Source organism: Camarhynchus parvulus, chromosome 22 (genome assembly GCF_901933205.1).
Source record: "Camarhynchus parvulus chromosome 22, STF_HiC, whole genome shotgun sequence".
NCBI classification, from domain to species: Eukaryota; Metazoa; Chordata; class Aves; order Passeriformes; family Thraupidae; genus Camarhynchus; species Camarhynchus parvulus.
This window is the reverse complement of record NC_044592.1, coordinates 2,895,409-3,036,975: the sequence shown is the minus strand read 5'-3', so window position 1 is coordinate 3,036,975 and position 141,567 is coordinate 2,895,409. Positions and strand designations below refer to the sequence as shown.

General features: G+C 43.1%; 6 protein-coding genes across 8 annotated transcripts; 4 read left to right on the top strand and 2 right to left on the bottom strand.

Annotated features, from left to right (window-relative positions):
- The first annotated feature begins 53,104 nt into the window (after positions 1-53,104).
- POLB (DNA polymerase beta) lies at positions 53,105-62,945 on the top strand. The gene is made up of 14 exons (XM_030964320.1): positions 53,105-53,244; positions 53,322-53,379; positions 53,459-53,525; positions 54,628-54,702; positions 55,159-55,217; positions 55,900-55,949; positions 56,394-56,445; positions 57,449-57,503; positions 57,594-57,666; positions 58,157-58,227; positions 58,925-59,011; positions 59,895-59,959; positions 60,477-60,616; positions 61,630-62,945. Exons 1-14 carry the CDS (start codon positions 53,184-53,186, stop codon positions 61,722-61,724), a joined length of 1,008 nt encoding a protein of 335 aa, XP_030820180.1. The 5' UTR covers positions 53,105-53,183; the 3' UTR covers positions 61,725-62,945.
- Positions 62,946-64,058: 1,113 nt separating this feature from the next.
- VDAC3 (voltage dependent anion channel 3) lies at positions 64,059-76,633 on the top strand. Of its 2 annotated transcripts, XM_030964204.1 has the most exons (10): positions 64,064-64,116; positions 66,019-66,090; positions 67,160-67,209; positions 68,282-68,284; positions 71,105-71,257; positions 72,333-72,385; positions 73,673-73,900; positions 74,758-74,908; positions 75,771-75,828; positions 76,001-76,633. In XM_030964204.1, the coding sequence occupies exons 2-10, from the start codon at positions 66,024-66,026 to the stop codon at positions 76,090-76,092; spliced, it is 855 nt and encodes a 284-aa protein (XP_030820064.1). In that variant the 5' UTR covers positions 64,064-64,116; positions 66,019-66,023; the 3' UTR covers positions 76,093-76,633. The 2 variants fall into 2 exon arrangements, with proteins under 2 accessions (XP_030820063.1, XP_030820064.1); XM_030964203.1 differs by lacking the exon at positions 68,282-68,284 and having other exon boundaries at positions 64,059-64,116.
- IKBKB (inhibitor of nuclear factor kappa B kinase subunit beta) lies at positions 76,482-86,949 on the bottom strand. 2 transcript variants are annotated; one of them, XM_030964201.1, is made up of 21 exons: positions 86,845-86,949; positions 86,678-86,772; positions 85,910-86,027; positions 85,075-85,144; positions 84,584-84,672; positions 84,055-84,144; positions 83,595-83,719; positions 83,172-83,279; positions 82,759-82,888; positions 82,107-82,301; positions 81,768-81,882; positions 81,319-81,442; positions 80,894-81,045; positions 80,719-80,780; positions 80,150-80,259; positions 79,857-79,906; positions 79,286-79,385; positions 78,962-79,109; positions 78,638-78,765; positions 77,831-77,921; positions 76,482-77,299 (listed from the first exon to the last, which is right to left on the bottom strand). In XM_030964201.1, the coding sequence occupies exons 1-21, from the start codon at positions 86,947-86,949 to the stop codon at positions 77,231-77,233; spliced, it is 2,274 nt and encodes a 757-aa protein (XP_030820061.1). In that variant the 3' UTR covers positions 76,482-77,230. The 2 variants fall into 2 exon arrangements, with proteins under 2 accessions (XP_030820061.1, XP_030820062.1); XM_030964202.1 differs by lacking the exon at positions 77,831-77,921 and having other exon boundaries at positions 77,164-77,299.
- Positions 86,950-87,052: 103 nt separating this feature from the next.
- Positions 87,053-100,646, top strand: PLAT (plasminogen activator, tissue type). The gene is made up of 14 exons (XM_030964230.1): positions 87,053-87,294; positions 92,787-92,888; positions 93,262-93,301; positions 93,709-93,840; positions 94,129-94,242; positions 94,607-94,781; positions 95,334-95,425; positions 95,681-95,855; positions 96,198-96,283; positions 96,719-96,914; positions 97,411-97,547; positions 97,636-97,776; positions 98,158-98,306; positions 99,516-100,646. Exons 2-14 carry the CDS (start codon positions 92,808-92,810, stop codon positions 99,672-99,674), a joined length of 1,677 nt encoding a protein of 558 aa, XP_030820090.1. The 5' UTR covers positions 87,053-87,294; positions 92,787-92,807; the 3' UTR covers positions 99,675-100,646.
- A 1,009-nt stretch (positions 100,647-101,655) lies between these two features.
- Positions 101,656-109,232, bottom strand: AP3M2 (adaptor related protein complex 3 subunit mu 2). The gene is made up of 8 exons (XM_030964322.1): positions 108,871-109,232; positions 107,521-107,692; positions 106,872-107,009; positions 106,255-106,340; positions 105,580-105,713; positions 104,569-104,776; positions 103,720-103,864; positions 101,656-103,282 (listed from the first exon to the last, which is right to left on the bottom strand). The coding sequence occupies exons 1-8, from the start codon at positions 109,141-109,143 to the stop codon at positions 103,182-103,184; spliced, it is 1,257 nt and encodes a 418-aa protein (XP_030820182.1). The 5' UTR covers positions 109,144-109,232; the 3' UTR covers positions 101,656-103,181.
- A 1,787-nt stretch (positions 109,233-111,019) lies between these two features.
- Positions 111,020-139,864, top strand: KAT6A (lysine acetyltransferase 6A). The gene is made up of 18 exons (XM_030964175.1): positions 111,020-111,120; positions 112,934-112,976; positions 113,091-113,861; positions 121,388-121,496; positions 122,019-122,134; positions 122,385-122,466; positions 123,221-123,356; positions 124,063-124,376; positions 125,544-125,662; positions 126,559-126,674; positions 127,455-127,596; positions 128,042-128,203; positions 129,014-129,107; positions 130,334-130,565; positions 131,614-131,824; positions 132,472-133,164; positions 133,859-134,177; positions 134,814-139,864. The coding sequence occupies exons 3-18, from the start codon at positions 113,259-113,261 to the stop codon at positions 137,393-137,395; spliced, it is 6,030 nt and encodes a 2,009-aa protein (XP_030820035.1). The 5' UTR covers positions 111,020-111,120; positions 112,934-112,976; positions 113,091-113,258; the 3' UTR covers positions 137,396-139,864.
- The last annotated feature ends 1,703 nt before the right edge of the window (positions 139,865-141,567 follow it).

Below are 141,567 nucleotides of genomic sequence, written 5' to 3'. Positions count from 1 at the left end.
CTCTATGCCCTGCTTTTCCTGCTGGAGCCTCCCGTGCATCCCTGGGCTCCAGGAGCTGATTGCAGACTTTCAGGGAGGAAGCAGCTGATTTATCACAGCCAGTTCTTTGTCTCCTCCTCTAAACAACCACAGGAGCTGCATCCACCAGGGCTGAAGAGCCTTTTGTCCAGGCAGGTCATCACCAGATCAATTGCTGCTTTCTTTGATCACCAATCACCCTCAGATTGCACAAATCACTGGTTTCACCCAACTTTCATCTGCTGCAGCGCAACAAAACACCTCCCTCTCTTTGGGGTTTTATCTCTATTTCTAATTTTTTTTCTATTTCTATTTTTTTCTATTTCTATTTTTTTTTATTTCTATTATTTTTCCATTTCTATTTTGTTTCTCTATTTCTGTTTTATTTCTCTATTTCTGTTTTATTTCTCTATTTCTGTTTTATCTCTCGGTGCCCTGTTTTGTTTCTCACCCTTTCACACAGCTCGGTATTTCACGGAAGGCTCAAACCAAGCCATGGATTTTACAACTTTTCCTTCTCTCCCAGGGGACACTTATTCATTGGAAAGCTTTCAGCACCAGTTGCAGTTGTGCCAAAAAAAAAGGGAAAATTATAAATACAGGGAGATTAAATCTACCTTTCACATCTGAGGGAGTCACTCTTTTGATACTTCCCGAAGCCCTGTGCTTTAAATTGTTAATTTAGAGCTCAAAAACCCCCTTGCTGCAATATCCCTCTAATAAAACATCCTGGAGCAAATGGGTGGAATTGAAATGGTGCCGTTAAATTTTATCATGCCCCAGGTGCTTTGTGACTCAGTGTCACCAATTTACAGGACGTGTCACACATTTATTCTCCTTTGTCACTCAGCTCCTGCCAGGTGCCACTTAGGCCCTCCCGGTGTCACAATTTTATTGCCACTTGTTTGGCTCGGTTTAATAAACCACTCAGGGCCGTGATCTACTGCACATGGCAGAGCAACACAAAAACAAATTATAAAGGGTTTTTTTTTCCCCTCCCTACCTGACAAATATTTGAGCTCCAGAAACCTCTCCACGCTTTAAACCGCTCCATCTTAAAAATGTGTTATTGAGGGTAACAACAGGTGACTTCGACCCCGTAAGCAACAAGCCCGTGGCTCTTGCAGGGGAGTAGAAAAGGAAAGCTGGAAAAAGTGCAGCAGTAATTTAATATATCAAATATTTATATATATATATATATATATATATATATATATATATATATATTTATTTATTTATTTATTTATTTATTTATTTTTATATTTTTATATATATTTATATATTTACATATTTATTTTTATATATTATATATTATATATATTATATATATTATATATATTATATAATATTATATTATATATATAATATATTTATATATATAATATATTATATATATTATATAAAATATATAATGTATAATATATAATATATATAATGTATATAATACATATTATATATAATATATATATAATATACATATTATATATATAGTAATATAATATATGAAATAGGCACAATTTTTCTATTTCTGTTCTAAAATGCAAGCTCCCATATTTGATGAAATAATGTCTATTAAGATTAAAAAACCTAATAAAAACCTACAGAAGCTAAATGGAACAATATGTGATAAAAAGACCTGCAAAACCCCCTAATTGGTACAAGGCATAATTGAATTAATAACAAATCAATCACTTTCTTCATCAAGTGGTTGGCTCTGGAAAGGCAGTGACAGAATCCAGGCTGCAAATCAGTTCCATTGCTAATCCCTGACAAGTTTCACCTGCATGAGATGGTTCAATACATTTTTATTTATTTATTAAGCGCTTACACCTTTCCTGATTTCAAAATCAATTCTTCGTTATTTCCCTGCCCGGGCAATACAAATGAAGAAATGTGTGGCTGGTGAATAGTTCCCAAGATTAAAGAGGTGGAATGAAGACCCTGATTAGCAGCCTTAACGAAGCTTTGGGCTCTGGAAATATATTTATATTTATATTTATATCCATATTTATATTTATACCTATATCTATATTTCTATCTCCATATATTTATATTTATATTTATATTTATATTTATATTTATATTTATATTTATATTTATATTTATATTTATGTTTATATTTATGTTTATATTTATATTTATATTTATATGGTTATATTTATATTTATATTGTTTATATAGTTATTGTTATATCTACAGTAATATATATTTATATTTGTATTTATAGTTATATACAATATAGGTATAAATATATAATATATATTTATAGTTATATTTTGGCTATAGTTATATACAAATATATAGTTATTTATACCTATATCTATATTTCTAAATATATCTATATTTAAATTTATATGGTTATATTTATATTATATAATATGATATTTTTAAATATTTGCTGTGTACAACGCCCTCCAGGTTTGATGTGCATGGGAGTGCCCTGAGCATTGTGCAAATAAACATAAACATAAATATATAAAAATAATATCAATAGAAACACTATAAATACTATAAATCCCAAGATTTCTAGGATCCACCGCCCCTGGCAGATCCTTTTTGGACAGAAGTGCAGCAGCCAAAGTGTCGTCACCCTTTGTTTCCATATCCCAGTGCCACAGCTCAAATTCTCCTGAGCTTCAAACAACCTGTGCTGGGCAGAAATCAATTAAAAAATTAATTTTAAAAAATCAGTTAAAAATCAATAAAAAATAAATAAAAATAAATAAATAAATCAATAAAAATCAATAAAAATCAATTAAAAATCAATAAAAAATCCAACCTGAGCAGGCAGCAGGGCTGAGGAGCACCTGTGGTTCTGCTGTTCCCTGCCGGATTGAGCATTCCCCAGGAAATCCGAAGTCAGGGATTCCCCGGGGAAGGAGGTTCTGTTTGTTCTCCTCTCTGTGTGATGCTGAGCATACGCCCGCATTACACACACAGGCATTTGTCAGCGTTGCTTTTATTGACACCAATTAGGCCTTTATTACATTTTCTGAGATTCATTAGGTGCAGTAATTAATATACCAGGCTACCGTTCGCATCCAGCGTCTGTTTAACATTTGGGGAGGGAGTGGATTAAAAATACAAAGGGAAAGCACCAAACAAAAAGCAAATCCCACACCTAGGGGAAAAAATAACCACACAAAGCAGACACTGAGGTACCTCCAAGACAAATGAGGACACTTGGCGCAAAGAAAAGCCATTTTAAAATATTCTATCACTCATTTTGGCTCCCGTAAATAAGCGCAGAGTTTCTGCACTTTATGCAGTTACTGAGCCCCAAATTAGCTAATGGCAGGTAATTATCTGAACTCCTATTAACATCTGCATATTTTGCTGCTTTTGAGGTGACTCTTGAGAAATGGTTCCGTTTTTTCTTCTGGCTCCTATGACTGCAGCTCCACATCTTCCCTTTTGATTCTGGCCCTCTATCCCATGCATACATCTCCAGGGATGATGAAGTGCCTTTTAATATTCCCCATGAATCCAGCATGAAAAGCTTGCTGAAATTAAGACTATTCAAGAAAGCACTGACACTTTAATTGTGAGCAGATCTTTAAAGGTGCTTAATTACCATCAGAAACTTGCACAAAACCAGAACCACTTGTCCTGTGCCTTCAAAAGAGTTCATTATCCTCAAGTTCTCTCCAGAAGTCAAACACAGACGTTAAAGAACCCCAATGTTTTCTTGATGGCAGAAGAAATTATTATGCAACAGTTTGTTTGCCTTTTTTTTTTCCCTTTGAATCTTAAGGCTTTGACTATCTTCTCTCACTGAGATTAAAATTCACATTTCACTGAAACATCCTGCCCAGGTTCAATGCAAAATTGGGCTGATTTTTTAGGAGCTGGCTCAGATTTCCCTCATCCCGACAGATACGGATACACTCATTTTATCTCCTCAGCACTGAGCATGGAGGGATCAGCCCAGGGAAAACTGACTGCTCCTTTTTTAAATTTTTTAATTTATTTATTTATTTATTTTATTTATTTATTTATTTATTTAATTTATTTATTTATTTATTTTATTTATTTATTTATTGCTATTATTAACACAGATTTATTGCCATTTTTGTTATAGAGCCACGTTCACCAAGCAATGGCCGGAATGCAGTGGTTTAATCGTATTTATGCAAAACTTGCATTTCCACACATTTCTCTGTAACTCACTTGAGTATTTTTTTCTAATTTTTTGTTATTATTGTGTTATTATTTTTTTAAATACAGCTGTAAACATAGAGGGTTTGAGATTAGAACAGTTGTGAAAGGATGTGCTGGTGCTTCACAATACCAAAAATGAGACACATTTGACCCATCTATTCCCCCTAAACTTACAGAACTTAAACTTCATGACAGTTTGAGTAGAATGATAGTGAATTTATCACGGGGTGAAAAATAGATTTTTTGGGGTTTTTAGAATGGGGGTTCAGGGGGCAAGATGGAGGGATCTGGGCGTGCCCAGCCTTTCTCCTTCTTCTTCTTCTTGGCCTCCACCTTCTGCTGGGATGGTGGCACTTTTGGGTTGGTTTAGAGGTGACAGGTGACAGGTATTGGGAAGGAATTGTAAACATTGTACACGTATTTACGTGTAATTTTATTTAAATTTTATGTAATTGAACTGTTCGGCTGTTTAACACCTGGGGCGGTGTTACCTTTTTAGTATAAAAAGATATATAAAAATATTTTTTAAAAATAAAATAAATAAAATAAATAAATAAATAAATACATGCTACCCAAACATGGATCAATCTTAAATACAAGCTGCATAAAGAGAAGGCAAACTACAAGATGATTGGATTTAATTAAGATTCCAGGCATAGTCCCACACTTATTTTTATTCATGCTGAAGACCTTCCCCTGCTGCCAGGATTTCCAGGGCTGCACGTTCTGTTCAAGGCAAAACCCAATTTTTGTATGCAGACTGCTGCCAAGGAAGGGGGAGAATATTTGTTAATCAAATGCAATCACCACTATCAGAGTAATTCGAAAACCTGGGGGAAATACAAGATACTTAAACTGGATTTGCAGCTTATCCACTCTGGAAAAATAAAATCAACTTAGTTTTGGAGCAAGGGATGAGATGAAAGAAATGGGTTTTCCAAGCTCATACAGTGATTCTGTCACAGACAAATAAAATTGAACTCAAAACTTCCTTGCAGAGCCACCTCTTCTGCCTGGTTCAGGGTGCTCTTCCGAATTTCCGCTCATTTTTGACAAGTGCGTTTTACTCAAAAGTTTATTGAAGTTTTACTCAAAACTTTATTGAAGTTCAATAAAGTTTTACTCAAAACTTTATTGAACTCAAAACTTCCTTGCAGAGCCACCTCTTCTGCCTGGTTCAGAGCGCTCTTCCCAATTTCTGCTCATTTTTGACAAGTCAGTTTTACTCAAAACTTCATTGAAGTTTTACTCAAAACTTTATTGAACTCAAAACTTCCTTGCAGAGCCACCTCTTCTGCCTGGCTCAGGGCCCTCTTCCCAATTTCTGCTCGTTTTTGACAGGTCAGTTTTACTCCCAATTCCCACCGGAACAGGTTTTCATCATTCCCTGGAGGGATTAATCCGTTTGGAGCAGCAGGCAAGGAGTGATTGCAGAGGAAGGGAAATCCATACTATTGAAAGGCAATTAGGAGCGCAATTAGAGCCACAACTGCCTGCAGAGAGGGGGTCTGTGGCCCTTTTTAATGCCATGGAAAGCAAGATCAGAGCATTCCAAATTCTTCAAAGCAGCTGCTTGTCCCAAACCTTCCCTCTACCCTCGGAGGGGACTCGAGGTGCAATTTTTACCAAAAAATACTTTACAAATACAAATACAAATATTTTACAAATACATTACAAAGTACCTTAGCAGGATTTTTTAAAAATATTTCTCCTTTGTAGCTCACTCTAGTGAGAACAGGATGGCTGAAGTTGGAGCAGGGAGAAAGCAGAGAATGGACAAAGCTGGAGCTAAATTACACTGACCAACGGGACGGCCTGAGAAAGGAGGAGTTGGTCCTTGGAAAAAGACAGGATTGGTAGAAAGGAATGTGATCCAAGCCTTTATTGCCTTTGGACGTGGGGATTTACCAAGAGCAGGCAGCAATTTCTGCTCCAAGTGGTTTTTTAGGTACCAAACCCCGCCACAGCTTTTGACAAAATACTTTTTTTTAAATTTAGAGATTAATTTTCATTTGCAGGGTCAATATTAAAACCAGCTTTTAGGTCTCCCTTGAAGCTCTGAGATGCAGAGGGCTTACAAAGCCTGAATTGTGTAAATTTTAGTGCAGGGTTGTGTCGTGCTGTGGAAATGCGGCAAATTCCATTCAAAATAGTTTTTCCTGTCATTTCTAATGCAGAGGTCCACATCTGTGTTTTCCACAGCCAGAGAGGCTCTAGCCCAGCTCCTCAATAAGCTGAGCTGCTTCCCTGCAGGGATTTATTCCTTCCCCTCAGAAAGATGCTTTTCGGTTTCAAACAAAAGCGGGTTTGTCAACTGGATGGATTTGATGGTTCGATAAATGTGTTTTATCAGCGTAACGGATTGGGGCGTTTGCATTTTTGTCACCGCCACCTCAGTCTGTCCTGCCCATAGAACACATTCCATCAATGCTTTGGGCCACCACGCTCACAGTGTGTGTTTTGTCAACAGCTCAAATCCATCCTGTCAACAAAATCCATTCAGAGGGAAGGGAACTCAATCCCTCCTGTCAACATCAAGGCACATGACCGTGGTTTTCAGCAATAAATGCAAACAAATTCCTGGCTGACCATCCCAAGCCATCAGTTCTGGGGAAGAGGTGTCTGGGTGCTCCAAACGTGTTTGAAAATCTATCCACCAAAGCAGAAGAGGAGGCAGCAGCCAGGTATCCTGAAAAAGGGAACTTAGGACCAGGCGAGGTTCTTTTCTTGAGTGTTCACATGATTAAATGTGGCCATGGTATTTTCTGAAAAATCCCTTTGCCAGGATTTTTCTCCTGAGAAGCTGAGAGGCCTCAGAGGAAAAGAAAAACAATAATTATCTGCTGCTGTGGAATGCAACAGGTGCATCTTTGATTGGTCTCATGAGGTTGTTTCTAATTAATGGCCAATCACAGCCCAGCTGGCTCGGACTCTCTGAGAGCCACAAGATTTTATCGTTCCGTTCTTCTTCTATTGCTTGCAAGATTTCTGATGAAATCCTTTCTTCTATTCTTTTAGTATAGTTTTAATATAATATATATATCATAAAATAATAAATCAGCCTTCTGAAATCCTTTCTTCTTTTCTTTTAGTGTAGTTTTAATATAATATATATTCATAAAATAATAAATCAGCCTTCTGAAATCCTTTCTTCTTTTCTTTTAGTATAGTTTTAATATAATACATATCATAAAATAATAAATCAGCCTTCTGAAACATGGAGTCAGATCCTCGTCTCTTCCCTCATCCTGGGACCCCTGTGAACACCACCACAATTAAACTCACAACAATCCCAAACACCCAGAAGTCTCAGCTCCCCGTGAAGTCAATGGGAAAGTTTGAACTGAAATTGTTCAGGGCTGAGCTGAGTGGGCCCAATTTCCCTTTCAGCCTAATGTGACTCCATTAAAGTGAGATGGGAAATTCCCTGGTGGATGAGGAGCTTTCTGATCCTGAAGGCTGCCTGCCCTCAGGCAGCATTTTGTTGGCTGAGGAGCATTGTCAGAAGGTGATAAAATAAGGGATGGCATCATCTTGTCTTGCACTGGAGCCTTCCTGGTCCAGAGAGCAAAGATCCCCATTTCCAGCAGATAGAAATTGCTTAAAGCACTAAATATTTCAAAGCGGGCTTGTGCAGGTAGAGGCATCATCTTTTCCCTGAATTCTCTGGGGAAGGAGCCACCTCTCACCCGAGCTATTATCTGAGCTTCATGAAAGGATGAAGTGAAGGGGGAAAAAGCAGGAATGTGCCTGTAATATTTTAAATATTCTTTTCTTCTTCCAGCAAAGTGCATTACAGGCCCGAAGCAGAGTCACAGAGCAGCAGTGAAATGGCAAAGCCACCTCACCTCCTCTCCTTCCTCAGCTTCAACTCAGCAAGCACCTGTAAATTCCACGCAGAGGATTTCAGATACGATCTTCTGCTGCCTCTAGAAGCTGAGGAGGAAACAATTTGCTTGGGGGGGGAAAAAAAGCAAACTCTGGCTCTGAAGCCAGCACAGGAAATGGGAGAAACTGAAGAACGATTGATCCTCTCATCACATGGAGCTGCCATAAGGAGCTGTCAGGATTTTTATATAACTTTCCTTGAAAAGCTTGTATTTAAATGAGCAAGAAGGCAAAAGAGGAGAGAACAGAAGGCAAATTCCCTTCATTTTAAAGAAGGGGCCACAGCTGAGATCCTCATCTAACCCTGATCTCTTCCTCTTACCCCCCTTATTCTCCTGTCCCAGCCTTTTTTAGCTAGGGAGACACAGCTGCTGGGATGCTTCATAGTGGGCAGAATAAATAAAAAAAACTTTTAAAAAACCCTTTCTTGTCACAGCAATATTTTTAATCTTCATCAGTAATCTTATTATTCCATTTATCAGCCAAACCAGATCCTGAACTGCCACCGGATAAAGCAGAATTTCAGCCTTCCCTGATGCTCCCAAACTAGAGATTTCCTTCACTTTTTAAAAGGACTGGTCACTGCCTGACAGTGAGCGCTCATTGGAAGGTAATTTAATCAACAGTCAGGTCTCCAGCAGCCTCTATAGCAAGTTTTAGTTGGCATTTAATAGAAATGCAAAGCAGAAATAGCTTTAACGCCAGTTGGTATTTTAAACCACATAATAAATTCACTGCTACTCTGTTCCATATCAATTAATAGCATTAAACTTCTTTAATGTATTAACAAAGATGTCTTTCAGATATTAAAATTCACTTCAATTAAAATAGCAATGAGGCTTTAAGCATCCAGTATTTTAAAATTCACCTGATCTTTTCAGTCATTTCAAAGGGGCCTTTAACTAACACATAACTGCCTCATAAAATTTAAATTGGAGGTGAAATTAAGCCAGGCACTTAACAAATATTGCTGCAGCATGTTTGACTCCAGGTGAGCACAGAACACAACAGGCAGAACCAGCAGCGGCCCCAGCCCAGCTGAATTAACCCAAGAGCCACTTCAGGAGCTCGATTGTTTTTTGACATGAGCTGCGCTTGAAGCAGCTCCCTGCGCAAATGGAAATGGAGACAGCCACTCAATATTTAACCTCAGGAGTGGCCCTGCTCAGCTGTGTGCTCACCCAGCGCTTGCTGGGATTTTAAGAGGCAGGAAAAGCAAGAGGAGCGCAGAGCCCTCTCTTAAGAGGCACTTGTTGACCTGTGAATAGTAAAGTAAAGAAAGGCAATGTCCCAGATTGCAAGGCAAGATGTATTTGTTTTATTTGCCATCTGTATGGCAGCTGTCTTTTGTCAAGTGGGCAGTTTTCCTTATCTCTTCCACACCCACTCCTCCCTCTGGGGAGACCCCTGCTGATAACAGCTATTGAATGTCACTGCATGGCTGATAAGAACTACAGCATCCCATTGGTGAGCCCAGAGGGAGGAGCCAAGCATTTCTACCCGGATATAATCTGGAGATTCTGGAACACCAGCCAAGCATTCCTGCCTGGATATAATCTGGAGATTCTGGAACGCCAGCCAAGCATTCCTACCCGGATATAATCTGGAGATCCTGGAACACCAGCCAAGCATTCCTGCCTGGATATAATCTGGAGATTCTGGAACGCCAGCCAAGCATTCCTACCCGGATATAATCTGGAGATCCTGGAACACCAGCCAAGCATTCCTGCCTGGATAGAATCTGGAGATTCTGGAACACCAGCCAAGCATTCCTGCCTGGATATAATCTGGGGATTCTGGAACACCAGCCCAGCATTCCTGCCTGGATATAATCTGGAGATTCTGGAACACCAGCACGGCTTCTCCACTGGATTTCCCAGAGGAGCAGCAGCTGCCTCTGCCCCTGGATCTCCAGAGGACGACTCCACCCTTCTCCAGCATCCCTGCTCCAGCAGAACCACCCCTGACACTGCAGGAGGGCTGAGCCACAATTCCAATGGCGCTGCTGCCAGCACCCTGACCCACAGGGTGTCAGGTTGTGTTCTGACTCTGCCAGTGCTGGTTTAGTTACGGCATTGTTTATTTTATCATTTTATTTTCTTCCCTATTAAAGAACTGCTATTCCTGCTCCCATAATTTTTGCCTGAGAGCCCCTTAATTTAAAATTTATAGCAATTCAGAGAAGGGGGAGGGTTTACATTCTCCATTTCAGGGGAGGCTCCTGCCTTCCTTAGCAGGCACCTGGCTTTCCAAACCAAGACAGGCAAGAATAATGAGCCAGGCTTATCCTGCCTGGAGCTTCCAGCACTGAACTACCCTGAGCTGATCCTGGCCCACTCAGAGTTGCTGTTTTTTCCCTCTGACTTTCACACTCTTGTCTATTTGATTACTTCAGTCTATTTGACTAAGACCAAACCAAAATGTTTACAGAGGCGCCAGCAGTTCTTCTGCTCCGAGAGCTTCACTTTCATCACATCAAAGGAGATACGTTTATCACAGACTTTTTTGCCTTTTCTATACGGGATTCTTCACACAAGGATTCCACGCACCTGAGGCGCATGCAGAAAAGCTTCCTGTGCTCCAGGATTAAGGATTTTGCTGGCAAATTCAATACCATTTTCACTTCCCTGACTTGTTAGTGAGGATCCCAAACCCAACCTCCCCATCAATCTCAGCTGTGATGCTCCTGCCCGCACCTTTGCTGCAGGAGCTGCTGATGCCCAGAAATATCTGCCAGTGTTGAGAGAAGGTTTCAGCCTCTCTGCCGCCAACATCACACTGCTCAGTGGTGCTGTAATGCAGAAAATCAGAGGAAAGGCTGATTAGAATAAATGATAAGCAGCTAGAACTTCCTTCCCCTCCTTTTGTTACGGCATCCTGAAGCCTTGCTGTGCCTCTGAGCTGCAGAGCCACCACCTCCTGGCTTCCCCAAAGCAGAAAACCAGAGCCACACAGCAGCCCTTGTATAAAACCAGTGGGGATTAAGTGATTTCATGGGGTCACTCTGTCAAATTGGCCTCTGCAGCTGTTCCTAATGCTGTATCTTGCTGCGCCTGCACTCACACCCATAGCTAAAAGCCCACTGAATTCCTCTCTAGCCTCTGCTTTATGTTGAATTCAAAGGCTGAGGAGGATAAATCCCAAAATCTGCGATGATTCACTGTGCTTGTGAACACTAACGCTTTACTTCACCTCACTGCCCCCAGGTGGGCTCCATTGCTGGGAATTCCATCCCAAGAATTCCCAGGACCTCACAGGAAGAATTCCTCCCCAATATCCCATCCAACCCTGTCCTCTGGCAGTGTGAAGCCATTCCCCTGTCACTCCATGCCCTTGTAAATACAGATTCTCATGGGATTTATGGGATCCAGGGATGTTCTGAACCTGGTGTTTGTCCCTTTGCCGCAGCCCTCGTCCCTTACCTGCCCCCTTTGGCTGATCCCAGCAGATTTCCCAGGAAATTTGGCAAGAACAGCCAGAATGGAACAAAATCCCTGCCTGCAGAGCGTGGCAGCTGGAGGGAGGCATAAAAACACGTGTACACATTTGCACTGAGATTTCTATGCACAAATGCTCGTTCCGAGTTAATTAAAAATAACAGAGAAAAATAGTTAGGAGACCTTGCCCTGGGATGTGGGAGCCATTCAGAGCTGACAGCTGATTTGCTCTTCCTCCAAATGAAGTGATTGTGCAATTCATTGAAGAAAGTTTCCATAGTTCGGCAGAGATGGTGCCACACTCAACTTCCACTCATTCCCAGGGATTTATGCTTTTCATGCTAGAGGGGAAAGGGGAAATTCATGGACAGCAGTTCATCTCCAGGACTCCAGGAGTCACACAATGCAGTTGTTTCCTTATGCATTCTGTTGTCCAGAATAGTTAAGAAATGCAGGACGAGCCTGGAGCCCTACCACCATATTTTTGCAGGGTCATAAGTGGCATTTGTTACACTAAACAGTTCCAAGGCATGGGGAAGGGTCAATGCCTTAGCAGACAAATTATTCGCAGACCTTCACAGATTTATTTAAACATTTAACATGAATCTAACATTTACCTTGATCTAAATAGATCACAATAAGCGAGTGAACACCGTGATATTATTACTTGAATGTTTTTCATTTCCTTTCACCTTTAAATTCTTTTCTGTGCTCTATCTACCAGCAGCAATTTTAATAATTTTTAGTTGAAGCCCTCTAGATTTCCTCTAGAGCATTCCTGTGCAGCTCCCAGCTCCCGTTGCACCCCATATATCAACCCACTCTTTCAACCCCTGCACTTCCAAACATTTAAAACACCTTAATGGCTTTTCTCACTGAACCATAAAAATTATTTATAAATTCATTTTAAGACATTCATACAACAAGAAACTCATAACACGTCATGAAGTACAAATTATGTTTACTGGAGTATAAAAAATTCTTCGGGTCTATGTATATATAATGAAGGAAAGAGCCAACTGCTTCTCCAAGTGGACTTCTACTATAAGAAATCACCAAATGCAAGGTGAGAGGATAATGAATTATTTGCTCCAAAGTACTTTTTAAAATAAACACCTCAACAGGCAAAAGCAGTCCCTTCCAAGCCTTAATTTAAGCACATTTGGTGCAATTTCAAGGAGTAATCTCACTATTTTTTCCAGGATTTTTCACAACAAAGCAGCGGCAGCATCTCCTTCCCTCCAAGCAGGGGCTGTTAATCTGAGTTATTTCTGCAGCTCAGCAAGGGAAATCACCCCCAGAGTTCAGTGACACTTCGGGGGAAATATTATTCATCAAAATTCATACATTATTTGGGCTCCAGGAGGAGAAAAAGACTGATGGAAATATGAAGAGAGGAGGCCACTTTGGAATCTTTCAGCCACTGGAGATGTAACCACACTTCGTGCATCGAACTCAAGATGTGAAACTAAAAAGGTGATTAAATATATCTAAGAATTAAAAGTAAAGACAAACTTTGAAACAGCCTGCAGTTCTGATCTGAAAACCCTGCGCCACACTTGCCCTGCAGGATAATATGAAGATGGACTAAAAATGAAACTGCAAGTCAAAGAAGGTTTTTCTTCAGTTCTCTCTGGTTCCAGCCACTCCTAAAGCCCAGGCTGCCCTTCTCAGGAGTGTGCCTCATCCCAGATGCTCAGACTCTCTCACGAAATTCCAGTTCTTAGCTAAAAAACGCTTGGCTGTGCTTTCATGCCCACTTGGTCACCCTCAGGGCATCACCTCAGCCCGTGTGGTCACTTCCCATGTCGCTGCGTAGGACACAGTGCCCTGCACCACACATTTTCCTTCCTTCCAGCGCGCACAGAGTGAGAGCTCATCATTATCCCCGTTAAAGCAGGACTGCTCGGAGAGAGGGACCTGTGTTTCGAGCAGTGATGGACTGGGGTTCCCCTCTCTGTGGCAAATAGGTCGTAACATCTCTTTTCTACTTTATATCAAGGTATTTCAAAGCAAAGCTTAATCTGCCAGGCACATAATGTAGATTTTTAATAAGATCCTTTGTGCGAGGAAAAGGCCATAAAGCAGCTGCCTCAGGATTCAGATGGAAATGCTGATGATCTAAATCATCCAAGCCTGGTACATAAACGAAAAGCAACAACCGGAGTGGGGACTGATCCCAGGAGAACTCGCTGATGACTCACTGTGGAAGATGAAAAGCTGTCTATATAAACAAATTGTTTATGGTCTGTTAAACAAAAGTAAAACCAGCGGAGTGCAGCAGATGCAATTCCTGCTGAGGATTCAGTCTTAGCAGAGTGCATGGCTCTGACCCTGCAGACTTCTCCATGAGAACCAGAACTGCAACGAGAAGGGACTGCAGAATTTGCCATCTGGGCCGTGTCCTTATCTGATTCAAGGAGTCAGAGGCTGACAAACGCTTTGTGCTGCCATTTCAGTGAACATGGCCCTGCCACAGCCAGAGGCCAGAGCAGGGTCTGCAAGAGCAGCGCTCGATTTGGGACTTGGGATCATCCAGGCAGACCTCCAGCAGCTCCGTCCTGCTGGGCTCAGCCTTGGCAGGTGTTGAACAGCTCCATCCTTTTGCTTTCAAACTTGGTAGACCTTGTACAGCCCCATCATTTTGGGTTCCAACCTTAAACATCTCCATCCTTTTGGTTTCGAGCCCGATAGAGCTTGAACAGCTCCATCCTTTTGGTTTCAAACTTGATAGACCCTGAACAGCTCCATCCTTTTGCTTTCAATCTTGGTAGACCCTGAACAGCTCCATCCTTGTGGTTTCAAACTTGGTAGACCTTGAACAGCCCCATCATTTTGGTTTCAAACTTGGTAGACCTTGAACAGCCCCATCATTTTGGTTTCAAACTTGGTAGACCCTGAACAGCTCCATCCTTTTGGTTTCAAGCTCGATAGATCCTGAACAGCTCCATCATTTTGGTTTCAAACCTGGTAGACCTTGAACAGCCCCATCATTTTGGGCTCCAACCTTGAGCAGCTCCATCTTTTGGTTCCAGCCTCCCCTCAGGGGAAGGCTTGGTGGATATTGGAGCAGCATCACAAGGGATCACAAAGAAAAGGGGGAATTTAGGCTGCAGAAGTAACTTAAAATCACTCATCCCTGCCAGCTCCACCCCACACACACCACCTGTATTCCCAGGGAAGGACATGGGACACGTGCAGGTTGGATCAAAGGAACACAGGTTTGGGATGGTGTCACAGCAGCGGCTGCATTTAAGCACTACCAGAGATCATTCTGCTCTTTTCAATCAGCCCTGCCTAATTTCCACCAGGCTGTTTGGAGTTTATTTTCAGACATCATTGCCTCCAACCTTGGATTTCCCTGTTAATCCAAGGAGCCGGCGCTGCCGAGGCTGGAGCGGCAGCTGTGCCACGCTGAGTGGAGGCAGTCAAACATCTGCTCCTGGAGAGCTCATCTGGCCAGATGGGAGTCCGGGGGATTCTGATAACAATCCCTGATGTGCCTCCACGCTAACCTGGCTGCTGCTTCTGGCAGCTTTTACGCCCCCGACCACGGCTGCACTTGGGCTTTAAAATTAACGAACCTTTGGCACTTTTTGTTTACAGGTTGGTGTTAATGGTTAGACACCAAGAAAGGATAAATACCCTGCCTGGTGCAGCTTTAGGGAAGGAATGTGTATAAATTCACAGGAAAAAATAGATTTTAAGTCCGTTCAAAGATACAGCTGAAGTTTACAATTTGTAACCACCCCACGAGTACTAATTAAACTGAGCTCTGCAGATTTGCACCACAAGAAATATCAGTTCTCCTAAGTGGAGAGGCTAAAGGAGGAGTTTAGTCCTGTGGTACAGATGAATAATGTAATGGTTGGCTCTCACAATTAAGAGATAGATGTTATGTGGATGTTAAGGTGTGTGGTGATTTTATTGTATTATGTCCTCCCACGGTGCTTTTTCCCCTCTCCCTTGTGGGGTGGTCAGGGCATTTGGAGAGGGCTGGCTTACTACCAAGAGGTAACAACACCTGACCTCCAATCAAGATGTAAAAAAAATAATCTCCACCAATGGATGGCAGAGAAGGAGCTGACTGACAAAACTTTGGGCATAAAAGGCAGAACATCCATTTTATAGATGAGCACAATGCAGATATTCACAGACACTCCCAGCGCTGTGATTTTTCCTTATTCAGTCCTTTGTTGTATCTTTGATGAAGTTTAATAAACCTTTTAATGTTATGAGAGTCGTTTCTCACAGCCTGGAAAATATTCAAACAAAAATCCAATCGAGTGTGAAAATGAAGATGTTGGAAATAAAAACACGTGGCTGATGTTGAGTAGTGAATAATAAATAATAAAATAGAAATAATAAAAAATAAATAATAAAATGGTAAATCAAAAATAATAAAACCAGGCACTGTTTGAAGGTCTGGCCTCACAGGGAGAAATTTGCTTAACCCAGTTAATTGTCTTCAGAAAAAAATGGCAAAGATTATGGAATCTGTAGCATTTTCATGCTTGTTTGGGACACACACACACATCAAACTTCTTGTTGTCCTAATCATCTTATTTGTCCTAATTACTTCTGAAGGGGATAACATTTATCTCATTAATAAATTTATGCCAACAGCAGATAGGGAAGACACTCTGACAAACCAGCTCTTCATAATTCTCAAATGCATCTTTAAGAGTATTGTGTGAACATCCATATCTCCAGAAGGCAAAAGAAACTCATAATCACAGGGCAAATCTAATCCTAATAAGCAGGAAATCGTGGGAGCTTCCCACATCTGTTTTCCTCTGATTAGATTAGCAGCGGTGTCATATCTGCTGTCATGCTGCTGTACACTGACCTTCAGCAACTTAGCAGAGCTGTTATTTCTGGTTTCAAACGCCAAGAAAAGCTTTTTGAAAGCCGCCTTTCTTGGTGAGCATCAATATGTTATGTAAGGATGGAAGCGACAGAATTGTGTGACCGGGGATTTGGGGGACCCAGCTGCCAATACCTCCTGGGCTGTTGGTTTGCCCAGTGCCGTTGGAGAGGTGGCACTGTCACCCTCCAATCCACTGTCACTTTTGGAAATCTATAAATGTCGGAGTCAGGAAATGAACTTCCCTTCTTCTTACCTTGGAGTTCCAGCGTTTGTTTGATTTCATGTCCTATTTATGCCTTTGCTGGAGCTCCGAGAGGAGCTCTGGATCACAGAATAAGGCCCTGCAGTGAAATACCTGCAAACAGCAAAATATTTGCTGCAATCAGACAGGAGCTCTGAGGCACAGATGGGCTTCCCCCCTTTGGGATCCTCTCCAGGAGCTTCCCCTGAAGCTGTGGCTCACCCCAGAGGAATGGGGCTCTGCTCAGTGCCACATCCCTCATCCCAGCATCTGGGAGCTCTGATCTCCCGTCTCCTGAGACTCCCACATTGCACGGCTTAGAAGGGAAATTCATCACAACCAGCAAATTGCCTTCATTCTCAGCAGCCTCAACAAAGGGAGCAGAGTTGGCAGAGCAGGGCACAGGCAGGGAAAAGCCACTTCAGACTCTCATTTCCAGGCAAAACTCCTTTTCCAATAAACTCCTTTTAATTCACCCTGCAACACAAGAGGTGCAGGAGGAGCCTGCTCCACTTGTTTTTACAAGTGGCTTTTGAACAGGAGTCTTTGACACAGTTTTAAAACTCATCAATCCTCTCTCTGTTTATCTGTGCTGATAAGCATTATGTTGTGCTTCAGAAATATCTATTTCTGCACTTGGGTTATTTTATTTCCCTATTGTTAGAATGAAAGATTGGCTAAACAATTTCAGTAGTGCCTGTCAAGCACTTCCTTTCTTCTGCAAATCCTCAAGCTCTGATTCTCATCATTAAGTCACTGACAATATAAAGACAGACTTCTTCAAATAATCCATCATCAACAAAGATAAATGCACAGAAATTATACAGAAATTGGCCTGAAGCATCATTGCAGTATAAATAGAATTTTCTGAAGAGTAAATACATCCCTATTCAGTACCCAGCGCTCAACGCAGACAATAATCACCTGCATTTTAAAAGCCCTCTTGTACCAAATGCTGTGCAAGGATTTAAAAGGTTTTCAGACTTGGAAGACCATGTGAAAAACCTCTCCATTCCATGATGGCAGATTGAGCCATCAGCTCCACCAGACAGCAGGAACAATCCAGTTACCAAGCACTCCTCCCCACGAAAATGCAGATCCAGCTGGAGGTCACCTAACCCTGTCTGTCTGCTGCTGGATGCTCAAAGAGAAATGTAATCAAGGGCAAGTGTGCAGTGATCTGTCACCAGCCTCCAAACAGCCAGAGGGCTGCGTTTTGTCAGAGCTGAAAATGGCAAGAGGAACACTGGAGTATGTCCTCCAGGAAATCCCTTAACCTTGTCTGGAATTAATCTGTATCTTAAATTGCTGCAGCGTCAACTGCAAAGGCCCCACTGTTTAATCTCTGGTTTTCTCAGACATTATTTCCATTTTATTTTGAAGCCCATTTCTGATTCCTGAAGTGGTGTGAAAAAGAGCATCCCATGGTAGTCATTCCCTGTCGCAGACATCTTTTCATGAAAAATCCTTTCCTTAGGATTTTTCCTCCTGAGAAGTTGAGAGGCCTCAGGAACAAAAAACCATAAACAATGGTTATCTGCTGCTGTGGAATGCAACGGGTGGATCTGTGATTGGTCTCATGTGGTTGTTTCTAATTAATGGCCAATCACAGCCCAGCTGGCTCGGACAGAGAGTCGGAGCCACAAACCTTTGTAATCATTCTTTGCTATTCTGTTCTTAGCCAGCCTTCTGGTGAAATCCTTTCTTCTATTCTTTTAGTATAGTTTTAATGTAATATATATAATAAAATAATAAATCAAGCCTTCTGAAACATGGAGTCAGATCTCCGTCTCTTCCCTCATCCTGAGACCCCTGTGAACACCATCACAATTCCCTTGTTGTCTTCTCCTTTTCCATCTTGATTTTAATTTCTGTCATTTAATCTAAACTGAAAGCTGTGCCTCCAGCCACCCTCTTACCCTTCTTTCCTGCTTTTCTGGGATCAGGAATACCAAGCAGAGCATGGCATGAGTGGTTGGACCACAATCCAAGAACCCATTTTTACACTTCCCCAGGCATGGGACACAGAGTTTGGATTTATCCAAGCCACATCCTGGTCTAAACCTTGGAAGTCAACTGGGAGATTGCAATTTCTGCAATTAACCAAGTGTAAAAAGATCAACAACAGTTTATCCAGCTTTTGTACTCCTATAGGGGAATTTTCTCCTGCACCTTCTCCACTCTTTCCTCAGTCTGGAGTGGAGCTTGGATGCCACAGAGCTGCCAGGATATTATAATCAGAAAAAAAAGTCAGGAATAGAAGCACAGTGTTAGACAGATGGCTTAGGCCCTTCCTTCATTTGCTTTTCAAATTAACTAAATGCGTCCAAATGAGACACTTGATAACTGAATACCAGCTCTCCCTTTCCCGTGCAGTCCCAGCTCTGGAAGAACCTGGGATTTCGCCTTCCCACGGATGAATGTGAGCCACAAACACTCAGTTTATGTTTAGGTAAAGGATGCCTCTGAACCTGACTTCATGGGGCCACATTTTATGGGACCTCGAGGCTTTTGAAAGCGTTTCCATGCAATAAATGCCTCTTCTTTGGAATTGTGTCTGAAATCACAGCAGGCAGATGATGCCAGGGGGGTGTGTGTTCCACACGGGCAGCCAGCTTTTCAAACAGCACAGGTAGCCCTTGGAAAGTGCAGTTAATCACACCTGGGGAGAGGATTGAGGTGTTAAAGAGAGCATCTGAGGAGCTGGGGAGCCAAGTGTAATGTGGTGGCACATCAGGGTGACATAAACAGCTGTGACAGAACTAAAAATACAGCACAGACCCCGTGAGCGTCAGAGCTGATCTTCCCTTCGCCTCCAAACAACTCCCAAGGTAAGAAAACAACACACCAAGGCAGCAACATGAAAGGGGAAAACCATCCTCTCTCATTTGCTGGGGTCACTCAGGCTGTTTGTGGAACGTTTCCTTGTTGGGAAGGATGAAAGGTTGACAAGAAAGTCTCACAGATCTGTGTGCTTAGCAGAAAGATTTTTGATTGTAGAGTCTGATGAAGGAATAGAGATGGAAGCAAGTTTTGATATAGAAGAAAAGAATTGCTGAGCCAGTCTCACTGGATAACCAAGGAGGCAAAGGGTGTGTTAGTTAGAAGGGGTTTTTATGGCTTAGAGCAAATGATAAACCCACCCCAAACAAGAAGATGTTTTTACCAAGCGGAAAGATGGCACAGGCAAACAAGGCAGCAAATGTGGCAAGTAGAAAAAAAGTCTCAGAATTTTCCACTGCAAGAAAACTGAAAAACAACTTCTAGCTTAAACTGTAATGTGCTGACTTTTAGTGATTGGAGAACAGTAACATGAATATGGTAATTACAGCAGTTATGATAGGCTATAGATAATAGTTAAGGTATAGATTGGTTCTGCTGTATGGAGATGCTCAGCAAAGAAAAGTAAATAATGCCTTGTAACCAAAAGAAAAGTAAATAATGCATTGTAACCAAAAGAAAAGTATAGAATGCATTGTAACCAAAACCAAAGGGTCTCCAGGCCTGCCTGCAGCTGGAGCTGAGAGCTGTGGGCACAGCTCTGTCACCCTGAACTGCTGTAACCTCTTGGATGGAATAAACTGCATTTTGTATACAATGAACTGCATTTTGGATATAATAAACGGCATTTTGGATACAATAAACTGCATTTTGGAGAGCTGCCTGGAGTCCTGCATCCCTCATTTCGGCTCTTACATTTCCTCTGTCCTTTCCCTGAATATGTGCTCAGAGCAAAATTCTTGGAGCGCTCAGTGCTTGGTGAACAAAGAGCCCCAGCCCAGCAGTCAGGGCTGCAGACATTTGGCACAGGGCAGGGACATCACCACAGAGTGTTAAACGCATTATTCAGCACACTGCAACATGTTAAAGTGACAATTTATACTGCATTTACCTTCCTGTCAGCAAAGGTATCAGAACAGAACGGGGTGTGCTGGAGGAACAGAAATGAGGCACTGGAAGAGAGATCCAAGCAGAGGAAACACTTTACCCAACTCAGATGCCTTGATCCCAAAGGGGAATTTAAAGCACTGCTCGGAGCCAGAACATTTTAGCGAGCAAACCCTTTGTGTTCAGTATGCAGACATTGTTTCCAACAAAAAAAAAAATTTGCAATCACATTTCTTAAATCCCCAGGGCTTCCTATAGAAGTGGGTTCCCAAATTATATCATCTACCACTTGCCTTGTATTCTTAATGATCCAGAGAACCCGAGGGGATTGTCTGCATTTAAGTCTGCTCAGATACAAGCGCAAAAGATCCTGAGTTCCTTTTGCTGTGAACGCAGATGAATAAACTGAGCAAAAATAAACCTGGGATATCTGCCCAGCTTTGCCTGTAGGCTGGAAGAGACCAGGTCCATCTCCCCCCACATCAACCACTCCTTTTGGGAATTGAGGATGATGCTGACAAACCAACACAGAACTCTTTGAAATGAGTGAAAAAAACACAAAATGAGGAATGAGTGGAATTCCCAGAGGAGCTGTGTCTGCCCTGTTCCCTGGAAGGATCCAAGGCCAGGCTGGATGGGATTTGGAGCACCCTGGGACAGTGTGAGGTGTCCCTGCCCATGGCACGGGGTGGCACTGGGTGCTCTTTAAGTTCCCTTCCAACCCAAACCATTCTGGGATGTTCTCCTAGAGCTGGCACCACTCTCAAAGCGCTGTAATTAAGCACAAGACCTTTTAATTTCACCGTTGGGAAAAAAAAAATCTCTCAGCCACCAGCAAGGAAAATGTTATGAAAAACTTCTTTAAGCTTCCAGGGCTGAGTTGATAAATGAGAAATTTCAGTTTCTTGATTCAGGCTCAGGTAACTCAACCTGAACTCTTTAAGTTCCCTTCCAACCCAAACCATTCTGGGATGTTCTCCTAGAGCTGGCACCACTCTCAAAGCGCTGTAATTAAGCACAAGACCTTTTAATTTCACCGTTGGAAAAAAAATTCTCTCAGCCACCAGCAAGGAAAATGCTATGAAAATCTTCTTTAGGCTTCCAGGGCTGAGTTGATAAACGAGAAATTTCAGTTGCTTGATTCAGGCTCAGGAGCACAGAGGGGATGAGGATGTTGAGAGCTCAGGTAACTCAACCTGAACTCAACCCAGGCCAGAAACAGAAGCACAGGGCTCCTGTTTTGTGTAAGTCACTCACTACCATGGATGTTGCACAGCATTAAAAGTGTGTTGGGTGTTCATATGCAATAAAAAAATTAATTTACCATTCACCAAGCTTCTCATTTAGCGAAATCAGCTGTTTCAGCTCCATTATCTGCATGTTTCTAAGGCATTTATTCCATATATTATCAAAGCCAGCTCGAACCAAGGTTTATTTTGTATTATTGGCTTCGTTTGATTTGTGTGAGAGAAACCCACAGTGTGACAATGACACTGCCACGTCGCCATCTCCAGGTAAGACAAAGAACTGAACAAATCCCTCTCTCAGAAGTGCATAATCACAGATGGATCTTGTTAGAATAGGAATTTAAAAATACCCGTTCTTTTGGAATACTCTCAGACATCTTGTAGAGTCTGAAAAGGATTTTCTGACCCTCTCTTAGACCCAAGTGCCCAAGTGTGACGGTGTTCGCAGGGATCCGAGGATGAGGGAAGAGACGAGGACCCGACTCCATGTTCCAGAAGGCTTGATTTATTATTTTATGATATATATTATATTAAACTAAACTAAAAGAATAGCAGAAAGGATTTCATCAGAAGGCTAGCTAAGAATAGAAAAAGAAAGAATGATAACAAAGGTTTGTGGCTCTGACTCTCTGTCCGAGCCAGCTGGGCTGTGATTGGCCATTAATTAGAAACAACCACACGAGACCAATCACAGATGCACCTGTTGCATTCCACAGCAGCAGATAACCATTGTTTACATTTTGTTCCTGAGGCCTCTCAGCTTCTCAGGAGGAAAAATCCTAAGGAAAGGATTTTTCAGAAAATCTCATGGCTACACCCAAGTTTACAGGCTCTTCGGACAAAGTTTAGAGTGCACAAAAATCTTCAAAACGATCTCAGCAAACATTTTGTTCTCAGGCCTTTCAGGAGTTTGGAGGTGACTGGACACAGTCAGATTTTAGATTTTAGGGGCTGAGAGGGGGAGAGACTTGGGGCTGGCTGTGGTTTTTAACGAGGAATAGAGTCTGATGGGTTATTGTTAGCTCAATTATCTTCCTGACTAAGATAAGGCAGCCAGGTTCACAAAGAGAGGCCAAAATTCTCCATTGTTATTCTGCTGTAGCTCAGAAAAGGAACAGAATCAGCAACCCTGATTTTCCAGGAATGGCAGAGACTGTGGATCCACAGAGGGAGAAGGGAGAAGTGTCTCCAAATGATCATGCAAATTTCTTCAGTGGCCTTGGGGCAAGGAGAGACATGACATTAAGGTCATTTTGTAAGACCTTGAATATTTTTAATTCAAAATATGTATCACATTTTAATCAAACCAGCTCTGTGCTATTTCTATCCAAGTAATTTGCATTCTGGCTCTGTCATGGGGGCAGTTATGAGTCAGCTAAGCTCTCTAATATAATAACTATCTGAAAATTGTCTTGCATTAGTCACATTAATTATGCTGAACCAAACACTGAAGACAGCAAAATGTTTTTTTCCATTGCAATATTTTTTTGCCTTGTAGAGATTTTAGGAATCTATTGGAGCAAGATTCATTCTCAAAATTAAACCTCCAAACAAAAAGGATGTCAAGCATGCCTGTGCCTTGGCAAACAACAGGAGCTCTGTCCCTGATTTTTGTTACCTTGCTATCTACAGAGAATGGATTTTGTTTCTCCATAAACAGGCAAAATAAAAATAAAAGCCAGTGCCCCGAGTGAGCAGCACACTCATCATTTATGGATGCTTGAATCATTCAAAGAAAGCATCTGTTAAGAGAGCTGGTAATTTTCCCGGCTTGTCTCAGCTCCAGCCAGCCTAGTATTTTGATTTTTTATGTAAAATGTTAAAAAGCAACTTGCTTTCTCCTGAGTACTCTTGTTAAAGATGCCATTTCAGGCTGTAGCACCAATACAGTACCAATTGCTCTCTGTGCCTCTGCAATTCAAATAAACACAAACCTGGCACGAGGCAAGATTAGGGCACCTGCACCAATAACGATTTTAATGGGAAACTCTGTCTGAAAAAGATACCTGCGACAGAATTACTGCTCATTTGGGTTTGGAAAGGACCCAAAAGATCTTTTCACAAACCCTGCCATGGGTAGGGTCAATTTCCAGTACCCCAGGGTGCTCAAACCCCATCCAAACGGGCCAAAAGCGAACCCGAAATTTTCTAAAATATTACAAACCACCCCAGTATAGTCTGTGTTACAAACATCACCTCATGAACCTAACCCTAACATAAACCCTAACCATGACCCTAATCTTAACCCTAACCCTAAACCTAACCCTAACCCTAACCCTAACATTAACCCTAACCCTAACCCTAACCCTAACCCTAACCTTAACCCTAACCCTAACCCTAACCCTAACCCTAACCCTAACCCTAACCCTAACCTTAACCCTAACCCTAACCTTAACCCTAACCCTAACCCTAACCATAACCAAAGGAGACCATATAAGAAATAGAAGAGATTTGTGGTTTAGACCTTGACTAAAAGGTCCTTTTAAACACCTTCCCAAGGCTTTCTCCAAGGAAAAAAAACAGTTTTTTCTTGGATAAAAAACCAGCTCGGACTATGAACTTCTCTGAATCGAGTTTTATTGAATGCCTGTTATTCTCATTTTGCAGAACAGACTCCACCAGGCTTGGGGGATTGATATCAATTCCAAGCGCAGCAACACCTGGATTTGTTTTATTACCCGCAGTTTGCATCTCTTAAAAAGAACAAAGTTGGCACGTAAGGGTGAATACACCTGATTAAACTCACACAAGCACAGAGACACCACTGCCTGCCACCCGTTGGTTTTATCCCCACAATGTGACACCCATCTTTGAACACTCAGCCTTGCTGGTGTTTTTCATTAATCCCTGCAATTTCCTGGCCAGGCATCATCAGAAGGAGCCCCAAATATTCATCTGAATTGTGTTTGGTAGAAAAACACTAATATTTGCTGGGAAAGCTTCAGAGGAAGAGCTGATCTCCGTGATGAGCACCCCACCTGCCATTAAGTGGTTTGCCAGTGCTTTTACTCTTTCCTTACTCTGCACCTTGACCTTAGCTGAAGAACAACATTAATTTGTGCCCACATACCTGGGCCACATGTACACAGCCTTCCCCAGCCCCAATATGAGCCTAATTAGCCCTCACAAAAATACACCAATTAACCAGGTCGACTGTAGTTGTAGTAATTCCTCTTAAGGACTTAAATAACCTTTTTACCAGCTAAATAAAAAAGGTCAGTCGGTGCTAATTAAATATAAGGCTGCTTTGCAAAGCGAAGGGAGGAGATGAAGGAAGCCCATTAATGAGCTAACAAAATCAAAATTAATGGGTTTAACACCAGTTAATTTGCAGTGAGCATGTCAGGAACACACAGCAAGTGGCACGGGGTGGAGTTTACCATGCTGGGGTCACTTGGACCCAAGGGGGGTGGAAATTGGGGGATATAACAAGGAAAAACAGTCCCACATGTAACTCTGAGTGGGGGATTCTGAGGACAAAAGAGCATTTGTTGTTGCTGGGTCACCTCTCACCTCCAGTTTTTTATTTCACAGCACCATCCACAGCTTCTGCTGGGTTTCCAGCTCTGGTGGCAGACTCCATCCAGAAAGGAACCTCTGGAATTCCTGAGACACCAGAACAATGCCAGGAGGAGGAGGATAATGACCGTGCCTTACAGCAGGAGTTCACTGAAGCTCCTGATGGCCCTTCAGGCAGGTGCTTGGTTTTCTCTGGCAGTGTGGCGGTGTATCACGTTGGGGTCACCATCTGTGATGGCGTTCGCAGGGGTTTTCGACTGAGGGAAGAGATGAGAATGTTGACTCCATATTTCAGAAGGCTTGATTTATTATTTTATGATATATATTACATTAAAACTATACTAAAAGAATAGAAGAAAGGGTTTCATCAGAAGGCTAGCTAAGAACAGAATAGAATCAGAAAGAATGATAACAAAGATTTGTGTCTCGGCTCTCTGTCCGAGCCAGCTGGGCTGTGATTGGCCATTAATTATAAACATCCAAGATGGGCCAATCACAGATGCACCTGTTGCATTCCACAGCAGCAGATAATCAATGTTTACATTTTGTTCCTGAGGCCTCTCAGCTCCTCAGGAGGAAAAATTCCTAAGGAAAGGATTTTCCCTAAAAAGATGTCTGCGACAAGCAGAATAAACTCAGCCTTGACAGTGTCTGATTCATGTGAGCTGGTACAGAGGGTAAAAGAGAGTTCAGAGCTCTCTGCCAACGAAAAGCTCTAGTTACAAAAATGGATTTCCCTTTCCCTTCCCTGATGGGGAAGCAGCACAGAGCTCCCAGCCAAATCCCAAGCTCGCAGGTGTTCAAAGCCAATTTTGATTCTTCTTTATTTTTAGAGCTCACACAGCTACAAACTATTAAAGACCTCATTAAGATCCTCCAAAAATTATGTTTTAAGTGGTAAACTGGGGTTGAACTTGAGCCAGGGAGAATTGTAAGGAATTTAATTCAAATTACACTTTATGCTTTCTCCATGCCATGAACTCCCACCTATAAATGGGCTGATTTTGGGACCCAGCTTGCCCAGGTGTCTCTGCATCACTGCTCCTTGGCCAGTGCTCAGATACTCACATCAACCCTCGTGCTGTGAACTATTTATTTAGGCCATAAACTCCAAGACAAAAGCCATCCCGCATTTTACAATCACTCGTCCAGCCATGCCCAGATGTGGCCAACACGTGGTTCCTACCAGAGTAAAATTGTTTAATAGTAGGAAACAAATTTTACATTTTGCCCTGGGTGTCTCATCACAGCCAACTTCTCAGCACAGCTGCAAGGCAAAGTTTGCTTCCCCTTCCGAGCAAACAGAAAATGTTTGGTTTTCGTTTTGGGCTGGAACCATTTATCAATTTTTGGGATAAATTTTTGATCACTGCTGACAGCAGCGACTCTGAGCTCAAATTCTGCACTGCACTGCTGGCTTTGTTAAGTCACAGAATCACAGAACCATGGAATTGTTTGGGTTGGAAGGACCTTAAATCCCATCCAGTGCCACCTCCTGCCATGGGCAGGGACAGCTCCCACCGTCCCAGGTTGCTCCATGCCCTGTCCAACCTTGGACACTTCCAGGGATGGCACAGCCACAAATTCTCTGTAACATCACTTCCCTGTGCCTTTGCTTGGGTGAAAATAAAAAATTTAGACAAGGTTGTTGTTTCTAAGTCATTGCAATTTGGAAAGCCCAGCAGCACTTTGGGAAAGGGAGCTCTGGCAGGAGACAAAGATGAGATGTGACAATTTTTGCAGAGCCATTCATGGCAAGCCACGCTCCACAACTCAAACCCCTCAGCTCCTGACATTGCTGGTGATTTTAATTGCCTTTTGTCCTTCTCAGGTGAATGGTAGAAAGGACAGGTGGGGTATTAGATTTTAAGCCTCTGGAATTTTAGTCCAACACATGTAAAACAAATGTAAAATCCTCCCTGTGTCCTTTGCAGTGGCTTCATCAAGGTAGAGCCAAGAGGAAAACTTGGAATGGGACAGTTCTGTCCAAACCCCACAGAAATTATATCACAGCTGGGTCTGTTGTTCTTCCCAAAACTCAGCCACCGTCACTGATGTAAAACAGCCAAATAAACCGCTCTGAAAAATTTACTTGGGGAGCTCAACACACAAATCAAAAATGCCACAGCATGGAGAGGACACGGGAAAGGATAAATCAGTGATTATTGCTGTGGGAGAACAAAGGGAAGCAGGGGCTTGGAGATGGAAGGAAGGCACAAACTGCATTAGGAACCTTATTAAGGCATTAAGGACAATGTGGAACAGCATTAAATCAACATCACTGCCACAGTCAGATGGCGACAGGTCCTGGCCTTTGAGCCCTGGAAAATCTCTTTTGGCCAAGGAGAAAAGTGATGTTTGCCTCACCCAAACTCCACAGAGAAAAGGAAAGAGCCTTTTCCCTGGAGGCTCTTCTCACAGCAACTCCAGTTCACTCCTTTCCTGACACTGATAATTGATGTATTTTAAATAACAACAAGAACCACTGAACTTTACTGAAAGTGGGGCAGTTTGAAGCCCTCCTGACCTGCTCTAGGAGAGGGTTGTGTCAACTTTCAAATATCAGGCTTGGTTTCCTTTCCATTTGAAATCCAGACATTACCTTTGCATTTATATCTCTCCATAACTCCTATGTGTAAAAGCCAAACAGCACTCAGCACTGAAGATTTCTCCGTCCACTCAGACCTTGGATGGCTGTTAGCAGAATAATTTCCACAGTATTTTTATGTGTAAAAGAAGGCCATGTTCATCTATTTAATAACTAGAGCAGAAAGCACTTGCATTTCCCAGCAAAACTAATAAAACAAGTCCAGCCTCTGATGCTGAGCCAAGCGGTCCAAACATTGTTTTAAAAGAACACCCCCATCCCTTGGGCTGTGCTAGAACCCAGAATTTGACAAATATTAGGGTTTTTTAAAGACAAATTTAAGATAATTTTAAAAGAAAATTTTTAAATTTCTTTCTTAACTTTTTTAATTTCTCTTTTTTTTTAAAGAGACGTTGAAAAAGCGGCACACACTTAGTCTGTGTGTTGGCCCAGTTGAGACACAATTCCAGCTGTGGATATGCAAATGCCATGCTGAGAGATGCTTTCTGTGCTCTGGAAAACCCAGTGGGACACCTGCCCAGCGGGTCACCACAGCCCTGCCATGAACCCCTCATCCTCTTGATGTTTATTATTAAAAGCCGCGGCAACAACTCAATTTCTTTTCCCCTGTTCTCTCCTCCACACATGCTGAGAACTTCTCCAAAGTTACTCATGCAATATATTTGTGGAGGTTAATCCAGGACAAAAATCCCAGGAAGCAAATAGCACAGAAACGACCAATGTATTCTCTTTTTTATTGTTTCTGACAATCAGTAGTAAAACGTGTTGCTGCTACCAAGGGAGCCAGTTGTAGCATTACTCATTTCACATTAGGGCCCAGAAGAATAAATCTTTCCAGAGCTCTTGCTGGCATTAGGCTAAAACATAAGTCTAGGTTTGTAAAGGAAATGTGTTAAACAGATGAGACAGCAGTGGAATACAGATTTAAGGGAGAGGGGAAGTCATTGCAGATTCCTTCTCTATTAAAGAACAAACTTAAGGCAATGACATGGAAATAGCTGAGCTGCAAATAATTCATCAGTTAATATAGAGATGGACAATTCTAAAACAGAAATAATCCACTGTGTTCTAGCCACACTGGAGGTTTCTGTAGGAACAGGTAGAACCTGTAAGAGTGACCACACAGTTGGGTGGAAACTGCTCAAATTGAGTTTCTCACAGAAAAGTAGAGCTCACACTGCAAATGAGAGAATTTTTCTCTATCAATCATAAAACCAATGTAAAATCAGGATGTTTGTCCTCCTGGACAGGGCAGAGGAGCTGATAGTGAAGGAACAGAGAGAAAATGAAGGGAAATACCTTGAGGTTCATGTGAACAGGTTTAGTGCAGCTTCTGAGCCAGGGAAAAAATAATTGATGAGAGAATGGGCCACAAATGTCTTTTTTTTGCTGAATTCATAGGTCCATCCACATTTAGCTGTGGGAAGTAACTGCAGAGGGGAAGGTTTCCATCCATGTTCTTCTAAAGGCCCCCTGGATGCACAGTGATGGGAAAGTCTCCTCTACCAAGGCACATGCAGCAAATAAGGAGCAGTGAAACAATCTGCAGATCACACAGACATTCTAATCTGTGCTTTTGTGTGTGACAACATCCTTTAGGCCTGTCAGGTAAGGCTGCCCACTGCTGAAAATCGATCTGCAAACGTTCAGCGCATCAAATTAATTGTTCTTTTCAAGGCCTTTATCCAATCTGTTTAATATTTTATTATTTTCTGCTGTTAGGAGAGACAGCATTATCTGCAGAGGAAGATCTGGCTCCACTTGGGTGGCTGCCCAGAGAGCCCTTCCCAAAGCCAAGTGAGCAGATGGAAAGCAGTGGCTGGGGCAGAGGTCTGGGGAGCTCAGGACCAACAAACCAACCACAAAGAGAAGCTTAGACAGCAAGAGCATCTGATTTTCAAAGGTGTGTGAAGAAGGCCACCCCTGATGTGGCCACAAAGCTGCTCTAAGAATTGACATAAATCATCAGCTGGGGATCCATACAAACTTCTTCATCCATTTACCAGCCCACAGCACCCAGGGGCAGCTCTGCTCTGCTGGGAACATTTGAGGACAAGGCGACACCTCAGGTGCTGGGGGGATGCACCAGCTGGGATGTTCAGGCAGCTCCCACCACCCCTGTGAGCGCCCAGTTGTCACTGTCATATTTTCTGGAAAAATCCTCTTTGCCCAGGATTTCTTCTCCTGGGAAGCCGAGAAGCCTCAGGGAAAAAGGAAAACAATATTATCTTATTTGCTTCTCCTGTGTTTTGCTGCTTTGGAATGTGGTTGGACATTGTTTATCCAACATGGGAATTGTGTTTACTTAAAGACCAATCACCATCCAGCTGTGTCAGGGCTCTGGAAGGAGTCGTGAGTTTTTCATCATTGTCTTTTAGCCTTCTGTCTGTATCCTCTCTCTATTCTTTAATATAGTTTAGTACAGCATAATTAATATAATATAATATAATATAATATAATATAATATAATATAATATAATATAATATAATATAATATAATATAATATAATATAATATAATATAATATAATATAATATAATATAATACAATATAATATAATGTAATGTAATGTAATATAATATGACATAATGTAATATGATATAATATAATATATGCAATATGTAATATGATATAATATGATCTAATGTAATATCATAATAAATCAGCCTTCTAAGAACACGGAGCCAGACTCTCATTTCCTCCTCCATCTGGGGAACCCCAAAAATACCACACCCAGTCCTCATTCCCAGAGTGATACCAGGAGCTCAGCATTCAGCCCAGAGCCCCAAAGGAGAAATGCTTTTCACGTGGGCTCTGAAATCCTTACACCCTCCTCAGGAAAGGCAAAGCTTGGTTAAAGCAGTTGGTGTCAGTGGGGGTGAGAAAGCCGCTGTCGCTGCCACCACCTGCTCCTGCAGGTCTGGGTGGTGGTGGATCCCAAATATCTCAAGGCCTTTAATGTGATTTTTGGCAAATCTCACCGTCTTGTCCATCAGCTGTGTCACACAGGTAATGCTGAGCTCACCTCTGTGCCGTGCAGAAAGGCACAGCACTTCCCCTGAGAGTATTTTTAAAAACACAAACCTTCTTCAGCAATGAATTAAATTTCAGGTCTCATTCAATCTGGAGGAAATTGTCCATACAACAGAATTTTAGGCTTTATACCTGAGCAGGAGGTTATATTCATCAGCTGCTCCAACAGTTGCTTTCACCAGCTGCATTCTCTTTATGTTACTCTCTTTCATGGAAGAGCTGAATTTTAAATTTCACAATATTTGAGCCTGTATTATAAAAGCCAACACAGGTACATTAATACAGAAAGGAGAAATGTTCTATTGAATTTGATTAAAATTACATGATTTGAATAGGGGACACCTTGAATATGCTGGAGAAGGTAGGCAAACAAAAAAAGACTAATAAAACCTAAACACGACCACTTAAGTGTTCCACAAAAAATAAAGACTGCTCAAGAGGGAAATTATAAGCCCAAGCATTACAGTGTTAGCAGAAACAACCACATTTCATTCAAAACTTAGTTTATTTCCAGCTACTGAACTGTGTCATGTGTAATTACCAGGCGGGGATTCAAATAAATTCAAATATTTGCTTCATCTAATGCTACAGAACATTAATGTGGCCCAACACACAAAAAACGATGTCTTTGGGAGAAAAGGGATCAGGAGTCCGCTGCTACAGCTTTATTCCAAACAACAGCGGGGTTTTGCCATAATTCTGCATGGATGGCAGCTCCTGAAGGAGATTTCCATGGAGCAGCCACTCCACCTGCGCCCAGAAGGGCAGGGCTGAAGTGCTGAAGGCATCAGGGCTGTAAATAAAAATCAGTTTTTATTTGTCGTGCTCAGAATAATCATTTGCAGCCTACTGGAAGGTTTTACTCACGCCAAAATAGTTGGAGGGGGTTTAATTCGTCGTTTAAGCAAAGCTTTAAGATCATTCATTTTAATTTAAATTCTTATAAAAATGGTTAACACTGGCAGAACTGAAGCTGAGCTCTCCCAAGCTGTACCCTGGAGCTCACACAAGGTTTTACCTAAAACCTGTTAATGGACAACAGTGAGAACAAACTAAGCCCTTCCACGGCTTTTTCCAGGGGTTTTTCAGGGCTTTTACAGAGGTTTTTCCAGGGCCTTTTCCAGGTTTTTTTCCTCTGTTTTTCCAGGGGTTTTCCCAGAGGTTTTTCCACAATTCTTCCAGAGGTTTTCCAAGATTTTTCTAGAGTATTTTTCCGGGATTTTCCTCAGGGATTTTCCTAGAGGTTTTTCCAGGATTTTTCCAGAGGTTTTCCAGGATTTTTCCAGAGTTATTTTTCTGGGGTTTATTGGGTTTTTTCCAGGTGTTTTCCCAGGGTTTTTCCAGGAATTTTCCTGCGTTTTTCAGAGGGTTTTTCCAGGGGTTTTCCAGGGTTTTTTCAGGGTTTTTTCCAGGTGAAGAAGGAGTCACTGATGCGACTCTAAATACAGAGCCACATTTCCAAAATCCCTCATTAAATACATTTAAATAAATACTACCTCTGCACCACGGTGATATCGGCATTTACACCTCGACTGCTTTTTTAATCAAGCCCTCTTCCAAGCCTTGACACAACAGATTACCCTTTGATAAGGCAAATTAGGGTCTGCACAGACTTCAGAAGCATTCCAGTAAATGGCTGGGCTTGCTTTTTGAGGCACACTTGTAAATTGGTGCCTTTTACAATGGATACAGCCACGCAGCTGGAGGACTCAGAAATATTCTCCTTAATAGCACAGCAGCATTTCTTTGAACCTGCTTGGTTATGGGTATTTGTGCCTTTGGCTCACCAACTGTGGCTCCCTCACAGTCTTTTAACACAAATTTCTGCTCTGGATGAAGAGGGCACAGCTGTGGCTGCAGCCTCAACCTGCCAGGAGCTTGTTTTGCCTTCGACTTGATTTATTTGTGATGGAAGGCAGCGCCCTCCTGTTTGTGACAGACACCTGTGTGCAGCGCGGCCCAGCTCCCCGAGCTCCAGCAGACCTTGGGAACAGCTTTTGCTGAGGATTCAGAGAGCTGCTGTGCCCTCTGCTCCGCCTTGTGAGAGGAAGTGTTGTGTGCAGCATCACCCAAATCACTGATGGGGAGCCAGCCATCCCCTGGCTTTTATCTGCATTAAAATATCCACAATTTAAGTGTCTCTACAAAGCTTTACAATAAGGAGAATAAACATTGTGCAGGTGCTCTCTCTCAAGCCAGCTGATAGAATTGCCAGGGATAAAAGAATTAATGCACAACCACGTCTGACAAAGAGATGGGAAGGAAAAAAAACAGACCCTCTCCTTGCTCAAACACCCAGGTTGAGCCAGCTGAAGGCATCAGATTTTTTCTCCTGAGCTCAGAGGGTTTCTACCAAGTCCCTGGGCAAGATAAAAATCAAGATATTAACATTAATGTTCATTAAAATTAATTAAGATCAAGCTGAATGAGGCTTCAAACCATCCCCATGCCCTGATCAATGCACACACCACCACCCCAGTAAGGCACCCACTTAAAGCCCCCTGAAGACACCAGATTTTTCCTCCTGAACTTTCTCCCAGGTATCTGGAAAAGGTGAAAATCAATCCATTAGCAGCTGGACAAGGTATTAAACCATCCCCATGCCCTCCTAACCACACACACGCCCCTACCCCAGCAGGGCAGCTGATCCAGCCAGGCTGGATTTGATGGAGAGGGATAAAAACCAGCTCCAGGTTTTGATGGATGTGCCCAAGATGTAAAAGCCTTGGGACAGGCAGATCTTTATCTGTGCAGTGCCACAAGAGCTGGTGGAGCATTTCCAGCCTCCTGATAGATTCTCAAAACAGGCAGAGCTTAGCAGAGGTTTCTTCCTTAACTTGGTCTGCTAAGAATTACTAAAATTTAATGAAGCCAGTGATGTGCCGGAGCAGACAGTTCAATGTATTCAGAGTTCAGCTCTCTGCAGCCCTTGGACCAGCCTTGTCCATGAGAACATGGCAAACACAGAGCAGGCTGAGGGCAGCAAGTTCCTGCTGTGCTTTCCCAATTCACCTTGGTGAAAAAAAAAAAAATCCCTGAATACATCCCCAGCCTTGACAAGATGTGATAAATGTTAATGGAAGGAGCTGTGCTTCCCACAATGGTTTCATTATTAGCATCAAACAATGCATTAACATTTGTTTTATTAATGGAAAAATATAGTTTAATAGCCTAATCCATTGCTAGCAGTGCAAGGGCAGAGCTTAATCGAAATTGTGTTCTTTGGGGTTTTTTTTTAACCTGCAGAGCAGGCCATGCAATGCTTGGGCTGAACAATTGTATCTGTAATCGCCAAAATTTACTGTATCCCCTTCATTACTTGTTTCCTCTCCAAAGCAATTTCCCTGCAATGTTTAATTAAGCAGTCCATTACAGATTCATCAACTTTACAGCAGAAACAAGTATCTGTGGAGAAAACTCTCTATTGTGAGCAAGAATATTTCTTACTGCTTACAACCTAAATAATGGAAGGTGTTCTTTGGGTTAGTTACCCAGCAAGGCTTAGATTTCAAGACTCGTTTCTTTTAGGAAGTCTCTGTCTTTTAAAACTGGCCTTGCATTAAAGATGCACAAATAGATGTACCCTGCTTTGACAGCCACACTTCCATCTGCTCCCATACCCACAACAGGAACTGACAGTGGGAATAAACAATCCTGATGATATCCAGGTGGCTGGACCCGTAAATTATCAAGAAATTTTTGGGGTTTCTTTTTGTTTTCAGAGGAAAAGCAGCCAGGGGGGTTGGAAATACGTGGTCTTGAGGATCCCTCTCAACCCAAACCATTCCATGACTATATTCTCATGAAAATATTCTCATTTATTTCTCATTTATTGGAAGTCCTTCTCTAGCAGTATTTAGTTCCCTCTTTGCCCCAGAATTTTGTCACCTTGGGCAATTCACCTCACCTCTGAGTCCAGAGTTTAATTTTAAAACAAGCAAACAAAAAAATCACACATTTAGGAGAAATGTTCAAATATAAGAATCCCTTAATAGGGGGTTATCAAAGGACACACTGAAAATACTTCATTCAATCACTCTTGGATTAAGGGTGATGCTGGCAGAGTCAATCAACTGATGGCATTTCAATCCCACCACAGAGTTTGACTTCAGCCGTGAAATGCTTTATAAGGCTTAGGAAAAAAAAGAGAAATAAGTTAATAGGGACTGCTAGGCTATTTTCAACTCTCCAGACTCCATTTCCAAGCTGATGTCGCTCCCCACATCATCTCCTGACATCCCGTGGGCTCATGCAGTGACTTGACAGGAGAGAACTGAAGGACAAAGGCAAATTTCACACCTAAAAAATACAGAAAATTTATTCTTACACATTTTTTTTCCACATCAATGCCTCAAGACCAAGCAAGCCTCTGTACAGCAATATCCAGGTGAAGGATTGCAAAGTCTCATCCTTTGCTTGTTCAAATTATAACTTTCCACCTACGCCAAAGGCCCCGGCTGAAAATTCCCTTTAGATCAGTGATAATACCCTGCCTTTCAAACATGACTTTTTCCCAGTGCAAGGAAATCAACTAGAGCTGTCTCTTGGCACAAAAACCCATAAAGCTCTCATAGTCATAAGTTCATTGCTTGAACTGAGCTGCCTCCCATCTGCTTTCCCCAGAAACTGGGAAAAACCCAAGGAATACATCAAATGAGATTGCAATTTGGCTTCACTTCTGTGCCTCATTCTAGAGCTCTGCCCAGAACAACTTCTCTGAAATGCATTTGGGTTTCAACATCCTCCTCCTCGGGAGTCAGTTTTATTCATGGGAAAGCTGTCTGAACATGGGGCTCAATGACGTGTCTCAACCACATCCAGATCTGCAATTAAAACTTGCATGGGTGACATCAGAGCTTCTGCTGCTCTCTTTAATGTGTGGTTCCTTCCTGTCGGTGTGACATTCCAACAGCAGTTCCTTTCCTTCCCGACCCTCCTGTCTGAAAGCAATTTTGAAATCACCCAATTGGTGATTAACAACCTTCCTCGGCGCTGGGCACACCAAGAAGTGAAATGATTGTCACAGACATTTCTTTTATGAAAAACCCTTTTTCAGGATTTTTCCTGCTGAAGCTGAGAGTTTCAGCAACAAGACATAAACAATAGATTATCTGCTGCTGTGGAATGCAACAAGTCTGTCTGGATTGGCCCAACTTGCATGTTTATAATTAATGGCTGATCCAGAACTGAGATCTCTCAGACACAGTCCGAGAGAGCGGGTTTGTTATCATTCTTTACTTTTCTTAGCTTAGCTTAGCAGCTTCTGGAAACTCTCCTTTCTTTTTCTTTTTAGTATAGTATAGCATATGTATATATCATAAAATAATAAATCAAGCCTTCTGTAATGGAGTCAAAGACCTCGTCTCTTCCTTCATTCCAAAAACCCTTGTGACCACCGTCACAAAATGATTGTGATTCTGGTGATCGCCAGGATGTTGCTGGTGCTGGAAATCTGTCAGGTGTGTTTGACACAGCCTGAGGAGATTTTTTGGTCTTAGTGCTTCACTCGCAGGGGAGCGGAGTTTAGGATTCCATAAGGTCGCCAGATTTTGCAGTTACATCCTGAGTTTCCTCTTCTTTTTTTTTTTGCTGGATGCAAAAACTCTCCTTGCTACCCATTTGTAAAGGTTCCAAGCCCTTGAAATCAGCAAATAAAAGGATGAATCCTGGAATTACAGAGTGGTTTGGGTGGGAAGGGACCTTAAAGCCCATCCAGCCCCACTCCCTGCCATGGGCAGCGTGACAGATGAGTAACGTGCTGGCTGACTCTCACAATTAAAAGGCAAATATTATGGATATGTTAAGAGGAATTTTATAGATTTATAGTTATGTTTTACCCCCCCCCTTGCATTGTTATCAGGGGGTGGCCTGGGTTTGGGACATTTGGGCGGGTTGGCTCATTAACACGGCAAGATTTAATGAAGTGACCTGCAAGGTTTAATGAAGGTTTAAACTCCAATCAAGGTTTAATGAAGTGACCTCCACCACTGGACAGCAAAGAAGGAGTCCATGGACAGAACTTTGGCGGGGATTAAAGGGTTAAAAGGCAAAACCTCCATTGTGTGGAGGAGCACATGGTGGGAAAATAATCCTCTGCTCCCAGCTCCGTAATATTTTCTCTATTCAGTCTTCTGTTGTATTTTTTTGATCAGGTTTTAACAAACCTTTTAAATTGTTGAAAGTGAGGATCATTTCTCGCCTGCTGCTCCAACCCGGCCTTGGACACTTCCAGGGATGGAGCAGCCACAGCTTCTCTGGGATGGTGAGACCAGAGCTCTTTGCACAGGCACAACCCACACGAGCACCTCCATGCCGCTTGTACTCAAGATGGAAAAGGGAGAAAGGCAAATACACATGGCAAAAATGGATCCGTTGAAGTCCAGAACATCCAAGATGGAGCTGGCTTAACTCCATCCCGAGGGAAATTAAAATTGTGCACTAAAAACTTCTTGCTCAAGGAGTGAGTCCTTCCTTGCTGTCCATGGTTATTTCCCATGCCCCAGAGCTCTGTCTTTTCTCTCAGAGCTTGTTCCAACATCCCAAATGATCCTTATGGGTCTCTTCCAGCTCAGGATATTTCATTCTTCCATGATGAGACTGCAGGTTTAAAAAAGGACTCTGGATTTCTTCGGCGCTTCCCTTCCAAAATGCCCATCCCCTCACCCCTGTGCTATTCCTTGGCACTGAAAAATAAAAGTATTTGTGCAATAAAACACTGAACAACAAATAGGAACCCCCACTGCGAGAAGATTGTAAGGAAGGATGGAAGCAGAGCAGATAATCTGTACCCAGGTACATTAGGCATTTAATTTAAATTGTTTGGGTTTGTTTTCTCATGTTTACGTCCTCAAGCAATTTAAGATTGGCCCAGGTCTGACAGAAGGGAAGTATTGTTTATGTCATACAAATCACTAAACCATAAGCAATTTCATTAAATGTTTCTGCACTCGCGAGGCAAATGAGAAAACAGCTGGTTATTGAGTTTTGCTGAAATCTTGGTTTGAACACACACAAATACTCAGGTTAATAGGGGCAAAATGTGGTGCAACAGCAGATCTTTGCCGTGGGATTGATAAGGATAGCTTACAGTAGGATTGATAACAATAGTTTGCAATAGGATTGATAAGTACAATTTGCAATAGGATGGATAAGGAGAGTTAAAATTCTTAACTGCGACAGCCCAGGGATATTGTGCTTGAAAATGAAGTGTTATTTCCCTGTTTTACCTGATTACCAACAGGTTTTTAGCTGGATGGGACAGGAGGGGAAATTCCAGTGGGTAACAATCTAAACAGGATGTTTCTTGTGTACTTTGACAGCAGAAATGATAAATAAAAAGTCACCTAATAAACCACTCGATCCAGTCATGCAAAAATGAGCTCATAAACACAAAAATTGTGGTTTTCCCCTGCAGTGGTGTCCCTTGGGATTATTCCTGGATGCTGCAGGTTGAAAGCTGAGGAGCTGCTGGTTTTTGGAAAGCCCTTTACACCATGCAGGGAAAGATTTGTCTGAAACCAGGATCCGCCTGCTGAGGGCTGCTGTCCAAAGTGTCCCGCTCATGGTTTACCCCACAGCATCTCCCTGGCCCCTCACAAGTGCTGACAACCCAACACCTCTGTGACCATGTTCACAGGGGTTCTTGGGTGAGGGAGGAGATGAGGATCTGACTCCATGTTTCAGAAGGCTTGATTTATTATTTTATGATATATATTACATTAAAACTATACTAAAAGAATAGAAGAAAGGATTTCATCAGAAGGCTAGCTAAGAATAGAAAAAGAAAGAATGATAACAAAGGTTTGTGATTGGCCATTAATTAGAAACAACCACATGAGACCAATCACAGATCCACCTGTTGCATTCCACAGCAGCAGATAATCAATGTTTACATTTTGTTCCTGAGGCCTCTCAGCTTCTCAGGAGGAAAAATCCTAAGGAAAGGATTTTCCATAAAAGATGTCTGTGACACACCTGCAGAGTCGTGGTCACAAAGCTGAGCTGGTGAAGGGGCTCCAACAGCATTCCTTGCCCCCACTGCCTTTTCCCTCCTCATCTCCTGGGGATTTTCACATCCTGTGGTTTTTTTCCCTTCTTCTTCTTCTTCTCAGTCCTTTAGCTCCATCTAGTGCTAAAGCCAAATAAAAATCTTTGTTCTTTAAATAAACTGAAGAAAAAGCCTTTTCCCCATCCCTGGAAGAGTCCAAGGCCAGGTTGGGCATGGAGCAGCCTGGGACAGTGGGAATTGTCCCTGCCCATGGCAGGGGTGGCACTGGATGGGCTTTAAGGTCCCTTCCAACCCAAACCATTCCATGACCCCATGTGATGTCAGGTAAGCAATGCAGGAGCTTTGCACTACAGCAAATTTTTAAAGCATTGAGCAGTTTTGTGGGTTCTCACCAACATTTAATAAGTGCATTTGTATATTCTCCTTTCTGGCACATTGCCTTCTTAAATATGTGGCCATATCCCATATTCTAACTGAGTTTAAAATGTGTTCTACCATTCTAACCCTTGACAGAAATGCCGTCCCTAAAAACCAGCCTGATCTGCATTTTTCCATTAAACGGCTGAAAATTGTGAGTTTGGAGTGCCTCCTTTTGCTCTGGGGACAGGTGAAGTCCCGGGTAACCCGTGCAGAGCTTCCTAGAGCAGAGAGCTTTGGGTGGGCTGGGATGGGTCACTGTCCAAGGCACCTGCAGGACACGTGGAGCTGCCCTGGAGACAGCGGAATGTTGGTGGCAGAAGCCTCCCATGAGGTCACACAGCCCTGTGAGGGTTGGTGCAGCCCCCTGAGGGGTCACACAGCCAGGCTGCGCTGAGCAGGGCAGGCAGGTGAGGCTTCAGCAGCACCTGCAGCCCCAGCATGATGTGCAGACGATGGTCCGTGGCCGGCATCGCGCTGCTGGCTCTGCAGAGAGCCCTGGCAGTGCTGGTGTCCCTGGTGATCCTGGTATCCCTGATAGCCCTGCTGGCCCCCAGGGCCCAGCTCCCCTCTGGTGAGTCAGGAGCAGCTGGAGAAGGTAGGTGGGCAGGGAGGGGCAGTGATCCCACAGATCCCTTCTGCGGTGGTGGTCACAGGGGTGCCAGGACCAGGGAAAGGATGAGAATCTTGACTCCATGTTTCAGAAGGCTGATTGATTATTTTATTATATATATTATATTAAAACTATACTAAAAGAATAGAGAAATTATTTCATCAGAAGGCTGATTTAATTATTTTATTATATATACTATATTAAAAGAAAATGCTATATTAAAACTATACTAAAAGAATGGAAGAAAGGATTTCATCAGAAGGCTTGAAAGGAATAGAAAGGAATGATAATAAAATCTTGTGACTGACAAGAGAGTCCAAGCCAGCTGGACTGTGATTGGCCATTAATTAAAAACAACCACATGAGACCAATCAAAGATGCACCTGTTGCATTCCACAGCAGCAGATAATTATTGTTTTTCTTTTCCTCTGAGGCTTCTCAGCTTCTCAGGAGCAAAGATCCTTGCAAAAGGATTCTTCATAAAATATGTCCGTGACACCCTTCAAGGAGCATTTAGGTTTCAATATCCTGTTGATAGGAAATAAAATACTTTTGTTGGCTGATGCTCAGCTGTGCAGCAGAGCAGGAGGCAATGGACCCAGAACACAGAGCCATGCAGGGCATTCCCTCCCAGATTCCAAGGCTCTGATCTGCTTCCAACAGGATTGCTGGGGTTGGGTTCAGCTCCTGACAGCTCCTGCACAGTTTGTTTTGGATCATCTGGGGTCAGACTCCTGCATGGTGCTCCAGAGGGGAAGGGACAATCAGCTCCACAGGGCCATTCCATGTTCCAATCACAGTTCCTGCCATGGAAAGTTCATGGAAATATTTCATTTGAGCTTCTCTGTCCTGTTCACAGCCGTGGCTGCAGGCAATGGAGATCCAGGTGCTGGATCTGACTCTCCCGGACCCTACCTGACTGTGGATTTGTTTTGGGAGCTGCCAGCTCAAAGCCTAAATGTGAGCGAGGCATCTCCTGCAGGTATGAGACTCCAGCCTTGCCTGGATGTGCTGGCTCATTCCATGGTCCCCTCCCTGTGCTGCTGGTCAGTCTGGACAGGGAATGTCCACAGAGTGTGACAGAAGCTCCTCGTGGGGGTCTGGTGTCCCTGGACCAAGCACCATGAGGGTCACTGGTCAGGTCTCCCAGAGCAAATACCCACTGCAGCAAAGCAGGTAATTTGGGAAGGAGCCTTCTGTGGTTTGCATTCCCAGCACATGAATTTGGGCATCTCATTTGAGAGAGTTAGGGTAGTCCTTACGTGGCATTTTCACTATAAATAAACTTTATGTAAATCCCAACTGCACAGCCAGGGATTTCCATGGTGGGAATTTTTTCATTCTTTCCATCAAGGTCTGAAGAACGAAACTGGATTGGGAAACATTTCCTGGCCGTTAATGGAACAGCCTGAATTCATGACTTTACTGAAGGAAACACTTCCAGGTACAAGTGACTCCTAACCACAGGAGCTGGGGGGGCTTCCAGATTCCCATGAGGAAGGGTGACTTGAAATCAAATTGCACATTTTCTCTCTAAAGTGCTGGTGCCCGAGCCTGTGGACAAGGAGGCACCACAGGAAGGTCATGAGGCAGTGCCTGATGGGGAAAACAGCGAGGCCTTTGAGCCAACAGGTGAGTCAGGGGATCCCTGGTGTGTCCAGGGTGTTCCTTGGCCACCCCTCAGGGTGGAGGTTGTGGCCATTCCTGTGCCAGGTGTGACCGTGCTCACAGGGGTCTGAGGATGAGGGAAGAGACGAGGATCTGACTCCATGTTTCAGAAGGCTTGATTTATTATTTTATTATATACATTACAGTAAAACTATACTAAAAGAATAGAAGAAAAGGTTTCACCAGAAGGCTAGCTAAGAACAGAGAGGCAAAAAAGAATGATAACAAAGGTTTGCGGCTCGGGCTCTGTGTCCCAGCCAGCTGGACTGTGATTGGCCATTAATTAGAAACAACCACATGAGACCAATCACAGATGCACCTGTTGCATTCCACAGCAGCAGATAACCATTGTTTACATTTTGTTCCTGAGGCCTCTCAGCTTCTCAGGAGGAAAAATCATAAGGAAAGGATTTTCCATAAAAAGTTGTCTGCGACAGGAACACACCCTCACACCCTCTGTGAGACACCCACCACCCCTCACACCCCATTCCTGGGCATTTCAGAGATTTGGGAATATCCCCCAGGTGTGGACAAGAGGTTCAGCAGTGCTGAGGACACCAAGACAGACCCAAACACGGCGGAGGGCACGGCAAACACAGGCACAGCGGATGCCAAACTCACCTGGAGTGTCTTTGTGAGAGCCTTCCTTGTGGCTGTGGTCTGCAGCCTCATTGCTCTGCTGCTGCTCAAGGTGGCCCCTGCATGGGCAAAGGACATAAAAGAGTGAGTGACTTGTGGGGTGTGGGAGGGCTGGACCTGCCATGAGGCGTTTCCAGGGTTGTCCAATTTTGGTTCAGGGTAGCTGAACCTGCCATGAGGCATTTCCAGAAATGGAGCTCTGCGTGACCGTGTTCACAGGGGTTCTTGTATGAGGGAAGAGACGGGAATGTTGACTCCGTGTTCCAGAAGGCTTGATTTATTACTTTATTATATATATTACATTAAAACTATACTAAAAGAATTGAAGAAAAGGATTTCATCAGAAGGCTGGCTAAGAATAGAAAAAGAAAGAACGATAACAAAGGTTTGTGGCTCGGACAGCTAGCCCGAGCCAGCTGGGCTGTGATTGGCCATTAATTAGAAACAACCACATGAGACCAATCACAGATCCACCTGTTGCATTCCACAGCAGCAGATAACCATTGGTTACATTTTGTACCTGAGGCCTCTCGGCTTCTCAGGAGGGAAAATCCTAAGGAAAGGATTTTCCATAAAAGATGTCTGCGATGGCTCTGGATGCCCAGGTGGTCACTGGCCAAACTCAGCAGAGATCTGTGCTGGGAGCTGGTGCCCCAAGCTCTGTGCAGAGCTCCAGGGGATGTCCAGCACATCCCCAGTCACAGCTTCAGCAGCTTCCTCCTCTCTCCACAGGCGCCTCACAGCTTTGAGAGCCAGCTCTGAGCTCCTGGACAGTGAGACCAGAGACAAGAAATTTATGGTAGAAGTCTAAATAAAGATAAGCAGGACAATGGTCTGTGTGAAAGTTTTGGATTGAAAGGAATTCCTGCTGTCTCCAACCGCAGCGCTGCTTCCCAAATCAACGCACGCATGCGCAGTTCTATCCCCGCGGCCACCCCGCACTGCTTTCGCCGCAGCTTTGGCACGGCCGCCCGGTTCCGAGCCGCTGCGTGCCGCTGTCCCGGCACAGCCGGGCTCCCTGTGCCCTGCCACGGCACAGCCGGGCTCCCTGTGCCCTGCCACGGCACTTCTGCCGCCACCGGGGCCATACACGGCAGCAGAGCAGGCAAATACGGCAGCAGAGCAGGCGAACACTGCAGCGCCTTGCACGTATCCTTCTGCGTGTCTCCCTCTGCCGGACCTCTCTCGTCGCATCACCGAGAGATCCCTCCGCAGCGCGTAACCCTGCACAAGCGGCACCCGATATCCCTCCGCGGTTCCGCCTTCCGCTCTCCTAGCACCGAGTGGGACTACTTTGTGTCACGGTCCGCACACAAAGCGTGCGCCGAGGAGGGGGAGGCTGGAATATGACAGCTGCTTTAATAAATACAGGACAGACAGAGAATTGTTTCGCCCCTGCAAATGCCAGCCCTTTGACACAAAAGGATTTCGAAAAACAGCTGTTGCCGAATAGCTCCAGGGTCCCCCCAGTGTTTGGGACAGATTTCTCGACCCAAAATGAGACACTAAACCCTGAAAATTCGCCAGCAGTGATCCAGCATGCATCTGCTGAGCAGCACACAGCTCTGAATGTGGGGACACTGCACAAGAAGCAGAATGCCTTGTTCTGGGAAAAATCCCTTTTTCTGATGTTTTCTCTGCCCATTGATGTGAAAAGGATGCTCAGCAGCAGTTTTCTCCTGCACAACACCAGTGTGTGTAATGTTGGATTCCAGGGTCAGTTATACACGCTAAAGAAGATTCCAAACTATACTCAGGCTCTTTCTCAAGAGGGAGAACCTTAAAAAACCCCTCTGGTCACTCAGTACCCCAGGAGCACACTCTGCAGGCATTCAGACAGCAACCTGGAAAAGGAGTCCCTCAGCCCTGGAGATGGGTGACCCTGTGGTGGCACCTCGGCCATGGCATCCACCAGAACTGGATTACCGAGAGGGCCCCCCGGGCCCTGTGGTGGCACCTTGGCCAGGCACAACAGATTGAACCCCCGCCTAGAGAAGATTCCCAAATGCAGCTCTGTCCCGACCGCTTTGCCACCCCGGTCGCCACCCCATCCTGCTCCTCCTCCCAGGCTTTTGAAAAGGGCCCCTGGGGAATACGTGCTGCCCCCACTAAATTGAACATGAGACCCCAAATTATGAGAGGTGGTATTCACAGATATTACCTCTACATGAAAAAACGCTCCCCTCTACCCATTCCCCTTTAAGGGATGAGGGTGATGTACACGAACCTTTGAAATCCTACATTATGAGGAATGAGAATCCAAAGCAGCCCCTACCCTGGAGATGGATGACCCCGTGGCGGCACCTCGGCCATGGCATCCACCAGAACTGAGGAACCTTTGATGATCCTTTCACTAACTCTGTGTTCCTAAGAGGAATGAGAATGTTCCCAGAATGGCAGCTCCTGTTCCAGTCCCTGCTTTGCCACCCCAGGTGCTGCTCGCCCCCATCCCTGCTCACTCCTCCCAGGGCCAGGGTCCCCTGGCCACCATTTCTCTCTTCTTCAGCACGGGCAGCTGTGAGGCGGTGGGGAGCGCGGCGGGCAGCAGGCGGGAGGACTCAAACCTGTAGCCTGCCAAAATGCTCAGCTGAGGCTCTTTGAGCACTGTCCAGAAGATCTCGGGCCTGGCTCTCAGGCCCTGTGCGGCCTCAGCCCCCGGCTGCTGCAGGATGAACACCTTGGAGTCCTGAGGCTTCCTGGCGCGGGCACTCCATGGCAGCGATGTGCTCCCCACAGGGACTTTCCTTTCCCCTCCTCTTCCAGGAAGAAGTTTCTTTTCTCTCCCAAGGAGATATTTCAGTTCTTCTCTTTTGAGACGAAACTTCTTTTCTTCTTCTCTTCCAAGAGGAACTTTTTTTTCTCCTTTTCTTCTGGGAGAAACTTTATTTTCTTCTCTTCTGGGACGAACTTTCTTTTCTCCTTCACTTTCAAGAGCATCTTTTGCTTCTTTTTTTCGTCCAACTTTCTTTTCTCCTTGTCTTCTGAGAGAACCTATTTTTTTTCCTTCTCTTCTGAGAGAACCCCTTCTTTCTTCTTGTCTTCTAAAAGAATCTACACTTTCTCCGTCGCTAAAAGAATCGCTTCTTTCTCCTTCACTTCCGAGAGAATCCCTTCTGTCTTCTTGTCTTCTAAAAGAATCTATTCTTTCTCCTTCTCCAGAAGAATCCCTTCTTTCTCCTACTCTTTCGAGCGAAGCCTTTTCTCCTTCTCTCCCAAGAGATTCCCTTCTCTCTCCCTCTTTTCCAAGCTGAACTTTCTTTTCTCCGTCTCTCCTGGGACGAGTTTTCTTTTCTCCTCCTCTCCCAAGAGATTCCATTCTTTCCCCTTCTTTTCCAACCTGAACTTCCTTTTCCCCATCTCTCCTGGGACGAGTTTTCTTTTCTCCTCCTCTCCCAAGAGAGTCCCTTCTCTCTCCTTCTTTCCCGAGTTGAACTTCCTTTTCTCCCTCTCTCCCAAGGGAATCTTTTCTTTCTCCTCTTCCTCCTCTGCCCCTCTGAGTTCCTTCTGCCTCTCTGCTGCTCTGCATCAACGCTTGGCCCTTGGGCACAGCCTTGCCCTTGGCTGGCTCAGCCACAGGCTGCTTTCTTCCAGCAGCAGCCCCTGGGATCACTGGCAGCTTCCTGGAAGACACAGGGACAGGGGTGTGGGGCCACATTCTGCCCACAGAGCTACGTGCCACAAAATCAGAGGGAATCCACAAAATCAGAGGGTTTTGGGAAAGCTGCAAAAGGCCCCAGAGACAGCAGAACTGTGATTAGAGCTAAGCAGTAGCCATGAGATTGGTCAGCAGAAAAATTATGTAAAATGTAGAAAAGCAAGAACAAATAGAACAATGGTCTGTGTATTAACACTTCTCTAGAAGAACTCCCTAAGCTACAGAACAGTTTATCTAGCGAGATATTAGGAAGTTTGAAGCTTAATAATGGAGCTCTGTGCGTTGTGTTTTAAGGCTCACAAGCAGGTGTTGTATTTGAAATAAGCAAGCATTGTTTAACCAAAGGTCCCTGTGCTTATAGTGGTTGGATAGAACTACTGTCAATGTGCTTTTGCTTTGTGTGATTGGTCAAAAAACTTATAAAGTGAGTTGTAACATTGAGTTCTTGGTCTGCTGGCTGGGATGTGAGCTGGTGGCATCTTCCCATTGTCATAACCATGGAATGAGGCTGATGCTGGAAAATAAAACAGCTCAAGGCACATTCCCAGCAGCCCCATCCCGTTCATGGTCTGTAAATAGCCCCTGGCCAGAGATGGCTGGTGGCTGTGCCCAGCTCAGGAGAGGAAGCCCCTGAGCTGGGAGCCTTGGCTGACCCTTGTCTGTCCCCGTGCATGGCTCCAGCTGTCATGGGGGACTCTTCTGGAGGGGCGGAGAGGAGCCAGCCCTGTGACATGGGGGGCTCCCAGAGCCCCAGTCTGTCCGGTAGGACGTGCTGGGGGACGAGCTCTGGCTGGATGAGGAAAGGGCCCCGTGTCCTGAGCCAAGGGCTGTACCTGATCTCCATCGCCTCCTCATCCCAGGGCTGCTCTCCTGCCTTGGCAGCGGAACTCTGCTGGGCAGGCACGGGCAGGCCAGGAGCTCTCCCTGCAATCACGAAGGACAGAGCTTGTCAGGACAGCACAGCTGTGATGCTGCTGGCCACAAGTGACAGATGGGGATGCTCAGGCCTGTTCCTAACACATCCAAGAGGGAATTCCCACTCCTCTCCTACCACTGTCTCCAGAGGCCTGGCACCCTCCCATCCATAGCGCCAGGTTTGGGACAGAGTCCCTTCTGAATGCAGAGGTAATTTGGGGGATCAAGTATGGGCCCCACCCTCCAGCTGAACCAGGGATGAGCATCTTGGGCACCTTCCAGCCCAGGGCTCAGCTCTTGTGGAGCCAGTCTTAGGAGAAAAGGCCATGAAGAGCTGGCACCAAGGTTTGGCACCATCAGATCCTTGTGACAATCGTGGCTGGGGATTCTCCCATCGGATCAGAGCCGCCAGTTTCCTGTGCTATGGAAACCAGCAGGGAGCTGCTTTACCTTCCACGCCTCGTCTTATGGGTGGCAAACCTATTTTGTTCCTCTTGTCCTCTCCAGGAACCAATCCAAAGTCCTTGAGATGATCCCTGGGCAGTGATGTGGATGGAAATGTCTGTTCAAAGCTGGAGACAGAGAGACAACACAATCCTGTGACAGTGCTCACAGGGGTTCTTGGATGAGGGAAGAGACGAGGATCTGACTCCATGTTTCAGAAGGCTTGATTTATTATTTTATTAGTTATATATATAAAAATATATATTATATATTATATATTATATATTATATATTATATATTATATATTATATATTATATATTATATATTATATATTATATATTTTATATTTTATATATTATATATATTTGTATATTTATATATTTATAATATTTACATATTATTAGCTTAGCTAGCCTTCTGAGATGAAACCTTTTCTTCTATTCTTTTAGTGTAGTTTTAATGTAATACATATCTTAAAATAATAAATCAAGCCTTCTGAAACACGGAGTCAGATCTACGTCTCTTCCCTCATCCTCAGACCCCTGTGAGCACGGTCACAGGCAGGCACAAATGAGAGTCAGTGCTCTGCAGGGCTGTTGTGGTCATGAGGAGAAACTGCCCCCAGATCTCTCCAGAGGCCAAAGCTGCCAGGGTGTTTGACTCACTTGGGAAAGATGAGGACACGGCCGGTGAAGCTCAGGGAAGCAACGGGCACCTCCCGGGGAACCACCATGCCCAGCTGCTGGAGAGCCTGCAGCACAGAAACGTCAAAGGTGCCAGCATGTGGGAATCCACAGAATCAGAGGGTTTTGGGAAAGCTGCAAAAGGCAGGCCTCAGAGACAGCAGAACTGTGATTGGAGCTAAGCAGCAGCCATGAGTTAGGTCAGCAGAAAAATTATTTAAACTGTAGAAAAGCAAGGACAAATAGAACAATGGTCTGTGTATTAATGCTTGTCTAGAATAACTCACTAAGCTACAGAAAAGTTTATCTAGCAAGATATTAGGAAGTTTGAAGCTTAATAATGGAGCTCTGTGCATTGTGTTTGAAGGCTCACAAGCAGGTGTTGTATTTGAAATAAGCAAGCATTGTTTAACCAAAGGTCCCTGTGCTTATAGTGGTTGGATGGAACTACTGTCAATGTGCTTTTGCTTTGTGTGATTGGTCAAAAAACTTATAAAGTGAGTTGTAACATTGAGTTCTTGGTCTGCTGGCTGGGATGTGAGCTGGTGGCATCTTCTCATTGTCATAATCATGTAATGAGACCGATGCTGGAAAATAAAACAGCTCGGGGCGCTTTCAGCAGCAGCCGCATCCCGTTCGTGTCTGTAGATAGCCCCCCTTGCCGGCGTCACCAGCACACCCTCAGTGTGGCCAAGGCACTCAGGAGAGCAGCAGTTCAGGGCAGGTAGAGCAGGTGGAATCCAGATCCTGGTGTCCATACACCACCAGTGCTGGGGAGCTGCTCTGGCTCTGCCCAAGCAGGGGGGAAACAAAAGGCTCACCTTGAGCGTAGCCCTGTCCTGCATCCTCTCCCCATTCACTTTCTCCAGCAAGTCCGGGTAGAACCTCATCAGCACCACGCTGCCTTCAATGAGGAGCACACCCACATCCCTCAGGACCAAGGCCACGCTCACGCCCTTCTCCAGGCAGTGGTACAGCAGGGACATGGTGCCAAGGACGCAGCACTCCACCTCTCTCCGGGACACGGAGGCCTCTGTGGCCACCTTGGCATATTTCAGAGGCTGCAGCTGCTTACCCCCTGCAAAACCCCAGACATGTGAAGGTGCCAGGAGGAACTTCCCCAGGGCTTGGCCAAAGGCGTTTCCCAGGAGATGCTTTTGGAAATGTGGTGTGATCTCCTACTCCACCCTGGGCTTGCAGGGTTAAATGCTCTGTCTTACCAGCCCGGTCATCCTTATTTTCCAGGTTTTGGCCTCCTCCGAGATTCCTGGCCAGGTGGAACACTGGCCTCTGCAGGATCACAGTCTTGCTCCCCACCACGGTCTCTGTGTGGACCACATCAAAGGAGCCAAGGGTGGGAATTCGGATCCCCTGGAGCAGAAGGGAAAGGCCCAAAGGGTGAGAATTGGACAGAGGGAAGAGCTGAGGCTGATTCCATCAAGGGATGGTGTCTTTGACTGAACTCTGCCAACTCCCACTGTTCAGAGGTCAGGACAGTGGGGAGAACCCTGGGGAGGAGATGCTGGGGCCTCTTTTTTCCCTTCTCCCACCAAAAAAATCCCTGCTGGAGTCAGACGGAGGCAGCTTGAGGACAGCCCTGGTCTCCAGTGACAATGCCACCTCCCAGAGGTGGCACAAGCTCCATTTGTCCCTCAGTAGGGGATTTTGGGGTTTCCTGCATTCTGAGGGGGGCAGGAGGAATGCAGGCCATGATGCATGAGGAGGGCCATGGGAACTCCTCACTGCTCTTCTGGGTGGGCAAAGGAGGATGTTGGTGTTGTCCCCAGGGTGTTGTTCCACCTTGTGCAGCAGCAGCTGCTGTCGGATGTTGCTGGCCACTGCGTCCCAGACAGCCCTTCGCTCTGGAAAACAAGGAAATAGCAGATGTTGGAGCGACGGGGGCTGCACGGTCGGGACGGACGGAGACAAGAGATCTCTGCAGCCAGGTCATGGAATTTGGGGTTTATTGCAAAGGGCCTGGGTGCAGGGCCCTGCTGGGAGCTGCCAGGCACAGCTCAGAGCAGGCTGAGAGAAGAGAGGGGGAGAGAGGATGAGAGGGGTAGAGAGGAAAAGGGGTAAGAGAGCAAGGTTCCCATTCCAATACCATAAATCTTCTTCTGTGTTGAATATTCTCATTCTCACTAACCAATCTAGTACAAGATACAAATCCTACAGCATTTCCATACAGCCTATAAGAATCATTACATTACCATCCTGTGTTACATTTTAAACCCTAAAAACTCCTCTTTGGGCCCCTTTCTGCCAAGCTGTAGGGTCTGCTCTGACCCTTGGAGCTGTCTGCAAGCAGAGGGTGTTGTTCCATCAAAAGGGGATCACCTTCAGCCAGCCACACCATTGTTTTCCAGCTGTTCAGTAACTGAGGGATCTCAAAGCTTGCTTTCATTTCAATCTCGCTTATAGTTCCTATATTCTCAAAATCTTTTGCCAGGCAATCATATTTATAAGGCTTTCCCGTTTCATCTGTCCCAGCAGCCAGGTTACGCTGTGTTTCTGCTGGCTCTCCGCCTTCCAGCACCGCTGGGGTGTGTGTCACTGCCGTCCCCAGCTCCACAGGCGTCAGTGCTGATTCTTTTCCCCGCATCCCTGTGAGGGCGGCTTCTGCAGCAATGCTCCTGTACCTGTGGGGGTGATGGTGGTCATCATGGGCACGAACCCCATCCCACCCCAGAAATCTATCTGGGATGGGCTCACACTGCTGTCAGCAGCCATGCCCTCAGGGGTGAGGATGTTCACCCTCAGAGCTCTCTCCAGAATGCAGAACCCACCGAGCTGCAGCCGCTCTTGTCCTGCTGTGTCACAGGCTCTGTGTGACATCACAGCCCCACCGCTATTCCAGATCAGACTTTTGAAAAATGATGCCCTGGGCCCTTGAAATGAGGCTTTGAGCTTTAAAATCACAAGCCTTGGAGCATACAAGTGTGGTTTTGTAGTTCCAGAGGGTGGGTTTGGACCTCAAACCAACTCTTTGGTCTGCCAAATGTGGGCTTTGGGGATTTAAAAGTAATAATCTTTTCTCAGTTTTGAGGCTTGCATTTTATAAATAAGGATTTGGGCTTGGAAAGCTCAGTGTTGACTCTGAGAAATAATCAACAATAATCTTTTGGACCTTGAAACTGTGTTTTGACCTCTACATTTTTTTTTTTTTTTTCCTTTTTGTTTAAAATAGTATTTCGATAGAGGGGTTTCATTACCCGAGGATTTCTTTCCTCAGGATCCTGTTGCGAGGCACCAGCTCTTGAAGCAAGCAGAACTCACTGTTGTGCTGGAGGTTTGTGAGTCAGGGAAAACAGAGACAATAAAACACAGTGAAAAAGATAAATGGCTTGACTTTAGAGACATTTAAGGAATCACTCAGTGCTTAAACCCCAGTGAACTGATGAATGCTGTAGACTCCTCTGAAACAAGTGGAACACAAAATACCAGATGACAGGATAAAATTGGCTTATAAAGTCAGCAATATTGTGATTTGGAGCAACCTCAAGCCTCCTTAATCTTTAACAGCAAAACCTTTCTGACACCAAGGAAAGCATGATGGATCTTGTATGGCATTCATCTCTCTCATTTTCACGCAAATTCTTATTACTCGAGTTGTATTACTATTTTAATAACCATTTTATTACTATTAAGCTTTTAAAATTTTAAAAACAAGTGATTGGCGTTTTTCACGCAAATTATTATTACTCTAATTGTATTACTGTTTTTATGACCATTTTATTACTATGAAACTTTTAAACTTTTAAAAACAAGCGATTGGCGTTTTTCCCACAAATTATTATTATTCTAATTTTAATAACCATTTTATTACTACAAGACTTTTAAAATATTAGAAACAAGCAATTGGCGTTTTTCACGCAAATTATTATTACTTGAATTGTATTACTATTTTAATAACCATTTTATTACTATGAAACTTTTAAACTTTTAAAAACAAGTTATTTTTCACGCTAAATTATTATTACTCTAATTGTATTACTATTTTAATAACCATTTTATTACTATTAAACTTTTAAAAACAAGCGATTGGCGTTTTTCACGCAAATTATTATTACTCGAATTTTAATAACCATTTTATTACTATGAAACTTTTAAACTTTTAAAAACAAGCTATTGGCGTTTTTCACACAAATTATTATTACTCGAATTGTATTACCATTTTAATAACCATTTTATTACTATTAAACTTTTAAAAACAAGCGATTGGCGTTTTTTCACGCAAATTATTATTACTCTAATTTTAATAACCATTTTATTACTATGAAACTTTTAAACTTTTAAAAACAAGCGATTGGCGTTTTTCACGCAAATTATTATTACTCGAATTGTATTACCATTTTAATAACCATTTTATTACTATTAAACTTTTAAAAACAAGCGATTGGCGTTTTTTCACGCAAATTATTATTACTCTAATTTTAGTAACCATTTTATTACTATGAAGCTTAAAATTTTTTAAACAAGTGATTGGCGTTTTTCACGCAAATTATTATTACTCGAATTGTATTACTATTTTAATAACCATTTTATTACTATTAAACTTTAAAAAAAAAGCGATTGGCATTTTTTCACACAAATTATTATTACTCTAATTTTAGTAACTATTTTATTACTATGAAACTTAAAATTTTTAAAACAAGCTATTGGCGTTTTTCACGCAAATTATTATTACTCTAATTGTATTACTATTTTAATAACCATTTTATTACTATTAAACTTTTAAAAACAATCGATTGGCGTTTTTTCACGCAAATTATTATTACTCGAATTTTAATAACCATTTTATTACTATGAAACTTTTAAACTTTTAGAAACAAGCGATTGGCATTTTTCACACAAATTATTATTACTCTAATTGTATTACTATTTTAATAACCATTTTATTACTATTAAACTTTTAAAAACAAGCGATTGGCGTTTTTTCACACAAATTATTATTACTCGAATTTTAATAACCATTTTATTACTATGAAACTCTTACAATTTTAAAAACAAGCAATTGGCTTTTTTCACACAAATTATTATTACTCTAATTTTAACAACCATTTTATTACTATGAAACTTTTAAATTTCTAAACGCGAGCGCCGGGCGTTTCTCGCACCCAGGGCGGCGCCCGCCGCGCCCCGGGGCCGGACGCGCGGTGACGCCACCGCCGGAAGCGCCCGGTGCCATCGCTGCCGCAGCCCCGCGGCCGCTCCGTGCCGGTGCCGGCCATGAGCAAGCGCAAAGCTCCCCAGGAGAGCCCCAATGAAGGCATCACCGACTTCCTCACCGGTAGGTGTGCGCGCCCGCTCGGTCCCGTGGGTGGGAAGGGCCGCGGCCCGGCTGCTCTCACCGCGGTTCTCCCGCAGAGCTGGCCAACTACGAGCGCAACGTGAACCGGGCCATCCACAAGTACAACGCGTACAGGTACCGCTCCCTTCCCCTCACGCCGCGCCCCCGGGCCGGGCCCCAGCCCGTTCGGGCGCTGACCGGCACCGCTCCGCAGGAAAGCGGCCTCGGTCATTTCTCGGTATCCCAGCAAGATACAGAGCGGGGCTGAAGCTAAGAAGCTGGTAGGTGCTCGTGTGTCCGGGCTGCCGCGGGAGGATCTGGGGCAGCCGGAGCTGGGGATGAGGTGCCCGGGGTTCCTGGGGAGCGGGCATGAGGTGCCGCGGATTCCTGGGCAGTGTGGGGGCAGCCAGAGCTGGGGGTGAGGTGCCGGGGGTCCTGAGGAGCGGGAATGAGGTACCCGGGATTCCTGGGAAGCACTGGGGGCAGCCGGAGCGGGGATGAGGTGCCGGGGGTTCCTGAGGAGCGGGAATGAGGTGTTGGGGGGCTTCCTGTGAAGTGTGGGGGCAGCCGGAGCAGGGATAAGGTGCTGGGGGTTCCAGGGAAGGATGGGGGGCAGCCGGAGCAGGGATAAGGTGCTGGGGGTTCCAGGGAAGGATGGGGGCAGCCGGAGTGGGGATGAGGTGCCACGGGTTCCTGGGAAGCCTTGGAGGCAGCCGGAGTGGGGATGAGGTGCCCGGGGCTCCTGGGAAGGATGGGGGGCAGCCGGAGTGGGGATGAGGTGCTCAGGGTTCCTGGGAAGCCTTGGGGGCAGCCGGAGCGGGGATGAGGTGCTCAGGGTTCTTGGGGAGCAGGGATGGGGTGCCCGGGGTTCTTGGGGAGCGGGGATGAGGTACTGGGGTTCCTGGGGAGCAGGGATGGGGTGCCCGGGGTTCCTGGGAAGCCTTGGGGGCAGCCCCGCTTCTGCCAGCGCCTCTTTGCGCTGCCTGTGTCAGAGTCTGGGGACACGGACCAGGTGTGGCCTCTGTGGGGGTTTCAGAGCTGGATCTGGACATCCCATCTGAGCCTCTGCCTGTAAAAATGTCTTTCCTCTTTGCTCTCTTACTCCTTTGTTAATTCAGAGGTCTTGAGCAGTAAGAATCAAAGCCTTGTTCAAACTTATTGCTGTATAAACTTGATATAGCCCTTGCATTACAGTGGTTGTGCCATTTATATTGTACCCTTGAATTCTTGTGCTCTTTTATGGTCCAGTATTTTACTGTGGTCTTGGGTGCCCCATAGTTCTTTCTGGACTCTAAATTCTAGGGAATTTTCCTTGCTTCACACATATAATGATTTTAAGTGATTTTTAAGTTAACTTGTTTGTACTCACCCCCCAATATTTAGGATGGAGTGGGTGCTAAAATAGCTGAAAAGATAGATGAGTTCTTATCCACCGGAAAGCTACGTAAATTGGAAAAGGTGGGTGTCTTTCTCTTGTTCTGTATTTCTCAATAGCTGCTTTTCTTGATAACTTGCAAAATTTCTGTTGTTGTCCCTGGGGAGTCTTAGGAGTCCTGAACAGAGGAGAGTGTATGATCAGTAGAAATCAAGGATTGAGCAGCTCAGCCAAAGCCTCAAAACTGCCTCTTTATTAAAACATTTTAGCTTGCATAATCAGCCTGCGCAGGTCTTCTGTCAGAAGTGGAAATGTGTTGCTGGAAGGCTGTGGAGTTTTGTGCTTTAGGCCTGCTGTTCACCTTAGCGTGGCCGTTTGGGGGTTTTCAGGCTCGTTACATGTGGCATTATTGTAAGGCCATGCTGCCCTTGGTGCTCTTTTGTAGTGAGTACTGAACCTCCAAACCAGAGTCTGCCTGAGCTCTTTTATCTTCTTAAGTTTTCTTTTTGTTTGTTCATTGCGCTGTTTTGTTTTTGCAGATTCGGCAAGATGATACAAGCGCTTCTATCAATTTCCTGACACGAGTCACTGGCATTGGGTAAAAGTTTCTTGGGGTGTTTTTAGGGCTTTTTTTTTTCCCTTCTCCTGTTCATTTGATAGATTTATGAGCAGAATTTGGATGGTTGCACATAATGAGCCTGAGCTGCTGATGTAAGGCCCACACTGGCACACTGTAGTTGTGATTATGGGATTGAATGTGCTAAAGGGGTGTAGAATGATGAATTACAGACTTTGTGGTAGGGGAGTGGAAGTGGGAAGCTTCCTGAGAGGGGAAGGAGAGAGATGTGGATCAAGAATGGAGCCCTGGAAGTGAGGCTCTGGCCTCAGGGTTTTTGTCAAAGGAGAAGCAGAGCCTTGAAGGAGGCAACAAAACAAAAGCAAATAAAAAAAGCCCTTGAGAACTCTGCTGCAATGTTATCATGTATTTGGTATTACTGTCTGCAGCAATATTGCCTATTTGCTGTGACTTTTTAAAATTTCTTACCATTATACATCACTGTATAGTTATATCAATGCTAAAAAATGTGCAGGCCAGGCTTTGGATCTCTGCTGACCAAAAGCATAAACTGAAAATGAGTGTGCTGAAAAGGTGTAAGCATCCCAAGCAACCTCAGCCTTAGCCTTTACCAACCCACACAGTCATAAATAATTCTAATGTCCCCTTGAGTGTTGTAAGATTCCTGCTGTTCCTGATGCCAGGTTGCCTTGTCTCGTTGCAGTCCTGCTGCTGCCAGGAAGTTTGTCGAGGAAGGAATTAAGACTTTGGAAGGTAAGTGTGAATATGAGGCCTTGGTTCACACTCCAATAATCTTTTTTTCTGTCAAGCTGCCTCTTCCACAGTGGTATTTCTAACATATATGCCCTAGGCTTTGAGGAGGGTGTGTAAAATGCTAAAGCTTGTGCACAGGCTTAAGGCATTTCATACATATATTCATATTTATACATATTTCATACATACATTTTCATATAAAGCAAAGTATGTGCAGGTTACATGGAAGGTAACAAGAATTTTGGCTCTTTGGTGGTCTGTTAAATCTTGTTGGAAATGCTCTGTGCATTTGTGGTCATCCTATCAGCTGCTATGTAGGTAATTTGAAATTCCCTCCTTTGAGGTTGTACTCTCCTTATGTGCATCATCTTTGCATTGATGGAAACTTACTGTAAGATTTTTAATCCTCAGTTAACTATTCTGTTTGGATTTTTTTTTTTGTAGATCTAAGAAAAATTGAGCACAAGCTGACCCATCACCAGCGAATTGGGTTGAAGTAAGCTTTCTTGGGTACAAGTGCTTGGTGTTTCTAATGACTCCTCCAGACACCAGGATGTAATGTAAGGTTACACAGGCTGAGAAAGGTTCTCTTTGTGCTCTACATGCCTTTCAGCAGTTTTTTAGAGCTTTTGTTTCATTGGGGATGGAAGGCTTGGTGTCCATTCAGAGGGAAGTTAATATCAAGTGACTTGCTCAGTTAGCTCATGGAGAATCAATCACTTTAGCCAGGTTGTGGAATTGTTTCTTCACAATCTGCATAGGAGTTGCCCAGGCTGGTTTTTTATGTGCTGTGAACAAAGTAACCTTTGCATGTCTGAACTTGAGAGTGCTGTGCAGAATGTGTTTGTCCCAGTATTCATCAGCTTCAGTGCTGTTTGTTGAGTGTCTCTTTGCTGTGGTAGTTTTGGAAGAACTCTAGCTGTGTTTGTCAGAAGCTGCAAGTGAACCAAATAAAGCCAAATGGTTTTTCACTTGCCCTCTTTTTATCCACACTCAAGCAGCTTGTTGACAATTTGAGTTTTACAGTGGAAGGCAAATATATCTGGAGCTGTATTTGAGTTGCAAGCATCCATTCCTTCCAACTTCCTTCTTCCAACTTCCTTCCATCAGCTATTTCCAACATAGGTCAGCTCTGACCCTGGCTGGGGGACCTGTTCCTCCTGCTCTAGTGGGGCTGAGTCTTGTCAGGAACATTTTGTATTTTCAGAGGGCTATGTAAGCATTAAGCAATTGGTTATATGGCAATACTTGTCCCACCTCACAGCAGCTCCTTGTGTACAGTGGAAATAGGAAACTGTGTCCTGAGCATTGTCAAATTCACAGTTGTGAGTTTTTGGTCACCTTGCAAGATTTCTAAGATGTTTGATGAGTCAGGAGCTTTTTGTGATGTGACAGTAGTGTAAATTAGTATTCTTTCCTCTAATATACATTTAATTAACTAAAATTTTAAGATGCTGCCCCTACCACTCTTTCAGATACTTCTATTTTCATATTTACAGATACTTTGAAGATTTTGAGAAAAGAATCCCGAGGGAAGAAATGCTGCAAATGCAGGTAGAAAAATCTCATTGTTAAGAATGTGATGTACTGATGGCCAGTGAATGACTGGCCACCTCTAAACACATTTCTTTCCTTTTTACATAGGAAATTGTGCTCGAAGAGATAAAGAAACTGGACCCAAACTATATTGCTACAGTCTGTGGCAGTTTTAGGCGAGGTTGGTGCTCTGTGATCTTGTTTTCTTTATTTTGGGATAACAGGCAAGACAAGTTACTCTGTATGTTGTTCTTGACAGACCTGACTCTGTATGTTGAACCTGGCTTTTCCTGTTAGTATTGTCTTGTCTGGCTATTTCAGTGATGAGACATCAGAATAAATCCTTGCTTCTCTGTCCTTCCCCTGTAAAGAGTAATGTCTTGTGATGTGAATTGTTTGCTTTGTTTTTACATTAACAGCATCTGTGCTTCATTGCTATAGAGCAAGAAATTATTGCATATTTTCTAATGTATGGAGAATATAAACTTATATATACTTATATATAAAAGATTCTTTTACTTTAAGATTTTTTTTGTTTTGCTAGTATCTCTAATAGTGACCATTCCCTGCTAGAAAACCATGTTTATTAGAAGAGGTAAGATGTATGTTCAGCAACATTAGTACACTTTGCCACACACAGAAGGATTTTTCTTGGCTTCTTTCTTGCCTAGGTGCAGAGTCAAGTGGTGACATGGATGTTCTCCTAACCCATCCCAGTTTCACATCAGAATCATCCAAACAGGTGCTTTTCTCAGATGCCACAGATCAGAACTGTACATTGCAGTTTTTTGTGGTTTTGTATTTACTGTAATATTGGACTTTTCTCTTGGATTGCCCTGTTTATTTTGAGGAGTTATAATTATTTCTCAGGTCTGTGTATTATGTTGTGTTTCTCCTGCAGAACTAGTCAATGTGTTTATTTTTACCCTTCTCTCCTTGTTCCTGTCACACATATTCCCCCACCCCCTTGAATTCATGTGCTTTAATAATGCAGAACTGTAAAGCTAGCTGGATTAAATGTAGACTGACTATTTCTTTATGTAGCCATAATCATTTAGATGATAGGAAACTGTCCTGCTGCCCTTGTAATCTTTTGGGACTAACTCTGAAGTAGTATTAATGGCAGTGCTGTTTATTTTTTCTTATGTTCCTTCTATAGATTTGTTTAAAAGCTGAATTAGATTTGTCATTTCCAACTAAAGGTGATCTCACGTGGGGGTATTGGTGGAAATTGTTTTTATCTTGCACAACTGTAATTTTGTTAGCTTTTCCCCAGTATTATTGTTACATTTTTTTCCGTTTGGGTCAAATTTCATGTAGAATAGTAAAGATAATTATAATGATGTCCTGTACTTATAGGAGCCTCTATCTAGTAAATAGGTAAGATATTCTTGTTATTTGTGAAGTAATTTCTTCTTCTTTGTTACCGTTGTTCCTAGTCAAAACTTTTGCATCAGGTTGTAGAACAGCTGGAAAAAGTCCACTTTATCACAGATATGCTGTCTAAAGGTGACACCAAATTCATGGTAAGAGCTTTTTTGGTGGTGAAGGATGTTGTGAGGGGATTACTTTTCCTGACAGCAGCTGGGATGAATATAATTGCTTGCACTGCTAGAGCTGGGGGTGATGTGTGTTTGTTTTTTTTTTAATTCTCCTGCTTGCACCTCACAAGAATTTCCTGCAGGTAACTCTTATGGTAAGATTTCAGTATTAGAAAGTGTACAGATATTTGTGTATTTCTGCACCCTGCTGACATAACCTTCATCACATAATGTCAGTTTTGTCCTGGAACCTCAGCACAACCTCACTTCTTCAGTTGCACCAGTGACCACCTCTGTAATTGTGTCCTCAGGATCTTGGAAACATTTAGCTTTGATCTCAGAACTGTGTTTTCCTGATTTTGTCTAACATATAATATACTTTTGTCTCTTTTTGTGTCAGTTTTGCTGCAGAACAGGTTTAATGGATAAGCTACTAGACTTAGGATATAATAGGGGTTATGTGGGATGCTTAAAACAAGTAATGAATTACAAAAACTTTAATTTTTTAGATCCCATGCTGACAGTGCAGGGCTTTTTTTCTTTTCTTAACCTGTTGATATTCGTGCATACTGAAAAGCCTGATAATAATGACAGGGAAATGAGGATCCTTCCTGGTGCAATAAAAATTTAAGAAGCAGTTAGATGTTACACTGAACAACAGTTCTCACAACAGTGTAAAATAGTGATTCCCTGTATTCTGATATCTGGCTGTTCTAGTAAAATATTTATTCAATTCAGCAGGGATTTAACTTTGCTTTCCAGGATGGCTGAGGATTGTTTAGAGGTTGTTTAGGGGTGAGGAGGTAAAGATGGTTCTCAAATCTGTTTAATTTCATCTGAATTTGTCTTCTGCCTTATTTCCTCACAGGGTGTCTGTCAGCTGCCAGATAAAGAGGATGGAACAGCTTATCCACACCGCAGAATTGATATCAGGTACATGCACCAAACCCCCCTGGTTTCTGCTACAGAATAGGCATTTGCATAAATGTTTTCATTCAAATCTCTACTTCATGTTCACAACATGGCATTTACTGGTTTTCTAATGCCTTTGCAGCGTGGCAGCCACTGGACAACTGCCAGTAATTACAGCAGGTTATTAGCAATAATGCTGTGCTTCAAATCATGATAATTCTATTCAGATTCAGAATTGTGTTCTATTTTATCATCCTGCTTTGACACTGATTCTGTGCAGGAGTTGCAAGCACCATAACCAGGTAGTGGCTGAACACCAGTAACTTCTGGGGGAAGGGGAGATATGCTGAACCTTTCTTTCATATTTTCCTTTCACTTTTGCATCTGGCTTGTGGGAAAATTAAATGTATGGAATTGCAGAATGTAGACACATGAATACAGAGTAAACCTACACATATCTGAATATTGAATTTTAAATGGCTTGTCACTTCTTTGTTGTATATTTGTTCTAAGTCTTGCCTTCTACTTTTTATTCTAGGCTTATCCCAAAAGATCAGTATTACTGTGGTGTGCTGTATTTCACAGGCAGTGATATATTCAATAAGAACATGAGAGCTCATGCTCTGGAAATGGGCTTCACAATCAATGAATACACAATACGCCGCCTGGGTGTTACTGGTCAGTCTGAGTTTTTGCACACAGTATCATTTCTCCTCTTTTTCTCCTCTTTTTCTCCTTCTTTTTTCTCCTATTTTCTCTTTTTCTCCTCTTTTTCTCCTCTTTTTCTCCTCTTTTTCTTCTATTTTTTCTCCTCTTTTTTCTTCTCTTTTTCTTCTCTTTTTCTCCTCTTTTTCTCCTCTTTTTCTTCTCTTTTTCTCCTCTTTTTCTCCTCTTTTTCTTCTATTTTTCTTCTCTTTTTCTCCTCTTTTCCCCCTCTTTTCCCCCTCTTTTCCCCCTCTTTTACCCCTCTTTTTCCCCTCTTTTCCCCCTCTTTTCCCCCTCTTTTTCCCCTCTTTTCCCCCTCTTTTTCCCCTCTTTTCCCCCTCTTTTCCCCTCTTTTTCCCCCCTCTTTTCCCCCTCTTTTTCCCCTCTTTTCCGCCTCTCTTTCTACTTTCTACTCTTTCTACTCTCAAAGTTGTGCACTTTGTGTGATCTCCTTCAATTGCTTGCAGTAGTTTTGGAAATACTTCTGATAAATGCTGTAGTTTGCGGAATTTTTCACAGCGTCCTTTTTGATATTGGGCACCATTACAACAAGAAGGGGCAGCCTACTTACACAAGGTTACCTCTTTGTGCCTCCTAATCTACTTAAAGTCTTAGTGATTTAAAGATTTTTTTTTCTGTGCTGTGCACAGCACATATTTGGTTTTCTACTCTTTTCACAGGGTATGTCATGCCCTTCAGTTCCTTTGCTTTGGAGGAGAGGTGACTATATAAACCCACACAAAATTATAAATTTATTTAACTGCATAACCACATGGCCCCAAAGTTAATTCATTACCTCATTTCCTTTGACACCAATAAGAATCAGTATGTAAACACTGTGAAAATTTTGTGGAGGTTGTTCTGGGTGGTTTCTTCAGGTTTATTTACCTACAGCAGTTTTGTCTTAATCTTGCCATCATGCATTTGGCATTTCTGAGCTGTACAGACTTTTCCACCTTTTTTCCACCTGTGTAATTTGCTTGCAGGAGTTGCTGGAGAGGCTCTGCCAGTGGAATGTGAAAAAGACATTTTTGACTACATCCAGTGGAAGTACCGAGAGCCAAAGGATCGGAGTGAATAACAAACCGCTTGTCTGGCTTTATAGCCAACAGAGATATTTTCATAGCTTCTTACAAAGATGTGAAAGTGCATAGTCTCACTTTGAATGTTACTTGAAAAACTCTGCATTACTGATGTCTAAAGCAAGTCCATGGCAGTTGAACAGAACAGAATGTGTCTTGAAGATAAATCCTGTGAGATTTCATTTTTATATAGTCACAGAATAATTTGGGTTGGTAGGGACCCCTAAATGTCATGTAGTCCAGTCCCCCTGCCATGAGCAGGGCCATCTTTGACTGGAGAAGATTGCTCAGAGCCCAGTCTAATGTTTCCAGGGATGGGACATCCAGCATCTCTCTCTGTATCTTATATATAAATGTAGATACCAGAATGAAAAAAGCTCAGGCTATATCATGAATTACTCCTGCAAAGTACCATTTTCAACTGCTCTCTGCATCTCCTCACACCTGTGTTAAGTGTCTTGGTGCAGTGCTGAAGCTCATGATGAGTTGCTCCTTCTCAAATCTTTCAGTATGGGCTGTGTGCTGAAGTGGCCATTCTCCTTTTGCGTGTGAATTTTGTTACTAGGTATGTTTTAGGATCATTGATTGCAGTGCTCCGTGTTTCATTTGGCTTGGCCTGATTAATTGCTGCATTGCTACCACTCCTGTAGATTCAATCCGCCCTTTTTTATATGCAAACCTGTCAAATCTTATTTTACACCTCCCCTTTCAACGTTGGGAAAGGCAATGAGTATTTTGGATGCGAGACAAGGTCTCTTCAGTAAGGCATTACTGGTTGTATTTGGGACAGGGATTCTGTTGTTCAACTTAAAAATTTTCAAAGTAGTAACTACTTCCATGAATTACACAGCATGAGCATGGAATGTATTGCTGCTGCTGTATTTGAATACTGTGTCTTATTTTCATCTCACTCAAGCCTGCAGAACAATTCCATTTTCAACTTATACAAGGAGAGTTGATCAATCTTAGTAATGGACATTACAGGCCTGATGCTCTTACTTACCCATTTATTTCCTTTCATTTTTCTTGTTAGGAGTTTTCATTATTTTCTGGGCATGTTCCCCAGTGCTAATGCATGTAGTAGTATGTAAGAAAACTAGAAGTTAACTTGGTGCTATGTAAAGTCTTTTGATGCCTCATTGGAAAAATATATACATAGCTGATATATTTAGTATTTTCTTCAGTCATCAATAGGAATAAACAAATTGAATAGTCCATCATGAGTGTGTAGTGGTGTTTGATTATTATTTTATTCGCTGTAATTTTAGCAGATCAAAAAGCAGTAACACGTGTTTACCACGTTTACAAATTTGATTATTATTTTATTCGCTGTAATTTTAGAAGATCAAAAAGCAGTAACACGTGTTTACCACGTTTACAAATGTTTCCTGGGCAGCACGTAGCATTACATTGATGCATTCTCCATCATCTTCAACAGCTGGACCAGAAGATTACTTTGTCTTTGGCCTTGGCACAGAATTTGTTGGCTTTGCAGTCTCTCCATAAAACTGCCAGTCTCTCTCCATAAGGCAAAAAAAGAAAAGGGCTTCTTCAGAGAGCTTGCCTGTTTTTTGTGAATTATATAAATACACACTGTCTTTTTTTTTTCATTTGCATTAGGATAATGTGAGACAATAGAAATAGTTACAGACAGTCTGGGTACATAAGCCCAAAAAAGGACCCACGTTAACAGAGGATTAACCCTTAAAAACAATAACCTGCTGCATATTCATACACCTCATCCATGATGCATAAATTCCATTCAAACACAGGATTCTGTCTGGGCAGTGTCAGCTTCTTCCTCTGAATCCTGACAGCGCCTTGGAGGCGGGAAGAAGTTCATTTCTTCTGATAATGGAGCAATAAATTATTTTTATCTGAAAGATTCAGGTGTCCTGTGGCTGCTATCTCGCTGCGAGTCCTTTCTTTAAAAAAAGTATCCTACATAGCATCGTTTCTATTTTAACATTTTTTATAACCTAAAACTATATTTAACACAGCACTTGAGAAAATTAATACCGCATCACTTTCTAACATAACACATATAATATTCATTTCAATATTTGCGAAAAGCCAATCATAAAATACGAATTTTTCACAGTAAGTGAAGGGTTTGAGAGGACCTTTCGTGCCCGCTGGAGTCTCAGACCGGCTCTGACAGGCACTGAACACCTCCGGAGGTCTCCTCCGTCCCTCGGGAGCACAGCTCGGTACCGCGGCACCGGCGGCAGCCCCGGGCGCGCTCCCGCCGCGCCTCGGCCGCGCGCACGGGGCGGGGCGGGGCCGCGCGGGGGTGGGCGGGGCCGGAGCCCGGGCGCGTGCGCAGCGCCGGCGCCGCGCATGCGGACGTGGGGGCGCCGAGAGCCGTACCGGAGGCAGCGCGGGCGGCAGGTAGCGCCGGGGCCGCGGCGGGGCTCAGGGCCGGGCCGGGTGGGGCCGGGCCTCGCGGCGCTGTCCGCCCGCAGCCCGCTGCTGTCCTCTGCGCCTCACCGAGGGGGAGGCGGCCGTCCCTCGAGACACCTTGCCGGAGGCCCGAGGGGGCGGCGGCCGCCCGCCCGCTCCGGCGGCAGTTCCTCGCCCGCAGGCCCACACGCTGCCGAAGGGGCGGCCCCGGGACGCGGGGCCGGCTCTGTTATCTCTGAGACCGCGCGGCCGGGGCTCTTGCTAGCTGCTCCGCTTTCTCGGCCGGGAGGCACGAACTTATGAGGCGGCTGCGAGCGAGTGTTGCCCCGGCGCCGGCATTTCGGCCGGGAGAGGAAGCGGCGCGGAGCGCGCCCGCTCCGTTACCCGTTGCGTAACGCGGGCAGAGCCGCGGCGGGCGCGGCGCTCGCGCTCCCGGGGCCGCGCAGCCGCCGCCCCTCCGGCCCCGCCGCCAAAGGTGCGTGCGGGGCTCGCGGGCACGGCCCCGCCGCATCCCTCAGGAAACGGGAAACCGCCCTCACGGTGGTTGTCATTGCTTGTGCAAGGATTCATTGCTTTGCTTGGTTTTTTTTTGGCCGGTTTTGGTTTTTTACACTTAATTCCACAGAGCGATGCGGGTATTCTTGCGTTTCTTTTCCCGCTTCACACTGTGTTCCGTCACCTGTTGCCATTCAAATTTAATGTTAAGAGTTGTGAAACCGAGCTCAGTTCTTCTAGACAGGTCTGCTGTGCAAGTAGAGCTGCTTGTTGTTAGCAAAGAATTCATGTGTTTCAGTATGGGCTAACCTCGAGAATCTCTTTTTTAATACTGTTTAAATGCTTGCATAAAATTTAACGTACACATTCAAACACACAGAACACAGAAGATATAGCTGCATATTGTAAAGAGAGTGAACAGGCTTAGAATTTTCCAGATGTCTCAGTAGCCTTATTAAAATGGGGTCTAAACACAAGAGATTGCCATTCCTACTGCTGATGCATTTGTTCCTATTTTTCTCTGCAACACCCAACATCAGAAATCCTAAATGTCACGTTTTTGGATGACAAAGAGTTGTCCTTAAAATCAAATGAAAGGAGCATCTTTTATATCTTTTCTCTACTGGAGCAGGTGCTCCTTTACATTTATGCAAACTTATTTTAGAAGAGGAAGACTTAATTTTCCACTGGGGTTTGCCTACTTCTTTACTGTGGGTTTTCTGATGCAAAATCCCTAAATTTTGGTAACTAATAAAATGTATCATCTGCGTATCATCATGCAATATTACATGCCCATCCTTTTGAGCTGTGTTCTCCCATGTAGTTGTAACAACATTAGGAAATGTACCCCTATTAGCAAATTTAGTTTTTGCTGCCCTGTGTGCACAGTGCAGAAGTACTCACCGATGGCTACTGGACAGTATACAGAGATCTCTTTCATATTTTTCACATCTCTGAAGAAGCTTTCTGTGAAGTCAAAAGTACAGATGGAAGTGACACCTGTTTTCCTTTGGAATTGTTGAGCGTTGATGTCCTTTGCCACTCGAGGTCCCTTGCAGAGAGGTCCCATCACAAAATCAACGTTTCCTCATTATCAGAACAGCAATAAAGCTCCCGTGAGTTCTTTCTGCAATGTAAGACTGTGAGGCCAGCATATGTAGTGGAATGTAACAGGTGGAGTTCAGTGATTATAAATAATAGATTGGCTTTTAGAAATTCTTTGAATTGAAGCTTGTTTTGGACAAAGCAGCAACGATGCAAGGATGACTTTGATGAACATCCTCCAAAGATCTGACAGTTGTGTATTGGTGACATTCTCAGAGACTGCTAATCATAGATGCTTGTTAATGCTTTGGATTTTATGCCAAGATTCTTAGAGCTTCCCGTGTGTTTCAGATCCAATGGCTTGCCCACCGTCATACTGTGACTTGGGAAAGTCTGCCAGGGATGTTTTCAACAAGGGATATGGTGAGTAGGATGAGGATGGTTTGATCACCATTCATATTTTTTCCTTAGGCATCTTGAAGAACACAGGTACCTCAGAGATTCCCTAAAACCCTCCCAGCAGAGCCCTGGAGCATCTAGCCCCTTTTGATTCTGAATTTTGCACATGAGTTATGATAGTACTGCAGTGACAGGGAGTTTGAGGGGAAGATTACAAGTTTGACCTTAGTATGCACTCCAGAACAGTCTCTGAAAAATGCTGCCTCCTTTTTTTACCTTCTGATTTTTCTATTTAGAGTCATTAAGTCAGGGATACTGATACAGATTGCTGTGGCAGTAACAGGTTCCTGAGGAAGAATGATCTTTATGTTAATCAGAATAGCCTGTTGTTAAAGCTGGAGTGCAGGTATTTTCACAGTATTTGCATTTGCTCCTTTTCTGGAAACAGTACTAGAAAGTGTTGATTTTTTAAAATCTGAGTTTGTGTGCAATAAAGATTTCATTTTTATCCCAAAATCCCTAAAATGCACTGTGGTCTGGTCTCTCCCACCCTGGAGTTCAGGCTTTGCTGAAAATTAACTCAAGTTCCCTGCTTTAGAATCAGTTACTTCAAGCTTTTCTCCTTAGTGCAAGGGCCAGATATTTCCCTAGATTCAGAGCAGACAGAAAAGGAAGAAAGCAGTAGTACTGCTGTAGATGGCACTGATTGAAATAAGTTGAAGCATTTTTTTGAAGTAGAGGAGAAGAAAAATTTCCTGCCCTGAAATCAGAAATAAAGTGTAAACTAAGTAAATCAGAAGAGATGGTTAACTGTATTGATGGGTCCCAGACTGCAGGTAGCTACAGAAAGTGGAGATACTTGATGTTTGGTGTCTGTTATGATTATAAATTATGAGACAACTTACTTTGAGTTGTCAGAATTCCTTCAATCATCCTTCTCATAATCCTCGTAACCCTCAATATGTTGAACAACTGTTTAAACATAAAAACTGTTTCAGGTCAGTGTACCCTGTGGCATCCTTTGGGTGTGTTGGAAATAAGCCTTGTTTGTGTCTTTCAATGAAACAGGTGCTGTGTGCTATTTTATTTTCAGGATTTGGAATGGTCAAGTTAGAGTTGAAGACCAAGTCTTCCAGTGGGGTGGTAAGTATTGGGGACTTGAAACATCACCAGCATAGCAATGGAAGGACAAATTCCTGAGCTGGTAACAAGTATTAGAACTTGCTAGCAGGTGTTGCTTCTCTCTTTCATTTCTCATTTTAAAACTCACAGCTGACTGAGATATTTCTGCAATAGTATGAAGCTGATGTAGCAGCACTTTTTTCCCTGTGGCATGCAAGAATTTTCATACACCTTGTTGTTACTTTCCTGCCTGTTCCATTGACACATCCCAAACATGAGTTTCTTCCTTACATAGCTGTCATTTCTACTGATGAATGCAACTGAGTTTCCCTGCAGTCACTAGTTTTCATTGGAATTTCAGTCCAGAGGGACTTTTATGCAAAAGGTCAAGGGACAAGTAAGCACTGGAGTTTAACTTAACTGTGTTTTCACTCATTTCCACTGTGCTTAAAATTCAAGACTTAATTAAAACTGACAACAGTCCTGCAGTATCCTCTATGTAGAATCTGAGTAACAAGAATATCCTGTGATCCCCATTTTAATGATGGACAAGTGGAGCTTCCTCGCAGTTCCACAGGAGAGCTGGCAAAACTAGGAATGGGTGTCATAATTTTGATCTTTAACCACAGGCATACATTATCTACTAGATAATATTTTTCTTACACTGCCTCAGAGTTCTGCATGTGTTACCTACAGCTCAGTGCTGTTCTGATTGGTAAGACAAGTTGTTTCTCAGCCCACTTTGTAACCATATTTGCCTGAGCTCCCTCCTTCTCTTGCATCCTCATCGTGCAAATGGTGTAAGTCCTTACTTCTGTATGACTGTATTGTGTCTCAGTTGAGCTTTTGATGATTACTTGCATTGTGCACCAGGAACGTGTGGGCACATGGAATTATGTGATCTCCATACTATTGCTGCTGCTTACTGACATCTCTTGATAGGCAGTTTTCCTGGCTGGAAGTTTTGATTCTCAAACAATATGCTAATAGTTAATTATGCTGCCTTCTGATTGTGATGGAACATGAACAACTGTATTAAGTTCTAAAATGGGCTTTTTCTTTTCCATGCAATTTTCTTTGGATGTTTATCCAGTTGGTAAGAATGGTGACCGTTTTGACATGTTGGCTCTTTATTGCTTTATCTGACAAGGCTTTTTGTGCTGCATACTAAGTCATTTTTAAACTGGTGAATTGTTTTTAGTTGTGTTGTTATTTATGTTGTACAGTTTGACTGTGTCCATAGCCCTAGATCTGCTGTATGATCCATGCATGTAAAGCCATTTGCAATCTTTGTCCAGCACTCCACAACAGCAAGAGGGAAAACAAGCTAGACATGGTATTGGTACAGTTGTCTGTTGCTCCCAGTTTTGAGCTTGTTAGTGATTCTGATGCAACAATAACAGAGTTTTGGGGATGGAGATGAAGTTAGGAACAAAGCACGAGATCTAATTCATACATGGATACTCACAGTACCTCACATTGTTACAACACAAACGTTTGGGTGGTTTTCCTGTGGACTTAGAAAACCACAGTGACAGTGTCTGTTGATTATAACTGTTTCATAGATTGCAAGTGGTTTTGCCTGCTAAGTGCATGGCATTCCTGTAGATGCCAGGCACCATGAACTAGAAGGACAATGAGGAGCTGTGCTTAACTGCTGCTGCAGACTGCTGTGTGACATGGAGCCAGAATGAGTTGGATTTTTCAGCTACAAAAACTTCAAGAAATTATGGTTTGGTGAGGTGTTCTAGTTTACACAGATAAAGACTGATGGCAGCAGACTTCTGTCTCTGTGGCGTCTGCTTCCAGAAGCAGATTTGAGTTCTTGACACCTGACAGAATGCTTTGGCTTTTTTTGACAATGCAGGGGTTTTTATTTCCTTTGGCTTTGAGACTAATGTTTATTATCTGTCCTTTACTTGATCTGAGAAAGAAACCAAGCTTTTTTAATCAGTTTCCTGCTGTAAGATTAGAAGACAGTTACTTCTGAATTCCGATGCAGGTTTGAGATGTCTTTACACTCAATTTGTGGAAGTGACATTAGAACACTGTATAGAAATTATGTCTTAAAGTGGTCTTAACACATCCTGACTTCTGTCACATGTTTTGGTAGCTGGCTAGATGTGTTATAATAACTGCTGTGCTGTTGCAGTAGTGCATTATTTTCAGTAAGTGTCTCCTCCTGCCCCAGCAGCATCCCTCAGTGCCCCAGACTGTGGGTAAGGAATGTGACCTGTCTCCCTAGCACTTCACAACCATTTAAAGACAGTCTTTGTATCCTTGTATGCTCTGCAAAATCCAGAATTGTCAAAGAAATATACATCCAGGAGTACAGTCCTGGAATGAGAAAAGTCAGGGTTCCAAAGCTTGGCTATGTTGGAAATGGATCCTGCCATCTCTTAAATCTTTCAATACTTAAACTTCAAGAGAGACAAAACTTGTAAATGTAGTGACAGATTGTTTATCTTCCTTCAAGGGAAATATTGGAGAGATAACAAATGAGAGAAGTTCTCAGACACTTCTTAAAACCTAACTCATGTACCTTGAGCTTACTACTGTGGCAATGTGCCCATTCACTGCTTAGAACTCAGCTGTGCACGGAACACTGAGTAGAATCTCTCTTGAGCTGTTCCAGGAGAGATGTAATATTGAGATTTCAAGTCCACTAAATAACAGGAAGCTCTGGTGTGTGAAGAATCGACCGAATAGCACATTACAAAATACATGTTACACAAAATTCCAGGTGCTGGGTTCCATTACAGTGCTGAGTGAAGGAGCAGCCTGACAGATCAAGGTGCTCAGGTCAGGTTTCTGATACTGTGAAGGAGAAAAGGTCTGCAGTTTGAAGGTGCCTTATGAAGGGTGACTTAGCTTCTGAAGCAGAGTTACTGACTGAGGGAATGAAAGGGAAGTTGTGGGAAAAGGTACCTAAGTCATCACCACAGTATATGAAGAGTGTAAATGACAGTAGCATAAATGGTAGGGAGAACCACAATGTTAGGGTGCAGCAGTTGGTATGAAAAGCATCAGTTCTCCAGAAAACATTTTCACTGCTGAAACACAGGCAGGGGAAATTATTACAGTGCAGAAACACACAAGATGTTCAGAGAAATGTGAGAAAAGACTTTTTTTCCTATTCACCTAACTTGAATGTAGCATTGCTTTTCCTAAGGGGGAGCAGATTTCCAGGACTGCAACAGGTCCTTTTTCATCCACAACTGGGACAGTACTAGTAAAATGATAAAGGAAATTATAGGAGATTATGAAGAAAAATCCAGGAATATACACAGCTTTGTATCCCAAGCAAGTATCTTTTTGTATCTGGGTATAGAGTCACGTGAAGGCACAGAGCACATTGTGAAGTGTTGAAATAACTGCCACTTTGGCAGTGGAAGCCAGAAAAAGGACTTTTTGATGCATAAGCTTGGGGAAAAGTGTGGTAAAGTTAAGATGGGGGGTAGCAAGTAATCAAACTCCCACGATGAGAAGTGAATGAAGGTGTCAGGTCTTTGTGTAACATTCTTCTGCCATGCTAGGCAAGTTCCAAGGCTCTATCAGTACACCTCAATAAAAGAAATATTCAGAACAGGGATGCACAAAATTTTGTGACACAAAAGAAATTATTTTAGGTAGGGGATAGGGAAGAGGAGGATGATGATTTTGAGGGTTCTGTCAAAAGGCCTAAGGGTGTGAGTGCTGGCACTTGACAAGTGGGAAAACTGAATGTAATTAAATCTAAAGACTGCTAAAACTCATGACCCTGTGATTAGCTCGGTTGGTGCATGGTGCTAATGATGCCAAGGTTGTGGGTTTGATCTCTGTGTGCGCCATTCTCATAAAAATTGGACTCAATGATTCTTCTGCTCCCTTCCAACTGAGACTGTTTTGTGATTCTGTGATGTTGTGCTCTCGACAGGAATTCAATGCAGTCGGTTCTTCCAACACGGACACGGGCAAGGCTTCGGGCAGTCTAGAGACCAAATATAAGGACAAATGCCATGGACTTACATTCACTCAGAAGTGGAACACAGATAACACATTGGGAACAGAAATTTGTGTCGAGAATAAAGTAAGACTGAGTAGATATTTTGGAAATGTTTCTGCAACTGGTATGAGACGGTATTGAGATGAACGGAAATATTCTGTTCGTCTCATTTCATTCTCCAGAAATGAGAAGAAAATGCACAAATGGAGAATGAAAATTGCACAAAAGTATCTGGAGTATTAAAAGAAACTACATGTATTTGCAGAACACACAGGCTGGGAGTGGAGGGTGCTAGAAAATGATTTTGGGGCACAGTTACTGCAGTTACAGGTGTGTGGAATGAACAACATTGTTGAATGAACCTAACTATGTAGAACTGTCACTGCTGCAGCCAGGCAGGGAAACTAAAGACAGATCTCCTCATTTTAAATGCTTTAATGTATAAGAACTCAAATTTGGCTGCGTTTGAGATTGAATATATTTTGTAAGGTTGAAGAGCAAGATGAGTGTTTGCAGCTTGGCCCTGCTTCCACAAAGGGTTGCTAGCATGCAGCATTCTCAAAACACAGTTCTTTTTGACATTAACAGGTTTATGCTTTTCACTTAATGCCTCAAGTATAAGGTAATGATGCCAAAGACAGTAAAGATTCTGTAGTGCCATCTGCCATGTAGGGCCATTCACGTTTGTACTTTCACCTTTGTGCTTTAAAATGGAAAGTGCTGTCTAGCTAATAAGACAATGAGATGGGTATGTGCTTTGGTCTTAACACAGTATCTGTAGATTATGAGAGAGATTTTTGAGCTACTGTGTGGACTGTTTGAACTATAAAGAATAAGGAAACATGACTTGAGTAGTTTTCTTTCTGTCATTATTCTGTGAATAATTTTCTTGTTGTCAGCACTAGATGTGTCAACTTCCTATATGTAAAACCAGGAAGGTTTTATAAAGTCTGTGCTGTTCAAGGGCTTCCTTGTGGGAAGAAAAGATCCTGTTTTAATCCTTCATCATGCAGCATCTTCAGATTTCATTGGAAATCATGAGGGAGACATTATAGTTCTATTTTGTTTTCTCTTTAGACAGGAAGTAGAGTTCTAGTAGTGGAATATAAGAAATGATGTTTCAGCTGATTTTTGAGCAGATGTGTATTTTTCTTTGCAGATGGTTGACGGGTTGAAGGTGGCTCTTGACACTACATTTGTACCAAACACAGGGTAAACATTTTCTATTACCTTTATCTGCAGACTGCTAGAATTTCCCATAACTTGTAAAAATACTTTGCTCGTTGTGTAAAGCTCAGCATTTATTGAAGAAGATTCTGCAATCACTGTAGAATCTTCTGCAGGCAGTGGGTAATACTTAACTCAGGACAAGTTCTGCTTGAAAGAATCCTTCAGGCATTTGGTCAGTGGCAAATTTATCATTTTGCAGTAGGTACTCATCTCTAACTCTCCCCTTAAACAACTAGATCTTCATGTTCTTGACAGTCCTCAGGCTGTCAAATCAGTAAGCCAATTTTATTTCTTTTTTTGTGCTGATGCTTTTGGCCAGATGATGTCTGTGCACAGTTGAATGAGGAGGTAGAATGGGCAGTGGAATAGCACTTAGTTGTCTTTCTCAATTCTTTCTTTCTTGTCTTTCTCAACATGTACTTAAATTTGGTAAGTAGCAGAGCAAAGGAGGGGTGTTTCTGTCTGAATAATGCACAAAGATTGAGACTGCTTTGCAAATAAGGATTGGTACTAATTTATTGATGGGGAGAGCCTGTCAGAAGACTTGAGCTTGAAATGCTGCTTGGATATGAGGAATTAGAAGCTAAGTCAAAATTGAGACCCCAGGCCTAGGTGTGAGTGACTGGCAGCACAAGTGCTCTGCTGTGTCTTGAGTGGAAGAGAAAGGAGGCTGGGGGGACAATTAGAGGTGCTAAAGTTTTGTTGTAGTTGTGTTTGAATTGATAGCAAAATCAACAGACACACAATGGAGAGAGGAAGAGGTGTCACAAGAGGGCCAGAAAAATGCAGATTAAGGGGATGATGGCTGGAGGATGAAGAAAGCTGGTTTTGGTAGAGGAGCAGTGAAGAAAGGAAAGCAAGCAATGCACAAGGAAGGAACAGCGGAGATAACCAAACAGACAAAAATTCATTCAAAGACAGCTCTTGCTGCAGGTTTATTTCAGGATGCTCCTGAAATAAACTGATGATGCCATAATGCATTACACTCACAGAGAAAAAAAAATTTGAAACCAGATGGGTTTTAAAGTATTAAGGAGAAAGAATTTTGTCTCTTTTGCTTCTTGAGGATTGTATGGAGTTTGGGGTGGTAGGGGGAAAAGTGGCACCAGGTGAATATACACAGCACCATGATCCTTATCCTGTGCCCTCTTCAGCAGCAGTCAAGTTTGGAGTAGGGAATACAGCACTTTCATGAATTGGCCTTAAGGGACATACATATTAAAATAAAACTACATTTTATCCTGTGGATAAAACTGCATGTTTCTGCAGGAAGAAGAGTGGGAAGTTGAAGACCACCTACAAAAGAGATTATGTCCATGTAGGCTGCAGCGTAGACATTGATCTCTCTGGACCAACTGTTTATGGCTGGGCAGTGGTGGGCTATGAAGGGTGGCTTGCTGGCTACCAGACAGCTTTTGATACAGCCAAGTACAAGATCACACAACGTAACTTTGCCTTGGGATATAAGGCAGAAGACTTTCAGCTGCACACTAATGTGTGAGTATTACCTGAGCCTAGAAAAACATCAGAGGAGCCAAACTGTAGGAATGGTTAGCAGTAATGGCCTTAGGTCAGAGGTGGGTGAAGGGAAGGGGATGCTGATTTGTTTCCAATTAATTTATATTCAGTGTTTTCATTTCCAGTACAACTAAAATAGGGACAACTTCCCATCTCTTGGCTCTCTTGACACCTTGTTTCAGAGTAAATTTGGGGTTTGTATATCTAAGATGGTCATGGCCCTTTATGGTAATTTGTAATTAAAAGCTGTGAGCTTTAACTTCTGTAATGGCACAAGACAAAACAGCCTGCAGTTAAACTACTGTACCTTGTCCCCCTCTCAATCAGAGAGAAAGTTTCTCCCTCAGAAATGGCCAAGGTGAAGGAGAAAGGCAGGTGTAGCATTGTGTTTGTGTCCAGCTGTCATCCCTGCCTAGATTTAGTCTTGGCATTCACGTGGCCTGAGATGCTTTGAAGATGGAACATTTAAACAACTGTAATGCAACAACGTGGTTTTCAGTCTCCTCATTCCCATGACTGAAGTCTCCTTTGTGTGTTGCTGCACAGTGGCAGTAACCACTGCCATTTGTCTGGGTGGGTTGTTTGGGGTTTTTTTTGTCAGAATCTCAAACTGTAGGACTCTGGCTGTTGGAAAATCCTGTTCCATTCTGCAAAGCAAAATATGTTTTGTGTAAAAAAATATGAGCATCAGTCTGCCAGTAGTGAGCTTGGGCTCAGGGAAGTGTTGGATCTCTTGGTTCAGTTGAGATAATGATCAAATGATTGTGGGGAAGGGTTAATCTGAGGAGTTACTAAACAAGGCAAGGCTTGACACACTTGCATCTTATCACAAACAGGAATGATGGCACTGAGTTTGGTGGGTCTATTTATCAGAAGGTGACTAGTAAGGTTGAGACATCAGTCAACCTTGCATGGACTGCTGGCAGTAACAACACGCGCTTTGGTATTGCTGGAAGGTACCAACTGGATGAAAAGTCCTCTGTTGCGGTAAGAACTTTGTTACACAAATGAGTATTTCAAGCTCCCCTAAACACTGAAAATTCGTGTTATGAAGCAGTTGCTTTAACTAGTTACCGAGGAAGTATGGTAGATTGCAAACTGTGGCTTCTGTTGTGGTTTAAATTTAAATTGGGACCTCACACATCACATATGTGAAATTATTGGGGAAAAGAAGTCCTAAATGTAATTTTGTCCATATTGAAATAGTCTGACTAGCATGCTTGGAATAGTGTGCTGCAAAATATATTTTAAAAGGTAATGAAAGGACAATATCCTTTTAATTCTGAACTCCATAATGTAAAACCATATTATGGTTACAATGGTGGAAGTTCAGCTTCTGAACAGTAAGTTAACCCTTGAAAGTCAGCTGACAAGTGAGTGTTTTAATACTAAGAACTGAAGTAACAAGTATTTATGTTTCAAAACAACAATTAGTTCCAGGACCATTGAACCAAAATTAAAGATTAGAAATGCTATTGTAAAGAGCTCAAAACATAGCAATGCAAATAGGGGGTTGCATATTTGTGTATTTCTTGCTCGTTAGAACAAAAATCACTCCTGAGTGATGTGAAGAGGCTCTGAGGGACTGTAGTGAGTAGCTTTTAAAGGATATAAAGACAATAGAGGAGGCAGTGAAGAACAGCATGGCATTCTGTGCAGGCAGAATTGGTGTAGGACTACCATTTGCTTAAGGTGGAAACTCCTGAGAAAAGATTGGAACCAATAGAGGTTGGTCTGCAAGTAGCTCAAGAGTGTTAATGGATAAGCCCCTTCTCAGGGCACTGGGACACTTCTGTTTGAATATTTAACTATTCAGTGTATAAATACTGTGATTTTTTTTTCCTTGTAGGCTAAAGTGAACAATGCCAGCCTCATTGGAATTGGTTACACTCACACCCTCCGACCTGGTAGGTAATTCTCACTGCAAATGAGCAAATAGTGTTAAGTACTGCACTGTGGTTTAATTCACTGCTGTCTTAAGAACAGAACAGATGAACAAAGGAGCTAGAAGTGTTTATGCAGACTCAGAAGTAAAGGGATCTATCTGTGTTTGATGGTTCTCATGACTTGCTTTTGTAGGTGTAAAGCTGACACTCTCAGGCTTGATTGATGGCAAGAATTTCGCTGCTGGAGGTCACAAACTCGGGCTGGCATTTGAGCTGGAAGCTTAACACAGCTTGAAGTAAAACAACTGGTGGTGCTCTGGAAGATGAAGGAAAAGTGTACCCCATGCATTTCAGCCTTAATATTACTCTGAAATTTGAAGAAGTGTGAACTTCCTGCTCTTCCCAAGAATGACTTTAACTCAATGCTGAAGTCCAGAGTGTGCCAGCACAACAAAGGAAGACACGTGAAGGCATGCATGGAAGTTGTGATGTTTGTGCCACATTTCAGTTTCCTGTATTTTAAATCTGTTTCAAAAAAACCAGAAGAAAATCCAACCTCTCCCCCACTATTGTATTGCATTTTGCATGTCCTATACTTCACAGCCTTTTATAAAAGGAGGTCTCTGTGCTGTAGTGGAAATTTGGGGTTACATCAGAATGAAATAAATTGGTCACGGTCAGAACACAAGGTTGGTGTGTGTTGACTCTCACCAAGTTTCCATCCAGCTGGGTTTTTTGGTCTTTTTTTTTTTCCTTTTCATGCAACTTTTAGCATAATTAATAGATAATCTGCAAATGCTTTGTTACAAGATACCTGTACACTGAAGATTTCCTTCTCCTGTGGTTTCTAGGATAACATTCTTACACCTCTCACGTTTTAGAGACCCGCACAGTGAAAGCAGCTTTTTCCATTAAAATGTTATTGAGCGCATCAAAAAGAGCGAACCAAAAGTTTACATGTTTTAGATAATTTCGTTCCCATACAGGAAACAAGTATTAGGTAAGTACAACCATTACACTTAAAGAAAAAAAAGTGCAAATCAGCAAAGTTAAGAAATTAAGTTCACAGTTCATTAGGAAGGTGACATTACCAGTGACTGGGTATCTGTCCATTGTTCATTAGAAAGCCTAAATTGCAGCAAAACAGCCACAGGTGATGCCTAAGGGAAGATTTATCAGGACAGAGTATCTGCTGTCTTAAGGCACAATTAAGAACATTTTCCAAGCAGTTAAGAACAGGCATTCCCTACTGTATCTGTGTGAAAAAGTGTCTGAGAAGTGGGTACTAAAAGCTAAGGCCATGTGTCTCACATAAGCAGTTGGTGACAGTATAAGGAGGCAATTGATGTTCCCTTCTCAGAGCAGCAGCTTTTCACAGTTGGCTTCCCAAAGTAGCATGGCTTCAGAGGCAACCAAAGTGATTTTACATCTCCGTTTGTCCTGGGCTGTTTGTTTCTTCCACCTGAAGCTGCAGCCAGCTCCAGTCTAGAGCCTAAAGAATAAATGAAGTTCAACATTAGCTTACAGTTGAGCTTTCTCTACAATAAAGTTGAAGCATGTTAAAAACTTTAAAAAAAAATTACTATGAACAAGTTGGTCAATATAATTTCATGATGAGCCACATGACTGCTATCAAGGAAACTTAACCTACTTGCACTCTAGTATTTTAGAATCTTTTTAATATTCTGCATCATTAAATTAAGCATCCCTGCCCACCACTGTACTGCCACCCAGTGATCTTAAATTTGTGTGCAGTTTTGCAGTATTTTCATACAACAGCCAAGTGCTTTGCCCCATCCTTTACTGTTCAGCACAAGTTCCCAGCACGTGGCTCCCAGTCTTGGCAAGCAGAACAAGTCAGTGAACAGATAATGAGGGAACAGGTGCTTCCTATCTCTGCAGCTCCTGCTCTCCCCTTGTCCAGGAGTAAATTGCAGATTTCAATTAGCTATATTAGTGGTGGCAAAGTTGCAGAAGCAGAACTTTGAAGCCCTGTCCATTTATAGAAGAATGAATACATTACCAAAAAGCTCTGCTCTTGATCCTTCATTGTGTCATGCATCACATTTTCTAGTTGGCTACAAAGTTTCCGAGATTCCAGCAGTAGCTCCTCACTGAAAGGGGCAATTATTACACTATTAATTTCTATGACAGTTTAAAGAGATGCTGCCTCTATCATCAAGAAGTATTTCTGGCAGATACACTGCAGAACACTGAAATCAGTCAGGTCATAGGTCTGTAATTCATACGGCAACTTGAAAAGTTGGTGGCAGCCCCCGAGTTACTACAAATGTATTCCAGGATGGAATTGAGTTCTTATTATGTGGAACCACTGTTGCTAGAGAAAAAGCTGAGAAACCTGTAAACTTAAGGCTGGAGCAAAATGCAAATAAACAAACCAAGGTCTCTCATTCCAAGTGGTGACCCGGTTCATTTGAGGAAGCCAGAACCACCCATGCTTGGCCACTGCAGTCTCCTCAATGATACAGCTCAGCTGCTATCACCTTACATGCCAATGCTTCAACAGTTCTTGCTGGCAGTGCACTTCCAAGTGAGCCCAACCATCTCAGATTAAAGGAAGAAAATCAAAAAACCGCCACTATTAGTGACGCAGGGGGAAGTGAAGCTATACACAATTCCCCATTTTTTGTAAGGAAGATCTGCAAGCCCAAGGATGTTAATTACTAAAGTAAACCAAGGCTGCTGACAACACAAGCTGAACACGAAGTGTAAAATATGAGAAACCCTGTGTGCCGTTATTTCATAAAGCAGGAAGCCCAGCTTTGCAGTGCTGGCATTAGCAGCTGAAGAACTCCAGACTTGGCCTCACCTTTTCCTTACAGAGTCTGACAAATTGTATGTTCCAGAAGGGACCTGCAGCAGCAGCTGACCCGAGCTACCAAGACGTGATGTGTTCATGCTCTCTGGACTGCCAGTAACAGGACCACGTACTTTACTCTGAAGAAAACACAGAATATTCAATTGCAATTATTTCCACTAGTTTTCAGCAGCCAGGAATATGAGACAAGCTGGAATAGGTTTAAATACAAATTCAAAATAAAGAACCATAGGACATGCTCAATTTACTCTTATTTCAGTAACATATGCTACAAACCACATTCTTGGGTTAAAGTGGAGTTTATCTTTCACTTACACAAGCAATTTTCAGGAGGTTCCACAGTTCTTTCTGTCGTTTCTCCTGAAGCCTAACAACTGTTTCCTCATCTTCACTCATCAGAGTCATCACTTTCTCCACTCTGGGGAACAACTCCAATGCCTTCTGTTTGCAAACTACTGTTTTGCTATTAAAAAAGGAAAAACTAATCAGATCACATGTGGGTCACTGCAGTAGATCATTCCTGAAGTTATTTATTTTCTGCAATACTGCAAGATCTCATTAGCTGTATGCATTGAGTTTTAAACCTTCTGGAAGAGAAAATGCCTTCTCTCAACTCTGAATAAAATTTTCAAAGCTCACCTGAGCTGAGCATAAATGACTCGAACTTTTTTTTCAAAGGTCTGGATTGCCTGTAGGAGCAGTCGTACAATTTCCTGGCTGTCACCACTTGTCCTCTGATCTGGAATGAGAGCCAGTATCACACAGAAAGTTAGGTTTATAGGACAGTGAGAAGATTCTTAGTGGCTTGTTTCCACTACTGAAGCATCCAAAGTTCAGGATATGCAAGTTTGAGTGGGATGAATTACACTGAATTTTGGCCACCTTCTTCAAAATTTAAAAAACTTGAAAAGGAGACTTGGGACTGTATCAAAGGAACAGCCATGTCTTTTATCCTTCCTACAGAGAAGCAGCAGCAGATGGTTGTGGCTCCAGAGGAGTTCTGAGAACAGCTTACAAAGCACCAAGAAAGGAAGGCTGGCCTAGTGTGAAACTGACTCCCTTTGAAAAAAAGGCAAGTCCAGGAGAGCCCAGGTGCTGCTTGTGTCTGGGCAGGCACAGAAGGCAGATAGTTTTCTCAATGATCATTACTATATCTCCAAAGTTACCACCCACACAAAGCAAGCTGACCTTGAGCTAAAGTGTCTTTTACCTCTTGGCTTCTCTCTCAGTCTTCGGTACAGCTCTCTGGCTTGTTCTTCTCTAGAAGGAAAAAGCAGGAAAAAACAAAGGATTTCCAAAAAACCAAAACTAGAACAAATAGTTTTGAGAACTCAAACCTTTTCTATACCTGTCTGCCACTTCAGACCAATGACAGATGAGTCAAAAGCCATCTTTAGTGTAAAGTCTTCCCCATAATTTGGGTGGAAATAACAGCCCTTGCATTGTCCTGTAAGCTTAGCTAGAAACACTCCTGCATCTGAAGCTCAAGGCAGTTCAACTCACAAATCCTCCAGTGTTCCTCCTTGTTTACGACCTAGTGGGCTTCTCTGCAGGTCCACAATGTCTGTCTGCAGGGCCATCATCCTCTTCACTAACTGGTCCACATCATCCTCCTGAAAGCAGGGTAGAGCATCAGCAGCAGAACAGGCTCACACTTAAAAAAATGTAAGTGGTAGTGTCTCTTTCTCATCCATATTTCTAAACACGTATTTCTTGCTGTTTGCAAGACACAAACAGCAGCTTTGGCCAAAGACAAATGAGAATAGGAGTAACTTCAATTCAAGGAAATTGGGTCAGTGCTCTTGGATAAAACAACTTCCAAGACATTTTTGGGGTTTCCCCAAGATCTCCCTTTTTCTCCTAAGCCTTAAAACAGAATAAGCTTCATGTAGTACTAGTAATGGACAAAAATGGTGCCATGCAAACCAAGGCAATGTGAAATCTGGAATCAGTCCAAACACAAGGAGTTTCTATTTAAGGCAGGGACGATGAGGAAAAAGGGGTAGGAGGAGAGAGATAATAAAAACAAGCCTCTTTTTCTTTATGATAAGCAGTTAGATTTAGAAACATACCCGCCCACAAAGTTCCACAGCTTGCTCCATCTCTTTCCAGGCAAACAGCAGCTTCTCAGAAGCTACAGGAATCAAACAAGAGTGATTGGCTTTCTCAGGTCCACAGAGAAAGGGGTAGGTGTTTTTGGGAGGATAAGAGACATGAAAAGACCTTTTTGCCAGATGCTATACTCACTAATTCCAAATTCAATCTGCTCTTTATACTTTTCCAGATCGATCTGGATGCTTGTTTTAAAGAAGTCCAGCTTTGCTTTCAGCTGCTGAGAAAGGGAGGCCATTGAGTTCTTCATCTTCGAGAGGGTACTGTTGTAACGCAACAGATTCATCCTGCAGGGACAAGAAGGTCCCATTAGCCTCCAAAAATAAAAATCCACCAGGCTTCCACTTACATCCACAGCAGACACTTGAGACAGCAGTGAGGACAAATGCAGTTGTGCCAAAGGGCTAACTCTCAGCTAATAAATTTTCATTAATTGCTTACAGCTCCAATTATGGGCTTCCCCATTCCAACAGGGTCCCATTTCCGTCTTCCCTTTCACCAGAGCACAGAGATAAGCAAAGCAAAGACAGAGATAAGCATTTTAGACACTGCCAGCGTACATGGCTGCTCGCTGCCCCTGCTGAAGGCGGTTGCAGTCCTCTTTCAGCATCCGGATCGTGTGCCAGATCTGACCCCACACCTTCCGCAGCTGGAAAAAGTGCAGATTCTTCTTTGGATCCTGGACTGAAAACAGAGGACGTGGGGAAAAGGGAAATGTACATATCAACATGAAGCTGGAAAGTTGTGTTATCACAAAACAGACCAAAATATTGCTCCTTTGAGGGGCATGTTACTGCCTGCAAAGCCTAGAGCTGGATAACCCCTGTGCAGTTCCCCCAGTATATCAAAATCAAACACTTCCTTTTTTCTGATAAACAGAATGAATGACAGTCCATTTTACTGCTTCTTGATGCAAAAGCTGCCTCTACTCTTTGTACATGACACAGAACACAGACACCACTCTCAACACAGGCCCCCCCTTCACATTCATGCCAGAGAAAGTCCTTACGGATGCAGTCAACACTTTCTGGATGAGGTCGCAAGGCCACCTGAGCCTCATAGGAAACTTTCTTGGTATCAAAGAGGAAGAGAAGGTCTGTGTCTGCAGCTGCAGTATCATTCACCTGCAGAACACAAAAGACCCAACTAGGTTTTCCAGGAAAAGCAAGCCTTGGTAACACCATAAACAGAGCAGTCCTCCTCAGCTGAATGCAGAACACCAAATGCTACAACGGCTGTTAGGTCTGTGAGGTTCCCATGGCAAAAGCATGCCAAGTCCTGTGATCCCAAAGTGAGAGCAGTGTCTTCTCATTCACTCAAAAGCAAGAAAGGGAGTATCCAGACTCACCTTGCTATCAGTTGTATGTTTAGTGACCAGCTTCTGAGAAAACAATGCAAGTCCTGCTTCCTGCAGTAGTTCCTGGTCTTGTTCTGGAATTCCTGTATCTGACTGAATCCTGGCCTTCACACTCTGCAGAGTCTCCTCCTCTGTCACAGGGTAGGTGTGCACAGTTCCCGTGACCATGTTCAAAACATGAAGCAACTACAAGAAGAGTAGCATGGCATGAGAAAGGCTGAAGATGCATTGCTCATGTTAGAGCAGAGATCAAGGGACTGAGACAATGACCCCCAAAAAACTGTTCAAAGCACTTGGCAGACTCAAGAAGTCACTCTGCAGTTACTTCCTAACATTATGGCAAAGTTCTTGTCCTCCATCAAGTGAGAGGCCACATGGCAACTAAATACCTTCAGCTGTAGAATCCTCTACCAGAATATGGAACTAAAAATGCACAAAAGCTATTCACTACTCCCAACAAGCTCAGGGAGTATTTATCCTCAAAGAAGCAAGAGGAAAGCACCTGTCACTAACTGTCAGAAGACAGTTCTATGAGTTTCTGCTTCACTCTTTCTCCTAAGTCTGATTCAAGCCTTTCCTCTCATAGACTACAGGCAACTACTCTCTGGAAAATTTTTCAGAGTAATACAGACCTATTGCTTACCTTCAAGTTCAAAATGTCATCCAAAGCTCTGAAGCACCCGTTGGGTCCGTACGTAGGATCTGTACCTCTCTGACGTGGGTGCCACATTAACATGAGCTGCAGCCATTTCTCCAGCCTCTCAGACAAAACACTGAGCAATAAAAACCAGAAGGAGATCAGAAGAGGTAAAAGTGCATTTGCAGTAACCATATGGCCTGTTCTGTGTGGGAGGACTAACAAAACTCCCCCCCCACTTCTCCCTATCACAAATGCAGTGTTTAGAAGGCAGAAACCAAGACTGAAAAGTGACAATAGCACTGCCTGTGTCATGCACTCAATTTATTCACAGATTAACACAATAAGGCATATAATATAATCTTGGTCCTTTTGCAGAAGAATCAGTTTATCTCAGCACAGCAATTTCTAGTACTCACCTGTTCAGATTATTTGGGCAGGGCAGACTGCTAGAAAACTTGACTTCTCCAGATAAATCCTCTGAAACAACAATATCCAGCTCACTCTTCTGACGCACTTTTGTATGCCTGATGTAAGCAAGCACAATGGTGAAATAATTGTCTGCCTTTCCCATCCTGCAGGTTATTAGGCTCTTAAAGCTACTCTTGGTAGATATAATGCAGATGCCACTTTGGTTTCTGTTTTCTGCCCTGCAGGAGCCAGCCCTTATCCCATTCAGGAATGCTGAACTTGCTCAGGTGGGTCAAACTCCTGTGAAGGGGGTCAGTTCCCATAAGGGCAAGGAACATAGGGGATATTATCCTCAGAATCAAGGCACCACACTTCCTGTAAACAGGAAAGTCACATCATGCCCATTTATCACCCAGCCAGGGCTCACTCACCATTGCACTGGCTGCCAGTTGGGGAGGAATGGTCGGAAGCCTGTAATGCACTCAAAGGCAAGCGTGCCAAAGCTCCAGTAATCCACTGTCACTGTATACTTCTGCTGTTCCAGCAGCTCTGGAGCCTGAAAACAGTTTATACACACATGAGACAAAGCTCTGAGCTTCCTCTATCCCTTAACATCCCATTAATGTACAAATGATTGGAAACATTACTGAACACTGCCTCTCACACGTGAGTGAGCAGCATTCCTGGTTACTGGCACTCCTGCTTATTTCTAACAGAAGCAACTAGCAGAAAACCCAGTGTCAGCAAAAAAGCAGTCACCTTTGCTAGCTTCAGCACCACAAACACACCCCATACCACACAAGTACTTAATCCCAGCCCAAAGCTTGATAACAGTTACTTCCACCCCACTAGAAAGCAGCAGCTGCTCTTCTAGCTGAATTCCTTTCTTACCAGGTACTGCAGAGTCCCAACAAAGGATGTGCACAGGCTACCCTGATCCAGCTCCTTAGCATAACCAAGGTCAATGATTTTGTGTATTAACTGAAACACACAACAGAGAATAAGAATGCTAGACTGAGTCCTGTTAAAAGCACATCACACAGCAGAAAGAAAAGGTTCAGCTCTTCAAAGCTACACCAGAAAGGTGCCAGTGAAGAGACAGAAGTAGAAACAGGAGGCTACTGTAGATTCCTAAAACCACAATGAATTTGAAGGTGTCATAGCAGTTATGTGTCTAGCCCCTTCCAATTTTAGATCAGTACAGTCTGGCTCTTTCCTTAACAGCCGAAAGTCAAAATTTCAGGTGTTAACAGATATCTAATACAATGTCTCATCCCAGCTGTACACAGAATACTATTCCTCTGACACAGTGACCTGAGACAGGTGTTATCCTGGGGCAGAGGGCCCATGTAACTGCATGAAGCATGTTCCTTGTAAGCTGACTTGTCTGTGCAGGCAGAGACAACTGCTTCCTGCTTACCCTTTGTTCTCCTTGCTGCAGCACAATGTTCTCTGGCTTCAAGTCTCTGTGGATGATCCTGTTCTCATGAAGGTATCTGAGAGCAGAAGCTGAGACACAGAAAAAGCCAATTGTAAGAGCATAAATAACAGCACCTAGCAGGAGCTCAGTAAGGATTCAGTTCTACCTCGTAATAACCATGGCTTTCACATCAAACCTTGTACAATCAAACACTGAATGTAAGGTGTAAAGTTAGCATCACAGAACTCTGGACACAACTGAGTTCTCTCTCTCTGGGTGTTCCCTCACATCCTTCATTTAAACTGCAGTAACGCTGGCCAGCTTCCATCAGGCAAGGACCTCCCCAGACTCCCAACACTTTTGATGTACAAGATCATAAAAGGTGAGTCTAAAATGGAGTCACTAAGGTCACTGCTGTATATTTGGAGAGTGGATTCAGGACTAAAAGGGTTTCCATAGCCCAGACAACTGAAGGTACTGCTACCACTTACCAATGTCAGATAACAAGATAAGAATAGCTTCTTCCCGCAAGCCGCAGCAATTCTCCAGCTGGTTCAGGTACTGCAAGTAAGCAACACAGAATGCAGTCTTTCCCTCCTCTCTCCTGAGCGAGGCCCACAGTCCCACAAATTCTCAGGGATGCAAGAAATTTCAGCAACAGCAATTACATTCTCCAGAAGCACAAAACTCTATGGACTGTGACCTGCGGTAGCAGCAATTACAGCTTTGGAATTAAACCAGCCTTGGTTTAATTGCATGGGAGGATAAAGGAGCAGGTGAAAGAAGTCACTGTCATCCCATTCTCATCCTTCTGTCTGTTCCATCCCTCTTTGCCATTTCCCCTGTGCCCTGCCAGTGCCAACTCCAATCTCAGGCCTAGGGTCTGTGTTTTAGCTATGGGCAGATTATAGCAAAGGCCGGAAAAGCCTCAGGATTAGAACTATCATGTGTTATTTCTTCCTATGACAGACAGGAGTTAATCACTTTCAGGAAGGGTACACCCTACAGATGCACCTACCCTACAATGGTTTTGGCCATGCTCACATACTGCTGCACATCCCCTACACTTGCCCTCATTCTTTATGTGCAAACTCCTCACAGTGTTACTCGTATCCAAAAAAATAAAAAGAGTTTCACAAAGCACTTAAGTCTTCAAAAGATGAACATAACACCAAAGACCAAGCCACCAACACCTGTTGATGCCACGACTAGAATTAGGAAGCATCAGGATGTGAAAGCAAAGGTTTTAAGGGAAAACCTCAGTAGAAAACCTAGGACAAGATTAGAAGCTGGTCCATTCCTTGGTTACCTCCCCAGGGACCTCACCTTGCGGAGGTCTCCACCTTGGCAGTACTCCATGGCCAACAGTGGCAAGTCATTTGGTGCCAGCTTCTGCATCCCCTCAGGGACATCACGGGCAGCCACCACGTTGGGATGGTTCAGTCTGCAGAACAAAAATCAGGCAAGTACACGTGATTTTCTGCAACTGCTATACAGGTTCACATGCTCCTGGTTATCACCTAGAGTCCTACATGGTCACAAATCCTTTTAGAAACTAAATTAGTTAATTCTAAAGGTTTGCATCTTTCACGGATCTGGACTCATTCCAACTCCTGGCATTTCACCTGCAAGCCAGTGTGTTTCTTCAACACACACGCATTACAGATCTGCCTAGAAAGTACAGCAACAAGCCTTGCAAAGGAATGGAATGCAAGGCAGTCTGCTGCCCCGTCAAGAAAAGACCCAAACTGCAATCAGAGCACTACACCCGAAAATAAAATGAAATGAAAAATGAAAAAACACCGCAAGGACTGCCCCAGCACAGACGTTAGGTCAGGCTAGGCAGCAGCGTTGTTGTAGCGCTGAGGGCACGGCAGACGAGCCGAGGACGGCAGTGTGGCACCCAAGAGTGAATTTCCTTACGCGTGAACCTCCACGCACTTGCGGAGCGGGCACCTCCCGGAAGGGAATCCCCCGGCGGCCCAAAGCCTCTCCCAGCGCCTCCCTCAGCGCCGGGGCCGCCCCCGCCGCGCCACTGACGCGACACCGAGCGGCGACCCCTCCGCCCGGCCCGGCCCCGCCGCCCCGCCTCACCTCTTCATGATCTGTATTTCCAGCGCCCAGCGGTCGCGGTTGCGCGGGCTCAGCTCCTGCCGGCACTGCTTGATGGCCACCTGCTCGCCGGTTTCCTGTGGACACAGCAAGAGTTAGGCTGAGCCCGGCTCCCAAGCCGGGGCGCCGCGGGCCCGGCCGCCGCCTACCTTGTTGTGCCAGCGGATGACGTTGCCGAAGCCGCCGGTGCCGAGGCGCTCCCGCATCTCCCAGGGCCCGCAGGTCAGCGCCTGCAGCGCGGGCGGGCGGCTCATGGCGGGCCCGGCTCCGCTGCGCTCCGCGGGCCCGGCGCTTCCGGCTCCGGAGCGAGCGCCGCCCTCAAAGGGGACGCGCGGGGCCGGCCCTTGGCCCGCTCGGGGCCGCCCCGATCGCCGCCCTCAAAGGCAACGCGCGGGGCCGTCGCGGTGGAATCGCGATCGCCGCCCTCAAAGGGGCCGAGCGGGGCAGGCGCTTCATCCGCTCGGGGCCGCCCCGGTGCAATCGCGATCGCCGCCCTCAAAGGGGACGAGCGGGGCCGGCGCTCGGGGCCGCCCCGATAGCCGCGATACCGCCTGGAGTCAGGGGCTCGGGATGAGAGGAGAGGACAGCTCGTGGGTTGTGTAAGTAAAATTGCAGAGTTGCCGTCTTCTTCCCGCAGCATCTCTAAAATTTGCCAATCCGGAACGCGCCGTTTGGTTTTCCCAGCGCACCGCCCGAGCAAAAGCGCTGTTCTGGGCATTACATCGGGTTTGGATGCTTCTTCCTCCTGGGCTGGCTGGCGTGAGGTGCTTTAATGCCGCTGCAAAGACGCACGGGAGTACGGGGGTGGAAAGTGCGCTCCGAGATCTGCCACAACTCCAATTGCCTGCGCTGGACCTGCCAAAGCCACCGGGCACAGAGGGTGACATGGACCTGCCGCGGATGTCACGATGTCACACTTCATCACTGCCATTGAACAGTCCGGCTGAAATTATCCCGAGGATCGACTTAGAGAAAAGCCAGTAGATGGTGCTTGAGAGAGCAGACACTTTGTTAAAATATGTTAAGCCCTACAAATGGCATCACACTCTGTAGACAGTTATAGTGGTCCTTAAGCTGTGAAAAGGAAATAATTTCTGAAAGCTTCCCCGAATGGCCATTAGTTTGTTAGCATCTTTAATCTAGAAGTCAAATGGCTATTATCTTTAAAAATAAAATAAATTAGCCCCTGCTCGCTCAGCAGTGTTCAATCTCAACAACTGGAAGTCCAGGAACAGTCAAATGCAGCTACACTTAAATCAGATTTATGGCAGTAATGTTATCACCAGCACTGTGACTCTTGGAGAAATAAATTTTATAATCTTGACATAGATCTCCATGCAGAGAAGAGATAAACAGAGATACACAGAGTACCCAGCATTTCATCTTTACCATTATGCAAAATAACCAGTGCTGTGCTTTCCAAATGAGGACTCCACAGAGCTGCTTCTGCAAATGGAAGTCCCTCACATACTGGTTTTTATGTCTTATACTAAATTCTGTCAGGAGCTTGATTGCTAGTGTGTCACATCCTCAGTTCCGAGCAGGTAGGACACATTCATCACTGTAACAATTGCAGCACTGACTGTTTGCATAACAGTGCCCTAAGATCAGCTCTGAAACTGATCATCACATTTGCCTGCCACACTTTGATAACTGCATACCTCATGACCACATTCTGATGAATAAATCTTCATTTTCTAGCATGAGTAATATCAGTGAACATTTAACTCTGGCCCTGAACATGCTGTTCCTTATTTGTATCTAAAGTTCTAAGTTTTGCTCATTTAACTTGAAAGCTCCCGTGACTGTTTCTTCTCCCATGACTCTGTTCAGGGCATGTTTTGCTCCACAAGTGGGTCAGGGCCTCTCTGCCAAGCATCTTAATTAGGAATACAGCACACTTGTGTGTGAAATTATTAGGGCTAAGTCTACATACTGCAGACTTCTAATTATATCATATATAAATATATATATATATTTTTATATATTATTATTTATATGTTTTAAATATATATATTATAATATATATAATTATATAGAAATAATACAGCTGTGCTTTCACTCACACTCCTAGAAGCATCACAGGACAGTTCATCCTAAGGGATACGTACATTGAACAACAAGGTGTTCAATGGGGGAAAAAAATTGTTTTGAAACCTGAATCTGCTCTCTGACTGGAAAAGAGAAAGAACAAAACGAACAAAATGTGAAATCCAGCAGCACGGCAGCGAGCAGCTTTCCTCCCGTCCTGCACAGGCTCCCTCCCCGATCATCCGGACGCCTGCCTGGACCATCCCCCTGCCCGGACCCCCCTGCCCGGACCATCCCCTACTGGACCATCCCCCTGACCGGACCATCCCCTGCCCGGACCATCCCCCTGCCCGGACCATCCCCTGCCCGGACCATCCCCTGCCTGGAACATTCCCCTGGCCGAACCATCCCCCTGCTCGGACCATCCCCCTGCCCGGACCATCCCCCTGCCCGAACCATCCCCCTGCCCGAACCATCCCCTGACCGGACCATCCCCCTGACTGGACCATCCCCTGCCTGGACCATCCCCCTGCCCGGACCATCCCCCTGCCCGAACCATCCCCCTGCCCGGACCATCCCCCTGCCCGAACCATCCCCTGCCCGAACCATCCCCCTGCCCGAACCATCCCCTGCCCGAACCATCCCCCTGCCCGAACCATCCCCCTGCCCGAACCATCCCCCTGCCCGGACCATCCCCTGACCGGACCATCCCCCTGCCCGGACCATCCCCTGCCTGGACCATCCCCCTGCTCGGACCATCCCCCTGCCCGGACCATCCCCCTGCCCGAACCATCCCCCTGCCCGAACCATCCCCCTGCCCGAACCATCCCCCTGCCCGGACCATCCCCTGCCCGAACCATCCCCTGCCCGAACCATCCCCCTGCCCGGACCATCCCCTGCCCGAACCATCCCCTGACCGGACCATCCCCCTGCCCGGACCATCCCCTGCCCGAACCATCCCCCTGCCCGAACCATCCCCCTGCCCGGACCATCCCCCTGCCCGAACCATCCCCTGCCCGGACCATCCCCCTGCCCGAACCATCCCCCTGCCCGAACCATCCCCCTGCCCGAACCATCCCCCTGCCCGGACCATCCCCCTGCCCGAACCATCCCCTGCCCGGACCATCCCCCTGCCCGAACCATCCCCCTGCCTGGACCATCCCCCTGCCTGGATCATCCCCTGCCTGGAACATCCCCCTGCCCGGACCATCCCCTTCCCTGGACCATTCCCCTGCCCGGACCATCCCCCTGCCTGGACCATCCCCCTGACTGGACCATCCCCTCCCTGGACCATCCCCTGCCCGGACCACCCCCCGGAACCATCCCCTCCTGGACCATCTCCTGCTCGGACCATCCCCTTCCCTGGACCATCCCCCTGACTGGACCATCCCCCTGCCCGGACCATCCTCCTGCCCGGACCATCCCCCTGCCTGGATCATCCCCTGCCTGGACCATCCCCTGCTCGGACCATCCCCCTGCCCGAACCATCCCCCTGCCCGAACCATCCCCTGCTCGGACCATCCCCCTGCCTGGACCATCCCCCTGCTCGGACCATCCCCCTGCCCGAACCATCCCCCCTGCCCGAACCATCCCCTGCCTGGACCATCCCCCTGCCCGGACCGTGCCCTGGATGCTCGGGAAGGGGTGGGATGCGTTCAGCACGCCCCATGGCCCAGCTCCACCAGCACGCTCCACCCCCTCCAGTGGCGCTGCGAGTAGAACGGAGAAATCAGAGCAGACACACAGGAAACACAAAGCCAGACTGGTCTGGAAAGAAAATCAAGAGAATACAGAAGAGAAACAAAAAAAAAAAAAAAAAGGTAGGCACTACTCTGCACCTGTTTCAAAAAGGGCATTTCCTGTTTTCAACATCAATGGCATTGCCATGAAATACGATTAAATATTAATATTTAATAAATTTTGAATAAATCCCAATTTAATAAGTGAAGCACCATGATAGTTACCTAACTGAGCTATTGCTTTCCTGCTTTTGAAGAGATTCATAGTGTAGATAAAGCTGCAAACTTTCAGTTGTTTCAAGAAAGCTGAAGCATTCCAGGGAAAGCGTTGACAGCCTCAGGCTCTGGCCAGTTAAGCAAGGAGGAGTCTCCTGCACAAAGGACATTGGCAGAAGAACTTAAGAGTTATGGACAAATAACTTGATGATAAGGTAAGGAGACACAGAGAACTAGCTGCAAAAGGAGAATTTATCTAATCTTCCCAGGAGGAGATGAGATAAATTTGGACCCTTTCACCCCAGGGTCCAAAGCATGATAATGGAGGGACACAGAGGAGGAAGAGGAGGGGGGAGTCATCTTTGATTCTCCTTAAATGTGGCCAAAACCACAGGAAATACTGAGAATGACTCCAGAAACAAAGACTTTAAAATATTCATTTCCTCCAATATCTTCAAAGGCTACAGCATCTTTTGTTTTCTTTTGGATTTTTAGCTCTTTTCCCCCAAAAACAGAAGTCTGTTCTAGGGTCTCTCTGCAGCATTTTGCAGTAAAAACACTTGCTGTGTACAGCTAGAACCTGCTTGTACAGATGAATATATGAGATGAACTTGATTAAGCCTGCAGGTGCTTTTTAAATAGAGACTCCTCATGTCAGTCTTCCAGGCAAAGAAAATATAAAAAGGACATTTTTAAGTTTAAAAAGATGTTTCTTGCTACCCTCTGAAAATGATCTGCAGGTTTCAGGTAGCTGGGACTTCTTCCAAGATTATCAGTTAGGCTAGCTGTCCTCCCCACAAAAAAAAAAAAAACTAACCAAAAGAAACAAAAAATCCCCAAAAAATAAAATAAAAAAAACATGGTGTTGCCTTGTTTTTGGGGCATCTTAGCAGCAGCACCTTAGAATAAGGTCTCAACAGTTCTTTACTGTGTTTCCCAGGCAGGAATTCTAACAATGCAGCTCAACTGTGATCTAAGTAGTTTCACTGAACAAAGCTTTCCCTGAAAGCTTCTTAGCTACCAGAATCTTGTTTCTTCCAGTTGTAAGAACTTCAAGCCTTCTCCACAGATAACGACAAAGATCACCCGTGATACCAACAAATATTGTCACTGTGGGATGCAGAACACAAGCCTGTGTAGCTGCAGCTGCAGGGAGAAAGGACACTGTGCAGGGTTAGGGCAGAAACCAAGGGACTGGAGCAGTTCAGATCATTCACTTTGGCTTTGGGAATGCTGCTGATTTGGTTCGGATTCAATTGAAATTAATGTTGAAAATCAATGAGTTGAAAATCACTTGTACCACTTTTAAAAAGGTTTGCTATACGGTGCAAAATGTTTCCTAAGAGGTGAAAAATGGCTTGAAAGTATATAAAAAGTGTACTGTGAAATCTATGGACCAATAAAATCGCTGAGAGATGCTCCAAATTATAAGGATTTTATCATCAAGATGTGACCCAAAGATAAAGTATGGAGTAATTAGGGTTCTTAGAAGATGTTCTTGTGAATCTTTTCAGTCTGACTTGCAACTTAAGTCCCTTCTTTTTGCAGACTGATGATGAGAAATCACATCCTGTAGTACTCTTGGTTCTGCTTCAGAAAGTGGACTATTTGTGCCTTTTGCTTTGAACAAATTTTAAAACAGACAAACAACAAAAAAAACCCCAACAACAAAACTACTAAAAAACCACAGAGTCTTGCTCCATATTAGCCTTGAATCCCAATTTATGACTCATCTATCATACTTCAGTTTCACCAGCTGTTATCCAGCTGCCTTCTCTGCCTTTATATAAACAAAGTCTGAGCTCATGATTTCTGGAAGTAGTAATTTTCTCAAATAATTGGGTTAGCTTTCTGCATATAACATGGATGATAAAAAGGTGATGGTGTGGGCAACAGTGCTGGAATGTTATTTCAAATCTTTGGAACTACAGGGCAATCCTAGAGACTGGAAATTAAATTGTAGCTTCTTGCCTGTATCTCGTGCCTGCTACTCTATCACACTCCCAGCTCTTGGTTTGTAGAGGAGATATTATATTTTAAAAGGAAGAGAGAAAACACACACTGTAAAACTCCTTTGTTCAACATCTTATTTTTTGTCTCTACAGGTAATTTGAGATTTGGAACTGATGTGGAAAACACTCAGAATGGAAGGGAAACTCCCATGTCTCCTTCTGCTGGTGGCAGCAGTCATGACTGCCCAGTGCCAGGTAAGAGGCTGATGCATCAAATCAATCTCTTGCCATCTTCCTGTATTTTCAGCAGCACTTCCTTAGCATTGACTCCAGCTGTCTGCATCAGGCAGGAGAGTCTGCTTAGCTCACTAGAAATCAGAGGAATAAATGTTACATCTGAGTGACAAGCAATCACCTGGCAATCCATGGCAACTAAATTATTTACAAAAATTCTTAGGAACCCATCCTGAGGTACTAGAGGCACTTTTCACTGGACTGACAGGAGGGCAGACAGTTCCTCAGAGATTCCCTGATTCCCTCAAGAAAAGGACTGACTTTTTGGAGGTACTTGTTCTCTCGTATTTTTAAGAGAGCAGTTACTCACAGAATTCACCTTCTCTGCTTGCAGGGCTTACACGTGCGTTTCAAACGAGGAGCCAGATCTAGAGGTAAGCCAGGCTAACTAAAACCATGTTAGCTGGAGCAGTATGAACACGGGAGGGAAAAGCAAGTGATGTTGAAGAAACAGAGCCTGAAAGCTTTTTGTCATGGTTATGTGGATGAGGGATTCAGAAAGCAAAATACCAGACTGTTAATACCATCCACAACAAAGTTTTCCCTTCCCTCTGCTCTTCCTGAAAGAAAAAGAGGCCAGTCAATAGTGGAATAGTGCATCTGGCAGCACAGCAGAGAGAGAGATGGGCCAGCTGTGGTCTGAGAAGGAAAAAGGGCAACCCATTAGACAGATGCTCCCATCTTTCTCTCACTTTTCTCCTGGAAACAGAAGGGAGTCCTTTTGCTCAGCCAGGTCTTTTCCCTGAATCTCTAAAAGAGGATTTCCTTTCTCTGCTTACAGCCATTTGCACAGATAATTCATCTGCAGAAATTTACCAGCACAGGGGGACCTGGCTGAGGCTTTCAGGGAGCAGAATAGAATACTGTAGGTGCGACAGTGGTCGGAGTCGTTGCCACACTGTGCCTGTCAGAGGTATGTATGACAAAGGAAAAGGAAATGGTGAGAGATTGTCCATCTAATCATCCTAAAGAAGAACAGTCAGGGACACAGTTACTGCACAGAAAATTTATCTGGGAATAAAAGAGGATAGAAATGAAAACAAAAATAAAGAAAGAATGGAAGCACTACATAAAAAGGTGGGCAGGGTAAAACAGAACAGGCTCAAGGAGACTGACAGGAAAATGAAAGGTGTGTATACATTGCCAGCTTCTTGCTTCTCTGAAATCTAACAGTATTTCCTGGCTTTTGCTTATTCCACAGTCTGCACTAGAAATAAATGCTACAATGGGGGCCAATGTTCACAGGCCTATTATTCCCCACAGCTCTTCATCTGCCAGTGCCACCAAGGTTTCTCAGGGAAGCAGTGTGAAATAGGTGAGTGTACCACATCAGCTGCTGTGAGCAGTGCTATTGATGTTAGCTGTGCAGTGCACAAGGATGAGGTACCCAGAAGCTCCTGCTGTAGGCCAGGCTCTCTAATAAGTTGTCTTTTTTTATTCTAAAGCTATAACTACAAAGAACTTTTAAGGCACCTGGGTTGTTTTAGGTGTCTCTTAATAAAACTGTGGATTTTGTAACTGAAGACCTTCATGTCCACTCACAGTCTGCCTGACAGAGCATTTTCACTGACTTACTAGACAAGATGTCTGAGAGCCGAGTTTAAGCAGAACAGAGACTAGGGAAGCTGTCTGGGAAAGAATTTGGATGCTGTCCTTACATTTTGCTCCCTTTTGTTCAGATACTGAAGTTAAATGCTACAAAGACACTGGAGTCACATACAGGGGTACCTGGAGCACGACAGACAGTGGAGCTGAATGTTTAAATTGGAATAGTGACGGCCTGGTGAACTGGATGTACAGTGGCCAAAGAGAGGATGCTGCTGAGCTGGGATTGGGCAATCACAACTACTGCAGGTGAGGGGCTGATGGAAGGTCAGAGCCACAGCAATCAGCCTTCAGAGAGCCTGGAGCAAAAGAATGGCTGATTGCTGTAGTCAGATTCCAAGCAGGGAACACTCTGCACAGGTGCAGATTCTGTGCAGTAATTGCAACATCTGTAGACATATCTGAACTTCAGATCTTCCTAGACTGGATGACTACAAAATGCAAGTATCTCTCACCCCACAGTCTTTCCCTTGGCCCTTCCCAGCCCTCCCTAAACTCCATTTGTAATTCAGTTTCTTACTGCTTCAAATTCTGGTCAAAACTGTAAAGAACCGAGTGTTTTTTCTGTACATGACCTAAACTGCACAAACATGCTGTCCACTCCTGCTACTTGCCATCTCATCTTCACCTCAACTCCACAGTTTTATAGTTAAAACAGGAATTCTAGCAACTTCTGACAGTTCAGTCCACATCTTCACTGCAGAGCAGGACTAAGTTAGTGAAGTAGGGATGGCCTACATGACATATATATATGTATTGGCAGTAGCTTTATAATGATGCATGATATTGGGACTCTTTCAGGAACCCAGATGAGGATTCCAGACCTTGGTGCTACATCTACAAAGGGGGAAGGTACACCTGGGAACACTGCAATGTGCCCTCCTGTTCAAAAGGTACACGGACAGGGAATGGACTTTGGAATTTCCATTATTCACTGCATACATAAAGGGTTCTCTGTGAACTTGGGCTATTTCTGTAGCCTAAAAAGTTGAGACTCTCATGTTATATCGTATTTAGGCTTTTGGTATTTATGACACTGAGAGGATGTGATACACAGAGGTAATATATAGATGCCTTGATAGAAATCACACCTAGGAACAACTGACAGGTTCACATCAATCTGTTAACGTGCAGCTTTCTTATTGAAGTTAGGAACATCAACTGCAGCTCTGGAAGAGGCACAGATTACCGTGGCAGCCACAGTGCTACCAGCTCTGGAGCTACCTGTTTGAAGTGGAGTTCTCTAATCCTTATCAACAAGGTATATACTGCTTGGAGAAGAGATGCTCACCGGCTGGGCCTTGGTAGTCACAATTTCTGCAGGTATGTAGTTGGTTATAGAATTTAAAAAAAAACCCACCAAACTGCATTGGAGTACTCTTAAGGCAAGGCTCGAGTCCTTTACATGGATTAGTAAAGCACACAAAATGCATTAGTGGTGACAATGAAACTCACTCCCAATTGTAATTTTTATTCCACCTGACCTATTTATGCTTCTCTAAGATCAGACTCTGCAAGTGCAAATTTATTGTGCCCTTAGAGCCCTCTGTATGTCTAGAAAAATCAAAAAGAATAAACTTGGGTCACAGTCTGACACCTTTAGGTCTCTGCAAACTCTCTGCAGATCTGCTAATAAAAATAGCTCTTCTCTCTCCTGTGCTGCAGGAATCCTGATAATGACAGCAAGCCCTGGTGCCATGTCCTGAAAGGAAATCAGCTCACCTGGGAGTACTGCAATGTGCCTAATTGCTGTAAGGATACCAGCACTCCTCATTCTTCTCTATCTTTGAAGCTTTACTGTCCTGCATGTCATCTGTACTAAAATAAGATCTAGAGGAAAAAAAAAGCTGTATTACAGTCCAGCATCTTGCAGTGAACAAAGAGCTGGAGTTAAACAAACAAACAAGAAAAGCTTTTTGGAGCAGAAATAGATTCTGTAGCTCCACTCTCACAGAAGTGCCTTTTGGTCTGCCAGAAGGGAAGATTGCTGAAATGGAGAACAGGAAAGGCAGGGTTTCCTTACTGTATTTTTCAAATCAGAATACAAGTTTCCTAGGAAACAGGGATGACTCAAATACTAAATAGTTCATGGCAGGCTGCCTCAACATGGACTAGGAGGCTCTTAACCCTAACTGAAAGCAAGAGTGCCTGAGCAAAAATTCTCATTTTGGGTTTGTCATCCACAGCCACCTGTGGCTTACGGCAGCGCAGAGCACGGCAGTTCAGGATTCAAGGTGGTTCCTCTGCAGACATTGCAGCTCACCCATGGCAAGCTGCCATCTTTGTGAAGTATCACCGAGTGCCTGGAGAGCACTTCCTCTGTGGGGGAATTCTGATCAGCTCCTGCTGGGTTTTGTCAGCTGCTCACTGTTTTGAGGAAGGGTAAGTTGAGGATTCAGTACTATCTGGAGGGAAAAAGTCTGGAAAATAGAAGCATCCAGTAGAGCTTTACTGGAAGGGTATAAGACTTGGGGGGAAAACCCTCTTTATCCCACTAAGTCTGCACTAAAGATTATAGTTCATTGTGCTGAGCATTACAGAGGGGCATTTGATTGGGCAAACTAGCAGGATGGCATTAAGGTAGCACAGGAGAGTATCAGATACCTTAAGAACAAAGTTGTCAATACACAATGCAGAACCATCTGAAACTTGAGAACAGCAAAAGGCTGGCAGAGAAGCTTTGCCCTGATGGCTGTAAGCACATAGAACAAAAATGAAGGTAAATAGGTCACTTTGAAGTCAAACTGCCTGGGTAAACAAAGCAGTAATAGAGCTAAAGTAAAAATAAATTTTGAAAAAATTAAAAGAAAAAAAAAAAGCAGACTTTCCAATAGCACATCTTCAGTAAACACAGGAATAGAGACTCTCTTTGCTTCAGCTTTAGTACAAATCAGCTGAAGATTGTGCTGGGTAGGACCTCCCGAGCAACTCCAGAGGAAAGTGAACAGAAGTTTCAAGTGAAGAACTACATTGTGCATCAGAGATTTGACCCAGAAAACTTCAACAATGACATTGGTAAGAACTTCTCTGACTTTGTGGCTGGAAGGTCGCGGTTGGCTCAAGTTTGTGATTGATGAAATGGGGGTGTTTTTTCCTCGTTCAGCTCTGTTGCAGCTGAACTCAGATGCAGAAGAGTGTGCTGTGGAAACCGGCACTGTGCGCACAGCCTGCCTCCCCAGCCCAGAGCTGCAGCTGCCTGACTGGACTGAATGTGAGATCTCTGGTTATGGCAAAAATGAAGAATGTAAGTAGAATATACATGTGGACATGTCCAGAGCTTCTGCCCTCAAAGAATTCAAGCCTTTAGCACCACTGAATGTGTAATGTAACATATTGGCTTATATGAGCACTAAAAAATGTGTGTGGGAGTTACTCAAAATCAAGTTTTGCTGTAAGTTATTCATCTCAGTTCTGTCAGTTGTAGGGTTGTTCTGTTAGTAGTAGAGTATCCACAAAACTAAAAAAAAAATGGCACAATGAATAAGGTAGGAGAGACATCAGCCACAGAGCTACTTCTGTTCACTCTCCCCTAAACTATGAAAATGGAATTGCAACTTTTAAAAAACATATATATATGCACACACACAGACATATATACGTATTTATTTTGTCATTTTTCTTCCAGTTTCTCCATTCTACTCAGAGCACCTGAAGGAAGGGCACGTCAGATTGTTCCCAGCCAGTCGGTGCACAGCACAGTACCTGGACAACAGGACAGTCACAGAAAACATGTTATGTGCAGGAGACACAAGGCACCTTGATGATGCCTGCAAGGTAAACCCAATTCTGTTCTTTTTACTTTTCTTTTCTCTGTACTTTGAGCTAACTAAACAAAAAGCTTCAGAAAATAGTTTAAAGAAGTTATGCGTAGATTTTTGATGAACAGAACTGGTGGCTCCTCTTTCATTTCTCTTCCTCTCATGGAGGGGAAGGCAGGGAACACTTAAGCAATCAAACCAGAGCAACACAGAGCTGAAAATCCCAAATACAGGAAATACCACAAAACTGAACAGGAAAACCCACCCCAGCATTTCCTACTATTTTCTGTTATGTGAACATGCAAAACACTCAGCAGGAGGTTCTGTACAAGGAAGGGGGTGCCCCTCTACTGAAAAGTAGAGAAAAGAATAAATAAATGCTGAAAGATGCTAGAGAGCAATGACATGGTGAAAAAGGAAGGCGTGCATTCAATCCACATCCTTTCTGTTTAAACAGCTATTTAATAATTTTGCTTTACTGTTACACATAGCAGTATAAAACCCCTTTGATCTTTATAGCTTGAACAAGGGCCTCCCTCTCTTTTTCCTTTTCAACATTTTATCTGCATTTCATAAGTGAGCTCCGTACAAAGTTAAGACACTTTAGTGTTACATTTTTCTGTGTCTCTCCCCATAAGAGGAGCATTGAGGGAGTCTGGAACATGAAAGTGACTTAGGTAAAAGTAACTGTTACTAAGTGTGGTGGTCTTTGAGGGGGTCCCAGGACGAGGGAAGGGATTGAGAATCTTGACACCATATTTCAGAAGGCTGATTGATTATTTTATGATATATATTATACTAAAAGAAAATGATATACTAAAACTATACTAAAAGAATAGAAGATTTCATCAGAATGCTTGAAAGGAATAGAATGATAATAAAATCTTGTGACTGACCAGAGAGTCCGAGCCAGCTGGACTGTGATTGGCCAATAATTAAAAACAAGCACATGAGACCAATCAAAGATGCACCTGTTGCATTCCACAGCAGCAGATAATTGTTGTTTACATTTATTTTCTGAGGCCTCTCAGCTTCTCAGGAGAAAAGATCCTAGCAAAAGGATTTTTCAGAAAATATGTCTGTGACAACGAAGAGCTCTTGATTTGTGAGCATGCTACACAGGGTATTTCTGTAAACACTAGTGCACCCCTAAAGCCAGTGGGGGTGGGAAAAGCAATGCAAAAATAAACAAAGAGATTGTTACTAATGTGCTGCTTCTCTGTAGGGCGACTCTGGAGGGCCTCTGGTGTGTATGAAGGATGATCGGATGTATCTGATTGGAATCATCAGCTGGGGAATAGGCTGTGGCCGTAAGGACATTCCTGGTGTTTACACAAAAGTGATTCGTTATCTTGACTGGATTCAGGACACCATGAAGCTCTGAGAAAGAAAAATGAACCCTTTCCAATCTTGTGACCATGCCCTCAAAACTTCCTTCTCTAAGTGTGCTGACAGAGCTTCCTGTTTGTCCAGATACTTACAACTTCTAGTACAATAGGAAGACAAACTGCAGTGTGTAGGAAGGGCATGTTCTCATAATACTTTCCCTATTACAGGTTATTAGAAGCTAATCATCCTTTTCCCCAACATCACCAAACTTTCACCTTGCATCAAATCACATAAGTACAATAAAAAATTAATTCCGGCCCTGAGTGAATAAGCCAAGAGAGATCATGCATCTCTTTAGCAATTGTATTGTTTTAGGAATGGGTGTGAACTGAAGGGGACATTTAATTTCCTGAGAAGCTTCATCTTCCTCCTTACTTGGCTGTACAACTGGAAGACATTAAGCTCTGTCCTTACACCATCTGATTTTGTCAATTTAAGCTGATTTCAATAGAAGCTGGTTCCCAATAGAAAGAAAAAAAGCTGTAGGCATGGGCTGCTTAATTCCAGATTAATATACTACTTACTTCTTCAGTTGGGAACCAATTAATTAACTGAGTTTGAGCTTAAACTCTTAAACACTTTGAGCAAATTCAGGATGGTTTAATTATTAGGACATTTTATTCTTTCACTTGGTTTTGCTCCTGGTAATGGAATAGGTAAAAATTTTAACACAGGCTTGATCTGCCACAGAATCAATGCATATTTTTTGACTATTAAATTTCTATGCATTATCATGTGATATGAAGCAAAAGTTCTCTGCTGTGCAGCAGGTCAAAACAAAGGACAAGTGCATCGGTAGCTGTTTTAAGTGCCTGCTAGATTTACATCCACAAGTAAAGGCCAAATCAGATACCACAAGGCTGCCTTTGTCCTTTAACAGAAGACAGGACAGGTACAACCAAGTCACCATGAACCAGAATCAGTAATCAGCATTACTGCCTTGCACTGCAGCTGCCACATGATGCTAAGTGCCATCTATGCACATCCTAAGAGTGAAGCCTCTCCGAGAGCTTCTCTTTTGTCCCATTGTTTTGTAAAGAAAAAAAAAAGGTGTAACTACCATTTTACAAAAGGAAAATATTGTATTGAGGGTACAAAATTAATTTAATTTTATCATCAATCAGTAGCTCAGAAATCCCTGAGATGGTTTCCATCTTTACATCAGCTTTCCCACTTCTTACAGAGTTTTTATCCCTACTTGTCCTCTTCCAGCACACAGTAGCACCATCTTGAGACAAGATCTAAGAATAACGACTGCCTGCTTGCTCCCATCTGACTTTGCAGCTGACATTGTCATACTCAAGCTGTTTCAGAGCCCTAGTTGACACCAGCATCTTTTGTAACTGAAGTACACAGCTGCACCTCATGCTTCCCCCCCAGAAGTCCTTCATATGTCCAACTTATGTCATTGAAATTGTCCATTTCCCCTTCCTGCCCTGCTTCACCTTCCACAGGAACTTGCAGCCATCTCAGACTGTTGTGTCATAAGGGCCTGGTGTCCTAATGTATCTAAAAAACCTTTCAATATCTCGAGTAACATGAATCACTTCAGCAGTAAATAAAAGATCCTTAAAAAATCAAAGCTACAGAGCCAAAGGACAGTACCAATACTTTAGGAGCCGGAAACTGATGAGGTATTTATTGTCTTCATAATCAAAGCACTGCCCTTAGCATGCTACCAACACAGTAAACAAAAATGGTTCAGCTGCATGCCTGAAGACATTTTCACTTGAGATTCTGGGAAAGGCTCAGCACTCCTTTTGGGAAACACTAAGAAAAATGACCAAGAAAGCAATTAGTTTCAGTTTTTCAGACAGCGACTTAGTCCCAGGTTTACAATGCCAACTGCATAAAGGCATTTATCTCCCTGAGGCACCCACTTTACACAATCAAATTGGCATCATTTACATTCCTCCTCAAACACCAACTTTATTTCTTATAGAGCCTGCACAAACCACTCTGAAATGACACAGATGACATGTAAAAATTCATTTTATTGATGCCCTTGTTGAAGGTTTTGTTTGCACTGAACATGCTCAGCAGTGACACCACCTCAGCAGAATGCCACCTGCTATGGAATCCTTCAGCTGCACAGGAACCAGTAAATCCCACAAGCAAGATGCCACTCATGAAGTGTCCCCCACATGCAAGGTGGAATGAATGCTCTCCCTCGTTTAGGGTCACCCTGTTCTGGTCACAGACATGGAATGTACGTGCTGGACTCCACAGCCACGTGTGTGTGGTGATGTGTACAGCAGCTTAGTGCAAGTTCTGCTACCAAGAGAAAATACATTGGCATGTTGTGGCCAAAGAGCCTGTTACAGACAATATGAACAGTGCAGGTGCCTCTCATTTCCTATTCCTGCTGTACAGAGGGATGTACCACAGGCTGGAATGGGCAGATTCAGGAACAGGAAGAGATGATCCCAGTGAAAAATCTGGCATAGGTTTGAATGCATCTGCACAGCACCTGACTGGTACAGAAACTGGAATGAGGTAGGACAGGAGGAACACTACAAAGGTACCAGGTCACAATTATCTCAAAGGAAGACATCAGTGAGCAGGAAAACAGCACTATCATCATCATTTGCAATAGGAAAGGAGAGGCAAAAAGAGGTTCCAACAAGTTACTTGGACAATGGTTATCTTCATGTAGCCACGGCTTCAAATTCCACCAGTGCTGTCTCCACAGAAGTTCCACTGTCTGTCTCTTCTGATTTCCCAAATGAGCTAGGAGAATTCCTACATTCAAACACTGATGCAATAATAGGAGAAGCAGAATTACATGGAGATACCACTGCCCATCAGTTACAAGATCTGAATGTATTTCAAGTCTATTCAGAGACTCAAGATGCTTGATGACCAGGATGCCTTATGAAATACCTAGAGAAAGAATGCAATTCTTCCCTTCTTCCTTTTGTGGCACCACTCCCAATCTCAGGCTTCTCAACTTCCCATCCTGGGTAGAACAATTTACCCTTCCACTTCTTCCAGTCCTTTTGAGGCAGAACAGCTAAATATTCTCCCTGCTGGCAAGAGCTGCACAGCTCTACACCCTAACACCCAGTGACACAGGAATGCAGATGCTGGATCATCACACTGAAGTTTGTGGAAATTCAACTTTGCAGCATGTACAACAGGATAAAAGCCAAACAAAATACAAGGAAGAGGAGCTACAAAAGGCCATAAATCCCTAGAATTTCCTCTAAGACAGCAAAATAAAGGTGATACAAGCTTACACAGCTGACTTGCTAATCCTAAGGGACCTGAGCAACTCTCCCATCTACTATTGTTCCAAAACCTTCAGACTCAGGTAGGGATGAAGTGGTTTCAGGTCAAGCTTACTTTTCCCTGCTTTCCAGCACTCTGAGCACTGGCTTTCCTGCTTATGCTACTACAGACAAGGGAGCAACCCTAAAGAGATGGATGGGATAAGAGGCTGCATCCAACAGCCAGGGACAGGGGAAGGAGGAAAAGTGCTCTTCCTTGCTCTCAGGAGCCTCTAGGTTCGGACTTGGAACTTGCCAGCCTTGGTCATGTATTTTATCCCCTTGAATGGCTTGTACTTCTCCCCATACATGTCCAGGCGATTCACCTTCAGTCCTAGAGGCAAACAAACACAGCATGAGACTGACTGCTGCCACAAACAAAAGCTGACAGGCCCTGGGGATAAAGGGACAGAAGGTCACACTGGTGGTGGTGCAGAAAGCACAGGGAAAGTTTTAGCAAGCAGTAGACAGAATGGAGAAAAGCTGACAAGTGCTAATTGTGAGAATCATTCTTTACAAACACATCCATACCCTTAATTTCTTTAGAGGTCTGTAAGCACAAAATGCAAGGAAATGCAGGTAAGTTGTTTCATAGACCACTAGAAAGAACAAATCCATGTATCTGTAGTCAAAGCAGACAACTTTTTTGCTTGAAGAATATGTTTCAGGTAGGATGTCCTTCAGAAGGTTTGAAAAATTACTTCAGCTACCTGCAGAATGAGCACCAACAGAGCAGAGAACATTGCACTTCATTACCTCAGAGTCACTTACCAGATATAGCCAGCTGCTGAATTTTAAACTGCAGGTTAATGGTGGGGTTTTCATCTGGTTTTGATGTCCCAGCTTGCAGGCTCACGGTCCCCTTCAGACTTGGCAGTTTCTGGGGGTTTATTTTCCCAACATCCCATGACAGTAACTTGAAGGAGCAGAAAATGCAGCGGTGAAACTCAAATACTGCACCTTTGTAAAGAAGAGTCCCCTTCCAATGACAGCTTTTAATGTTTCTCTATGAAAAATGTCTTTTTCTTAGTATCTTGCCTTTCATATTGGCCAGACACGGGATTAAGGAGTGGATACCTCACTCTAAACCTCTGTCCTCCCTCTCTTTCCATGAGGCTCCCCAAAAGCCTGCTATGAATGCTATTTCCACTACTTGTGCTAAAGGCCACATGGGTAAACCCATCAGATTAATGTTTGCAAGAAGAAAAAAACCTTACCTCCTCAGGTTCAAACAACAAAACCAGAACACCCCAAAGCAAACCAAAACCATTAACCAACCCTCAGTGTTTGCAAAAGACCAACACGCAGCACTGGGCACGACAACAAGATGTGCAGATGTTTGTAAGCCACCCACCAGATTGATGTGCCATTATACAAAACCAGTGCTTGGATTTTCTTCACACACCAAGTGGCCAGAACTACAGTCCACTCAGACACCAAGGTATTTGTTACCCTAGTATGCAGTTGTTCAGAAAAAGTTCTCACCCCAACACAGTGCCTTCAGCAAAGCAGTGTTCATGGAAGTGTTCACGTACGCATCAACAGGTTGACTGCATTTTCTGATAGATAAGAAAGACTTTTTTTTTTTTTTTATGATCTAATTTCTCTCTTTCCTCTTACCTTTGTAACTGGATCAAAGGCATGTGTTCCCTGGGAGGGTGTGAGGGTCATATTTAAGACACTTTTTGGCATCTGGCTAGTGACCATCACTCCCTCTACAGTCTTCCCCATAGTCTGCTTTGGCCCCACTGTGATCTCAAAGCGTCCCAGGGAGCTGCTGTCACGAAAACTGATGTTGTGCTTAACGTAGACAGGAATTGCCACAAGACTAGAATAAAGACACAAACAGAAAGTCCTTGTCAACCTCTTGTCTTCATATTTGCTTAAAAGGGAAGGAAATCCTACACTCATTTGTTTGAGCTAGGAGCAAAGCCAGGATTCCATTCTCACGTCTTAATTACACTTTTTGTAATCAAGCTTGCTGTGTCCTGTTTTATCAGAAAAGGGAACTGCATCCAATAAAACAGGAAGCTTGACCAAAAGAAATGGTTTTGCATGTCACAGCCAGGTTGGCAAGTAGTTCCTGGCAGTGCAACACCACTTGAACTTCATGTTTGTGCTTTTGGTTGCATTTGCCACTCCTTTTCACCTACTAGAGGCAAATCTGACAAAGATCTAGCAAAATTCTTTAGCAACTGTAACTCCAAATGGTACTTGGCAAGCTGCTTCTAGAAAAGAGTATAAACCTGGACAAGAACTTGTGGTTCCATTAGAAGAGATGTCAAAAAGCAAACAGGAGCACCAAACTATCTTGTTTTATTCTAAAAAGGTTTTTTAAACATATGAAATCAACAGCTTGATTACTGCACACTAATTTTTTCACTATCTAGCTTGTTTATCTGCTAGCAGTCTTTGAAAAATGCTGGCTGGCCAGAAAGAAATTACAGAATCACAAGGAGAAAAAGTGTAATTTAAAAAAAAGAAAAACTCAAGTCACCATGCACCTCTACTTCACTTGGCTCAACACACTACCTCATCTTTAAAAGTTCCTTTTTTAATCCTCTTCCTAGCCATCCAAATTCCAAATTTCATCCAAATTTCATAACTCCCAGCACCGGACTCATCACCTACTTCTGAGCACTGACATGGTAGGAGAGCAGGCGGAAATTCCCATCAGGAGGAATGAAGGAGAGGATTCTCTCTGACTCCCAGCGCTTGAAACGCACACAGGGGTGAAAGCTGACATCATCCAATAGCCGAGGGTTCTGCAACAAAAAGTCACAAGGTTTGTGAAGCAGCACAACTTAAAATGACCTTAAAATGACTTAAAATGACCTCCCCTCTTAGCAATCTTCTGTCCATGAAGGGCCTACCATTTGACACACTCTTGACCACTTGAAGTTGTCTGATGCTGTTATATCCATGTGAAAGCAGTACTCAATAACCTCTATGCTTCTTTAGGATATTTTTAATCCTATCTTAGAAATCTTAGTCACGTCACATAATTACAGTGGTGCGTACTCAAAGCAGAGGTGGCCCTTCAGGATATCTGCTTAAAGCACCACTCAAAAACTCAGCCACAGCACACATCACCTGTGCTTCTAAACAAATAATCTGAAAAAGCCTTTTTAGGCTCCAAGGTGCTGAAGTTCCTGATGAGTTCCCACTGTCATTTCTTTCTCTTTTCATCCAGCTGACCCAGATTCTGAGGTACTGGGGTCCATCATCACAAACCCACAATTTTAGCAGCAGGGCTGGGAAATCCCTTTCAAAATTCTTAAGTGAAGTTACATCCTTGAGCTTTACCATAAAGGAGAGGGTAAGGTCTGGCATCCCAGTCAGCTTGACACAAGCATCAATCACTCCTTGGATTTCAGCAGTAATAGTGGAACCTGTAACAATAAGGAAAACACAGCTGGTTTTGAGAACCTGATCAAAAAAATCTCAAAGTGGAAAAAAACTATGGGTGAAAAGGAAGGAAATCTATTTTCTTAATGAAATGCCATGGTTCATTTATGTTACCTGCTCAACATTTGTATCATTCCCAATGACTCCTCTAGAAGATTCATTCAGTTAAGAACCATGGACACCAACAATGTCCATTTTAATGGCCAATGACAATAGCTCCCAATTCTAACAAGACTAAGAAGCACAAATACTAAAGAGAAAGTGCTATGCACAGTTTTTACTCATCTTCTATTTTCCCAATTCAGAATTGCTTATGGGACCTCAAGAACAAAGACAAGTGAAAATCTTGGCGCCTCTGTAAAATTTTTGACTGACTAGCACATACAGGTTAGCATCATTCCAGAGTAAAAATAGGAACAGAGCCTCCCACAATTGGATGAAGGTGCACCTATTTCAAAACCTAACTCTCTTTTCAGCCACTATCAGGAATTCTTAACCAGGAGCGACTTGTATACCTGATTTGTCAATGATTGCATCTATCTCCTCAACCACATCAAAATAGGCCTCATTGTTGGTATATTTTACACCAGTACGTCTCCAAGGCACCACTGAGAGCTGTCCAGTGGGAAGCTGGTCACCCACATTAGTGCTTCCTGGAAAAAGAAAGGGAATCAACAACCACAGAAGTTAGGCAATGCTGCAGAGCAAGTCCCTGGCTTTATTGAGCTTAATTGTAATTAATCCCCAAGAACCTCTGTTTTTTGTAGGAAAGCAATTACTGTTCCAGACTCCCAGTACTCCAGAAATGTACATCTCTCTTACAGCCAGATCTAAAACATACCACAGTAATGCATGGGAAAGTGTCTGCACATGGGGATGGGTAACCTCACATCAAACGAACTCATCCTAGAAGTCATGTCATGTCTAACTGAAAATGTAATCTGACTTTTTTAGGTTAAAATATCCCAAATCAGACCAAAACCAAAGTGCAGCTGGTGCTGAAATTGGAAGGAAGCTCAAAGCAAAGCACTAACACATGACTCCCTAAACACACTTGTGCTGCATGAATGGTATGGGACAACATAAATTTTCTTCACCCATGTCCTAATTATGCAGGAATATTGCCACCCAGAGTCCCCAGTTTATCTTCTTGTTTCCCTGTACCTGTGATGGTGTTGACGACTGTTCTCAGAATAGTAGGAGGCTTTATCAGCTCCTTCAGAATATTGGACTCTGTTGCCAATGGAAAGCCATTGTCCAGCATCTCCTCCAGCACCTCATAAACCACCACAACATTGTCCTTGATTATTACCTCTGAACAGACACCAAAATAATCCTGTGCAAAAGAAAGAAATAATCAATGATCTCTGAAAGAGAATCTTAGTGATCATTCAGTCCAGTGCTCTCACACACAGGAATAAATCGAGCCTCTTCTTGGAGGAGGCAAAAAACCACTGAAACTCTCTGTATTACTACAAGCACAGCAGACACACACAACTCTGAGCACACCTCGGCCACTGCTCCAGTGAGGTGGCAAATTCCCCCATCAGCTGTCCCAACGAATTCAGCAATTTTAAAAACTGGACATTTAATTTACTTACTGTCTTTTTCTACGTGAACTTCAAGCATCTAACAGGAGAGAGCAAGTGCACAAACACAAACCTGAGCTTCTAGTTACTTACAGCAATTAAAGAGATCGGGCATTTTGCATAAAGAATATGTATGCTGTGACAGTAGGGAAATCCTAGTTCTGTATTACAAACACTCTTTTTCAGACATACCAGATTTTAGCCAGTGACAACACACTCATGCCCTCATAAAAAACAAGACCTAAGGGTGTGACACCATCCCCTGCTGGCCTGAACGGCCAATCCACTCCCAAAAGTCAGAGAAACATAACTCAGAATACAGTCTGAGTTACAGGTTCTGACTGACATCTTGGAAGCAGAAGCTCCCATGACACTCGTTTGGCCAAGCACACACATTTCCTGTATGCTGGCAAGATGCTGGTCACAAGACATTTCAAACCCAGACAACACAGCCCTGTTGTTGGCAGGCAGAAGACAGACATCTTTGGCGTTTTCCTAAACTGATCAGAAAATGTGTCAACCATGGCACAGAGGGAATACAGCTCCTCTGGGGCAACTCCTGCAATTCACTGCTTCAGGAAGCTCCCGAGAAGCATCACTAGATGTAAACGGGTCGGTTGTCACTAACTGATTAAAAAGCAAAAGCTCCTTATGAGAACAAGGCCGGCTTGGTATTAGTTCACAGTTCGCAGAGCAGATAAGGCTGCAAAATAGAAATACTGATTTATGAAAGGTTCATCCTGTGGGCACAGGTAGATCCTGAATCCATCCTAGGCAGTAAATTCCCAACTACGGCAAGCCCTGTCTACATCCTCACAAACGCAGGATGAAAATTACGTGACAGGAAACAAAAAAAACCCAAGAGGTGCAAACCAGAGGGGTTCTTTGCCGAGGCTCCCGAGGGTCCCACACCCCTCGGCCATACCTGGAAGGTGTCCACGACGCGGTGCAGGAACTCGATGACGAAGAGCGGCGGCACTTCGCTCTGGATGACGGCCACGAAGAAGATCTTGTGCCGGTAGACGCTGAGGAGGTAATGGTGAGGCGTGGGGATCACCGGCGGCACGTTCTCCGCCTCCGAGGCCCGCTCCTGCGCCTCAAAGAAATAATCACAGACGGAGCGGCTAACGACGCTCTTCCAGTGCTTCTCCAGGAAGATGTCCCCCGAGGCGTTGATGAGGAACAGACTGTGGATCATGGCTGCGGCGGGGCCGTGCCGTGCCGTGCCGGGCCGGGCCGGAGCGAAACCCCCGAGAGCGCTCCCCACACAGGCCCCGCCCCCGGCAGGCTCCCCACCCACTCGGGGCGGGGTCTCCGCAGCGAGCGCTGCCATTGGGCGGCCCGCCCACACCCGCGCCCCCCATAGGCCGATGAGGCGCGCGGCTCGTGACGCGACGGAGCGGCGCGCTCCCGCTCCGTGACAATCCCGGCAGCGGCCGGACGGACGGGGATCTGGGCGGGTACGGGATCGCGCCCGGCGGAGCCCCACACGTCTCTGTGTCCCATGTCTCTGTCCGGTGACCGATTCCGTGTCCCGTCCCGTTACACATCTGACAAGGCAGGGAGCGACGCGGCGCCCTCAGGCCCGGAGCTACGCAGGGGCGCCCCCGCTAGGAGGCGCCATCGCGAGTCGGGGATGCCCCTCACGGAGGGCGCTGCGCGCTCCCCCTGGTTCGGCGGGGTGTTCGCCTGCCCCTCATGCTCCTCATTCGGTCTCTTTTCTAGAGGGGAACTGGACTATCGTCCATGAAATGAGGAAATAACCCGGCTTTTGCAGGGAGGAACAGCTAGGGAAACGTTTTTCACTAGATTATTTTGCTGGTTCGTTCACCACGGAGTAACGGCCCAGAAAACATCCAGCTGGCGTGAAAAAATTGTCATGCCAAATCTACCGAAATTCTCTAGCAAATTATTCCTTTGCATAACTAGAACTAGTGTTTCGTGTTCATATAGCAGATCGCTGGACTTCTGAGTAAAACACGCCATGACAAATAACTTTCCAACTACACTGTTGGGAATATGCAAAAACAATGGAAAAACAGTCCTTTGTACCCCATTAAATAAACTGAGTGCACGGCCTTTATTATATGGGAGCCTTTTCTATTTGGAAAGAAGGTCGGACTGTTACCCCAGCACAGAGAGGCTGAGGTCTGAGATTTCAGACCCAACTGTGATTCAGGATTGTGGGTGTGAAAAACGCCAATCACTTGTTTTTAAAATGGTAAAAGTTTAAGAGTAATAAAATGGTTATAAAAATAGTAATACAATTAGAGTAATAATAATTTGGACAGTTTGAATTAGGACAACATGAGACAATAGAAACAAAGAGTTATGGATGTCTGGGTACCTTTTTCTGGGCAGCATAAGCCTGAAAAAGGACACCCGTTAACAGAGGATTAACCCTTAAAAACAATAACCTGTTGCATATTCATACACCTCATACATGATGCATAAATTCCATTCAAATACAGGATTCTGTCTGGTCAGTGTCAGCTTCTTCCTCTGAATCTTGACGATCTCTTCATGGCTGAGCGAGGTTGGAAAAGTTCGTTTCTCCTGAAAATGGAGCAATAAATTCTCTTTCTCTGAAAGATTTAGGTGTCCTGTGACTGCTATCTCAGTGTGAGTCCTTTCTTTAGAAAAAAAAAGCATCCTACATAGCACAGCTTCTATTTTAACAATTTGTTACAACCTAATACTATATTTAACACACTACTTAAGAGAATTAATACAGCTTTCCTTTCTAACACAACACATATAATATTCACTTTAATATTTGCGAAAATCCAATCGTAAAATACGAAAAATCCAAAATGTTGGATTTTTCACAGCGGGCAAATCTTTTAAATGCTGATATTCACCTCGCCTCACGTCACCTCACGGCCCGGCCACTCCCCTCACGCCCCGCCCCGCCCCGCCCCGCGCGCTCCCAGCGTGGCCCCGCCTCCCCCGCCCTCAGCGGCGCAGCTGCGGCCCCGCCGCGCCCCCTGGCGGCCGCCCGCGCCCCGCCGCGCTGTTCCGTGGCCTCGCCACCCCCTCCCGCCGCGGGCTGTTCCACCTCGCGCCCCCCCGGCCCCCGCCGCACCGCGCCGGGCCCAAGATGGCCGCCGTGTCAGTTTCGGGCTTCGCTGCCGTCCGGCCTTCACCTCCCGGGACCCGGCGCTCGCGGCCCTCGGTAAGTAACGCTGGCGGAGCCGCGCCGGCTCGGGTGGTTGATGCCCAGGAAGTCGGGGACAGGCGGTTGGCGAGCTCCGTGGCCTGGGGAAGGGGAAGGCCCAGTTGGGCGCTCCAGGCTCGCGGCCTGTTCCGGCCCCGCCGCCGCTCTGCGCCAGGCCCGGCCCCGCCGTCCGCTCCCGCGGCGCTCGCCAGGCCCACGCCTCGGGGAGGTGGCGGCCGCGGCGCGGCACGGCTGGGGCGGGCGAAGCGGACGGGGGTCCGCGAGCTGAGCTCCGATCAGTGTCTGGCGCGGGAGAGCGCGGCTGAGGCGGGCGCGGGCCTGGCCGTACCCGTGCGAGGAGCCGGCCGGGCCGCACTGCCCGTGCCCGGGAGGACGGAGAGCTGCGTGGGGCCCGGCTGGCTGCCGCCGCTGCGGCCTGCGCCCCGCTTTTCCCGAATTCGCCGGTGCGAGTCTCCGTGCTGAGGCAGCGCGCTGCTTGGGGCGCCTGGTGCGGGACCTACCCGCGGTAGGGATGGGGACGAGCGGTAGCAGGTGCAGGGGTCGCTTGTCACCCAGAGGGCCAGTGCGAGTGACCCACCGGCGCTGGGACCGTCCCGGTGTCGCCCCGGCCTGGCCGGACGATTGCATAACGCCCTGCGCACGGAGCTGGGCCGGGGACAGGGGACGGAATCCTTCGGGCCTCGGGATCCAGGGGGCTGGGCGGGAGCGCATCTCTGCTCTGCGAGGAGGGCAGGTGTCGAGAACCGTGTTTCCCTTTGCATCTGTTGTTCTCAGAATAAAAGAACTCTAGGCAAGCAGTGCATCTTTTCTGGTTTAAGCAGTCGTTCGGAGTGTTTCCAGTACTGGCCATGTGGAGCTGTGCTATTGAGTCTGATGTCTGTATGCAAATGTGTTCCGTGTGTTGATAAATTCTTCAGTACTTACTAGAAAGCAGAACACGGTAACTGTGTTGTCAAGTTAGCTCTTGTCTAGAACTTCCCTTGTAGAAAATCATTATTTCTTATGATAAACAGATCCTTCTTGGTTAGTGTACTCCTGAAGTAGAACTTCAGCACAACAGTTATCACACCCAGAAAATGTTATTTTAAAGATAACTAACTAAAGGCTCTGAAGTAGAGCCTCTTACACTTTCACCAGCATCATTAATTAGCAGTGTCATAAGCATTCCTTTTACTCTGTGTATGGTCACCTGTTACTTTGTCCTCAGGTGGTTTCAGTGGGCCTCATCAATATTGAAAATTATGTTGTATTTTTTCTGTGGCCTCTAAAAGTAGAGCATTTAATTGCAATCTCCAGCGGTCTTTTTTCACTTTTTTCCTTTATGGAACAACTGTCATAGCTTTTCTTCACAGATGGGAAACCCATGATGACACTCCTGAAAGTGCTCTGAAAGTTTCTTGCTGTTTGCTCAAGAGTCTTAGTTATTCCTATTTTTTGTCAAAGTTTCAGGCAGTGTCTTCCATGTGTAAAAATTAAGAGAGCTGCTGCTCTTTTAAGATGCTCGTTGTGGTTTTCTTTTTTCCCTCCAAATATTAATTTATGTTGTGCTCAGCAGTGAGACAAATCTTGCTATAGACTGATGGGTCAAAATGGAAAGGACATTTTCCTCTAGGTTGTGTGGGGTAATTTTAGTGCTGAAATTCGTAGTGGGGTAATTAGTAGTGAAGATAAAATCTGAAATATTACTTCAGTATTTCAGAAATGTAATGGCTTAAAACTCTGCTATGTGTTTAACAACATTGTCTGCTGCTTTTTTTTTTCTTTTCTTCAAAACTTATTTTTTTATAATGTCTCTTTTGTTTTCTTCTAGGCCTAACATTAGAGCTCTTTTGGTTGTGAGACCAGAAGCTCAGGTGAGATAATGCTGAAATCTTCATATATTTGTGTAAAACCTTTCTGTAAAACTGTTATGGGATTTATTGGAAAGAGTATAGAAGTTCCTAATTGTTTTGTTTTCTTCTCTTCAGTGTGAAAACAAATAATGTTTGAGAAAGAAGGATTAATTCAGAACAGAAAACGTGTATGCTATGGTTAGCTGGTTCCCATCCTTCGAGGATCTGTTTTCTCATCATTTGAAACTCGTTCAGCATCAGGATAAAGGATAACGACTCTATGGATATACAGAATTCTTCACCATGGTAAAACTCGCCAACCCGCTGTACACAGAGTGGATTTTGGAGGCAATCAAAAAGGTAAAGAAGCAAAAACAGCGACCTTCAGAGGAGAGGATATGCAACGCAGTGTCATCTTCGCACGGTTTGGACCGCAAAACTGTTCTGGAACAGTTAGAGTTGAGTGTTAAAGATGGAACTATTTTAAAAGTCTCCAACAAGGGTCTCAACTCCTACAAGGATCCTGATAATCCTGGGAGAATAGCACTTCCCAAGCCTCGGAACCATGGCAAGTTGGATGGTAAACCAAATGTGGACTGGAATAAACTTATTAAACGGGCGATCGAGGGCTTGGCTGAGTCTAGTGGCTCATCCTTGAAGAACATCGAGCGCTTTCTGAAAGGGCAGAAAGATGTGTCTGCGTTGTTTGGAGGTAGTGCTGCCTCCATTTTTCACCAGCAATTACGATTAGCTGTCAAACGTGCTGTTGGCCATGGTAGGCTCCTTAAGGATGGACCTCTGTACCAACTCAACACTAAAGCAACCACTAATGCTGATGGGAAGGAGAGTTTTGAGTCTCTTTCCTGTCTCCCTCCAGTGTGTCTCCTTCCCCATGAAAAGGATAAGGTAAGACAGAGTTTTTGGATGATTGTTTTCTTGTGATTGATGGGATATGTCAATACAGAGTTGCAATTTGAGGCCAATAATCTTGAATGTGGTGTTAGAAGTTATTACTGTGTATTTAGGATCCCATTGTATCCAGTTTTCTAAACATGACAGGAAATGGACTGTAATTTGTGCTTTGGATCAGAAAATTGCAGATGGGCTGCTGTGGGAGATTTACAATTCTTCTGTGCAGTGGAACTGAAAGTATGGGAGCAGCCTTACTGTAGGTGTGCCAGCAAAACATAGGAAGGAAGCCTCCTCTCTGGAAGGTGAGATGGATTTTCAAAGCAAACTTGAGATGATCTTTTACTTTCACATTTTTATTTGACTGCCATTTCTTCTTTCTAGTTGAATTCAGGTAATGTAGTGAGGGACTGATTAGCAATTGCCACCTAATGCTGTCTTAGAGGCTTTCTTTATCATGGGTGAAGAACTTTCTGTTCCAGGACCTCTTTGTTGTGAAATAGGAAGAAACCTGGTCTAGTGGAAGGTGTGCCAAGGTTTTGAACTGGATGATTTTTAAGGTCCCTGCCCACCCAAACCATTCTATGATCTAGAGAGCGTGGAGATCCTGGTAGGAGCACTCAGGGACTTCTGTACCCTCTGCCCCCTCCTCTCTCCCCCATTTTAAATATATGTTCTTTATAAAAAACAAATAATTTTTCTGTTGCTTTCTCTTATTTTTTGTGGGTTTCCCGTCCTTTCTGCCATACTTCTGCATTCCTAAGGTCATTGATCCTTCCCTCTAACCTCAAGATAAAGGTGTTGGAGTGAAATTCATACCCAGTCAGTATCTTTTTATTCTTTCTGTTACTGTGAATGCAGAGTAGAACAGAAACTTGTCTTTGTTTACTGAAGATCAATTTGCCAGTGGTTCATATATTTGTGTTACTTGTCTCTAGGACATCTAGAATGTGAAAATTATTCTTTTTTATCCTAAAAAGATACATTTTTCAGCAGAATGGGACATTTTTGGTTGTTATAAATATCCAGTTCAGGGATGAATTCTTTGGGTGTGTCCTACTCATGGTTTTTGAAGTCAGCTTCACTCTGGTGAGAGATGCTTTAGTGATCTGTTAGGATTTGAAGATTTAAAACTGCTGTATGAGTCTTCTTCATAAAGAAAATAAAATCTGCACAGCTTCTTTATCACCAGTAAAGTTTCTCTGAAGTTCTGATTTAACTGTGGGAGCTTTACTGTGGACACAGTACTTAACTTGTCAGTTTGTTGTGCTGTGGGCTGGCTAAATGTAGGAAGTACTATGCTGAAAATTCCAGTGTTCTGTCTACAAATGTTTCTTATGTAAGTCCCCAACATAATGAAATCAGTATAGCTGTAAAATATTATGAAAAGTGGATATAGTGGCTGTGCATGTTATTAACACAGTATGTTTCACAGCCTACTCAGTCTTCTTGTAATGTGCTGAAACTCAGGAGCAGCTTGATATTCTTTGAGATTAATTGTTCCCTGTGCCGTTCTTAAAATGTTACAAATCAGAGTGGTGAATGGTAGTATGAGCTGCTATAAATACTGAATTTAGTCTGGGATTTGTTTTTTTGTCCCCCTGGAAAAATATGAATTTTGCAAGGTATTCTTTCAATAAATTCTTCTGAGTTTTTGTGTCTCACTGTGTTTAACCCTAGGTGTCTGCTCTCCATGTACCATCTCTGTGCTAGGTAACTCAGGCACAGTTTCATACTAGTCTGAAGTAATTTTGAAGATAAAATGTTAAAACATGTAGATTCTGCCAGCATGAATTGACTGGCACGTCGGTGGTGGCTCAAAGTTCCTGTTCTCCAGGATTTTTAAGACAGTTTATTTTTTAGTTTTGTTTTGTTCCTGGTTGCTTGCTTTTTTTTCCATGCAGACAGTGCAATGACCTTCACTCTGCTGCTTTCTGTTAAATCTCAACCAGTTTATGCAGGTGGAGATGACATACTGTGCTAAGGTGATTTTTTTGATTTAGTGGGTTCTTGAGAGTGCCAAGGGATTTTTTTTCTTCTTTTTTTTTTTTCTCTTTAATGGAATATACTCAGTACAGATTCTTTGGGAGTATTGTGACAAGGTTTCCTTTGATTCTTAGGAGAGACTTGGCATTAACATGAACAAAAAGTTCAACCTCCCACCTGCCAATTGATGGCCTGACAGCATCTCCCCAGTCTATGTACTGAGCACGACAAAATATGGTCTAGAACAGCTCTTTGCATAGGCTGGGTCAGCTGTCCCAGCTGTGTCCCACCCCAGCACCCTGTGCCTCCTCACTGCAGGTGGGGTGAGAAGCTAAAAAATCCTTGGCTTTGGTGTGAGCCCTACTTGGCAACAACTGAAACATCAGTGAGTTATCCGGAGTATTCTCATCCTACAAAACACAGCACCACACCAGCTACTAGGAGAAGAATTAACAGGATCTCAGCCAAAACCAGGACAACTGTTTAATAGTTAATATAATATTACTACAATGCAATAATTACTTTGAGGGACTGCTACAACACAATAATATTTAATACTGTTGAAAAGCAAGGAGCTCTTTCCTGATACACCATCATGAGGAATTTAAGACCTGCACCTTACTACAGCTTAAGGGTGAATGCCCTAAAGATAGCTTGCTCTGCTTTTATTTTGTTGACACTTTTACAGAAATAATCTTTTGTAAAGTCATTATTATTAAAAAAAAAAAGCAATAACATATCAGCTAACTGAAGGAGAAATGGAAATAATTGCTCCATGTGTTAGAAGTTCACAGAGCATCTGAAATTTGATCTCAGGACAACAGTAGGACTGTTTCTTCCTCAATTAGAAGGAAAATACAGGTGGTATATTTGATATCCATTTGCACTGTCCTTGAAACTATCTTTCATGACAGTTAAAACCGTCTGTGACTGCAGCAATCTTTAAGTAAATGTCTTAGTATTGTCCTGCAGTACAGGTGAGAGTTTAAAGCCAAAATTCAGGAAGTGCTTCCTAAAAAAAAAAAAAAAAAGAGAGGAACTTCTGTGGCTGAAAAGTAGGAGTAATATTTAAAGCAGATTCCCTGTGCTGCTGTCTTGCATGTTCTTTATGGTGTGTCTGTTTCCTACTTTTGTGTTGCTGTTTATATCTGTTGGTATTTATCAATCAGTTTAACTGTGCACTGTTTTACATGCAGCATCCTTCAGGCCTTCCTTCCTCCCAATAGTAGATCCCAGTGTGCATTCAGAAACTCACATGAAGCCAAACTTCTTGTATCTTTTTGGAAACTTCATATGCTATGAGGGCATGCTAGTTGTTTGGGAGGCCTTTAAGCATGCAATAACTATTGCTATATTGTGCCTCTTTAAAGTTAGTAATTGTTAATTCCATGTCTTAAATGAAACAACTGTCCAGTTACTGTAAAGAGGTTATTTTTGGATTGATTTATGTGGGGTGGAGTACATAAATGATCTGCAACTAGAACACTGTAATTACATATTGAGAGCTCACCCATCTCTCCAAGGGCACTGTTCAAGCTTAGGCTCTCAGCTGGAGGAGGATTAGGATTCACTCTCTTCCAGCTGGTTCTGGGGAAGAGAAGTCTGTAGTTCTGTCTAAAAAAACCTTGTTGTTGATAACAGATGGCCTCCATCTGTACCCTGTGTAACTCTGGAAACCCAAGTGTTAAAATATTACTTTGAACTTTATTCACTCAATTAGTGAACAGGTGAAGCAGCTTGTAGTAATTGAGCAAATCTAAGGAAATCCTAAATACTGTTGCCATGGACAATGGATGTTATGAACTGATGCATTCAGTGTGGATTGGGGCTGAGTGGCACCAGAGTCATGATAACTTAGAGGCAAAGCTTGTCACTCTGGGAGGACATCAGATGTTACGAGAAGTGCCTGTGTCAATGGGTACTACTGTGGAGGAAGTATTTTTAACAGTGTTCTCTCCATTTTGTGCTCAAGGTGGTAAAGTTTAAAAAGCTGAATAGGATTTGGTCTCAGGGTTGAACTTGTGTGGGTGTCCTGGGTAAACCACAAGTAGCAGCCTTGAATCAGGTAGAGCTCTTTAATGTGCGTGAAACACTCATTGACAGTTCCCTTTGTGTCTTCTCTGATATCATGTTTATGGGGGGGCCCTGCATTCTGTTAAATACTTTTTTCATTTTCTGACTGAAGTATTTTCCATTCTTTTATGGATGCTGCTAATCTTGAAGTAAAGCAGTGTACAGTATTTAAAGACAGAATAATTACCTCTATGCACAAACATTACTTAGGTTTTAACAAAAATCTCGTCCCCAAATTAACTTATTATTATTTCTTATTATTATATATAACTTATTGTTATTTCTAGAAATCAAAGTCAATATTGAAGTTCCTTATTTTTTGTGACCATCTAAGAATTGTGAAATGCAAGGTTTTTTGCAGTGAGAGGAATTGAGATTTCAGCTTGCTCTTGATTCGAGTGGTGTCTTTTTCTTTTGCAGCTGTGGAAGTCTGTGACTTCCTAGAAATAGCTTTTGATCTAAAAGTAGAGTAATATAATCATCTGTCACTCCCAAGACAGCATCCTGTATTATCTCAAAAATTATAAAGTTGGGACAAAGTGTAGGTGAGAGCTTACAGGATATAACTTTGGGTGAAGAAAACTTCAGTAGCTTGAACTCCTGAATCAGTGTCAAGTGAAGGGAGTTTCTTTAAACTGCAGAGAAGGAAATCTGAGCCTCTCTCTCCTCACTGCCCTGAGTTTGCAGTCAGGAAGTCTTGGCATGTGATTCTGATTGTGACTAACAAATCTTGAGTAGTTTTAATCCTCTGATTAGAGAACTTGTTAGTTCTGAGAAGGTTATTTAACAATTGACTGCCTAAGCATTTCCAATTGACATTCTGTGAAGGTTTTACCATGTGCATATCTGATAGTAAGATAATTTCTTTCGTTTCAATGTCAGCCCCAGATACCATTCACATTTTTTTGCATTGATTTCCAGATACCAATAATCACTGCAGAAAATTCAGCCAGTATATACCTCATTAATATCCAAGCTATTGGCCTTTGCACTTGACTGTACTCTTGTAGCAGCATTTTGGATTTTTTCAGAGTTGTATTAGTCCTTCTTCAAACAGCAGCACTTATTTTAAATGTTCTTTAATTTTTCTATTTAAATTACTGTATGTGTTTCTCTTACATTTGTTTTAATGTAGTCTCGTGTTTTAGGCCATCGTTCTGCCATATAAATACATTTCTTCCTTACAAGTGAATTGGAGACAATATCCCTTTACACAGACAAACATATGTGTTTGTGTTATGTTAATAGCTTTTCTTGGGTGTATTAAAATATATTTAGCATTGTTTTCTTGAGTAAGAACAATATTTTAAGGGATTTCTTTTTCTATTCTCAGTTGCTTTATTTTTTTCCTTCACTATACAGTCTCTATTAAGAGTTGTGATTTGGTAACTTCTATAGAAGAAGGGTTAGTTACCAACCATTGCTGCTACAAGTTGATATTATTTAATAGTATTTCCTAAATTCTGCAGTTTTCTCTATATACAGCAAAAAAGCCTGCACGATTTGTAAAATTACTGTGACAATATGAAATTCATTGGTTCTGATTTTATTGAGGCACGGAACTGAAGCAGTTTTCCTCTCCAGCCACTGATCCAAAAGGCATGGAATCCAGGCTTTGTGATGCTGTGCTCACTGAAACATGTTTCCTCACGTTTAAAATAATTTTTTTTCCTGTGGTGTAGGTTGTACTTTCCCTCTGTCTTTTCTGGTTCATCTGCTCTTGCCAGGAGCTACAGCTTTTGAGGAAGAATGGGCAACAGAATTGGGCTGTTTGAAGTGAGGAGTAATGATTTGTCACTTGCTTAAAAACAGACACACAAAAAAGCTTTATCTAGTGTGAATTCTCAGAAGCCATCTACCATTGCTTCTAGGGGGCTCACATTCAGGGGATCTTAAAGAGCAAAGCAAAAAAAAAAAGTTGGTGTGAGTGTTTGTGTTTCTTTTATGCTGATTTAAATTCTATACCCACTCGATTCCAACCACAATAACTACCAGAAGCATATATGTGAAGATGGGACAAAGATAGTTCTGGTATCTAGTGAGCCTCAGATGGTATTAAAACATCTGTGAAGCAAAGTGCTTTAACATTACTGGCAAGTGACCATTGTGACATTGTGGCTGCACACTTGACTGTGAGTTTTGAGGCATTTCCTAACCTCACTTTTCCTAACTTAAGAAGACTACAAAGCAGATGGGTTCGCCAAAAATGAGATTGTAAAGTTACTATGCACCCGTTTTTCCTTAGGCGCTTCTCCCTAGTCGCCTTTAGGAGAGCACACAGTCTGAGAATCTTTAAGGCACATTTGGTTTCTAGAAACCCTTTGTATAGTAACAACATGTGCAGAGAGGCTGGCAGGCTGTAAGACACTGTCAGTCCAATTTGTTCTGGCTCCCTCCCTCACTGAATCTGGTGACATCACACAGATAGATGTGCTTGCAAGCAAAACAGCAGAAGGAGTTGAATGTCTGCCAAAAATTTGCAGTATGAAACTGAGCTGCCTGTTTCCAGTCTTGTTTTCACTAATCTTTCATTGTGTGCTTGCATTTTTCACTTGCCAGGATGTTCTTTGCTGAACAAACACAGCAGCAGAGAAAACTCTCCATACTTAGCATAACAGTCTCACACAGAAGCTTTGGAAGAGTAGCCTGATCTCCACGTTCAAAATTGTTCCAATTTAATTAATTACTCTAAAACATTCTGAATTCTAGTACAGCCTTCCCCCAAACTGTAGATGTTTTGGGTTTTTTTAAAATGTGGCAAAGTGTTTGCTTGCAGCTCGCTGGGGTGGTAAATACAGGAAACATTGAACCTGTGAAGGATGGTCTTTGATCTGGTTCTTCCAAACCTAGACAGTGTTACATGTGGGCATCCAAATTTCAGGCACTGTGGGGATGAACAGAGTATGCTAAAACAGAAAAGAACTACTATCTTAGGCTATTGACTGTCTATAAAACTCTCTTTGATGGAATAAATTGCTCATGCACTTCCTGGAGAGGATATGTGAAATAATTTTATTTTTCCCTGAAAAATTGCATGAGTGTTAGAGCTTTCCTTTCCAAAGGTAGAAGGTACAAGTAATTCCTGAAATCTTGATTCCAGAGAAATGGAAGCACTGATTGACCCTTCATACACAAGGGTTTTTCCCCCAGTAAACCTGATACTGGCTGGAAGCAGCTAGCTGTCTGGCACCTGAGTCCAGTCATGAACAGAAAAAGAACAATTTTCTGCAGGAAGATTTTATTTTAGTTTTTTGTAACAGTGTTAACAGTTGAACATTTTTTGTACTTCGGAGTACTAACTTCTTCAGTTAGTGCTGTATTGAATGTGAGAACCAGTTAAAATCTTTGAGACGTGATGTGTATTACATCATATTTATGTGATATATAAATGTCTGTGCCATTTTGTGTATTACGGTTTTCTCCCTTGAGACACTCAGTGCTCTTACTGTCTGTTTTCCTCACAGCCGGTTGCTGAACCAATTCCAATTTGCAGTTTCTGCCTTGGTACAAAAGAGCAAAATCGGGAGAAGAAACCTGAAGAGCTCATCTCTTGTGCTGACTGTGGCAACAGTGGTAGGTGACCATTCACAGGTTTTATCCCCTTCCCTTGAGACAGAAAAGCTGCTCCACTGCCTGGTGCTGCCCCATGCACAGAGGGAGTGTGCATCTCGTAAGAATCTTGCCATTTAAGATAGAAATACAGCCTAAAATACAGGTATAGTTCTGTTAAATCTTAGGTTAACTTAGCTGCCTCCTCTGTGGAAGCCTGGCTTAAAAACTCATTTGGCTCCTGGAAGTTTTTTGTGTTTTTTTTTTTTTAATGTGGCAATGAAGACCAGTTTCACCATGTTTCTCAGTTCAGTTATGAAGAATTATCTTTGGGGTTTTTTTGTGTGTGGGCCTACTGTTTGCTATCTAGGGCATTGGTTTGTGTTATAAGGGTAAGAATAGAAGCACCTAAAAATAGGAGGATCTGGATAGCCAAAATTCTGCATGGGAATACATCATTGATTAAATAGTCTCTACCTGAGCTATCTATGGCCATTAACAGAAGTATAATGATTTTACCAGTAACATTTTCTCTTTTTTCTCTAGGCCATCCGTCCTGTTTGAAGTTCTCTCCAGAGCTGACCGTGCGAGTGAAAGCCTTGCGATGGCAATGTATTGAATGCAAAACATGCAGTTCCTGTAGAGATCAAGGAAAAAATGCTGTGAGTACAGTGAAGTGTGGATTGAATGAAGTGGATACCAGTTTTGTGGGTGTTATATTCAACTACAAAATAAAATTATATTAGAGGCAAATATCTGCTGCTTTTATTTTAGTCTGGTAGTCTTTCTGAGACCTGTGAAATGCCTTGAATTGTAGTTGAAAATTATGTGCCTGCTCTCTGAAATAGTGGCAGGTTAATGGAGGGCTTGATGCTGATGCACATATAAAAAGAGAGATTCTGTCTTCAACAGGATAACATGCTATTTTGTGACTCCTGTGACCGTGGCTTTCACATGGAATGCTGTGATCCTCCTCTTACCAGGATGCCAAAAGGTGAGGACTTTGTGGTGAAAAGGATAATTTAAGATGGTGTTGGAAGAGATCAGTGGGCAGGCAGTGCTTCCACTTATTTGGTCCTCTTTTAGCTACATTTAGCTCATTTTTGTATGGAATTACCTTTCAGGCATTAGAAACCAAAGGGTCAGAACTTCACATCCAGGTTTTTTCGCTGTTTCCTGTACGTTGCTCTCTGTGAAGGATTTAAAAAAAATAATTCCTGATGTTTGAAGGAATAGAAGTGATCCCTACAGATTAAGATGATCTGCTTTCGTTTGCATGAAGAGCCTTGTACAAAAGAAAGAGATGGTTCCTATGTTTTTGAAGTGATACCCATTTGGACAGTAGAATATTCTGGACAAATGAACTTCTCTTTCCAATCAGACAGCAGATTATCTATGGAAGATTCTTCCTTGGCAGTTAGAAGAAAACTTCTGTATATAAGATAGTTGGAAGACGTATAGTCACAAGCAGATAATGGGATAACTAACCATTTAATTATGGTTTTCTGATGATGTACTGCCAATTAAGGAGACTTTGTTTGTGTTTGGAACTCTTTGGGGGCAGGGCTTGAGTTTAGATTGTTGAAGCATACCCGTAATTCTTCTTACACATATGTGTGATAATCAGTGCCTTTGGTACTGTTCCTCCTCCTTAATCTCAGAGATTCCTACCCAGAATCTCTGTATTTCTCCCTTTTGTCCTTTATAGATGTCTTTTGCATTCAGTGATGGAGACTTTTGTCTTATAGGTATGTGGATATGTCAAATATGTCGACCACGGAAGAAAGGAAGAAAACTTTTACAGAAGAAGGCAGCCCAGATAAAAAGACGCTATGCTAACCCAATAGGACGTCCTAAAAACAGGTTAAAGAATCAAAACACAACGTAAGTCTCTACAAGGAAGAGTAAGATGTGAAATTCTGTAGGACAGGAGGTATTTCTAAAGTCTCTAGTCTACTTTGTGAGAAGTTTTCTTTTACAATTAAGAGCTGTTCATTACAGATTTTCTGAAAAGGGCTGTGAAAGACTAGAAGTAACCTTAGTGCTTCTTTTGGCCAAGATTTTTTACTCTTTGTAGTAATTCACTATTTATTTTTGAACTATTCCTTATAGTCATAGACAAATTTTGCTATTCATGTGATCTCTTTTGCTGGATGGCTTCCATTTCAATAGAATTTTAAAGTTTAGAGTCTTAAAGATTGCAGCTGGTTGGAGAGCAATGGTGTTTTCAGCTAAGGTGACCATCAGTGGTAACTATGGCAAACGACAAGTGTAAATGTTTAATGATTGCATAAATTGAAGCCTTCTGTGCAATTTATTCTGGTTACTGATTTTAAAATCTAGTGTTTTGTTAAATTTGGTGAAAATCTATTTTTTATACTGAAATTAGTTTGACATAATTTTCAGTGTAGAGAAAAATAGTACAACACCTTCCACTGAGATGTTTAAATCCTGGTACACAGACTCTTGATGACTCCCATATTGTTAAATTCTTCAGCTCAGGTTCTGTGTGGTTGATAAATGGGTAGAGAAGATGATAGGCCACCTTACCATATCTTTTGACTATATTTTTCCCTTTCTTATCTTTTAGATCGAAAGGTCCTTTCAGCAAAGTTCGCACCGGTCCTGGTCGGGGTCGGAAGCGTAAAATGGCTCTGTCCAACCAGTCAGCATCATCAGAAGGAGGTTACCTGGAACAGACAGATGTCTTGGACTTCTGCAGAGATGGCAGCAACACCTTGAAGTTTAACAAGAAAACCAAAGGGCTTATAGATGGCCTTACTAAATTCTTCACTCCTTCCCCTGATGGACGAAAAGCTCGAGGAGAAGTGGTCGACTATTCTCAGCAGTATAGGATCAGGAAAAAGGGTACCAGGAAACCTAGCACTTCAGAATGGCCCACAGGTAAAGATTTTTCACCCTGCCAATGTAAGTATCCTGTATACCAAGCAAATGTTCCAAGGCTAGGATGTTGAACTGACTGGAATTGTTAGAGGCTGGAAACTTTGAGCTGAAAGTTTACACTGGAATGAACTTACCTTTGGTACATTGAGGTAGAAGATGAGCTGGAAAAAGGAAATGATCGTAGAGACCTTAGCCTCTCTATATGTGATGGCAAGGTGTTGTGAGGGATTAAATGATTACAGTGAGGTAGAATGCCCATTGGTAAGGAGGCATTTGCAGACAACCTAGGAAATTTGATAAATAATGTCACGTTTGGAAGAAATAACATAGGCAGTGGTTCATAAGAATTAAGAGCAGCAAGGTAGAATTATGAAATGGAAAACAGATAACTAAAACCAGTCTGACAGACCCCAGGAGTTTCCAATCTATGGATGCATGCAAACGTTCCTTAATTTTCTCAGCCACAGAGGAGCCTGTTTGTGGAGCTTAACATCTCCCCTGCTGAAAACTATCCCTTCCTTTTGGAATACAGTTCTGCTTTCCTTGGTTTTTTTTAGCTTTTCTGTGCTTGGACCTTTATTTAATTTCTGTATTCAGAGTTGGATGTTCCATTGTTGGATGGTCCTGAATTGTTCCTAAGCAGGCATTGGGAAATATTCCACAATAAAATACTGTGTTTGCAGCTTTAGAATAGTTACCTGCCTTAACCTGGCTGGTGCTGGAAGAACAGCAATGTGACTTAATGCTTTAGGAGTGAGGTGAAGTGTCTAAAGGGTTTTGTTGGGTTTTTTATTTAGGTTTGTTTGTTTGTTTTTGTTGAAGGGGTATTTCTAAGGTGAGCAATGTAGGTGTCCTGGTTTTGGTTTTAAATAGTTGTGATCCTTGTTTGTGAAAAACAGACTTAGTGGCAAACCATTCATGCCTTCATGGTACTATGAATATCTAGGTGGTGACATTTGGACCAGCTTAAATGTAGAACAGTACTACTTAGATGGTCCCAAATCTAGAAGCTGTTCTTCCTTTGTGATCCCAAATCTGAATAGAAAATCCCATCACAAAACCCTGGCCCGGTGTGTGAATGCAGCCAGGTGCTGTTTGTCACTGCACTAAAAGCAAATACTTTTTTTTGTAAATGTGTGTGAAGACAATTTTCTCTTTCATTTACAGACAATCAGGATGGCTGGGATGGAAAACAAGAAACTGAGGAGCGTTTTTTTGGAGGCCAGGATGTCTTGAATGAAAAAGACATGGAGTTGTTTCGAGATATTCAAGAACAAGCACTGCAGGTAAAGTTAAATTTTCAGTACTCATGGAGTGGTCTCATTTGTTAGTAACTGCAGTCCAGGTGGTTCATATTATAATATTGTAATACTTGGATTTCTGTCTTTCTGTGAGTGACAGTCTTTTGAGATAAAATCTTCATGAGTTGAGAAAGCATTTGTTTTCTTTGAAAGAAGAGCATTTAGTATCCTTGCTTTTCATTGCTATAAAATACACAGTTACTATCAGAGGGATGGGGGAAATAAAGGTTGTAAGTAAATACTGAAATAAAATACTAAATACTAAAATACAATACTAAATACTAAAATAAAATACAGTCTAAAATGCTGTATTTTCTGTTTTTTTCTTCTAATAAATGTGAGGTTTTTCTTGAATTCTTCAGCACTTGTGATGATGAGGAGGTTGTTGCATCCTGAGTGTTGGTTTGGTAGCTGCTCCATTCACAGTTGTCCATCTAGTCTCAGAGCTGGGAAGACACTAATGTGTGATGTTAAACACTTTCATATTCTAGTTTTTAACCTCAGGAGCATTTTATGTTTCTGTTCTTCACTATTGAAATAACAAGTAAGAAAAATACAAGAAGACTCAAAAACGATTGTATTAAACTTCATTTTCTACTAATTTGTATTTAAAACTATGGCATGCAACACTGTGAATGGTAGTGGGGATACATGGTATGATAATGTTTGTTAATTCTTTCTTTTTGTGAATCACATGGTTGCTTGAAATGTGACTGGTGCTGGTTTTTAGTGTCAGAGAGCAGCATCTGCATCTTCCTAATTACCAGTGAGTTCAAGCAGGATGGACTGTCTAGATAAAAATGTTTTAATTTATTTAATCTTAAAAGTCTTTCACTTGGAAATTCATGAAAAAAACCAAGGGTTTTTTTCCCCTTGCATAGAAAGTAGGGGTGACTGGGCCTCCTGATCCACAAGTCCGCTGCCCTTCTGTTATAGAATTTGGCAAATACGAAATCCAGACCTGGTACTCCTCCCCATATCCACAGGAATACTCAAGGTGAGACTCTTCTTTGTTCTTCTTCAGTCTTTATGGCAAAGCTGTACTCCAGCAGGCGTAGAAATCTGGTGGTTCCTACATTTTGGTGTCTGAAATATTTCTCTGCTGTGCTGCACATATAGTTGCTTTGTTTTCTTGCTTAAGAACTTTGCAAATTGTTTAACCTGCATTCTCTTTGACCTTTATTGAGAAAGAGGAATGACTTTTAAGGGCTATAGCTAGAGGAAGAAAATTAAGTGAAACTCTTTTTTCTGCCATTTAATAAGAACATGAGGAATTATTCCAGCTGTACAGACATTCCTGCTGAAACTACAGTATATAAATGGAGTTAAAGCACAAGAATTTTGGGATACTTGCATTCCAGTTGGCAGATGGGTGGGTGGTGATGTGACCCATCACTCAAGGGTATGTACAGACAGCTGGGATGTTGTCTGTGACAATGAGGAGAAGAAGAGAATAGGAACTATTTATCTCATCCATCCTTGGGAAAACTGGGAGGGCTTACTGTTTTTTTTTCCTAGGATTTTAATACCTTTCTTCTGGCATAACTTAATGTAAATGTAATTATGCAAGGCATTAAAGGCATTTTTAATATGCATTTGTTACAGAATAAGTGTCATGACTTTAACTATGGTAATGTGGTTTTGCCCTCATTAGCACACACACAAGGTGAGTGTATATTGGGTTTGTTTTCATCAAGCTCTCTGTCAGCAGCAGTGAGAAAGTTTATACAAAAATCTCTGTCTTCAGTCTCTGTTCTTTCTTTATCTTTGCTTACAGGCTACCGAAGTTGTACCTTTGTGAATTCTGTCTAAAATACATGAAAAGCAGAACTATTCTCCAACAGCATATGAAAAAATGTGGGTGGTTTCATCCTCCAGCCAATGAAATTTACAGAAAAAATAATATATCAGTCTTTGAGGTAAGTTAGAAAATGAAGCTGCTAGCTCTTAGCTATAAATTAGGGTCCTCAACACCAAATCCTGTGATGAATTTTTCATAGTCCTAAACATTTTCCTTCTTGAAACATTGAAACTCCTGAGTTTCCAGAAGTGAAGAACAACAAGCAAGCAGCCAGTAGGAACTGACCTTGTGTATAGATTATTCATCACAGAATAAGACTATAAAAATCTGGGGGTTTTATTTTAACAAAAATTAATTTTAAGCTGTCTCTTAAGCTATTGAGTGTAACAGTGACTTGGTCACAGCCTCTGTTGTGTGGAAATTTTAAGTTCTTTGAGATGCTACCTGTGACAGAGAAGTCTTCTGTCATGTTAGGACATATCAAATGTACAGGGATTCTTGAGTGAAGCTTGTCCTTACATAGCAGCAAATGGAATGACAGAACTTTTCCTCGTGTCTCTAAGGTTGATGGCAATGTCAGCACTATCTACTGCCAGAATTTGTGCTTGTTAGCTAAACTCTTCTTGGATCACAAGACTCTCTATTATGATGTGGAGCCATTTCTTTTCTATGTGCTGACACAGAATGATGTTAAGGGCTGTCACCTTGTTGGCTACTTTTCCAAGGTGAGTATTTGGGTATGAATTGTTTGGTCTGATGAGCAGTGCTGCTTTGGATTCTTTAAATTGTTGTCATTTAGCCTCTTGCATTTTATATAATAAATTATGTAATGCAGGTACAGACAGCTGTTGTAACCAGGTTTTATTTATATTGCATTTGGAGACCACCAGTTAGTAAACCCAAATTTCCTGTAATATTGAATAGCATATACTTTGCTAAGGAACTTGTCCTCCAGCTTAGTGGCTAAAAAACTTTTCAAATTACTTCCTGCTCTTGGTGGAGATTGGCTACTACTGTTTGTGAGATAGAACTGCTTGGTAATTCTGTTTATCTCACCTTTTGTTCTATACATACATTGTTTTCCAAACAAGTTTGGCAACTTTGCAATGATTTGAAGCCTTTTTTTTTTTTTTTTTTTTAGAGGGAACAGGGCCAAGATTTCAGATAGAAGTTTTCTTAAGGTTTTTATCCTTAATTATTTCAATTATTTTAAAGCAGTTTTATTTGAAGCTTTTTCTTTAGTGTTCAGAACAGCAGATATGAGACTAGATTTTGGTATGTTATGCTTGTAACATTTAAGGGATCACTGGAATATTGCAGTCTTTTGCAATGACTTTTCTGTTTTTCTTATCTGAAATGATGGTAGAGCTTTAATTTTATCTCTTCAAAGTCTTTCCTTGGCTGTATCATTCCTAAAAAATTTTGGCTTCCTATCTTAGTTTTTGATATAGAGCTACTTAGTCACTCTTACAGAGGAACTTACACTATTTCTTACTGATCTGTTATTTCAATATGATGCTTTTTTTTTCCAACAGGAAAAACACTGCCAACAGAAGTACAATGTTTCCTGTATAATGATTCTTCCACAATACCAGCGTAAGGGCTATGGCAGGTTCCTAATTGACTTCAGTAAGGAACTTTTTCTTTACATTTTTCAATCTGTCTTTTCATATTTTAAAGGACTTAACGGTAGAAGCAGGTATTTTTCAAAAGAAAACACATCTCAGGACAAAGGCTTTAAAGCTCACAAAATTATCTGAACTTCACCATTTACTCTTTTTGTTGAAACTACGGCTCTAAAGACAAATTGATCATTTTCCCCTTAATTCCAGTGTTTTCTGTGTAAGCAGCTTAAGGTAAAACTAAAGGCAAGTATAGTGATTTTTTAATCACAGAAGCTTGTCTTGTGCATGTAGTTCCTTGTACAGAAAGCCAGCTGTAAGACTGCATGGTCTGTGGAAATCTTCAGCAGCTTGATTAGGTGAATAAATGTCTTAAGCAAAACTGTCTTGCATTTTAATTTCATTTTGAGAGCAATAAAACCGGACATACTTAAGCTCTGAATACTCAAATAATTCTGATATTTGTGTGTATCTCTGTAATTTCATGGGAAACTTCCTTGTAACTGTACATTGTTTGTTGTTTATTAATACAGCTCTCCCTGTGGACATACAAATTTTAGAGTTCAGAGGAAAACTCTACTGGTAGAATTATATTAGAATGATGTCTTTTTTAGATAAGTTTTTGTTCTCCTGAAATTACTGGTGAAGCAAAAGAATTCGAGGATGTATCTTGAGAAATGAACAAATGCAGGTTATGGTGGAGCAGCAGTGAAAAGGCACATTTGTCATCTTTAATCCATCTCCCTTTGTCACACTGGGTAGAATATAAACCTTGGCCTTTATTGAACCTGTGCAATGTATCAAAAGTCTTAAATTAATGAAATCTCTGCAAATAGAGCTTGGTACTCTCCAGTATGGTCCTGAAGTTTGACAGTAGAGAATTTTCAAGAAAATTATTAGTTGTATTAGTTTTAAGAGTGTGTTTTTCCTCTGTCATTTCCAAAATTGCTATTGCAGTTGTGCTTCAGGCTTGGTGTAATTTCTGGGTAGACACCTGCTGCCATCTCGTGGCATTACCTATAGTCAGAGTTCAGGAATGTCTTACTCCATCACTGAATAACAGGAGTTTAAACAACAAATAAAAAATGGGCCCAACAACTCAAAGTATCCTTCAGAGTTGTCACCTACATCTTGTAGGCAGCACTAAGCTATTTTTTGAGGCCTTTGTAGAAGTAAGGGTAGAAACAGAAGCTAATATTTTGAATTTTTTTTTTTTTCTTCTGTGTCTTTTAGGTTATTTGCTTTCAAAGCGTGAAGGTCAAGCAGGATCACCAGAGAAGCCCCTGTCAGACCTGGGGCGCCTGTCCTACATGGCTTATTGGAAAAGTGTAATATTGGAGTGCCTTTATCATCAACGTGACAAGCAATTAAGCATCAAGAAATTGAGTAAGCTGACTGGAATCTGCCCTCAAGATATCACTTCCACTCTGCATCACCTACGAATGCTTGACTTCCGTAGTGATCAGTGAGTACAGGAGTCCCATTGTAATCCCAAATGCCTTCAGATGTATTTCCTTGAAATTTAATGGTGTTTGAAGACAAGTCACATCTAATAAACTTGATTTTGCTAAAGATTTCAGTGTCCAAATACTATGGTACTCATGTGCAATGCAAGAATCATTCCGTGCCAAAGCTGGTTCAGATGTCCAGCTGTGTAGCACTGCAGATGTGGAATTTTGAGTGATTTGCTGCTGTGAGAGAGAGCAAGTTGGTTTCTTGGTCATGTTTTCTTGGTATCCCTCAGCCAAATCAGTCTAATACACTCACAAAGAACAGCAACTTCCCTTCTCTAGAGGCAGATCTGCTCCTTATTTTCAGTCAGTGAGCAGACAGTTGGTTCCCTCCTTTTCCCTATGTCTCAAAAATGCCATAAACTGTGTGGATTGACATGGAATGTTTGAAGAGTGGGACAGATCACTGGGAGAGATGAAGTGTGTTGGTATAGAATAGAGGTAGCCTGCTTGCTCAGCTGACAGGTCAGGTGGAGTACTGGGAATTAGTCTTGTTTCAGACCATAGCAGTTTGGTGAGTGAGGTTGTATTCTTTTGTGTTGAAACTTATTTGGAAGACTTGAGGATATTTTATGTTCTCATCTCCCAGTATACCTTTAACTCGTGATATTTCTCTCAGACTCTTAAAATGCACTATGGTAGTGGGACTGCAACTTTTCTTGAGGAGTCCTTTTATTTCTCTTCAGTAGCTTTCACCTTATATTGCCCATTCCCCAAATGATATACCCCCTGCCCATAATAAAAATGATACTCTGCAGCTGAATGTTACCCATGGAAGGATAATGACTTCACCATTAACAAGAAGTGGGAAGAATTTTAACATTCCCTCAGTTGTGAGATGATACTCAAATAGTACTATTTGAATGAGTTTCTGTTCTCTCTGAAGTTACTTCTGGCAGCTATGATTGAGAGAAATATATTTTCTGTAATATATCTGTTTCACGTGGTAATATGTACGGTATGTCACCTGTTATTGATCAGAGTATTATTATTGCTGTTCAGATTTGTGATCGTTCGTCGTGAGAAGCTCATCCAGGAGCACATGGCAAAGCTTAGAACGAACGTCCGACCCATCGATGTGGATGCAGAATGTCTGCGTTGGACGCCGGTTATAGTTTCCAACTCAGTTGTCTCTGAAGATGAAGAAGAGGAAACAGAGGATGGGGAAAATGAAGAGCAACAAAAGCAGAAAGAAAAGGATCCAGAGACCAGTGTAAGAGTGAATCTCTTATTTCTGTGTGGCATGTAGTTTAAGCTTTTGGAGGCAGCGCTAACAAAATTTCAAACGTGAAGCTTGTGCATTTGTCGTAATCATAAAAAGCAATGCAGTCATGGTCAGTTTATGTATCTTTGCAGTTTCAGATTAGAAAATAAAACTCGAGAAAGTATCAAGGCATAGTCTAGAGAGCAATCCTTGAAGGGGTTGCACTCTTGCATCAGGTGGAGAGCACTGAGTAGAATACTAAGAGGCAAATTATCTGCTGTTACTGTATTTACATTAAACTAATGGTGCATTTTAATGGAAAAGTAGCTTCAAGTTTTTTTCATACTTTTTTCTTGAAAATTTGCATAAATACTGTGTTTGAATGTAGCAAGGTGAAGTCAGCATTCTGGCACACCACTGAAGTGGCTTGTTGGGAAGCTAAGTGAGGTAAATTATCACCTCTGAGGAAAGGAATAGCAATTAGCACTACATTAATCTCTTAAAGGTCAAATCTTTTTTTAATCCTGGGGTTTTAAAAGTCAGTTTTGTTAAACTTTTCTGGCTTTTTCCTCAAACACTTTTGTGGAATCAAATTCAGGGTAGACGTTTATGCCGAAATCAGAAGTGTGAAATCTATTTGTTTTTATTTAAATCAGATGGTAAAATCTGTGTCATGGGAGAAGAAAGAGCAAGAGCCTTACTCACCAACAGAGAGTGAAAAAAAGCCAGACATCGTCGCTCCGGCCAATTCTGCACGACCAAACAAGCACATTTTTTCCCTGGATAGTCTTCCTGCAAACAGTCAGCCGTCACGAAGAGGCCGATGGAACCGCAAGAGCAAAAAAGTTCATGAGCCCTTTTGTGAGAAGGAGCCAGCATTGCCCATCGAGGAGAAAACAGCAGTTCCCAGTGGACGGTGCAGTGAATGTGAGGAAAAGTCAACAGCCTCACGAGGCCGGTGCAGTGACTGTGAGGAGAAGTCAGTGGCCTTGCAAGGAAGATGTGGTGAATGTGAGGAGAAATCTCCAGCCTCCAGAGGCCGGTATGCTGAAGATGATGAAAAATCTGCAGCTTCCCAGGGACAGTATGGCAAAGGTGAAAAATCTGCAGTTCCCCATCGGCAGCACAGTGAAGCTGTGGAAAGGTGGAGGGGCCAGTTGAAAAAGAACACAGAGCCACTGAAGTGTAGATTCCCAGAGGACTGCGACAGATTGCCCCGGCGCTACAGTGATAGTGACAGGGGACTTCTGAGGTGTTTTAGTGAGAGCAGTGAGGAGGAAGATGATGAGCCTGTGAGTCCTCGATCAAGCTCTCCACCTGTTCTCACCAAGCCAACATTGAAACGAAAGGTGTGTGCCTTGGTTCTTGTTTTTTTGACTGTTATCCAGTCAGTTTTGTCTGGGTGTTAGGACTTTGTGAAGGATGGTGCAGTTCACAAGGTCTGTATTAAGTGTACATGGAGCACACGTTCAGTGTTCCAGGGTACTTCCTGCTGACTTTTTCTACTGTTGGTTTTTGGTGAATCAGAGGTAGGAGTTGGAGGGTTTTTTGAGTCCAGCTTCAATCTTGTGCTTTTGATTTTTTTTTTTCTCTAACTTAGTTATTGCAATTTTTCTCAGTCATGCAGAATAGAAACAGATAAAGTCCTGCTTACGAAAGAAGCTTGCAAAACACAAATGCTCTGTAAACAACTGAAATCAGAGTGTAAAGTCTTTGAAATTATTTACCATGGAGATGTGAATTTTATCAGTGTGTTTAAGCAAATGCTTTCTTCACTAAGAAGTTCTCTACTGTATCATTTTTGCACCTTATTCTGAGGTACTCACATCTGTTTTGTAGTGTGTTTGAAGTTCCAGCTGTTATGGATGGGCTCTTAACTTCAGCTGTTTAAATTCTAACTAGTGGCAGGTGCCAGACAGTATTTCTAGTGAATTCTGGATTCTGGAAGGGAGCTCTCTGCTGTTCATGTTTTGTATTTATCTAGTGTTTCATTTCTACAGCACATGGTAAAATATCTTCTCTTTCCCCACCTTCCCCTTTCAGAAACCAATTCTCCATCGGAAGAGGCGGGTCCGCAAGCGTAAGCACCACAACAGCAGCGTTGTCACTGAAACAATCTCAGAAACCACAGAAGTGCTGGATGAACCATTTGAGGACTCAGACTCTGAACGACCAATGCCTCAGTTAGAACCCACATTTGAGATTGAGGAGGAGGAAGAGGAGGAGGAGGAGGATGAAGAGGAGGAGAGTGAGCTTTCATCCAGTGGATACTTTCAGCACTTAGCCCAGCCAGACACACTCAGGCACAGACCCTCTTCTAAGAGGAAGTCCAGAGATGAAGAGGAGTCTGATGACAATAATGGTATGTATGGTGGTACACTAGTGAAAGTTTGATAGATTGTGTTGGGTGATAACAGCTCGTGACAAAACCAGCTGCTTTCTTTGGCTTGTAACTTCCAGCTGAAATGTAGGTTAGGCATAAATTAGCAGTCAAACTAGCCTCAGACATTCCCTAGTTTTATGAAAACATGGTGCATACATTTAACTTTCTTATTGGCAATGACCTGATCCCAGGCTATCCTTTTGATTCAGCTTTGCTAATGGAATTATTATCTGTGATTGTGGAAAAACTATGCAGCAGAGTCGCTTACAGAAATAAAACGGAAATGAACTGGCAAGCCCCCAATTTTCCATAACAAAGGGAAATATTAAATTGCCTCTTCTGACATCCTCTTCTTCATCACATTGCATGTTCACCCTCTCAGCTTCTCATATCTCCTTAAAGTCCTCTGAACCTTCAGTTCATAAAATAAAATAATTTGGTTGTGACTGGTTGCTTAGAGTCCACTGACAATTCTGAAGTCACATCTGTCATTCTAATAAATTTCTAAGCTAATATTGAAGTTGATAAACATGTTAGGCATGCTTGGGAAGGCTTCCGTGAATGCTTAGGTCAAACAAAAATGTTTGAACAGTGTCTTTCAATTTGTATTTTCAGGTAACCCACCCTTGAAACCGTTATCTGTGCTGAGGAATAGTGAAGCAAAAGATTCTTCACTTGAGCCAGATACTTCCACACCTGTGAAAAAGAAGAAGGGATGGCCAAAAGGGAAAAGCCGAAAACCAGTCCACTGGAAGAAAAGGCCTGGTAGAAAACCAGGTTTTAAACTGAACCGGGAAGAGGTGCCACTGTCAGCTCAGGATGAAATAGTTGATGAAGTGGTAGCTAATTCAAAAGCAGGGCGTAAGGCCAAAATTTCAGATAAAGAAGAATGTGTTGAGCAGAAGGACCTGCCTCTCACTGAGGAAAGGAAAGAGGAAGATGTGAATATGGAAGCAGAAGAGGTAGGAGAGGGAGAAGAGGAAGACATAGCCAGCAGTGAAGTAAGAGCAGTTTCTCCTGTGGACAGCAACAGCAGTCCAGTGCCAGAAGTAAAAGAACCTGAGATAGAAGAGGAAGTAGAGGAGAAGCCACGGATTTTAGAAGAGCAGAGGCAATCAGAAGAAGAGCAGCAAGAATTAGATGAACCTGAACATGACCATGAGGAAGAAGAGGAAGTTGCAGTAGTGACAAATCAAAACGAAGATCATGATGCTGATGATGAAGATGATGGTCATCCAGAGTCTTTGAAGAAAAAAGAATTGGAGGAACAGCCTGTTAAAGAAGGGGTGAAGGAGGAGCCTCAGGTGCAAGAATGTTTTTTAGAAACAAGCATCCCAAGCAGTAGAGAAGATGCAAAAGAAAAAGATGAAGCAGAGGCAGATTCTGAGGAAGAGCAGGCTTCCAATGAGACATCAGTGGGCTCAGAGCATGTCCCTGGGTCTGAAGATGATCACGAAGAAGAGCAGAGTAATAAAGAGGGGTTAATTGAATTAAAGGAAGAGGAGGAGATTCCTCATAGTGAACTAGATCTTGAAACTGTTCAAGCAGTCCAGTCCTTGACACAGGAGGAAAGCAATGAGCATGATGTAGCTTACCAGGACTGTGAAGAAACTCTTGCAGCTTGTCAGACTTTGCAGAGTTATACCCAGACTGAGGAGGATCCTCAGATATCAATGGTTGAAGATTGCCAGGCCTCAGAACACAACAGTCCAATATCCTCTGTTCAGTCCCACCCCAGCCAGTCTGTGCGTTCTGTCAGCAGCCCAAACGTGCCTGCTCTGGAGAGCAGCTACACACAGATCAGTCCTGAGCAGGGATCCCTGTCCGCACCCTCTATGCAGAACATGGAGACCAGCCCCATGATGGATGTGCCTTCAGTATCGGACCACTCCCAGCAGGTGGTGGATAGTGGCTTCAGTGACCTTGGCAGCATTGAGAGCACTACAGAGAATTATGAAAACCCCAGCAGCTATGACTCCACTATGGGAGGCAGCATTTGTGGAAATAACTCTTCCCAGAGCAGCTGTTCGTACGGAGGACTGTCTTCTTCTAGCAGCCTCACTCAGAACAGTTGTGTTGTCACTCAGCAAATGGCAAACATTGGCAGCAGCTGCAGCATGATGCAGCAAAACAGTGTCCAGCCTGCAGCAAACTGTAATATCAAGTCACCTCAGAGCTGTGTAGTAGAAAGGCCCCCAAGTAACCAGCAACCAACAACACAGCCACAACAGCAGCAGCCTCAGTCCCAGCAGCCACAGCCCCCACCTCCGCCCCAGCAGCAACCTCCGTTATCTCAGTGTAGCATGAACAACAGCTTCACCCCAGCACCTATGATCATGGAAATACCTGAATCAGGCAGCACTGGTAACATAAGTATCTATGAGAGGATTCCAGGGGATTTTGGTGCTGGGAGCTATTCACAACCATCAGCCACATTCAGTTTAGCCAAGTTGCAGCAGCTGACGAACACCATTATGGACCCTCATGCCATGCCTTATAGCCATTCTCCTGCTGTGACTTCCTATGCAACCAGCGTTTCTCTCTCCAACACAGGGCTGGCTCAGCTGGCTCCTTCTCACCCCCTGGCCGGCACCCCACAAGCACAAGCCACCATGACACCCCCACCAAACCTGGCCTCCACCACCATGAACCTCACATCCCCTCTGCTTCAGTGCAACATGTCCGCCACCAACATCGGCATTCCCCACACGCAGAGGCTGCAGGGGCAGATGCCGGTCAAGGGGCACATCTCCATCCGCTCCAAGTCTGCCCCCCTGCCCTCTGCCAGCGCACACCAGCAGCAGCTGTACGGCCGCAGCCCCCCAGCCGTGGCCATGCAGGCTGGGCCTCGGACCTTGGCCGTGCAGCGGGGCATGAACATGGGCGTGAACCTGATGCCGACCGCGCCCTACAACGTCAACTCCATGAATATGAACCTGAACGCCATGAACAGCTACAGGATGACGCAGCCCATGATGAACAGCAGTTACCATAGCAATCCTGCCTACATGAATCAGACAGCACAGTATCCTATGCAGATGCAGATGGGAATGATGGGGAGCCAGGCCTATACCCAGCAGCCTATGCAGCCAAATCCTCATGGAAACATGATGTACACTGGCCCCTCCCATCACAGCTACATGAACGCTGCTGGGGTGCCCAAGCAGTCTCTTAATGGACCATACATGAGAAGATGAGCAAGATCGACTTGCATCCTAAAAACTGAAATAAATATAAATAAAGGAACCTTTTATACTGACAAACCAGAGAAAATGGACCTTTTTCCAGTTAAAATATTGCTGTAGATTTAGAGGGATTTTCTTTGGTTTATTTTATTTTTTAGGAAGCCTGGTCTTTATTTTTTTGATTTTTGTTTGTTTGTTTGTTTTTCTTTTCTTCACAATCGTCAAACATTTTACAGCTAAAATCACTTACAGATGTTTTTTAGAGGGGAAACATGCACAAAATCTTCTCATAATTTAAAAAGAGCCTTACTTTGCTGACAAAGTGGACAGACTATGTGTAACGTGAAATCATCTTCCTAAATTTTTTTTCAATATATGTCCTTTTCCCTCCCCTGTGCCCCTCTGTATGCAGTTTCTAGTGCTGCAGCCATGTAAAATGTTTGACATCTCAAAGAATAACAACCCTTCCCTCTAAACCCCACCTAACATTTCCTACTTCTAGCAGGAGGCACTTATTGGGAGATTTGGAAGGGGACACAGAGGATAAAGGAAAATCTTTATTTCTGGAAGTCAGGAAAAAGCTTTAATTTTCCTTGACTCCCTCACCCTCAGTAAAATTTGGAGTTAAGTGTAAACAATAAACCATTCACATTGGTGTTTTTGTAGATGAGTTAATTGAAATTGTATGTTTTATGCTGAAAATATAATGTAACTTTAAAATGATCCCATTCACCACCCGGACGTGCACGTGAACACACGTGTGCATGCATGCACACATGTTCTGTCACTGAACTGCTGGAAGCATCTCAAGAGAGAACTTGTTCTGTATCCCTTCTGCAGTGGTGAAGAGGACAGGGTGGGTAATGGTCTGTTAGGACAAGAAAATGCTTACAGGCTCTCCTGGTGACCAGCCACAGCTCTGAGATCCCAGACTGCTTTAGTACATGTTGGAAATGCTGAGGGGTTTGGTTCTGAGCCCTTTGAGTCAGGCTGAGCTCAGAAGCAGCTGTTTCCAGTTCAATCTCTTGGCTTGGGAAATGCTGGAAGAAAAAGTGTGCATTTGGTGACTGGGCTGAGAAGCCTGAGGTGTCCTTGTCGCTCTTCCATTCCTGGGCTGGGGTAGGAAGTCGCTGAACGTGCCGCTTTCTGGGGGTCAGTGATGTTTTTCCTGATTCTCTTACTGTGTTTGATATCCATTTTGTAGAAACAGCCACACATTTGATCCAGTGTGGGGAAAAGAAGGGAATCGGCCTCTTTTTTCAGCAGTGAAACCGTCCCGACACCGTAGCAGGATCTAGGCGGCAGGATTTTGCTGTTTATTGCTGCAAAATCCACTTTGCGTTAATTTTGGCTACACTGCTGGCATGTCACCCAATACAAAAAGGGACAACCCTTTAATGTAAAGTTCTTTTTTTTATTGTATGTGAAGTAGAAATGCAGACACATTAATAAGACTAATTCCTGTTGTTTTTAAACCAAAAGAATCTAAAAGTTGGGGTTTCTTCAGATGCACTAAAACGGACTTTTCCTCCAGTAACTGCTAACCATAAAAGGCAGAATTCAAAGGACTTCCACTTTTTATTTCTGTTTAGTTTTGAGCATGTACAAGGCTGTGTAGGACCCCATTTCTCTGTATATACTATTCCAGTTCCAAATAACCCGTGTAGAAAGCGCACTGTGCTGCCCTCTCTTCTTAGATCTTCAGCTGTGTCGCTGCTTCCTGGGGGTGGGGGTGGGTCTGAGACAGGAGGAGAAGCTGTTGAAACGAGGGCCATGAATTTAGTTTGTTTGCCTTTATGTTTTGGTTTGGTTTTGTATGGGTTTTTTTATCAATTGGGCAGCTCCCTTTTCCACAAACCTTTGTGACTGTAGAACTATTGTAGAAAAAAAAAAAAAAAGTTCTTTTCTATATATAAAAAGAAATTATCCAACGCAGTAATATTGGTACCTACCATTTTTTCACTTCTGTTTAAAAAAAAAAATGTATTTTTAGCAAGATAACTTGGGTAATCTTCTAAAAGAAATTAAAAAAAACTCACTGTTAGTGACTTCGATGCCTTTTAAAAATAAGAGCTTTTTCATTTCATTCCATCTTTAAAATTTTTTATCTTTGTTGTAGAATATTAAAAACTATTTTAAGAAAGATAAAATTCTCTTTAAAGAGATCTCTAGAGTGTGTGAATAGGAGCTCCAGATGCCTCTAAAAGCCGCATGTACAAATGAAGCTGAGTCTATTCCTGTCTGTTTATATTTGCTTTTCCTGTTTTGTAACCTCTTTGTACTTTGTTCATGGTGACTTGTAAGCTAAGGGGAAGGGGGTGCCTAGATGCCTTTGTAATTCTCCATGTCATACGCTCCTGGCTGGATGGTCTCCCTTCCTCTCCTTGTATGTAATATCACTTTTTTTTCCCCTTTCTAGCAAGTACTTTCAAAAGAACTCTGTACATTTTAACATAAAAAAAATAAATTATGTTGAGCCATTTTGGATGTCAGTTGTGCGTGTAAATTTTTTTTCTTCCATTGGAGTGGTGAATGCTGCCCCTGGTTCTTGGTCCTGGGTGTATGATTCCCTGTGGGCCTTTCCACTGAAAGAGAATTCACTTATGAGATCTCGGGATCATGTTAATTTTTAATCTAGAATTTCCAATTAGAGAAAAAGAAGAACAAACTTGAAGCTTTTCCAGAAATCACCACCTTCAAATTCCTCTCTGCCAAGGCTGACCAAAACCAAGTGCGGTCCTGGTTTTTATCAGCTTCAATTTGTAATTTTGACTTGAGTCCTTTAAAACTGGCAATGTGTTTGAAGTTTCCTCCATCCCCTTCAGCTGCTCTTTCATCTGCAATGAGAACCTTGAATAGGAGGAGGAGACATTTTACCCAGCAAGGTTTGCCCTGCAGCTTTAAGGCACAGTTGGATCACTGGGATGCGAATTCTTCACAAGCACAGAGCTCTGACAACGCTAGAGGGAAGCACAGTTCCAGCGTGGGTGTGATCAATGCTTGAATTTCCCCATGACAAGCATGATAATCCTCAGCAAAGAGCCACTGCCTCGGCCTCCTGTGGCCCAGGGGCTGGCCCGAGCCACGTAAAGACTCAGCGGCCACCAGAACCTTCCAAAGGCTTTTCCACAGAGCTGCTCTCGCAAGGTTGTCTTCAAGAAAATTATTTGATCAAATAATGCTTTTTATACACATATAAAATGTTTTTATAAATATTTTATATGTGTATAAACAGCATTATTTGATCAAATAGGCTGAATTGTTAACTGCTTGTCAATTAAAAAATAACAACAAAATACCCAGCCTCAGTTGGTGTGGGCTAACTTGATGACAACAACACTTGCTTGGAGCCGTGAGCAAGGTGACCTCTTTTTTAGAATCTTGACCAACAAACTATTAAATCCTACCATTAGAGATTGGTTTGGGTTTGGTTTGGGTTGGGTTTGGTTTGGTTTGGTTTGGGTTGGGTTGGGTTGGGTTGGGTTGGGTTGGGTTTGGTTTGGTTTGGGTTTGGTTTGGTTTGGTTTGGGTTTGGTTTGGTTTGGTTTGGTTTGGTTGGGTTTGGGTTTGGGTTTGGGTTTGGGTTTGGGTTTGGTTTGGGTTTGGTTTGGTTTGGTTTGGTTTGGTTTGGTTTGGTTTGGTTTGGTTTGGTTTGGTTTGGGAGAATTGCCAAGCCAAAGCAGGTTTGAAATGTGGCTGTTTTGAAGAGCATCAACCTCTGGTAGCACAGAGCAGGGTGTGAACAGTTTCTCCTGCAGGTTCTGCAGGTATCACCCTGTGGACATGGGGAGATTTGCTCAGTTCAACACTCTCAGGTTTGCTCTGCTTGATAGATGAACCAAAGTCTCTGCTTCCAGCTCTCAATATGCAGGGAAGAGTTTGAATGCAACTACAGCAACAAACTGCTGCCTGAGAGACTGGAGTTGTGGCTCTTGAAAGAAACTGAAAGGAGAATGATCTGAAAGGGTTACAGCGTTCTGAAAGCTCATCAGCAAGATAATTCAGAAAAAGCTAAAAAGAACTGAACCATCTTAATTAGCTCAGGGGAAGAGCTCCTTGCTGAGATCCAATCTCTGCAAGATCTCTGCAAGTAACAGAGGAATGCAGATTGACAGAGGCAGACCAGGTTTACAGCAGCTGAGGTGAGGCCTGCAGCATCTTTTATCAGCGCAGCTCGTCAGCCA

What these genes read in the sequence shown, in the direction of transcription:
- KAT6A (XM_030964175.1), top strand. Translation starts at nt 113,259, where the DNA reads ATGGTAAAACTCGCCAACCCGCTGTACACAGAGTGGATTTTGGAGGCA. An exon ending in TTCCCCATGAAAAGGATAAG is followed by an intron (nt 113,862 to 121,387) that starts GTAAGACAGAGT and finishes TTTTCCTCACAG; the next exon opens with CCGGTTGCTGAACCAATTCC. An exon ending in TGCTGACTGTGGCAACAGTG is followed by an intron (nt 121,497 to 122,018) that starts GTAGGTGACCAT and finishes TTTTTTCTCTAG; the next exon opens with GCCATCCGTCCTGTTTGAAG.
- PLAT (XM_030964230.1), top strand. Translation starts at nt 92,808, where the DNA reads ATGTGGAAAACACTCAGAATGGAAGGGAAACTCCCATGTCTCCTTCTG. An exon ending in TGTGCCCTCCTGTTCAAAAG is followed by an intron (nt 95,426 to 95,680) that starts GTACACGGACAG and finishes TTCTTATTGAAG; the next exon opens with TTAGGAACATCAACTGCAGC. An exon ending in GCTCACTGTTTTGAGGAAGG is followed by an intron (nt 96,915 to 97,410) that starts GTAAGTTGAGGA and finishes TCTTTGCTTCAG; the next exon opens with CTTTAGTACAAATCAGCTGA.
- IKBKB (XM_030964201.1), bottom strand. Translation starts at nt 86,949, where the DNA reads ATGAGCCGCCCGCCCGCGCTGCAGGCGCTGACCTGCGGGCCCTGGGAG. An exon ending in ATGACATTTTGAACTTGAAG is followed by an intron (nt 82,302 to 82,758) that starts GTAAGCAATAGG and finishes CTCTTCTTGTAG; the next exon opens with TTGCTTCATGTTTTGAACAT. An exon ending in ATCAAGAGCAGAGCTTTTTG is followed by an intron (nt 77,300 to 77,830) that starts GTAATGTATTCA and finishes TTTATTCTTTAG; the next exon opens with GCTCTAGACTGGAGCTGGCT.
- POLB (XM_030964320.1), top strand. Translation starts at nt 53,184, where the DNA reads ATGAGCAAGCGCAAAGCTCCCCAGGAGAGCCCCAATGAAGGCATCACC. An exon ending in CTGTGGCAGTTTTAGGCGAG is followed by an intron (nt 57,667 to 58,156) that starts GTTGGTGCTCTG and finishes TTTCTTGCCTAG; the next exon opens with GTGCAGAGTCAAGTGGTGAC. An exon ending in CATCAGAATCATCCAAACAG is followed by an intron (nt 58,228 to 58,924) that starts GTGCTTTTCTCA and finishes CGTTGTTCCTAG; the next exon opens with TCAAAACTTTTGCATCAGGT.
- AP3M2 (XM_030964322.1), bottom strand. Translation starts at nt 109,143, where the DNA reads ATGATCCACAGTCTGTTCCTCATCAACGCCTCGGGGGACATCTTCCTG. An exon ending in GCGTCGTGGACACCTTCCAG is followed by an intron (nt 107,693 to 108,870) that starts GTATGGCCGAGG and finishes TCTTTTGCACAG; the next exon opens with GATTATTTTGGTGTCTGTTC. An exon ending in ACCTTACCCTCTCCTTTATG is followed by an intron (nt 105,714 to 106,254) that starts GTAAAGCTCAAG and finishes TTTTTGTTGCAG; the next exon opens with AACCCTCGGCTATTGGATGA.
- VDAC3 (XM_030964204.1), top strand. Translation starts at nt 66,024, where the DNA reads ATGGCTTGCCCACCGTCATACTGTGACTTGGGAAAGTCTGCCAGGGAT. An exon ending in TGTTTTCAACAAGGGATATG is followed by an intron (nt 66,091 to 67,159) that starts GTGAGTAGGATG and finishes TTTTATTTTCAG; the next exon opens with GATTTGGAATGGTCAAGTTA. An exon ending in AAATTTGTGTCGAGAATAAA is followed by an intron (nt 71,258 to 72,332) that starts GTAAGACTGAGT and finishes TTTTCTTTGCAG; the next exon opens with ATGGTTGACGGGTTGAAGGT.